General features: G+C 45.1%; 2 protein-coding genes across 3 annotated transcripts; one reads left to right on the top strand and one right to left on the bottom strand.

Moving 5' to 3' along the window:
- Positions 1-7,120: 7,120 nt before the first annotated feature.
- clcn6 (chloride channel 6) lies at positions 7,121-77,564 on the bottom strand. The gene is made up of 23 exons (XM_048561743.2): positions 77,335-77,564; positions 75,383-75,442; positions 73,047-73,112; positions 59,518-59,583; positions 54,377-54,443; positions 53,593-53,699; positions 53,168-53,294; positions 51,403-51,470; positions 49,742-49,800; positions 48,147-48,279; positions 47,719-47,832; positions 46,444-46,610; positions 45,781-45,901; positions 45,189-45,315; positions 38,194-38,347; positions 36,619-36,778; positions 36,152-36,258; positions 35,492-35,678; positions 24,874-25,031; positions 23,375-23,531; positions 21,080-21,187; positions 14,717-14,842; positions 7,121-8,362 (listed from the first exon to the last, which is right to left on the bottom strand). The coding sequence occupies exons 1-23, from the start codon at positions 77,401-77,403 to the stop codon at positions 8,282-8,284; spliced, it is 2,589 nt and encodes an 862-aa protein (XP_048417700.2). The 5' UTR covers positions 77,404-77,564; the 3' UTR covers positions 7,121-8,281.
- A 1,897-nt stretch (positions 77,565-79,461) lies between these two features.
- Positions 79,462-100,199, top strand: mthfr (methylenetetrahydrofolate reductase (NAD(P)H)). Of its 2 annotated transcripts, none has more exons than XM_048561763.2 (13): positions 79,462-79,553; positions 80,505-80,584; positions 88,970-89,197; positions 90,745-90,983; positions 91,972-92,082; positions 92,169-92,362; positions 92,554-92,804; positions 93,115-93,249; positions 93,766-93,946; positions 95,043-95,225; positions 95,687-95,788; positions 96,808-96,927; positions 97,369-100,199. In XM_048561763.2, the coding sequence occupies exons 3-13, from the start codon at positions 88,980-88,982 to the stop codon at positions 97,597-97,599; spliced, it is 1,965 nt and encodes a 654-aa protein (XP_048417720.2). In that variant the 5' UTR covers positions 79,462-79,553; positions 80,505-80,584; positions 88,970-88,979; the 3' UTR covers positions 97,600-100,199. The 2 variants fall into 2 exon arrangements, with proteins under 2 accessions (XP_048417720.2, XP_048417719.2); XM_048561762.2 differs by lacking the exon at positions 79,462-79,553 and adding an exon at positions 79,568-80,101.
- Positions 100,200-105,865: the final 5,666 nt, after the last annotated feature.

Raw genomic sequence — 105,865 nt, forward strand, 5'->3', positions numbered from 1 at the left:
AGCATTCAAAGAAGCTTGACACATTCCAGGGCAAAGCAGCCTGTTTGACAGGCACCACATCCACTCATTCCACCACAGTACACACTGCTCCTAGAGTATCAATCTTCAAGATGCACTGCAGAAATTCAAAAATCTTTAGACAGCACTATCCAGAGGCACAACCACTTACAACAGCAAGGAATGCAGACACACCATCACCTATAGTTCCCCCTCACCATCCTGATTTGGAAACATTTTGCCGTTTCCTCAGTATCACTGGGTCAAAATTCTAGAATTCCCTCCCTCAGGGCATTGTAAGTCAATGTTCAGAATGTGTACTGAGTAGTTGCCTGAGAAGGCAATTCACTAACTTCTCAAGGGCATCTAGAGAGTAGGAATAAATGGCAAGTCAGTAAAACTCATGTCCCACATTCCATGATTGAATAAAAAAAAAATTCAGCACCCAAATTGGCATTAGGAACATGAGACAACCATTCCGCTCCGTCATATCTGCTTAACCATCTGACTGATCTTTGTCTTAACTCCATATTCTTATTTGATATAAATATCAGCCTCAATTTTGAAACCTCCAGTTGAGATTACAAAGAGATCTTGATCAATTAGGTCAATGGGCTGAAGAACAGCAGTTGGAGTTTAATTTGAACAAATGTGGGGCTTTGCACTTTTGTAAAATAAAAGGGGCAGAACTTATATAATTAGAAGTAGGGCCTTGGGTAGTGTAGAACAGAAAGACCTAGGGGTTCAGGTACATAATTCTTTGAAGTTTGCATCAGAATTGATCGGTTGCTTAAGAAAGCATTTAGCACGCTTAGCTTCATTGCTCACACCTTTGAGTTTAGGAGTTGGACCTTATCTTGAGGTTGTACAGGATGTTGGTGAGATCTCTTTTAGTGCAGTGTGTCCAGTCCTGGTCACCCTGTTATTAGGAGGGATATTATTAAGCTGGAGAGGGTTCACAAGAAGTTTACTCGGATGTTACCAGGAATGGAAGGTTTGAGTTGTAGGGAGAGGTTGGATAGGCTGGGACTTTTTTCACTGAAGCATCGGAGGTTGAGGTGTGACCTTTTAGAGGTTTACAAAATCGTGAGGCGTATAGATAAGATGAATGGTAGATTTCTTTTCCTTAGGGGGAGAGATTGCGAGACTAAATATTTTTAGGATAAGAGGAGAAAGATTAAAAATAAAGTTGAGGGACAATTTTGTTTTTTTTTTAAACAGAGTGGTTCATATGTGGAATGAATGTCCAGAGAAAGTGGGGTACAAGAGTACAGTTACAACTATTAAACGACATTTAGATAAGCACATGAATAAGAAATGCTTGGAGGGATATGGGCCTAGTGCAGACAGGGGAGACTAGTTTGGGATTATGGTCAGCATGGACTGTTTGACCAAAGGGTCTGTTTCCAGGCTATTTAACTCCATGTCCCTGAGAATCTAGCATCTAAGGAGAATTATTTGGGAGGAGCAGACGAGGTGAGGTGAGGACCCTGTGACACACAGTCAGCTTCAGCAAGAAGAGTAAAATGAGGACACTTACAGACATCAACATCACTGAGAGCAGTGCGTGAGTTGAGGACCCTGTGACAGGCAGTCAGCATAATTGAAATAAGTGGGCAAGGTGAGAACCTGACAGGGCAGTGGTAGACCTGAGTTGTCCATAAAACATGAACATAGACCTTTCTAGTCCATAATGGAGTGGGAATAAGGGTCAAAAGCAAGGGGCCATATTCCATTGAGTTAAGCTATGTCTGGGAAGTTCAGACCTGCGATTTACACATCCTGCACTATGTGCGAAATGATAGATGCTTCTGGCAGTCTGATGACAAGAAGTGCAGGATGTGCCTCTGGCCAGAACAAATCAAGCTCTGGAATTTGGAGTTTGAATTGCAGCTGGGGGAGAATGAGCACATTTGAGGACATGATCTGAATAGATTTAAGGTAAGAGATGGAAAGCTAAGATGAGAGTTGAAGACAATTATTTTCATTAAGAGGGTGTGTGAGTCTGAAACTCACTGCCTGAAAGGATGGTCAAGTTAGAGAAACTCTCATAACACTTATGGACTATTAAGATATTTAAATCGTGTCTTCTGAAATTCCAGGGTTGTGGGCAAAAACTGTAAAATGAAATTAGTATAATCAGATCTTTATTGCCTGGCATGCATGGGGCAATTGACATCCTTCTGTACTATAAATGTGTGTTTGTGTGGGAAAAGTGCTTTTGATTATGCTGCAAAATGGTCTCACTGTAATTCCAATTTTGTGCCCTCTTATCTGAATTCAAGAGAATGATATGGCTTGTTTCTCCATTTCTTCAAACTATTTTATCATTTCAGACATTTTGATTAGATCACCCCTCAACCTTCTGAAATGACAGAATACAAACCTAGTTTATGCAATCTGCCATCAGAATTTGACCTTTTTAACCCACACATATTAATCAAGACACGTTAGAAGTTGGAGATGTTGCAAGCCTAGAGAAAAAAACCTAACTTGAAAATCATTCATTTGACAATGGTACAGAATTCCCAAAATAATGCTTAGGAAATACGTTTGGGTGACAAGAATAAAAAGTTGAATCAATATTTGCAGGATCACAAATGGGAATGTTTATTACAACTTAATCTAAGTTTTGAAATAAAGATCGTTACAGAAACAGAAATTTTAAAAACCTGGGAATAAAAAAATAAAATGAGAATTATATTTGGCTTCAGAACCTTTCCCATGTGAAATAATTAGCTCATATCAAATAGTAAGTGCAAATACAACAATGTGATAATACTCCAATCACAGCAATAATGGTATCACCCACTACACTGAATATTTCAACTTTCAGACAATTTTAACACAGGCCAGAAACTACAGCCCAAGTCAGGTTTGTGCACCTGAAAACTTCATGCTTTCCTCTCCTTGAATGTTATGGGCTTGAAGATTTGGAAAGAACTGTGTTTAGTACTTTAGCCTGTGATGAATAAATACTAATTGAAGTGGTGATATGGATCAGTAGCTCCAAATAAATGACAATGTGGAATCCAAATGCTCCGTGGTGCACGGTTTCTGAGCACTATGGTACACAGTTCCAATCCAATTATGCATGAAATATGTCAAATCCAAATTAAAACTAAACTTGGCCCCATCTCAGAAATTGTATAGACATTAACACACAGACTAAGTCCTAATCAGAACACTGCTGATCTGCAATGTCCCAGAAGTAAAAACAAGACTGAAGAGAGCACTTTGCGTTAAATAGCTCCAAGATCATTTACAGTTAGTGTGCCAAAACTAAGGAACATCTTACTTTTATCTCTTACAGAAGATGGAGTTCTAAGCTCATCATAACCAGGAGCATTTCTGAAACGCAAGTGAACAAATACTACTGACTCATACAGTATTTTAAATTGCCAAGTGTTACTCAGTTATTTCATATAATATTGTCAAAATGATCAATGACTATACATTGATCTCAGCAAACAGCAATGGGCAATTAGGTGTAGGAAATAGCACGAAAGGTAAAAATAACATTTTTAAAAACCATTCTGCTTTGGAATGTGACTTAAGTCAAATCAAACTTTTCCCCTAGGTTCCAAGCATGTTGAGACTCTCAAAGACAAACATTCAACCACATCAAATAAGGATTTTTTTCAAAATTCACATGACAATCCTGAGTGAAGTTTCAAATAGCCTTTCCCTTATGAGCTGCTAATCTGGAATCCCTTTGTGTACTTTAATCCTCCACATATGTAGTTTGCTTCTCTAAAACTAAGTGTAAAACATAGAATTCTTTTCCTTTAAGTATCTGAACTTATAAAAAGGTGGATAACAGATTCACTCTGCCCTCACTGGATGCATAAATTTAATGGCTTAATTCATTTTTCAAGAATCCCAGGTGAAAGGGCGAGTTCCACAATACTAACGCCGGGTAAAATACCGAGAAAAGGCAACTTGCTGGGTTCCAAATGACTTCATAAGAATCCATAACGAGAGTTTCATTTTCTCGATGGTTCTATCAGCTTTTGTCACATTCTTAAGTGCATTAGCAAATATCAGTTTTCAATTGCTTCACTCCTTAGCCCTTCACCCTGGGCTGTTGTATCGAGAACTCTGCTAAAATACAATTTCCGGGAAATCAAAGAATTCATTTGGGTGCATCATTACATTCATCCCTATACTAATTTCATATCTGCCAATTATTTTCCCTTGAATTTGATCAAAGATCAATAATATTTTTTACTGTAATAGTGTCATCTGCACATTATTTGCACCAATTGGGGAAAGCTGTGGACACCAAGTTAGAAACAAATCATGTTGCCATGGAGATCACAGCAAGAGTATTATGACAAAGCTTGACTGAACTGTAGCGGTTACTAATGGCAACAAACTTCTCCAATCGTGAGTCTGTTCCATTCCAAAATTCCAGGAATTTTGTTAATGCTGGAAATTTGCAGTAGGTCCTTCAGCAGTTAGAATTTCAGCTCAAATAGCCTCAAAAGTATCATCAGCATTTTCTGACTGCACTGTTTAAACTAAACCCCAGGTTTGTGCACATAAACAAATTTCCCTGCAGAATTACTACATCAATGAATCTGTTTGCAGTTTTAGTGTTTGAACAAAATGCAAAAGAATTGGGAGAATAGTTGGTGTCAAGTCAGAGTTACGACAGAGTAACAGACTATTTGGTCCAATTCAGCCAGCCAGACATCCCATCCTGACATGGTCCCATTTGCCAGGATTTGACCAAAATCCCTCCAAACCCTCCTTATTCGTATTCTCATCCAGATGCCTTTTAAATGATGTAATGGTATCCGCCTCCACCACTTCCACTGGCAGCCTGTACGTACACGCACCATCGTCTATGTGAAAAGGTTACCCCTCAACATGATGTCCCAACTCCTACATAACATCAGACCAATGAAGGCAAGCCAAGCATGCCAAACACCTTCATCACCAGCCTCTCTACCTGCTTGGAAGAGTTAAAATTACAGGAGAGGTAAGGTGCTGGAGATCTTCAAATGCATAAAGATAGATAAATTCCTGGCACCTAATCAGGTGTTTCCCAGAACTTTGAGAAGTTCAGGAACAGATTGCTGGTGCCCTTGCTGAGGTACCTGCATCATCGACAGCTACGGGTGAGTGCCTGAAGACTGAAGGTTAGCTTATGTGGTTCCATTGCTTATAAAAGACTATAAGGAAAAGCAAGGGAACTATAGAATGGTGAGCCTTATCTCAATGGTGGCTGAGTTATTAGAGGGGATTTTGAGGGACAAGATTTACATGCTTTGAAAGGCAAGGGCTGATTATGGATAGTCAACATGGCTTTGTGCACAAGAAATTGTGTCTTGATGACTTGAGTTTTCTTAAATAGGTGAAAAAGACTGGATGTGAGTTTGCTCACTGAGCTGAAAGGTTAGTTTTCAGACGTTTCGTCACCATTCTAGGTAACATCATCAGTGAGCCTCCGATAAAGCGCTGGTGTTATGTCCCGCTTTCTATTTATCTGGTTAGGTTTCCTTGGGTTGGTGATGTCATTTCCTGTTCTTTTTCTCAGGGGATGGTAGATTTGCTCCAAATCAATGTGTTTGTTGATGGAATTCCAGTTGGAATACCATGCTTCTAGGAATTCTCGTGCATGTCTCTGTTTGGCTTGTCCTAATCAAAGTGGTGTCCTTCCTCATCTGTATGTAAGGATATGCGTGATAGTGGGTCATGTCGTTTTGTGGCTAGTTGATGTTCATGTATCCTGGTGGCTAGCTTTCTGCCAGTTTGTCCAATATAGTGTTTGTCACAGTTCTTGCAAGGTATTTTGTAAATGACGTTCATTTTATTTGTTGTCTGTATAGGGTCTTTTAAGTTCATTAGCTGCTGTTTTAGTGTGTTGGTGGGTTTGTGGGCTACCCTGATGCCAAGAGGTCCGAGTAGTCTGGCAGTCATTTCGGAAATGTCTTTGATGTAGGGGAGAGTGATTACGGTTTCTGAGCCCATTTTGTCTGTTTGTTTGGGTTTATTGCTGAGGAATCGGCAGACTGTGTTCATAGGGTACTCATTCAGCGTATTCAAAAAGAATGGGTACCCTATGAACACAGTCCGCTGATTCCTCAGCAATAAACCCAAACAGACAAAACAGGCTCAGAAACCATAACCACTCTCCCCCTACATCAAAGACATTTCCGAAATGACTGTCAGACTACTCGGACCTCTTGGCATCAGGGTAGCCCACAAACCCACCACACTAAAACAGCAGCTAATGAACTTAAGACCCTATACAGACAACAAATAAAACGAACGCCATCTACAAAATACCTTGCAAGAACTGTAGAACTGTCGTGTGATGATTCCAACAATCTAAAACAAAGGAAAAATGAAATGTCATTGAATTATGATTAAATTCTTCTTCCCCTTGTGTCCTTTTTCTCCCCAAATTTGTCACCGAATCACATCAACAATGCCGAATTAACTTGAATTTGGTATGATTATGCCATGCCAATTGACATATTTACTGACATGGATCATTAATCAGCACCACAAACTCCCAAGAAGAGAATCTGATGAAATTCTACCTCAATCCCTGAAGTAAACATGTACAACCCACAGGAAAACAATATTTCCTGGATGCAGTTTCAACACCTTCAGTTGTAATCCACACACATATTGAATATCTGGCTCTAGACATGAGAGGACAAAGAAAGGTCCCAGAATCTTACTGCAAATTCAGGTTGAACCAGGAATTGAGATGAACTGGTCAAAAAAAATAAAAGCAAGCTTGCATTTCCTTACTTCTAATTTTCCCCTGTCACACCGAGGAAACTCACCAATGTTAGTACTACAAAACGACATGACCCACTATCACGCGTATCCTTACATACAGATGAGGAAGGACACCACTTTGATTGGGACAACACATCCATCCTAGGACAAGCCAAACAGAGACATGCACGAGAATTCCTAGAAGCATGGCATTCCAACCGGAACTCCATCAACAAACACACAGATTTGGAGCCAATCTACCATCCCCTGAGAAAAAGAACAGGAAATGACATCACCAACCCAAGGAAACCTAACCAGATAAATAGAAAGCGGGACATAACACCAGCGCTTTATCAGAGGCTCACTGATGATGTTACCTAGAATGGTGACGAAACGTCTGAAAACTAACCTTCCAGCTCAGCGAGCAAACTCACATCCAGAACCTCAACCTGAGCTACAAATCTTCTCAAAACTCGACAGGTGAAAAAGACGACTGATGAAGGCAGAACAGTAGACTTTTTCGATATGAACTTCAGCAAAGCATTTGACAAGGTTATACATGGTAGACGTGTTAAAAAGCTAGATCACATGGTATCCAGGGCGAGCTAGCCAATTGGCTTTGAAGGTAAGAGACAGAGGGTGGTGTTAGAGGTTTGCTTTTTGGACTGGAGGCCTGTGACCAGCAGTGTGCTACAAGGATCTGTGCTGGATCTACTGCTTTTCTTCATTTATATAAATGATCTGGATGTGATTATAGAAGCATGTTAGCAAATTTGAAAATGAGACCAAAATAGGTGGTGTAGTGGAGTGAAGAAGGCTCAAAGTACAATAGGACCTTGACCAGCTGGGACAATGGACTGAGGAGTGGCAGGTGGAATTTAATTTAGATAAATGAGAGGTGTTGCATTTTGGTAAGTCAATCGAGGGCAGGACTTATACAGTTAATGGTAACGCCCTATAGTGTGTTGTCAAACAAAGAAACCTGGGGTGCAGGTGCATAGTTCCATAAAAGTGAAGTTGAAGTCAATTAATTATTTCTCAACTACCTGGTTAGTAAGTACCTCTGAATTTTGTTTTGTTAGTGCTTTTATGTTTGTCTTTTCCAGACCAGTCCTTTTGATACTGACCTAACTGACAAAGTATTGTGCAAAGTCAACGAACTGCAAAACAAATTATTCACTTAACATTGTGTGCTGCAAAATCCTTGAACTACTGCAGGTCCAACTGTAGAAACTAAGCTAATATAAAAGCACATCATTCCTTTTCACTGCTTCCAAGTTCACATGAATAGACAGACAAACACTGCAGTTAAATCCACAATTAACAAAATCAGTATCATCTATTTTAAATAGGTGCAAGTAGTGCTGCAAATTATAGGTTAATGTCAGAGCCAAGATCTTTCAGTGGCTGTCGCTTGTTGGCAGGTGAATGAGCAGGATATAGGCACCGATGAATGTCCTGTCTCATTAAATGGCCCTGAAGATCAAAGTCATTTGCAGTGCAGGGATGATGATTCTGGAATGTTGCACAGTGAGGACGAAAGTCACATTGTCATATTGTGCTGCCGCAGTTTCATCGATAGAAAATCGTGGCTTAAATTATGTCGTGTGATGATTCCAACAATCTAAAACAAAGGAAAAATGAAATGTCATTGAATTATGATTAAATTCTTCCTCCCCTTGTGTCCTTTTTCTCCCCAAATTTGTCACCGAATCACATCAACAATGCCGAATTAACTTGAATTTGGTATGATTATGCCATGCCAATTGACATATTTACTGACATGGATCATTAATCAGCACCACAAACTCCCAAGAGAATCTGATGAAATTCTACCTCAATCCCTGAAGTAAACATGTGCAACCCACAGGAAAACAATATTTCCTGGATGCAGTTTCAACACCTTCAGTTGTAATCCACACACATATTGAATATCTGGCTCTAGACATGAGAGGACAAAGAAAGGTCCCAGAACCTTACTGCAAATTCAGGTTGAACCAGGAATTGAGATGAACTGGTCAAAAAAATAAAAGCAAGCTTGCATTTCCTTACTTCTAATTTTCCCCTGTCACACCGAGGAAACTCACCAATGTTAGTACTAACAGATGCACATTAAAAATTGACAGTCCACTAGTTAACCATTTAGCATGTGTCTGACCAATTGCAATTATTATTCCTTTCAAACATAGCAACATACTCACCTCTAAGTAAGGATCCAACTGTCAGCTGGAACTCAAACATATTTGTTAACAAATATTAGAGTAGACAGATCAGAAGTACAAGTTACCTTGTGATCTTTGGGATCCCATATGTTATTATTTAATTCTCTTAACATTCATATTTCAGAGAGTGCAGAACAGGAGGCACTTGAGCCTGGGATGTTAGAAATTGTGGAAAACATTTTCAGGATAACACTGATTTGAGAAATGAGCACCTCAAAATCAAAAGTAGAAGACTGTGCTGTTGACACTTACATCACCACCCTGTCCCAAACAAACTACTAGTGACCACTACCACCCAGTAGTGAGCCTGTTTCCCCCGATCCTGGGTAAAATTCCTGAGAATGTCCTGTCCTACCAGCAGGACAGACTCACTAGAGGTGGTAATAGAGTGGTGTACATTCAGAATGATTTGCCTTCAGAATCTTCAACATTGACTGTGGGTCCCAAGAAATATCAAAAATATGGGCAAGGAATCTTCCTGCTGGTTAGCACCTGCACTATGTCAGTTAATGAACTCGTACCCTGACATGTTAAACACAACTTGGAGAAGCACCCAGCTTAGCAATGGCTCAGAAAGTACTTTCTGTAAAAGTCCACCACTAAGAATGGCTCAAACACCTCTACTGACCAAACAGGCTGGGGCATAAAAGACACCACAGCAAGGAATGAGTGAATCAACAAGGAGAAAACATTTTCCTGACCTCATTCTCACCAATCTACCCATCACAGATGAGTCCATTCATATCAGTGTCATAGGGATGACCACTGTACAATCCATGTGGAAAAAAAGTCCAGACTTCACAATGATGTATACTAGCACATTGTGTGGCATTACCAGAGAGTCAAACAGATCAAGCAACTTAAGACTGAAAATCCATGAGGCGTTGTAGGTCAAAAGCAGCAGAATTGTATTCAACCACAATCTGTAACCTCGTGGTCCGGCTTATTTCACAATCTACCATTGAAGAGTGCAGGAAGGGATGCTAGCAGTAGCATCAGTAAAACCTGGTGAATGAGATGTCAATCAAGTGAAGCTAATGTACGAGTGACTACGTGCTGCTTCCACTGTTCAAGTAATCAGAGCCAAATGATCCTTCAACCAACAGATCAGATAAGCCCTGCAGTCCTGCCATATTCAATCATGAATGCCACTGGATAATTAAATAATACATTGGAAATGGAAGTTCCACAAATGTTCCCACCCTCAATCTTGGGCAAGCCCAGTACATCAGTACAAAAGACAAAGCTGAAGTATGTGCATTAATTTTCAGCTAGAACTGCTAACTGGATGTTAGACCATAAGACATAGGAGTGGAAGTAAGGCCATTCGGCCCATCAAGTCCACTCTGCCATTTAAATCATGGCTGATGGGCATTTCAACTCCACTTCCCTGCACTCTCCCCATAGTCCTTGATTCCTTTTGGAGATCAAGAATTTGTCGATCTCTGCCTTGAAGGCATCCAACATCCCGGCCTCCACTGCACTCTGCGGCAATGAACTCCACAAGCCCACCACTCTCTGGCTGAAGAAATGTCATCTCATTTCAGTTTTAAATTTACCCCCTCTAATTTTAAGGCTGTGCCCATGGGTCCTAGTCTCCCCGCCTCACGGAAACAACTTCCTAGTATCCACCCCTTCTAAACCATACATTATCTTGTAAGTTTCTATTAGATCTCCCCTCAACCTTCTAAACTCTAATGAGTACAATCCCAGGATCCTTAGCTGTTCATCATACGTTAAACCTACCATTCCGTGTGAATTTCCGCTGGACACGCTCCTTCCTGAGGTGTGGGGCCCAAAATTGGACACAGTATTCTAAATGGGGCCTAACGAAAGCCTTATAAAGCCTCAGAAGCACATCGCTGCTTTTATATTCCAACCCTCTTGAGATAAACGACAACATTACATTCGCTTTCTTAATTACGGACTCTACCTGCAAGTTAACCTTTAGAGAATCCTGGACCAACACTCCCAGATCCTTTGGAACTTCTGATTTGCAAATTTTCTCACTGTTTAGAAAATAGTCCATGCCTGTATTCTTTTTTCCAAAGTGCAAAACCTCACATTTACTCACATTGAATTTCATCAGCCATTTCCTGGACCCCTCTCCTAAACTGTCTAAATCTTTCTGCAGCTTCCCCACCTCCTCAGTACTAACTGCCTGTCCACCTATCTTCGTATCATCGGCAAACTTCACTAGAATGCCCCCAGTCCCTTCATCCAGATCATTAATATATAAGATGAACAGCTGTGGCCCCAACACTGAATCCTGCGGGACACCACTCGTCACCGGTTGCCATTCCGAGAAAGAGCCTTATATCCCAAGTCTCTGCCTTCTGTCAGACAGCCAATCCTCAATCCAAGCCAGTAGCTCACCTCGAACACCATGGGCCCTCACCTTGTTCAGCAGCCTCCTGTGAGGCACTTTATCAAAGGCTTTTTGGAAGTCTCAGGCTCTTACTGAGGACTCCAGCATCATAGATGCCAATATTCGAGTTAATTTACTCACATATTAAAACCCGCAAAAAGCACTGAATACTGCAAAAGCTATGGGGCTGACAACATTCAATAATATTGAAGACTTTTGCTGAGACATGCTACACCCTTAGCCAAGTTGTTCCAGTAGTTACAATATCATAATCTTGCCAGCAATGTGAAAAATGGCCGGGATAGGTTTTGTATATTTTGAGAAAGAGACAGATCCAAAGCAGCCAATTATCACCCTATCAGAAAAAACAAAAGCAAAATAAAACAATAAAAGTAGTGCGCATGCTGGGAAAACTCAGGTGGTCAGGTGCATTTGTGGAGAGCAAGTAGTGTTCAGTGACCCTTCTTCACAACAGAAGCCTGTAGTGTTCTGAAACTGTTGGAGAGAAAATAGTATCAATGTTTCGAGTCCAGTAACCCATCTTCAAAAACAGTTCTGCATTATTGCCTCGTTGGTCTACTTTCTATCATCAGTAAAGTGAAAGAAAGGGTCAGCAAATGTTATTGCGTGGCATTGGAAATAACCAGCTAATTGACGATGAGTTTGTATTCTGCCTGAGTCATTCAGTTCCTGACCCCAATACAGCTTTCGTCCAATGTGGACAAAGATCTTACTCCAGAAGTGAGGTGAGAGTGAACGGCCTCAATAGCAAGGCAACATTTAAAAAAGTGTTAGGGGGCAATTTGGGTATGACAAGTTAGCCTGTAAGTCTACACAAATTTCCAGCCGGGATTAGAATAAGATAGTGTGTTTTGGTTAACTTCATAAGAAATAATAATTAAAGATTCATTTTGCATTTATTTTATTCAAAGTACTCAGGTTAAGAAATTTAAATTGCATAAACAAGCTCAGATGTTGCTGCAGCAGACAGACAGGTTTCTGAGAAAGTACAAGATGGCTGATCCAGAACGTATCCCGAGGTTTTATTTGGAACTCGAATGTCATGATGATCTAATACCACACCAAGACAAACAAAGCAACAGGATTTAGTCAAGGATTAGAATGAAGCACAGACTTTGGAGCAGAGGTAGGATGGCACCTGGGAAGATGAGAGTGGTGAAACCAGGGGTAATTCGCTCCTTGCCACTTTTGGAATATGTGAAAAAACAAGATCTTTGTCTAAAACAGACCATTTGGGAATTCAAGTAATTCAATTAATATACTGTCTGCTTGAATTACAATGTAGAAATATCTAATGATTTCTTATCAAGTTAGATTGCTACCTCAGAACCTTTCCTAGAGTGCACTCTCCCAATATTCATTCAATAAAAGATCATTGACCTATTACAAGGTTCCTGAGATAGTTTATTTTAGGAAATAATCGCAACACAATTATGGCATCAAGGAGCCCTGGCAAAACCTGGGAATCGGGGGAAAATTCACTGCTAGTTGAACTCATACGAAGCAAAACGGCAGATGGTTCTAGTTGTTAGAGATCGATAACCTCAGCACCAGGATATCACAAGCTCCTATGGATAGCAGCCTAGGACCAACAGTCTTCAGCTGCTTCACCTTCCCTCCATCAATAAAGTCAGAAGTGAATATGTTTCTACAAGAACAGGTTAGAGGTCAGAATTCAGTGACGAATAACTCACATCCCATCTCCTCAGTGCCTATCCACTATCCAAGACCTACAAGTCAGGAATGAGATGGAATACACTCAACTTGCCTGGCATGTGCAGCTCCAATAATACTCAAGAAGCTTGACAACATCCAGGGCAAATAGCCACTTGATTGGAACTACATCCACCACCTTCAACATTCCTTCCCTTCAAAGTACAGTGACAGGAATGTGTTTATGTCAATGAGAAATGCAGGTAATTTAAAGGATAAACTTCACAGTTGATTGACAGCAGACAATACTTTTGAATATTGTATTTTTTAAAAGCTGGTGTCTAGGGCTGTGGTGGTAGCATGTTCCCTCTGTACCAGGAGGCCTTGGTTCAGTCCCACTTGATCCAGGCAATTGTAATTGTTTCTTTGAACAGGTTATCAGAAAATATACAAATATCTAAAAGCAGAGTGCTTGGGGTCTCTTGTGATACAATGATAACATCCCTATATCTAGACAAGATACACCTTCTCGAGAGGTGCATCCTAATACACGTGAACATTACTTTCTCCTCTGGTAATAATGTGATTTAGTTCCACCTTAGTTTTCCTTAACCTTCCTTCAGTTTTATTAGTGTCACACTGGTTTTGGTGGGCAGTGGTGTGAAATAGGCAAGACTGGGGGGTGGCACGGTGGCTGAATGATTAGCACTGCTGTCTCAGCACCAGGGACTCCAGTTCAATCCACCCTTGGGCGACTGTCTGCACGGAATCTGCACATTCTCCCCGTGTCTGTGTGGATTTCGTCTGGGTGCTCTAGTTTCCACCCACAGTCCAAAGATGGCTAGGTGCAGGCGAGGTGGATTGGCCATGCTAAATTGCCCATAGTGTTCAGGAATGTGATAATGGGAACTGCAGATGCTGGAGAATCCAAGATAATAAAATCTGATAATAAAATGTTCCATTGCCAGGAACGTGTTTAGGTTAGGTGGGTTAGACATGGGAAATGCAAGGTAGGGAATGGGTCTGGATGGGATGCTCTTCCGAGCAGCGGTATGGACTCGTTGGGCCTGTTTCCATGTCGTAGGGATTCTGTTCTTAAAAAAACTGTTTGAACAGGTTGATTAAGAAATAGCTGGGTTCTTCCCAGTGGCAGTGGGCTCCTTGACAGGGAAAGTCTCCAGAAAGGAAAAGTGGAAACTGGTGTTTGTGCTAAACTATGGATTTACCATTAATCCTCATAAGTCTCTGAACATCTTTTACTGCCTAATTCAATATTTAGATATTGGTCAATGAAATGTACCATTTGCAAGACGCAGCCCGGCAACTCAAACAGTTCCAAGAGCACTCTCCATTACTACCATGTAGAAGCACAGGGCAGCAAATGCATCACTATCTGCAAGTTCTCTCCATGCCACACACCCACCTGCAGTGGGACTACATTGCCATGTCTTCATTGTCACTAGGTCAATATCTTGGAACCCTCATCCTATAGCATTGTGAATACCCAAGGTACGCTTCAAAGACTGCAGCAGTTCATGAAGGCAGCTCATCGTCACCTTCTCTAGGACAATTTGGAACAGACAATAAATATTCACTTTACCAGTGATGCTCACATTCCTTAAAGGAATCTTAGCCCCACACACAGACCCCCACCTCTATGATGTCTCTCGTCATGAATCCTGTATCTAATAATAGGACTCTGGCCCTAACTCACCTCTCCCACAGCATTGACCACTGGCAGATGTCTCAATCCCATGGTGCGGAACAGGTTGAAGACCTGAGACACATGTGTGTTTGGCGAGACCGTGTAAGGACAAAGATTCATGTAAGGTGTAATATCCTACAGCAGAGAAAAGAAAACTGTTTCAACACTAGGTTATATAACAAACATTAATCTGGACATTGCAACTTGCGAAGTAAATCATTATCCTCTTTTTCATATTACCACCCAGCCAGAATATCCATCACAACCTTGCCTCCCAGACGCCAAATGTGTATATTAACCTTTTAAATAAACACTCATCTGTAATAATTCAATGATCAATACTCTTGCCTCTGTCAAAAGGAAGTTGAAGTTTCACTCCAAATATTTGAGCACATAACATAGGCACCTCTTCCAATTTAGTTTCAAGGGACTGTTGTGCTGTTGGAGATGTTGGCTTCATATTTCATTCGAACAACAAAGTCCCAATCACTTTCTCTCCTGGATATAAAGATCCCATTGCAGAGATTCAAAGAGAAGGGTGACTTTTCCTCCAATGTTCATTACCCTTTCCATATCATTTAGAACACACTCTGATCATCATCACATTGCTATTTGTTGAATACAAATTGCTACATTAAAACAGTGATGGTGAGAGCCAGCTGGGAATATTCAGCAGCATGTAGAAACTGAATGTATACTTTTAGATGATGTCACTGACAGATAGTATGTAAACGAAAATAGCACGGAGTCAATGATAGATCCTCAGGATTCTAGAAGTACTGGTGCAGCAGCACAAAGAAGACATTCCAGGTATTCTGTGGTCATGAATGGATGAATGGAACCAAATATATGCAGTTCCACTCAACTAAATGACACAGGAGGGGCACTGGCAGGGTGTAGTGTTGTCAATCACACGGAAAGCTACATAAAGGCTGAAAAGAATAAGGGCAGCTAGTTTACTGTATTCATGGTCAGAGAGAATAACTTTGATATGGGTTACAGCAGGGACTGAAACATGATCAGAGAAGGTCAGAAACGAAAGAGTCAAAAATATAGACACAGATTTGGGACACAATAACACATTCAAGAACAAACAAAGCAAAAGAAAACAGTACCCAAAGTTCCATAGGATAGAACAATGAATGGTTAAAACAGTTTTACAGTAGAATCAATCAACAAATAAGGAGCCAAAAAATGTTGCAGTGAGACTGAATTTAGTGAAGTACAAATGCTATAAAGCCAGGTCAATAATTACTATTTGGCACAAGGTACCCACTTTGAATTTAACACTGAGAGGGATGTGAGTGCACTGGAAAAGGTGCATAAGAAATTTACTAGGATGTTGCCAGGACTGAAGAGTTTTAGTTACGAAGAGAGATTGAAAAGAGTGGAATTGTTTTCCTTGATGAAGAGGAGGCTGAGGGACACAGACAAGGTAGACAAAAAGGAATGAGCGCCCTTACTGGAGAGACCTAAAGACAGGCAGATTAGGATAAGGGACAGGAGGTTGACGAGGGATGAGAGGGTAACTTGTTTTACTAACAGGGTGACAGAAATACTCGAAACCATGCTGTCGTGGCCATTACGGAGACTTGGATAACACAGGTAGAAATGGTTGTTGGATGTTCCAGGGTATAGCTGTTTCAGAAGAAACAGGGAAGGAGGTAAAAGAGGTGGGGGAGTGGCATTGCTAATCAGGGATGGCATCACAGCTGCAGAAAGGGAGGTCATGAAGGAGGATTTGTCCACTGAGTCAGAAATGGGTAGAAGTCAGAAACAGGAAAGGAGCAGTCACTTTATTGGGAGTTTTCTATAGACCCACCAAAACAACAGAGACACTGGAGGAGCAGACTGACAGAGATTCTGGACAGGTGCAGAAGTAATAGGGCTGTTGTCACCGATGACTTCAACTTCCCTAATATAAAGTGGAACCTCCTAAGTGCAAATAGTTTGGATGAATTTTGTCAGGTGTGTCCAGGAAGGATTTCTGACTCAATACGTAGACAGACCGACTAGAGGGGAGGCCATATTGGGCTTGGTGCTTGGCAACGAACCAGGCCAAGTGTCAGATCTCTCAGTGGGACAGCATTTCACTGATAGTGACCACAACCCCTTGATCTTTACCATAGTCATGGAGAGGGATAGGAGCAGACGGGGTATGGGAATGTATTTAATTAGGGGAGGGGGAATTACAATGCTATTAGGCAAGAAATACAGTGCACCAATTGGGATCAGATGTTCTCACGGAAATGCACAACAGAAATGTGGAGGTTATTTAGGGAGGCAGTTGCTACAGTTACTGGATAGATTCGTCCCACTGAGGCAAGGAAAGGATGGTAAGGTGAAAGAATCTTGCATGACAAGACATGTAGAACACCTCGTCAAGAGGAAGAAGGAAGCTTACTAAGGTTGAGGAAGCAAGGATTGGACAGGGGTCTAGAGGTTGACAAGTTAGTCAGGAAGGAACTGAAGAATGGACTGAGGAGAGCTAGAAAGGGGTATGAGAAAACCTTGGCAGGTACGATCAAGGAAAACCCCAAGGCGTTCTATGCTTATGAGGAATGAGACGGGGGCCAGCGTGAGGGCAGGGCCAATCAAGGATAGTGGAGGGAACTTGTGCGCGGAGTCAGAGGAGGTAGGGGAGGTCCTTAATGAATACTTTGCTTCAATGTTCACCAGTGAGAGGAACCTTGACGTTTGTGAGCGCAGCATGAAACAGGCAGATATGCTCAAACAGGTTGATACTAGGAAGGAGGATGTGCTAGAAATTTTGAAAAACATGAGGATAGATAAGTCACCTGGGCCACATGGGTCATACCCAAGGTTACTACAGGAAGCGAGGGAAGAGATTGTTGCCCCTTTGGCCACTGTACACTGGAGCAGTACCAGATGACTGGAGGGTGGCAAATGTCATTCCCTTGTTCAAGCAAGGGAATAGGTATAATCCTGGAAATTACGGACCAGTCAGTCTTACTTCTGTGGTGGGCAAATTATTGTAAAGGATTCTGAGAGATTCTGGAAACCATTATTTGGAAGAGCACAGTGTGATTAGAAATAGTCAGCATGGCTTTGAGAGGGGCAGGTTATGCCTCGCAAGCCTTACTGAATTCTTTGAGGATATGTCAAAACATGTTGATGAAGGTACAGCAGTGGATTTTAGCAAGGCATTTGATAAGACGCCCCATGGTAGGTACATTCAGAAAGTAAGGAGGCATGGGATTCGGGGAAATTTGGCTGTCCAACAGAAGACAGAGGGTGGTAATAGATGGAAAGTTTTCAGCCTGGAGCTTGGTGACAAGTGGTGTTCCACAGGGATCTGATCTGGGACCTCTGCTCTTTATAAATGACTTGGATGAGGAAGCGGAAGGGTGGGTTAGTAAGACTGCCAATGACATGAAGGTTAATGGAATGGTGGACAGTGTGGAGAGCTGTTCTAAGTTGCAATGGGACATTGACAGGATGCAGAGCTGGGCAAAGATGGAATTCAACCCAGAAAAGTGTAAATTGATTCATTTTTGAAGGTCAAATTTGAATGCAGAATACAGGTTAATATCAAGATTCTTGGCAGTGTGGAGGAACAGAGGGATCTTGGGGTCCATGTCCGTAGACCCCTTGAAGTTGCGACCCAAGTTGATAGGGTTGTAAAGAAGGCATATGGTGTGTTGGCTTTCACTGGCAGGGGAACGGAATTTAAGAGCTGTGAGGTTTTGCTGAAGCTCTATAAAACTCTGGTTCAACCACACTTAGAATACTGTTACAGAGATAGTAGGAACTGCCGATGCTGGAGAATCTGAGATAATACGGTGTGAAGCTCCCACTTCCTACAGACAAAGGGGGGTAGCTGTGGGTGCCCGCATGGGCCCAAGCTATGCCTGTCTCTTTGTAGGGTATGCAGAACAATCCCTCTTCCAAAGCTACACTGGCCCTATCCCCCATCTCTTCCTTTGTTACATTGATGTTTTGGCGCCACCTCGTGTTTCCACGAGGAGCTTGAACAGTTCATCCACTTCACTAACACCTTTCACCCCCACCTTAAATTTACCTGGACCAACTCTGACACCTTTGTCCTTCCTGGATCCCTCTGTCTCCATCTCTGGCATCCACCTGGAAACCGATATCCATCTTAACCCTATCAACTCCCACAACCACCTAGAATATTCCTCCTCTCACCCACCTTCCTGTGAAAAGGCCATCCCCTATTCCCAATTCCTTCACTGCACCTGCTCCCGAGATGAGACGTTCCACTCCCAAACATCCCCAATGTCCTCTTTCCTCAAGAGCCACAACTTTCCCTCTACAGTGATCGAAAATGCCCTAGACAGTGTCTCTCGCAATTCCTGTAACTCATCCCTCACACCCACTACCCACAATAATAACCAAAACATAATCCCCCTCGTCCTCACTTATCACCCCATCAACCTCCAAATCCAACACATCATCCTCCAACATTTCCGGCAAATCTGCAATCTGACCACACTACCAAAGACATTTTTTCCTCTGCACCCTTGTGCTTTCCGGCGGGACTGCTCTCTCTGTGACTCCCTTGTCCGCTCCACACTCCCCTCCAGCCCCACCACCCCCGGCACTTTTTCCTGCAATCAAAGCAAGTGCTACACCTGCCCCTATACCTCCCGCTTCACCCCCATCCCAGGCTCTAAGATGACTTTTCACACCAAGCAGAGGTTCACCTGCACATCTGTTAACATGATATACTATATCCGCTGTTCCCATTGTGGCCCCCTCTACATTGGGGAAACCAAACGGAGGCTTGGGGACCACTTTGCGGAACACCCAAGCTCAGTTCGCAACAAACAACTACACCTCCCAGTCGTGAACCATGTCAACTCCTCTTCCACACACCGCCACGCCCCCACCCCCGGCCACACCGACAACATGCCCATCCTCGACCTCCTGCATTGCCACAATGACGCTACCCAAAAGATGCAGGAACAGCATCTCATATTTCGCTTGGGAACCCGGCAGCCCAAGGGTATCAATGTGGACTTAAAACACTTCAAAATCTCCCCTCCCCCGACCACATCCCAAAACCAGCCCAGCTAGTCCCCACCTCAAGCCCCAACCCCAACTACTACCCACTAACTTCAACCCGCCCCCTTGACCTGTCCGTCCTCCCTGGATGACCTATCCCCTCCCTAACTCCCCACCTACATTCACCTTCACTGGCTCAAACCCCACCTCTTTGACCTGTCTGTCTCCTCTCACCCCATCTTCTCCTTTATTCATCTTCTATCCGCCTCCCAGTCTCCCTATTTCAGAATCCCCTTCCCCCCCCCCCCCTTTCTGAAGAAGGGTCTCAACCCAAAACATCAAACTTTCCTGCTCGGCCTGCTGTGTTCATCCAGCTTCACACCGTATTATCTTGGAATAGTGTGTTCAGTTCTGGGCGCCTCATAATAGGAAGGACATGGAAGCTTTAGAGAGGGTGCAGAGGAGATTTACCAGGATGCTGCCTGGACTGGACGGCAGGTCTTATGGAGGAAAGGCTGAAGCAGCTAGGGCTGTTTTCATTGGAGCAAAAAAGGATGAGAGGTGACTTGATAGAGGTGTACAAGACGATGAGAGGCATAGATAGAATGCCTAGTCAGAGACACTTTCCCAGGGCAGAAATTACCATTACGAGGGGCATAATTTTAAGGTGATTTGAGAAAGGTATAGAGGAGATGTCAGGAGGTACATTCTTCACACAGAGAGTAATGGACATGTGGAATGCACTGCCAACAGTGGTGGTGGAATCAGATACTTGACAGACTTTTAACCGAGTCTTAGGCACATGGGAGATATAAAATGTAGGGTAGCAGAATAGATTGATCTTAGTAGGATAATAGGTCGGCACAACATCATGGGCCAAAGGGCCTGTACTGTGCTGTACTGTTTTATGTTCTATGTATCTGCAACACACTGCTTGTAAGGGTGACGGAGGCAAAAACCCTCATAACATGTACATAGCATTTAGGTGTACACTTGCGATGCCAAGGCATTCAAGGCTATTGATCAAGTGCTGGAAACTGGGATTAGAGTACTTAATTGGTTGTTTTTGACTGATACAGATTTGATGGGCCAAAGGGCTATTTTCTATGCTGTAGACTTAATGACTCTATTTAAATGAAAATGACTATTGTTGAGAATCTAGGGCCCCTCAGATTACAGATTGTCATGAAGAACAACAGCAACAAACGTAGAAACGGGAAGGGTGCATGTGCCTGCAGTTGCACACAAATCTATCCCTCTTCCCCAATATTACATAAATGATGCAAACTCAGACCTAGCTCTTTGTGCACTGTTGACGAATCAATTAGATCACAAACAGCTGCTGGCCCCTAATCCACTTGTACTACAGCTCCAATGACTTACCACAATCATGCGTGGGTTGAGGAGGGTCAGGTCAAGGTCATGAACATCAGGATATCGTGGATAATCTTCAGTCATCTCCAAATAGGATAGTCGTGGTTGGGTGGAACTCTAGAATGTAGCAAGAGCATGACTTAAACAACAATTGATTTAAAAAAAAAAACCAGCACATGATCATTGTTGATTAGTGGAGATATAAGGAACTTCTTAGATTATCCACTCAAAACAATTCAATTTCTGCCCCATTGCTACAGCCGATTATTTCTCTGAGGAATCTAAAGTTTTCCAATCCCTGTCACCACCTTGGAGTCCTTTCTGTATGACAAAACTTCCAATAGTTCCAAAACTTGCCTGTTACTAGTTTGAGGCCATGTTTCTTTGTCTTAGTGGCTGGTTAGTTTAAGGTATAATTCCATATTAATCTTTCAAGGCTCAGAATACAATTTTATGCTCAATTCAGAGCTTGGACTACCCTGATCAGCTCGTTTGCATTTTCCCAGTTCTTCAATGTTTGTCTTGTACCTCAGCATTCAGATTTAGACACTGGTGCAGTCTGGCCAGAATCTTGTATTGTTTGATCAGGGCTTCCTCTGACATACTCAATACTGGCTATGTAGTTTAACATTCGATTTTCCTACTGGGTGAACACATTGATTCACATTAGACTTCAAGTCTTCTATCTTATTTTTTTTTACTATTTCAGCACCATTCATGGAGTCTACCTATTAAATATATTATCCTGCTGCATGCTCAACATAATTGCTTTAAAAAGATATCCCACTTGGCCTTCACTGATATGCTGCTGGACCAACTTCCCTTTCTTTGGGAACCTTGGATACTTTGCTTTTGGAATTAGCCCCTTTAAAGTTATATACCTGGCTTCTGGTCCTTGTTTCTGATCCTTGTTTCTGAATCACAGATAATGATGAATTTGACTATCCTGTGGTCATTGTTTCCCAAAGATGTCACGACCTCCACTTCCTGTCTGTTGTCTGAGTCACTCACGAATACCAAGTCAAGATCAGCTGCTTCTCCTGGCTCTCTGACAAAATGGTTCATGAAGCAGTCAATCATTTACCACCTGTCAGCTATTTGGACTTTATAAAAAATGTGCATGATTAACCGAAGTTGTCCAATAAATTAACTCTCTCATTCTCTTAAAAAAGTTCATCTCGAAGGACAAGTCTTCCCCATTTGGTGCTGGTTCCAAAGAGCTACGCTTTGGGTTTCAAGCAGTGGCAACATTAAACCAGAGTAGTTCATAATGTAGATTTTTTTTTAAAACTTTCCACAAGTTCATCTCGACTTCAACTCCCAAGAATTCCTGATATTTCAGGCGATGCCACCTTTTCTGAACACATTCAAACTATTTAAATTCAACAACAGGCTTTAGAATCAGCCACGATACATTACAGCAAAGCTCAACAATTCAATAGCTGTCAGGAGCTACATAATTTTATTTCTAATGTTATTACTGATCAGACAAATACCTTTTTTCATGACCTTGTCTATAACTTGGTCACTAGATTTCTGCATCTGCACGTTCTTGTTGCCAATTTTCCTCCAATGGGCAGTGCCTTGTAGTTCCAATAACCTATCTGCCCATATCCCATCTATTTAATTGCAAAGATTTTGATTGCTACCTCAATGCTCACTACAAGCTCTCTGTCCCCAACTGGTCTATTAGTATATTCCTCAGACAAAAATTCTCAAATGCATTGCCTATTCTTCACTATTATCCCAATTCTTCTGGTCATTTACTGTGCACCCCAAGTAACATAAATGTACCAGAGAAAAGACTTTTCCCTATTTCATCCCTGTGGTTTTCTCTGGATTTGCTGCAGTGATTGATCACAAGAACTAGTGTAGTTTTCTGAAAGCATTATTCAAGTCAGTCTCTAAGATCACTATTTACTCTTTAAATGGGATCCTTAGTGGGAATTCTGCAGATGTTCATAGAGTTAGCCCAGTTATGTTGCCTCAGTTCAATTCCAAATGTTTGACAAAAGCCGGATATTGCAGATGCTAGAAATCAGGAAAAAAAAACTGGAAGTAGTCGGAGCACAGACATGAAACATACTTTTTTCTCTTCTGACTGATGTTGCCAGATCAAATAAATGAGCATTTACATCTTCAAGCCTATACTGTATTGGCCCTGGGTGTGTTATAACAGCTGGCACTGGGAGTAATATTATTACCCATCAAAACATTCACCTCCTTGCTCAGCACAGAAAAAAAACAATAAAATGCTCAATTTTAAGAAAAATAAAAAACATAGGTGCGTTCTAAGGAACTTACTGAGTGTGTCTCTGAATAGCAAACACCACGCACGAGCAGTGTAACCAGCTGAGATCTCAGAATAAGACCATGGAAAGTTAAAGGTCGAAAACGCTCTTCCATTGTCCATTCTTCACTGGGAGACTGGTCTGGATAAAGATTTGGATAAGGGGGATGTCTGTACAGAAGGAAGGCATCAGTAACTGAATTAGCACAGCTGTACAACAGTGAACACGGCAACTGCAATTCACATAATAGTGTTTGTGTCTGAATGTCAATGTGAACGAGAAAGTGGTTAAAATATCTCAATGTGCCCTTAAAAATAACAGGCTTTCAATCAAAATAATGTTCAAAGGCCAATTAGAGCTCCAAAACACTACTTTGTATCTCACACGCATCCTGCATAATTCCCAATAACCCAGAATACGAACATCTGTCAATCCACCACATGATTTCAAAAATTAAATTAACATATTTAAAATGTATTTTATATTTATTTCAGTAATGGTAAAATTGAGGTAGCCCAATGGGTTAAAACTTCATACTATTGTTTTAAAAGGATGCAGGATGAACGGTCATGAGCACCCCTCATTTACATTGAGTGACAATGTTCCAGGAACAGTCATCACCCTATCTGATAGACGCTACTACCCAGCATTACAACAAACACTTCATCAGCTCCAGATCTGCTGCATTTTTTGCACCTTCAAAGATGTCAGCTGAACACTGCAAACTGTTTAAGTTTTGCCGGATACTACAAGCGCAAGTGTCAGACCCCAAACACTATCAATAGTTTGGATTAAGGTTACATTTTTCTCCTCCACAATTCCTTGGAATAATGGGAAGGGATGGAGAGGATCACATCTAATTAAACCCTGCCAAACAACCTCAAGTGACACGAGGACAGAAAAAAAAACAGGGAAGCTCATTTTCCAAACACCACCAGTGTTTCCTATTCATTTACAAGGTGAATGTGTTGCAAGCAAGGTCAACATTTGTCGCTCTTGAATTAAACTAGAATTGCTGGCTTAGACCTTTTCAGAAGGCAGTTGAGTCAACCATTGTTATGGGTCTGAATTTACATATAGCTCATATCAAGTACTATCTGCAGACTTCCTTTTCTAAAAGACATCAATGAACCAGGTGGATTTTAACAAAAAATCCACGGTCACTATTAACTTTAGTCCAGATTTAGTTCATTGTATTTAAAACCCCAAGGTAATGTGACGGCATCCAAATGCATGTCCCTAATCGTCAATCCTGGATTGTGGAAGATCACTTAGTAATAAAACCAGAGCATTACTGAACCCACTGCTTCCTGAGGTATGTTTTCCTCTCACTCCTGAATGAGCAGCTGCCAACTTACCAAAATACAACATATATATCAGCAATGATCAACAGAAGATCAATCACAGGGTATTGGCCTGCATGATAAAATCGCATGGAGCTCAAATAGTTAAAGCGTCCACTAAAGCCATACACTAAGTAAAGCCAAAAGACTGACAAATGCTTGCACCAACCTGCGTTCTAACATCTGCTGCAACATGTCCTCTCCATTTTCAGCAACCTCAGTAGTCACCAGCTCATCACACATGTTCCTCAACTCACTGGAAGGATAGGATTTCATCGATTGGCTCCGCTTACGTTGCTCCCCAGCTCGAGTCAGGATACTTGATTTCTGTAGCAGACAAAGAAACTATGAGCCTCAACACCCAGAGTACCAGCAAGGTAACCAGGAACCTTAAACCAGGATCATGCTGGGAGCCATGAACTTGAAGTTAACTTACATTTCAAAGCGTAGTGTACGTATTTAGGTCAAAGATGTCAGATGTCAAAAAGTGCAGTCAGAGCCAGGTACTAAGAAATTTCTTAAATGGAAAGAGACAGATGTTTATGGAGTGATTTGAAAAGAATAGGGTCACAGAAAGCTGAAAATGTGGCCAACAACTGTGGATGAAGGAAATTGGATCAGCCAGTGCAGAATTGGAGAAACGCAATGATCTCAAGGGGTTGTTGGTGTTTCTTTTTGATTTGCTCATGGGATGTTAACATTATTGGCAAGGTTACTTACTGCCCATCCACAAATGCCCTAAGGCGGAGGTGAGCTGCTTCTTGAAGCACTGTACTCCCTATAGTGTAGATACCCTTACAACAACGTTAGAGCAGAAATTCCAGTGTTTCCAGCCAGCTGCAGTACAGGAATGTTGATATATTTTTAAGCAAGGGTGGCTTAACCAAAAGGGGAACTTGCAGTTGGCTGTCTTGCATTTGCTCCCTTGCTTTTCTTAATGGCACTGGTCACAGGTTTCAAAGGTGTTGTCAAAGGAGGCAAAGCATGCCCGCAACGTAAGAAACAAACATTGTCATTTTGAAATCATCAGGACAATTCACAAGAATAGCAATTCAAGGGGAAAGCCAACATTTATACTACATGAGAAGTGTGTCGAATGGTTGGAAAATGGACTCTGACTGGTACAGGTAGTGCTATACTGAATGCATCAATTAATACTAATTGACTGGTAACTGTCAGGCTCTGCTTAAATCTTAAATCAGGTAGGTTGACCTGATTTAACAGCCCTGAGAAAGCAACCATAGTATGGCTGCCACCTACTTTGTCCAGTTGAAACAAGTGCAGTATGTATACACGTTCTGTCTACAAAAAAAGACAGACCACATATGTAGTTACAATACACTCAAATCTACCACACTGAGCTCAACCGACAACCAAAATTCGTCAGCATGTAGCCTTTTTCCTCTCAAGATTGTCCAGAATATGTAGAATTACATCTACAGACTGAATTGGCAGTTTTGCAAGTGCAGAGCTGTTTGGACACATTATGTACTTTGCTAGTTGCAACTGCAGAGAGATATGCTATTTTATACAATCCAGCAGTCCTTGGGATGTATGGCTTATATACCTGGCATCACAACAACACAAATTCATAAGCCACATTGCTCATTTGCAAGATAGGCAGAACACCTTTTTGACTTGAAGGTAGCATCTTTTTAGTGAGAAGCATCACCGTGCTGCTCCTGCAAAGTAGCAGTATGAAAAGTTAGCTTCACTTGATCAAACTTTCAAGTTACCCTTCAGGGTAAGCTGAGCATTTTTCAGGCTGAAGACTGACTCAAGTTATTCATGAGTTTGTGCAATGATTTAGCAAGAAAAACGAAATCAGATCAGAGTGCCCATTGCCTCACAAGATGGTTTTGATGTGTATTACTTCTGCACCAACAAACTAGGTGACAGACATGTGCTTGGTCATTTCTTAGGACAATACTTGTCCAATCAAAGTCAATTTAAATACAGACAGGCAGTTTGGTATCAATCAGCATTAATGGCTACATTCTGTATTACAACTCATCTACCAGAGCCCACTCACTGACCAGTTGGCACTCTCCTCTCACGTCAGGTGTTCCCCTGAATTGACATTCTTGCAAGTTGTCTGATGAGTGCAAGACAGACAACCTTCAACAAAATGTCTTTTTTCAGCACACAAGTTCTGTATTGTCATGTGACTATTTGCATGATGCTGTAGTGCATCTTGTGAATGGTATACATGTCTGTCACAGTGCCAGTAGTGAGGGTAGTAAATGCTTTAAGGTAATAGATGGATTCATGAAGTGGGCTGCTTCATTTTGGAAGGTAAATTGAGCTTGAGTGCTACCCAAGTTGAACATTTTCAGGTAAGTGTAGTGTCTTGTAGATACGGACAGACTTCAGAACACTCAAGGGGTTATTTAGTCATTGTACAATTCTCAGCTGCTAACCCACTAGTGGCTACAGGATTTAAATGACTGGTTCAGTTAGTTTTAAATTGACAGTAACATATGATATTGATGGTGGCGAAGTTCAATTGTGTCAATGCCAATAAACTAGAATACAGAATCTGAAAAGGGTAGCTCCATGGACAGATTTAGATGCAAGGGTGAAAATGTGTGTGTGAAATTCTGTTGACTCATTTAAGTCAGCCAGCATAGAATTTAAAATATCTAACTAGTATCAGATGGTTTTTTAAAAATTTTCCTGTTAGCCCTCTTTGCCTGGTTAGCAAAGCAAATCCTAGTCCTCAAAAATCCTATTCGTACCCAAGACATATTTTTAAATTACCGTGCTTTTTACAAACTTCCTTTCCTTTAGCCTTCTTGAATGTACCCCAGTGTTACTAGAGTCCATGTTCATCTCTCCCAAAAGTTTCTAAATGTTAAAACCTTCCTCTAAACTTAGGTTTTAAAGCTTGTTTTTAATTAACTTTCTCTCCACAGCTGAAATGCTTTTATGATATTGTATTACATAAAAAGTACCAGGATAAAAAGAAAATATTTTGGTCCAGAGCCTGTACCACTAAATCCATTGTAAGTATACAAGCTGTCCAAAAACTATGCCACCACAGTTCAGTGGGTCACATGCTGTCCAAATAAGGCAGCCAGGGGTCAAGTTTATTCCACAGACTCAAGCACATAACCCAGGCTGACCCCCTCAGTGCAGAACCAAGGGAAGGCTATACTTTTGATGGGAGTCTTTTAGATGAAATACGAAACCGGGGCCTAGCCTGCCTGGCTGCCATTCGAAGTAGAACATGGGAGTTCTGCATAGCACACTAACCAATATTTTTCCCCTCAACCAAATCACAAAAAAAAGTCTGATCATTATCACTTTGCTGTTTGTGAGTTCTTGCCACACAGAGGTTTACTATTACATTATCTCCATTACAACAGCAACTGTACTTGGAAAATAGTCAACTGGCTGTTAAGTGCTTTCAGACACCTGAAGGCTGTGGAAGCTTTTCCTGCATTGATCTTTACTTCAAGTTAAGTTGCAAATTTCATAAAAATTTCATCTGGATTAGATTATAGAGTGACTAACAAACTGCCTTGTGATTAGCTCAGCACAGATCTGAAGACATTTAAATTTTGAGACCTGGGATATTTAAAACTCAGGTAGGCCCAATGAACCGAAGAATGTTCAAAGCAAGTGGTTTGTGTCAAAGTCTCAAAAATAATTAGCTACCATCAATTCTGAAGGAGGGTTACTGGACCTTGCTGTTAGCTGATTTCTCTTCACAGATGCTGCCAAGATTTTCCAGCAATTTCTGTTTTTGTTTCAGATTTCCAGTATCCTCAGTTCTTTTGCATTTTTTCTCAAAAATTATTTATTTTAAACTGACAAGTTATTTTTAATATTTATATTTCAATTTAACCACGTCTCTAATTGGGAACAAATTTTATTGAAAATGAAATAATTATTTGTAAAATTTATCTTCATTTGTGGAGCTGCAATCTTTTCATATGTCCACTAGTTTGAATACATTATGCAGATATTAATAGCTAAATAGAAATGCACAAACACTCAGCCATAATTTATATTGTGCTCTGCGTTCATTGATCTTGTAATACGAAAGTGAAAGCTTATTGATGAGACAATTCTATCTACAACACAATTGCATGGAATTCAGTGCCCATTTCCTGGGCACATCACTGAAGTTTCAATTATATTCCAAGCATGAAGAGGCATTTTTTGAAGGGAGGGGGATATCAGTATTCACTGCAGAGGGATGCAAGATACAAAACCTGCTAGAGTCAGTGATAAAGGGATTAGAAAACTGAGCAACATGTTAGCTATCATAAAACTCCAAAGTTGAAGATTTCAAATTGTTACCATTTAATTAAAATACCAGAGAAAGCAAAATAATAAATAATTATTTTAAAAAAACCACAATGAGAGGCTCATAAGTGTAAGGTTTTGCCTGTGTGCACCATAATACTTAAATAGGAATTTTATTACTGGGAAAGTTAGATCAGATTGGATCACAGATGCACTCTGGTGGCTGTTGCCACCACTGCACAGAAGACCACTGATATCACTTTTATCCTGGCAGGGCATTAATTTAGTATCAGAGATAATGGGAACTGCAGATGCTGGAGATTCCAAGATAATAAAATGTGAGGCTGGATGAACACAGCAGGCCTGCTGTGTTCATCCAGCCTCACATTTTATTATCAGGGCATTAATTTAGCATGTGTGGTCAATATTTGACTATAACCCAGTAACTGATCCCTTCTGGATCAATGCAGTCCAGCACAGTTACTCTGTACCTTCTGACTAACAAGTAGTTTTTTGGAATAAATATTTATACCAAACCAACAATGCTAAAAGAGATAATTTGGTAACTGACTGACTGTGGACATTTGCTGTATTTAAAATGACAAGAGTGAGTACAAAGTATTTTAATGTTCGTAGTGTGCTCTAAAAATGCCTGAGGCTGCTGTGAAAACCATATATTGTTATTTTTCTGTATTTTTGATTGTGGACTGAAATGGGAAAAGGGCCATTTTTAAAATGAACGGTTGAAGGATTAGTGCACTTTTTAAAAGCATTGTAAGTCTTGTTTAGAACATAGATCATAGAACATAGAACAATACAGCGCAGAACAGGACCTTCGGCCTTCGATGTTGCGCTGACCTGTGAATTAATCTAAGCCCCTCCCCCTACACTATCCCATCATTATCCATATGCTTATCCAAGGACTGTTTAAATGCCCCTAATGTGGCTGAGTTAACTACATTGGCAGGCAGGGTGTTCAACGCCCTTACCACTCTGAGTAAAGAACCTGCCTCTCACATCTGTCTTAAATCTATCACCCCTCAATTTGTAGCTACGCCCCCTCATACAAACTGACTTGATCATCCTCGGAAAAAGACTCCCACTGTCCACCCTATCTAACCCTCTGATCATCTTGCATGTCTCTATTAAATCCCCTCTTAACCTCCTTCTCTCCAATGAGGACAGACCCAAGTCCCTCAGCCTTTCTTCAGAGTGTCTGCACTCCAGACCAGGCAACATCCTGGTAAATCTCCTCTGCACCTTCTCCAATGCTTCCACATCCTTGCTGTAGTGGGGCGACCAGAACTGCACGCAATATTCCAAATGAGGCCGTACTAGCGTTTTCTCCAGTTGCAGCATGACATCACGGCTCCAGAACTCAATCCTCTACCAATAAAACCTAACACACCATAAGCCTTCTTAACAGCACTATCAACCTGGGTGGCAACTTTCAGGGATCTATGTACATGGACCCAAGATCCCTCTGCACATTCACACTACCAAGAATCTTTCCATTGACCTGGTATTCTGCCTTCCTATTATTCCTCCCAAAGTGAATCACCTCACATTTATTCATATTAAACGCCATTTGCCATCTTTCAGCCCAATTCTGCAGTTTATCCAAGTCTCCCTGCAACCTGCAGCATTCTTCCACACTGTCTACCACTCCACCGACTTTAGTGTCATCTGCAAACTTACCAACCCATCCACCTATGCCCACATTCAAGTCATTTATAAAAATGACAAACTGCAATGGTCCCAAAACAGATCCTTGAGGCACACCACTACTGACCTGACTCCAGGCTGAATATTTTCCATCAACCACCACTCATTGGCTTCTTACAGAAAGCCAGTTTCTAATCCAAACTGCTAAATATCTCCCTCAATCCTGTGCCTCAGGATTTTGGAGAAAATACAATCAGGTGAAATCTTATCAAAGGCTTTACTGAAGTCCAGGTACACCACGTCAACTGCCCTTCCCTCATCCACATTGCTCGGTCACCTTCTCAAAAACTTCAACACGACCTGCCCTTGACGAATCCATGCTGACTTATCTCCAATCAAATTGTTGTTTGCTAGATGATTATAAATCCTGTCTCTTCTAATCCTTTCCAAAACTTTCCCTACAACAGACGTAAGGCTCGCAGGTCTATAATTACCTGGGTCATCCCTACTGCCCTTCTTGAACAAGGGCACAACATTTTCAATCCTCCACTCCTCTGGTACTAAACAATGAGGACTCAAAGATCAAGGCCAAAGGCTCCACCACCTCCTCCCTAGCTTCCCAGACAATCCTCAGAAAAATCCCATCGGGCCCAGGGGATTTATCTACCTTCACACCTTCTAGAATTGATAACACCTCCTCCTTACTAACCTTAATTCTTTCAATTCTAGTAGTCTGTAACTCAGTCATCTCCTCTACAATATTCTCCTGTTCCTCAGTGAAAACAGATGAGAAATAATCATTTAGCACCTCTCCGATCTCCATAGGGTCCACACACAATTTCCCACTTCTGTCTTTGACTGGGCCTATTCCTACCCTAGTCATCCTCTTATTCCTCACATACTTATAGAAAGCTTTGGGTTCACCTTTATTCTACCTGCCAAAGTCTGCTCATGTCCCCTCCTTGCTCTTCTTAGCTCTCTTTAAATCCTTCCTAGCTAATCTGTAACTCTCCATCGCCTCATCTGAACCATCTCATCTCATCGTCACATAAGCCTCCCTCTTCCGCTTAACAAGAGATACAATTTATTTAGTAAACCACGGTTCCCTGACCTTATCACTTCCTCCCTGCCTGACAGAGACATACCTATCAAGGACACGCAACATCTGTTCCTTAAACCAGCTCCACATTTCGATTGTCCCCATCCCCTGCATTTTGCTAACCCATTCTATGCATCCTAACTCTTGCCTAATCGCATTATAACTGCCCTTCCACCATCTTGCTCCGTGGCATGTTCCTATCCCTTCCATTGCTAAAGTAAACATAACCAAATTATGGTCACTCTCTCCAAAGAGCTCACCTACCACTAAATCAAACACCTGGCCTGGTTCATTACCAAGTACCAGATCCAGTGTGGCTTCCCCTCTTGTCGGCCCTTCGACATACTGAGTCAGGAAACCCTCCTGCATACATTGGACAAAAACTGATCCATCCGACGTACTAGAGTTATAGCATTTCCAGTCATTGTTAGGGAAGTTAAAGTGTCCCATAATGACCACTCTGTTCCTTTCACTCCTGCCCAGAATAGTTTTGCCAATCCTCTCGTCCACATCCCTGGAACTTTGTAGAGGCCTATAAAAAACTCCCAGCAGTGTTACCTCTCCTCTCCTGTTTCTGACCTCAGCCCATACCACCTCAGTAGACGAGTCCTCCTCAAAAGTTCTTTCAGCCACCATTATACTGTCCTTGACTAACAAAGCCACACCTCCCCCTCTTTTACCACCTTCCCTGACCTTAATGAAAGATCTAAACCCTGGAACCTACAACATCCATTCCTGACCCTGCTCTATCCGTGTCTCAAATGGCCACAACATCGAAGTCCCAGGTACCTATCCATGCTGCAAGCTCACCTACCTTATTCCAGATACTCCTGGCGTTAAAGTAGACACACTTCAATCCAGCTTGCTGTCTGCCAGCACACTCCTGTGACAGTGAGGTCCTGTCCATGTCCTCCCTACACTCATCCTCCTGTGTACTAGAAGTAGATCTCAGTTTCCCATCCCGAGCTAGTTTAAATTCACCTGAATAGCACTAGCAAATTTCCCACCCAGGATATTGGTGCCCCTCTGGTTCAAGTGGAGACTGTACTGTTTGTAGAGGTCCCACCTTCCCCCAGAATGAGCCCCAATTGTCTATGTACCTGAAGCTCTCCCCCTCCTGCACCATCCCTGCAGCCACATGTTCAGCTGAAATCTCTCCCTGTTCTTTGCCTCGCTGTCATGTGGCTCGAGTAACAAACCAGAGATAACCACTCTGTTCTAGCTCTCAGCTTCCATCCTAGATCCCTAAGATCCTGCCTGACATCCCTATCCCTCTTTCTACCTATGTCGTTGGTGCCTATGTGGACCACGACTTTGGGCTGGTCACCCTCTCCCTTCAGGACCCCAAAGACACGATCCGAGACATCACGGACCCTGACATCTGGGAGGCAACACACCAACCGTGAGTCTCTTTCGTTCCCGGCAAACCTTCTATCAGTCCCTCTAACTAAGTCCCCAGTGACTAACATTCTCTTCCTATCCACCCCCCCCTTCCCTTCTGTGCTCAAGGGACAGTCTGTCTGCCAGAGACCTGCACCCCAGTGCATGCTCCTGATAAGTCAACCCCCCCAACAGTATCCAAAACAGTACACTTGTTTTTCAGGGGAACGACCACAGGGGATCCCTGCACTGACTGCTTTTGCCCCCTTCTAACAGTTACCCAGCTTTCTTCAGGCTTAGGAGTAACTACTTACCTGTAACTCGTCTATCACTGACTCTGCCTCCCGAATGATCCGAAGTTCATCCAGCTCCCGGTCCAGTTCCCTAACGCGGTCTTGGAGGAGCAAGAGTTGGGTGCACTTCCTGCAGATGTACTTGGATGGGACACTAATGGCGTCCCTCACCTCATACGTTTAAGCTGCTATTTGTTCAAGCCATGAGGAAGTTTACTGCTGTTGAGCTTCACCCAAAGGGTATGTACAAGGAGAGATTTGGTTAGCAACTTGTTAATGACTTGTCTGTGGAATTGACCAGTTTTTGTTGACAACAACTATATGGCTGACTCCCAGATAGCTTGCGAACATAAAATGTTCAGTCAGTAACTAGATCTTCAGAAAGGAAGGTGCTGTTCTTTCCTCAGGCCTGAAAAAAAGCCTGTTTATTTCTCCTCAGCGGTAAGTACTGGCTTTTAACCAATAAGGCAAAAGCTTCCTATGACTTTACAGATTCAAAGATCCTTAGACAGCACCTTCCAAACCCATGAACACTTTCATTTAGAAAGACAAAGGCAGCAGACGCATAGGAACACCACCACCTGCAAACTACCCTCTAAGCCACTCACCATCCCAACTTGAAAATATAATCATCATTCCTTTACTGTCACTTGATCAAAATCCTGGAATTCCCGACCTGATTGTGGGTCTATCTACAGTACATGCACTGCAGTAGGTCAGCACCTTAAGAGCAACCAGGGATAGACAATAATCCCTCCAGTGATTAAAAAGAAGTGTGAACCAGTTGCTTTCTGCCTCCTGCAATCAAGTGAAAATACCTGGAGAAGGAATATCTAAGAGCAGTAAGCCCTGACAAGTGAAAGGATCTCAGCAAACCCTGTAGTCAGGGACAATTGACCTGCCTTTGCAGTTTTTCCCTTCGTCCATAACACCAAGCTTTGTGTCTTTATATGTGTGTAATGGAAAGTTTCATAAGGAGTTATAGTTTCAACTAGTGTAGTCATATACCATGTGAACATATCTTTATGGCTCATAATTGTATACCTGAAGCTAGAATCTATTTATTTGTAATAAATTTTATAATTTGCATTTAGCATATAAACCTCATCTGTGCTTTCTCTCTACCTGGGTCTAAAACAGTCAATTAGGGAATTTTGGAAATGTTCTTAAATTCTTGAACTTCTGTGACAACTCCAAGAACAGCAGAGCTTGAATTCTAATGCAGTACCCCCGTGAGGCATAACATTGTGAGACAGTGTAAAAGTATGGAAGTGATGCTACACCCTCGACAAATTATGTTCGATTCTGGGCACCTTATTACAGAAAGCATGTTAAAGCCCTGGAGAGGCCGTGAAAGAGATTTACTAGAACGATACCAGGAATGAGAGACTTTAGTTACAAGGAAAGGTTAGAGAAATTGGGCTGTTTTTCCTTGGAGAGATGAAGAATTGACCTTCTTGAGGTGTTAAAATTACCAACAATTTTGATAGGCTAAAGTAAGATATTCTATTTCCACCATTTGGTATGTCAGTAACTAGGGGTCACAATTTTAAGATTGCCAGCAAGACAGCTAGGAACGAGATGAGGAGAAACGTCTTTACTCAGATGTTAGGACTGGAAACGTGCTGCCTGGGAGAGTGACACAGGCAAATTTCATGGTAAACAAATGAAAAAGATTAATTTAGAAGGCTAGACAGATACAGCTGGAGAATGAGACTAGCGAGGTAGCTCTTTCAGGGGCCAGTACAAACATGATGAGTCTAATGCCTCCTTCTGTATTGTAAAATCCGATGATTCTCTGCTGTGTAAATGCAAGTTAATTCTTCATTTTAATTGCTTCACAACACAAAGTGGCGGGTTGACCAAAATTTGTCTGGAAGTTTTTCACAAGAACAAATCTAAACAGCCAACACATTTCTCTCTCCATATCAGCATCATCTTCATCTCCCAACTGCCACCACACAAGTCCAGAGGCACCCTTGTCATTGCCTCAAATTTACTCTCAAATCTAATTAACTGACAGAACTGTGTTTCCAATGATATCATTCATACTTGTCTGGCTCTCCAGCATTGATTACACACTGTCATAGATTTACCTTAAACTTAATGTTGTTGCTGATGAGGATATTTCCCTTCATGAATTCCTTCTCATTCCCTCTGTTCTCCGTGACCACAGGGTATGCATGATGTGCTGTGGTGCGCAGAATACAGACCAGTGACTGAATCCGGGTGTGAGGATAGACGTAGGTTAAATTTGGCTCCATGATATCACTTGCTGTCAGTCTAAGATTGATCATAAAGTGAATCAAACTCCAGTTTGTGTTATGCTTTATAAGTTGTCTTACAATACTTCCCCTTCGGCCTCATCAACTGCCCAGCTTGGAGCTGATGCAAAGTCTCAACAGTAACTCTTTGCCCAGAGTGGAATTGTGGAACATTGGAGAAAAGTCTTAATAACTGTTGTGAGGTCTACGTTTCTGCATTTCTTAATGTTCCAACATTCAATTCATCAAGCCATTTAAATGCAGAAGTAATTAACTCTAATAAAGGACAGATTGGAGACATTCAGTGATGATGAAGGATTGTGTCAGAAAGGAGCAAGGTCTGGGCATTGCCAGACATTGCCGTATCTCTCAAACGTACATCATAAAACAGGAATTTCAATTTAAACCTAATTAAATGATTCACTGGCAATACTCAACAATTATCAGAGAAATAGTCAACAACTGCATAATTCAGTAATAATAAACACCTACTTATCCATTTCAGCCTCAGTCTCCCACTCAAGTAAAGGTACACCACGGAGATCCACATGCAAATCATAGATCCCTTTATTGAAGAAATCACCTGTCCATTTTGCAACCTGGCGAGACAGAGAGGGGAGAAAGGGGGCATGATAAAATACATCCAAGGCAACAATCTGAGGCACTTAGTACCACACATATATTTAGTGATTTTATCATGCTTGCCATGGAGCCATGAATTACTTCCCTGAACATTGAAACATCAGCTCTAGGTACTCTACTCACTTGCAAATCACAGAAACGGAACTTCAAACAGGAGGGCGCAAACTTACATATAACTCTAACCAAATCCTGGGTTAGTACATTTGCACCTCATCCTACACTGTTTATTCTCAGCATTTATGTGAGGACTGCATACTTACGATTACCATGTGACCATATGTGCACACCCAAACACTCGTAGGCAGGAAACGACATACCATCAGTGTGACCATGATTGGCAATCCATATGTGATTTCGTTAGTTGATTCAATGAGAATGACCGTGAGACTGATGGTCATTCGGACCACCCCACCAAGGAATGCAGCCGCCCCAACCAAAGCAAAGGTCCCGGAATAAATGTGCGTCATTCCAATAAACCTGAGAAAAATAAAATGTTTACTATCCTCAGTGCCCTTGCATTCCTACTTCACTATTTCAACAGCCTCCATTCTCTACACACCCTCACTCCCCCCAATGAAACACAGAACATCACACTTTGTTGTCAACAGATGTTTACCAGTTTTCACACATAGCATGTCAACATTTTAATAATTTTATGAATGTGGTTTCATAATTCATGCATTTCAGGGATTTAGTTTTTGATTTATAAGAGGGCTATGGTTTGGAATGGATTGTCTTTAAATTTAGGGTAAGTTAGATGGATTGATCCAAACTGAAGTTTATAAGGGAGGGGATGATAATTATTAAGGATCAAACAGAAGACTCAACTTGATCGATATTTATATTTGAGGCCAGTCACCGCTGTTGCCATATCTGCGATAAGACTTCTAAGCCTCTTGAAGTCCATAAAGATGTTCCAGTATTAAAATTTGTAAATTGCTACATTTAAAGTGCCTCAGTGTTCCTAATGAAAAGGTCATTGTGGTCAGAGACAGCTAATTAAAATTCCTAACTGAAAACAGGGCTTATCTGTTCTCCATTGCAATGAAGAAGGGGATACAGGAAACCATTTTAGGGTCAAGTTACAAGCTTACTTTAACTCAAGGTTATCACAAACAGATGGCCTTATCCTAGTGTCATTTGCAGCTCACTGAGTCAAAGATGCAAAAGAGATTAAGACAAACCACGCCTGCACCATAAGCAGAGAGAACGCTGGTTTTATCATTCACTGCACGGAATGTAGCTGAGGGCTTGCATTCAATTTAGACGTAGAATTCAAGGAGGGTGTCCAGCAGATCTGCCGAGTTGAAGGAACTCTCACTCTAACTCTACACTCTAACTTTCATGTTGTAGGCAATGAGGCACCTTGGAGAAGGCAGAAAGAAATTGTGCCAGGAGCTGTAAAGCAACTCTGAGCTAGGAGAAAAGAGTTTTAGAAATCAGGCTCAAGTTCAGACCTTACAAGAAGCTGATAAAAAGTTTGGAGTTAGTCCCAAAAAAGTGGATAACCATCAAGAATCTGACAAATTGTCAAAGACTTCTTGGAGAAGGTATGAATCATAGTGGAAAAGGTATGCAATTTTGATTGGGAAATTTAGTCTAAAATACCTGTTGGTTGAGTTTTTTGATCTAAAGTAGAAGCAATTATCTATGATCCTGCTTAATAATAGGGTTTGTTTTACTTGGTCCTTGTATAGTAAAATCCAATTGTTCGGAAATAGTTGCTTTTTGCAAATAAATACATTTTGTTAAATTATCTCATGTTTGATAATCTCCAAATGTTAATGGACTCTAGGGTGATTGTAACGATTTCATAAAACAGCAGCTATCACTTGTGGTCAGGAGAGTAGCTTGGAAGCCCATTGTACAAAATTCATTCTTGAATCACTCACGTTTTTAGAACATTCGCTACAAGTCGACCATAGGCAGCTCCACAAAGAAGCGAGGGCACAAAAAGCCCACTGGGGACTGACACACCATATGTCCAGCAGGCCAGAAGAAAATACAGAACAAAGAAAATGCTCAGAGTGACTGGACTGAAGGTTCCTGGAGAGACAAGAACAGTAAAACAGCTCGAACAATAAAATCCTTCAGCAGATGCAATCGTTTTGCCAAAATCATCGGCATAGTATGCTTTGAGAAAAGCAGAATGAAAAACATGTTGTACATTTCTACACTGCACGTAACTAGATCATAGAAACATAGAAAACAGAAGTAGTAGTAGGCTATTCTGCCTTTCAGGTCTGTTCTGCCATTCAATATGATCAGTGCTGATCATGCAACTCAATACCCTGATACTACTTTCTCCTCATAACCTTTGATCCCTTTCACCCTCAAGAACAATATCTAACTCCTTCTTGAAAACATTCAATGTTTTGGTTCATAGGCTCTGGGTGAAGGAATTTCTCCTCATCTCAATATGAAAGAACCACCCATATCCTTTAAATCATGGGCCCTGGGTCTAGACTCTCCACTAGGCAAGAACATCCTTCGTGAATTTATCCTGTCTCGTCCTGCTAGAATTATATAAGTTTGCATGAGATTCCGCACCCCCCCCCCCGCCACCTTCCTCACTTCTTCCAAGCCCCACTATGTACAGTCATAACCAATCTCTCTTCATACATCAGTCTAATAAACCTCTGTTACATTCCCTCCATAGCCAGAACATGTATCCTCAGATAAGGAGATCACAACTGCACACAATATTCCACTTGTGGTCTCACCAAGGCTCTTGCAATGACATCCCTGCTTCTGTACTTCAATCATTTCACTATGAAGACCAATACAAACATCTGCCTTCTTCAGCACCTGTTGCAACCCATATTTACTTTCAGAGAGCAGTGCACAAGGACACCCAGGTCTTACTGCATCTCCCCCTTTCCCAATCTATCGTATTCAGATAATAATCCGCTTTAATGACTTACTATCAAACTGGATAATCTCACATTCATAGACTTCACGCATATGCCCACTTTCAACTTTTCAAAATTACATCAAACCATCTCTGCATCATCCTCACAGTTCACCCTTCCACCCAGCTGCATCATCTGTAATCTTGGGAGACATTGGATTTAGCTCCCTCATCCAAATCATTAATATTGATTGTGAATTACTGGCATCCAAGCACTGATCACTGGGATACGTGACTAGTCATTGCTCTCCATTCGGAAAAAAGGCCTGTTTATTCATACTGTGTCTCTCATCTGCCAACCGCACACTATCCACATCAGTATGCTAACCCAATCCCATGTGCCTTAGTTTTAATATGCTAATCTCATTTTTGGAACCCTGTCAAAAGCCTTCTAAGAAATCTAAGAAAATCATATCCAATGATTCACCTATCAACGCTACCAGTTACATCCTCAAAAAATTCCACTAGATTTGTCAAGTATGATTTCCCATTCATAAATCCATGCTGTACCTGACCAATCCATCACTGATTTGATATCTTTTATAAGAGACTCTAGCATTTTCCCCATTGCTGATGTCAGGCTAACCAGTCTATAATTCTGTTTCCTCTCTACCTCCCTTTTTAAATAGTGGGGTTATATTAGCTAGCCCCCATAGGAACTATATGAGAATCTTGAAGGATGACCAATGCAGTCACTATTTCTAGAGCCACTTTCTTAAATAGATTTTCACAGAATAAGACCTTAAGACAAAAGGAACAGAATGAGGCCATTTGGCCCATTGAGTCAGGTCCGCCATTCAATCATGACTGATATGTTTTCTCAATTCCATGCTCCTGTCTTCTACCCATTACCCTTTTTCCCTTTACTAATCAAGAATCTATCTATCTCGGTTTTAAATACATGCAACGACTCGGCCTCCACAATTCTCTGCAGCCATGAGTTAATCGGCCTCTGGCTAAAGATATTCCTCCTTTACTCAGATCTAAAGGGCCATCCCTTCACTCTGAGGCCCTCAGGTCCTGGTCTCTCCTACTAATGGAAATACCTTCTCCACATCCAGTTCTCTCAACATTCTGAGAGTTTCAATCAGATTCCCCACTCATCTTTCTAAAATCCATTGAGTACAGACCCAGAGTCCTCAATTGCTTCTCATATGATAAACCGATAATCACTAGGTTCATTCTTGTAAACCTCTTCTGGACCCCGTCCAATGCCTTAGATACATAAGCCAACTGCTCACGGTGGCAAATGGAGTTTAATGCAGACAAGTGTGAGGTGATGCACTTTGGTAGGAGTAACCAGAAGGCAAAGTACAGGGCTAATGGTAAGATTCTTAGTAGTGTACATGAGCAGAGAGATCTCTGTGTCCATGTACACAGATCCTTGAAAGTTGCCACCCAGGTTGACAGGGCTGTTAAGAAGGCATACAGTGTTTTCGCTTTTATTAAAGGAGGGAACAAGTTCCGGAACCAAGAGGTTATGGTGAAGCTGTACAAAACTCTGGTGCGGCCGCACTTGGAGTATTGTGTACAGTTCTGGTCATCGCATTTACTAGGATGTTGCCTGGTATGGAGGGAAGGTCTTATGAGGAAAGGCTGAGGGACTTGAGGCTGTTTTCATTACAGAGAAGAAGGTTGAGAGGTGACTTAATTGAAACATATAAAATAATCAGAGGGTTAGATAGGGTGGATTGGGAGAGCCTTTTTCCTAGGATGGTGACGGCGAGCACGAGGGGGCATTGCTTTAAATTGAGGGGTGAAAGATATAGGACAGATGTCAGAGGTAGTTTCTTTACTCAGAGTAGTAAGGGAATGGAATGCTTTGCCTGTGACGGTAGTAGATTTGCCAACTTTAGGTACATTTAAGTCGTCATTGGACAAGCATATGGACGTACATTGAATAGTGTAGGTTAGATGGGCTTGAGATCGGTATGACAGGTCGGCACAACATCGAGGGCCGAAGGGCCTGTACTGTGCTGTAATGTTCTATGTTCTATATTCCAAATGCAGACTGACCACAGCCTATACAACGTCAGCGGTATATTACTGCTCTTGTATTCTAGCCCTCTTGAAATGAATGCTAACATTGCATTTGCCCTTATATCTGACAACTGAGCCCACGTTAATTAAACTTAAGTCCCTTTGTGCTTCAAGTTTCCTCAATCCTACCCTATTCAGGAAACGGTCTACACCTCTTTCTTCCTACCAAAGTGCATAACTTCATACTTCCTCACATTTTCTTCCATCTGCCACCGCTTTGCCCATTCTCCAGCTTGTCCAAGTCTTTCTGCAGCTTCCCAGCTTCAACACTACCTGTCCCATCACCTATATTTGTGTCATCGCAAACTTAGCAGCAACACTGTCAGTTTCTTTGTCCAGATCAGTAACGTATATGAACAATTGTGGTCCCAATACTGACCCCCTGTTGAACTCCACTAGTCACCATCTGCCATCCCCACTCTCTGCCTTCAACCGGTCAGCTCCCTATCCATACCAGTATCCTTTCTCTGACACCACGGGCTGTTATCTTGTTTAGCAGCCTATGTGGCACCTTGCCAAAGGCCTTCCAGAAATCCAAATAGATCATGTCCACTGACTTTGTTCAACTTGCTCATTACTTCCTCAAAGAATTCTAACAGATTTGTCAGGCACGACCTCTCCTTGACAAAGCTGTGCTGACTCAGCCTTTTTTGGCTACGCACCTCCGAGTACTCCACAGTTTCATCCTTAATAATGGACTCTGAAATCTTAACAACCGAGATCAGTTATAACTGAGAGCTTCTTGTCTTCTGCTTCTCTCCCTTCTTAAACAGCAGTGTTATACTGGCCATTTTCCATAACTCTAGGACACTTCCGGACGCCAGTGATTCCAGAAAGATCACCACCAATGCCTCTACAATTTCCTCACTTATGTCCTTCAGAACTCTGGGATGTAATCTATCTGGTTTGGGTGATTTAATCACCTCAGACCTTTCAGCTTCCCTAGAATCTTCTTATGTGATGGCCACTACACTCATCTCTGCCCCATGACTCTTGAAGTTCTCATATGTTACTGGTATCTGCCACTGTGAAAACTGATGCAAAGTACCTATTCAGTTCCTCCACGATTTGTTTGTTACCCCTTACTACTTCTCCAGCCTCATTTTAGGGGGGGGGGGGGGGGGGGGTTCAACTTCCCCACCTCTTACCTTTGAGATATCTAAAAACAAAAATTCATGCAATCTTCTTTTATATTTTCATTTTTCATCTTCTCCCCTTTTTTTGCCCTCTGGTTTTTAAAGGCTTCCTACTAATCTTCACTATATTGTATAGCTTTTATTTCACTTTTATGCTGTCCCTGACTTCCCTATTCATATATGGTTGCCTCATCCTTCCCTTAGTATACTTTTGCCTTAGGATGAATTTCTGCTGTGCCTCCCGAATTACCCCCTTGAAGTCCTATTGTTGTTGCTCTACCATCTTCCCTGCTAAGCTCCCCTTCCAATCAGGTCGGCACAACATTGTGGGCTGAAGGGCCTGTTCTGTGCTGTACTGTTCTATGTTCTATGTTCTAACTCTGGGCAGTTCCTTCCTCATGTCTTTGCAGTCACCTTCACTCAACTGTAATACTGCTATATCAGATTCAATTTTCTCCCTCTCAAACTGCAGGGTGAATTCCATCATATGATCACTGCCCTTAAGATCCCTAATCAAGTCTGCCTCATTACACATCAAATCCAGAACTGCCTGTTCCCTCGTGGGCTCTAACACTAAATACTCAAAAAAATCTTGCAGACATTCCACAAATTCCTTTTCTTGAGATCTGCTACATGATTTTCCCAGGGCACCTGCATATTGAATGCCCTCATGATTATTGTAATTGTGCGCTTCTTACATGCCATTTCTATCTCCTGAATTACATTCTTCCCCACAAACTGGTATTTTTTTCCCCATTGCAATTCCTCAACTTACCCACACAGACTCTATGCCTTCTATGCCTAGCATTTCTTGCTATCAATTTAATTTCATTTCTTACTAACAAAGCAACCCCACCCGTTCTGCCCATTTGTCTGTCTTTTCATACAGCATATATCCTTGGATATTTAGTTCCTAGCCTGGAGCCCTTTACAGTCCTGTGATATCCACACCATCATACCTGCCAATTTCAATCTGCGCTACAATCTCATTTACCTTGTTTCATATACTGCATGCATTTAAGTCCAACACTCTCAGACCTAGGCCCTAAAGGTTACCAGTCTTTAATCCCTTCAATTACCATTTCCAAATTAGTAATGATCTCCTGTAGTTCCTCACTCTCACCAGATCCTGTGTGCCCCCACATTTATAGGACACTTTTTGTGTCCTCCTTTGTGAAAATACAGCCAAATTTAATTAGTCTTTAATTGTATTGTCTCTTTGTATGGGGCCAACATTTAATTTAGCTAATCTTTTTCTCTTCACGTTTCTATAGAAGGTATTACAGTCAATTTGTACGTTCCCCACAAGCTTACTCTCATCCTCTATTTTCTCCCTTTTACTCAACTCCGTTGTCTTCCTTTGCTGAAGTGTGCTGCATTTTTAAGCCAAATGGGATGTCCCTCGTCATCTAGTACTCTAATTTCCCTTGTTAACCACAATCCAGTCACCTTTTCAGTTATATTTTTGCGTCAGATGAGAATAAGCAATTGCTGCAGTTCCTCCATGCAGACTCTAAATATTTATCATTGCCTAGCCACCATCATCACTATGTAACACACCCCAATTTGGCCTAGCCAGCTCGCCCCTCATATCAGTATTCAGGTCCCTAGTTTCAGAATGAACATCACTTTTCATTTTAATGCAGAATTCTACCATAGTACAGTCTTTCTTCCACAGCTAGAATTCCAATTATTCCTTTCTGATTACACAATACGCAGTCTAGAATGGCCTGTTCTCTGATCAGTTCCTCAACGTATTGACCCAGAAATCTATCCATGTATGCTCCAGAAACTCCTGTTCTACGGTATTGTTACTGATTTGATTTGACCAATCTATATGCAGATTAAAGTTGCCTATTTTCACAAGTGCATCTTTATGATTTGGACCTCTAGTTTCCTATTTAAATGTTTTCCCACCACCATTACAGTTGACAGGTGTACATACATCTTCCATTATTGTCTTCTTCCCATCTGTGTTGGAGTCCAGTGAATGGTGATTATCTGCAGCACCTGGTACCTGGATACACTCTAACATGGGATCGTGGGGAGGGGAACAGAGATTTATCGTATGCAAAGGGAATGAATGCAATAGGAACTGAGGAAGGAGAATGAACAGTAAACAACTGTGGTCCATACCAGTACTGATGATCTATGTGGAAAGGAGGTGATCCCGCAGTCAGAATTTAGGGAGCAAGGCAGGATTAGAAAAGCAGCAAGCTCCAGATTATGGAAGTAATGTTAAATTTATGTAAAACGCTGGTTCAGCCTCAAGGGGAACTACAGGAAAAATATTTTACGAAGAATATTAATGCATTAGAGAGTATACAGAAAAAGTTCATGAAAATGGTCCCAAGAATGAGGAATTTCAGTTACAGAGACAGATTGGAGAAGTTGTGATTACATTACATGAAGACAAGGTTGAAAGAAGCTTCAATGCAGGTATTCAAAATCATGTGGGGTCTGGTCAGAGTAGATAAGAAACTGCATTAACGGAAGAATCCAATCCCAAATTGAAGGTAATTGCCAAAAGAAAGGCAAGATGGCATGAGAAAAAGCTTTATCATGCAGCAAGTTTTTGAGATCTGGAATACACTGTCTGAAAGTATGGTGGGGGCAAGTAAAATGAAGACATTCAAGGAGGAATTGGATTACTATCCGAAAAAGGGAATGTGCAGGGCTACTTGGGGAAAGCAGGGCAATGGGACCATATGAAACTGTTCAACAGCCAGTGCAGGCGGTCACCTTCTGTGCTGTAACCAATCTACGATTCTATCCTATGGCCCAACCTACTGTGACTCACCATCTTGGTGGAAGAGTTGAAGAATGGCAGTCTCTTGGGGGTTGAAGAAAAGCGTGGCCATGTCATTGTAGGTTTGGTTAGGACAGAAGAAGGTCTTGATGCTGGAATTTACAGTCCGCTCAGAAAGCTGAGGGGACAAAAGCAAAATATAATAAAACACACTGCTGTGAAAAGATTAAAGCTGTAAATTAGAGAACAGCAGCTCTTGAATTTGAACCAACAGCCCAACCCTGTCAGATGTCCGTTTACAACAATATTTCACTCAAGAGTGAAATGAGACAAAGTCTCTGACTACCAAGGATGCTGGAATAAGCAGATCTCATACCTCCACAATGACACACATTAAAGCATTTAAAGGGCAAGCACATGCAAAGCTTACTGCACTTAGACCACTTAGGACATATTTGCAAGTCTCAATTTCGTGCAAAGGAATTTAATTGTTAACAGGATTTATTTTGACAAAGCTCAAAAGATGCTACATTTTGGAAATTTACAAATGGACCAAGTTAATTTTTAAAATTGAACAAAATAATCAACACTCAAAGTTTCAAAGCCTTTATGGAGATTATGAAAGCCTGAGTGGCACACTCACTTGTAGTGCTGTGTTGTTGCTATGCTGTTGCGAAGGGATGTCACGACATTCTCCTAAAGTCATGGAGGCTATAAATACGACCATTGTTGTCACCATAGCAACCAGTAGACTCTCCAGAATCCTGAGGTCAGGGAGATAGACAGAAGTAAACCCTTATGACATTTCAATTAAAATGTAAGTTGAACGGACACAATGAGTCACACTGTTGCCTGCAGTTTCACCCAAAAATTGAGGCATACGCATCACTGAACTGAATGTGAGGCGATATCCAGGAAATAACAGCTACACCCAACTCCTAGTGAAGGAGGCACAACTGTCAACCTTAGGAGTAGTTTGAGGACTGCTATTGCAATCTTGAGGCAAGGGTGGGATGGGGCTGAAGAAAATTAGTCAGAGCTTCCAGCGATGCAAGCTGGAGGAGACAATTCAAACATTTGTTGAGGCCAGGATTGAAATCAACTGTAATGATTCATCTTGGGTAGTCTGCTGACTGTCACTGAAGCAGAAGCAAAGGTAGTTAAAATGTTTTATGAAACAGTACCTCCACAAGTACAGAAAGGAGGGCAAGAAATATAGGGTAGCAAGCTTAGAAAAATTGGGATGATGTTTAAAGTTTAAGATGTGAATGTGGTGAGTTCACGATGCTCTATCTTCATTACTTACCGGACAAACTTGGCCTTGGGATGCACGTTGCGCATGCGGTACTTCGCAAGCCTCCTATTCAGGCAATTAAACATTGCTCCCAAGAGTCCACCAATCACACCCATTATGATGAAGAAGGCCAGGTCCACTGCTGTCCACAAATGACACTTCTTGTCTCCATCTGCACACTAATACAAAATGCCATCAGCAACCACGTGAGCACAAACTGGAACCAATGGAATGAAACACACAGATCCCACCTGACAGTTCAGGAGGCACTAAACAGCTGGCCTACTCTAAGGGGCTTATCAAGTGGCCAAGTGTCAGTGCAGGACATATTCGTCAGAAGTATGCATGGGGCAACAGAGAACAAACATACATTCTGGTCACAGGTCAGAGGGTACAGGGCACCCTTTTGACAGATATCCCAACAAAGAGAATTTCCATCTATTCAAAGGGTACTCGAACATCCAACTGGAAAACCAGAGGGTTGGTTAATTTAGTGACTTGGCACCCTGATGGCGCAGCTCTCCCTCAGGACCAGGACTTGAACCCACAACTTTGACTCAGATGCAGAACGCCATCCATAAGCTTTATCAGCTTTAACATGTATATTTTCAAACAATAAGAAAGATTATTTATAATTTTAGTGAACTGAACTGTAATTAATGAATCAGTGAAAATTCAGAACAAAAAAAACCTAACTTGTTTTGAGAGTCTGGGGAACAGATATCAGGTGTGGCTCAGTTGGTCGCACTCTTGCCCAATTGAGGTGGCTATGGATTCAATTCCTACATTAGAGACTTGAGCACAAATATCTCAGCTGGCCACTCCAGTTCACTCCAAAGGAGGGAATGTTCTTGGAATTAAATATTTACTGACAACCCACAGAACCTCTCAGGTGAATATAAAAGATCCCAATGCACTATTTTGGAGAAGGGAAGATATCTTGCATGCCTTGGCCAAGACTTATCCCTTAAGTGACATCACTAAAATAAAATTATCTGGTCATAATTCCATTGCAATTTTCAGGATCTAGTTCTGTGCAAACTGACTGCTAACTTCCTTCATTACAACAATTAAGTACTTACTTGGTTTAAAAAACACACTTTGGGACACTCCAAAGATGAAAGTACAGATAAATGCAAATATTTGTCAACAACTTTTATCTCTGTCTATGAACATTAAATTTGTGACATTTCTCCTGGACTACATACATCCAAAACTATTTGCATTCAGGGCTCTCAGATGAGTGTTAAGGACATTGCAGAAAGCATCACCAGCTCCACAGCATACCTTGAACTCGCCAAAGTTGAGCAATCCCGGTAGCTGGAAGGAACCCCAGCTCCCATAACGGATACCCGAGCGGAAGAGATTCAACGTGAATGCTGCAGACATTGAGCAGAAGAGCTGAAAAAAAAAAAGAGTAGAGCAGAAAACAAAGGACAGAATTGCACACCAACAGCCAACCACCCCAAGCCGATACAATACTGCCAACGCAGTAACATTGGCCAAAGCCAATTGCCACATCAATTCCACCAGAGCTTCTCAAACAACTATATTGCGCCAAACCCAATTCGAAACCAAATTACTGCATTGTCCATACATAACCCCAACCCAGCCAAAGACCACTGCACTAAAACAAACCTCAGTCAGACAAAATACTGCACCAGCCCAAAACACAGATTGTTTCCCCCCGATACTTGTAGTTCATGCACACTCACCACTTTCCATGTTAGCGCTTGGTTCCAGAATGAGGATCCTTCCTCCAAACTAAATAATGTCCCTCCGATTGGAGCCCCGAATGCTGCTGCAACACCCGCCGCTGCGCCTGCTGACACAAAATCGCGTTTGTCCCTGTGAACACCAACAGAGCCTTTCAATCACAGTATCATAACATTCCTCTGTTAAAACTAAAACACGAAGACTCAACAGCTAAAGTAAAATAAACTGACTTCATCTCCAAGAATTTCCAAAAATAAGCACCCAGCAACACGTGAAAATCCGAATGTAAACTGAACTTTCACATACAAAGGGGGGATTTGAGCATCTGCATTATCGGATAGAAATTTGTCACCAATCTACAATTTAGATGTTTCCAGTTTTAATCAAGGACAAGTTGGTAAGACTACTCCTGTGATGGAGTCAACATTTGATGCCTTCATAAGCTTACGTGTATCAAATTTTACAGCAGCTTTCAATTTAACAGCTGCAAGCTATTTCCCAGGGGTCAGGAATCCCAATAGCGAAAGGGAGGGAACAGCAGCTGGATCCAACAGGCAAGTACTTTCCTAGTACCAGTGGGCCAGCAGAAGCTCATTCCACCCACCCACTCCCTCACCAGTGATGTCCCATGGTAACATACTAATGTCACAATGCAAAATCAAACCTTTACCCCACCAGCTTTGTGGCTACAACTTTCCATTGACGCACATGCTCTGTCTGTTCATCTACCTCCTACCCCCTCCCTCATTTCCCCTAAGATTCCCAGAGTGCCATCTTGTTCCCACCCAATAAACAGTCTCTCTCAATATTGGCTGATGACTGAAAAAGAGTGAAAAATTTAAACGAGATACTGCCATTTTCAGAACGTCTAAAGAATCATTTTTCCACATTTTGACCATTTCACTTTGCTGCAGACTTTCTGTCAAAAGGTATTTCCCCCTTTCCCAATAAACAGAACTGATCATTTTCATCAAGGTACAAGGTAAAAACAAGTGCAGAATGTGGTATTGCACACTTGTCTTGGGTTAGTGGTGGCGGTGTGGGTGGGGTTCATACCAATGTCTCAATGCTTCACATCAAACCTGGAATCAGAAAATGGCAGCATGGTTAAGGCTCTGCTGAGCAACTGATTCTTTTGGTCTCCAGCTGGAAAAAAAGGTGTGTAATCTGCTCTCAAGCTCCTGCCATTGAGATGCCACAGACTAAGCTCTTCCCTTTTACCTAACTGAGGCCCTGGCCACATCCATACCTTCAAAAAGGAGTTCACTGCAGTGATGTGATTGTGATTTGTTAAGAAAACGAAACTACCTCCACAAACACCATTTTCAGTTTGATTTTTAAAGACGGTGTCAACTCTTCTGTGCTGACCACAGTGGCATTCTGCACTCTGCACAGCAGAATTAACCACATTTCACAGAACATTGCTAAAATTCTCCCCAGACATGAAATCATGCTGTAAAGAGCTCTTTTAAATGATTGCAACCCCAATGTGGATGACAACATGCATCAAATGGTTTTGCAACTCTGCCAGTTTGAAGTGACAGGAAAAATGTTAGTTGTATTTCAGGATGTACAGTTCACAAATGATTCCTACCTGTCACTGCGGAAATATGGGAAGTTGAACTGGATCTTGTGGAAAGTGATGCTTTGGAACTATTCCATAGAAGGCAAGAAAGCAAAGCAAGCATCAGACAAAAACTAAAACACTGCAAAATGTAAAAAAAATCATTCCACCCCATACTCAACCACCACCCCTACTCCACTCTGCCTTGCCCACATCACGAGAGTCATCAAGTCATACAGCACATAAACAGGCCCTTCAGCCCAACTCATCCATGCTGATCAGGTTTCCTCAACTGAATAGTCCCATTTGCCTGTGTTTGGCCATATCCCTCTAAAACCTGGAGTTTGTTTTATGTGCTAACCTTCCTATCCATGTACCTGTCCAAATGTCTTTTAAAATGTTGTAATTGTACCTGCCTCTACCACTTCCTCTAGCAGCTCATTCCATATATGCACTATCCTGTGTGTAAAAACATTGCCTCTCAGGTCGCTTTTAAATCTTTCACCTCTCACTTTAAACATATGCTATCCAGTTTTGGACTTCCCTAACTTAGGTGAATAGCCAAGGTCTTTTCCCTTACCCATGCCCCTCATAATTTTATAAACATCTGGAAGATCAGCCCCCAAGTCTCCTACGCTTTGTTGGGGGGGGTGGGGGGGTTGGGGTTTTGGAAAGCGTCCCAGCCTTTCCTTATAAGCCAAGCCTTTCAATTTTGGTAACATCCTTGAAATCTTTTTGCAGCCTTTCCAGTTTAATAACATCCTTCCAAAAGCACGGCAACTAGCATTCTCAAACCCCATTTTTATTCTATGACCTACTTTACACACCTTGGTCCTCCAGCCCACACACCATCCTACCGGGTTTCAAACACACCCAGAAATCAGCCCTGCTGTGCATACACTACTCTGCCCCACAGTCCACCCCAACCAACAAATCCTGTTGTGTGACAAATCAAAAACCTGAAAGACTTTACCTTTTTGTTTAAACAATGTCACAAATTAAGCACAACTATAAACAGTAGAGTTTTTCAGAAGTCCACAACAGTAAGATTCACAACTGGCCAGAAAAATGAACGTAACGTTGTGAACTGTTTGAACCACATGGCTGCTGGCATTCTGAAGAGAGGCTGGACTAACAGCATACTTAAAAGTATTAACTTATTTAAAGGCAAAAATAATGAAGACACTGATCTCATTTACTGACCCATCCTCCTGTTATATGTTATTTGGTGATGTGTTGCTGAGAACAACTGGATATAAGGGCAGCTTAGCCAAGACCAGTTAGCCAAACACAGCTGGCAACCAGTTACCCAAGCAAACCAGAACCATGGTAATTTCCAACTAAAATAGAGTAATTTCAGGATAATATCTGGGATTATCTCCAAAGTGAGAAACTGGAACAGTGGTAGGACTTTGACTTGGGACAGGTGAGGCGAGAAAGGTGAAAAAGAATGATTTGGGTTTTTAATCTTGTTTGATCACAGAATCTCAATTGGAGGGTGATGGACAACATCAGGTAATTTAATTTCATGCGACTGTTTCCAACTCTCCATTAATCAATTTCCCACTTTATTTTTGACTTCTGGTTCACTTGCTAATTAATTTGGAGGCACATGTGATAAAGTGATACATCCAAAACACATTATAAATAGGTGCTGGTGCATGCCATTACACCTGACTCCAATTACTCACCTGAGGCAGACCTGCTCCCACCACTGCTCCACTGTGAATCATTGGACCTTCCTTACCTACAAATAATCCTAGGAAACAAAATGTGCATCAGACATCGCTTGGAACAGCCAAACAGCAGTGCACAGCACTCAACGAATAAATTTTTGCCCAATGGTAAGGAAAAGGTCTTACACCAATAAAGTGAATCAGCTGATACTACAAAGAGGAGGCCCACTCAGAGTCAGAAAATCTAAGAAATATTGCTTCAGCTACACTCTAGGATCTTTCAGCAATTTAGAACTCTGCATTTGCACACAATTTCCAGGAATGCCATTCTATTTAATCATATGTCAGTGCTGCCTACCAGCAAGACATTAAGCAGTCAACTGGCATAGTATCTTCTGAACATCAAAACATATCTCAGGTTGAAAACAGTTCCCAATTCATTTTATAGACAGAACACAAAATGCACACAGTTCAGGGAATTATTACAGGACTGTAATTAAGTCGTGCAGTATTTAAGGCAGTAGTTCACCACTAGCTTCTCAAGGCATTTAAGGACAGGTATTAAAGGCTGGCCTTGCCAGAGATGCACTCATTTCAAGAATTAATATATAAAGCAAAGAAACTAAAACTCTATTAGAACTTGTTAACTCACTATGTGATCGTCCCAACATGCGTATATGCTTGTCACTAAAATGAAGCCAGTAGCTTCACTGGCACAACAATAAATAAACTACAGAAAACAGTGGGCAAAAAAAAGATGGGCCAACAGTGGGACAAGGTACAACCGAACAGGGCAAGACAGCACCAACAGCCTCATAGGATAACTGAGCACAGCAGAGAAACCAGAAGTATATTTATCATACTTTACTGATACTCGTAGCATCCTTTGTTAGAAGTCTGAGTTCCATTAGTGTCAATTTAAGTAAGAGGAGGAAAAACTTATAGACATTAGCACAGCAGTCTGCACATTATAAAGGTTGTGGATGTCAGTCAGGCAAAACAAAAGCATGTCAGATCCACAATAACACAATGGAAATAAAAGGTCAGAGATAATGGGAACTGCAGATGCTGGAGAATTCCAAGATAATAAAATGTGAGGCTGGATGAACACAGCAGGCCAAGCAGCATCTCAGGAGCACAAAAGCTGACGTTTCGGGCCTAGACCCTTCATCAGAGAGGGGGATGGGGAGAGGGAACTGGAATAAATAGGGAGAGAGGGGGAGGCGGACCGAAGATGGAGAGTAAAGAGGATAGGTGGAGAGAGTATAGGTGGGGAGGTAGGGAGGGGATAGGTCAGTCCAGGGAAGACGGACAGGTCAAGGAGGTGGGATGAGGTTAGTAGGTAGCTGGGGGTGCGGCTTGGGGTGGGAGGAAGGGATGGGTGAGAGGAAGAACCGGTTAGGGAGGCAGAGACAGGTTGGACTGGTTTTGGGATGCAGTGGGTGGGGGGGGGAAGAGCTGGGCTGGTTGTGTGGTGCAGTGGGGGGAGGGGACAAACTGGGCTGGTTTAGGGATGCAGTAGGGGAAGGGGAGATTTTGAAACTGGTGAAGTCCACATTGATACCATATGGCTCCAGCCTCACATTTTATTATCTTGGAAATAAAAAGTCTTTTGGTTCTGTTAAAGGCTTCCACTCAAAACGTCAAGCTGTCCTTATCTCAGATTCTGATCCATTGATACATATTTTCTGTATTGTTAAAGGTTACGGGTGGCTTCCGATTAATCATATTTTCCTGAACATGCAACAAACATAGGAAAAAACCTCAAGTCGCCCCTTACCTCCAGCCACACAGAACAACACACCCACTGCTTTACAGACCAGGGTCCGCAGCCTCACGATTCCAGGGATCTTTACCCCATTTAGATAACATTTGATCTCAGGAATTCCTGATCCAGCTGCAACTGGCTGAAACAATAAGATATTTTTTTAAAACATGATACTGTCCCCAACCCTGGCAGAACATAGATACACGCAGCTTAATCCCTGTCACAGAAAACATTTTTTGTTTCTAGCAGGGAGACAGGCAATACGCAATTGACATCAGCTGTGCATGAGCTGAACAGCAGATACTGAACGCACTGCTCCATTGTCCAGAGACTCAACAGTGGGCTCAAGGCATTGTACACCCATTGCTGCCTTAATAGTTGCGATATTTTTTATTTAAAACCCAAGTCAAATGTGATGCAACATATTGCACTCGTACCTCAATCAAGACAAACAGACTAGCCAGGAAAACGAAACCCATGTTGAATGCAAGGAGCTCAAGGAGGGAGAGTGCGAGACATCCCCTCTCACTGCAATCCTCCACCGCTTCAAGGGGTAAAATTAGGGAAAATACATACAAAAGATAATAATCAAAAAAATCTTCAGGGTCACAGATGCCATCATGCTCCTGACTTGTAGCTTGAGGTTTTGGGCAGTCAGAAAATAAGCAAATTTTGTGCATGCATGTTTAGACTTATGTCACTTTGGAGCACTGTGAGGAATTTTATTATGTCTCAGGTGCTATGCAAATATAAATTGAGATTACGTATCTTCTAGTAAAAATCCAAATCAGTTTTACAAGAGCTCTCTGATGTCACACTTGGACAAACACAACCTGCTATCAAACCCATCTCAACTTCCACTTTTTTGTCCACATTTGGAATGAGGTCGAGAACAGGTGTCATGATAGAGTACAAACTGGGCATCAACATGAATACTACTCATAACTAACTGGCATTTGATAACACTCTTTCACTTTGCTGCTTGGTAATTGAGAATAGGATGGTGGGGCAGTAAGTGGATACAACAGATTCGTCCTTCGTTTTGTGAGGACGACATATTAGGGTGATTTTCTACATTCTACTGGCATTTGTGTGACAAGGATCAGAGCTCATTCAGATTAGATTCCAGCCCGTAACTTCTGTTTGCCTGTCAATCTACATTCACATACATGGACAGTTAGCACCTGTCACTTTCTGACATTACGAGATTTTAAAGGATACATTTTCCAATGATTTGGTATTTGAGGTCTGAGAAGAGATGAACAAAGTAATCGATGAACAGTCCAACCTGAAAAAAACAAAGTCAAACAATTATTAATTAACATTTAGTGTAATCGAATCATAAAAGTGGATTCTGATTGATTATTAGCTACATCTAAACACCCTTAAGTTTTTGACCCTCTGAAAGCTGTGTTTATTTCCCACTCAATTTGTAGCATTCCTACAGGAATCAGAAGACCATGCTTTCAAGTCTTGCCACAATACATTAACACAAAATCTATGCTAACAATTGCAGTTCCAAGGAAATACAGCATGTTTGGAGGTGCTGTCTTTCAAATGAGGTAAATTATAAGAAAATACTGAAAATTTCAGTTAGTTCTCCAGATTCCTCCCTCAACCAACATCAGAGCACAGATTATTTGGTTATTCATCTCCACTGTTTGTGGTAACTTGCTGGGATTTATCACATTCATACCTTACCCAAAGTATTCCTCAAAAAAGCCAGGTTCAACATGGAGGTCACGTTATCTTTCAGTCACACTGCATGGGGGCTTCAAATATATCCAATTCAGTTTAAATCAACATGTAAAAACAAAGCACTTCAATGGGAATACATTTATTCAGTAGAATTCAGATCATGTGCAAATCTCTATCTTAATTAATCAAGAAAAACAAATTCAAAGCAAGACCAATTTTTATTTTATTCACTTGTGGGACACAGGTGTGGCTAGTTTGCCAGCATTTATTGCCCAACTCTACTTATCCTTCAGAAAGTGGTGGTGAGCTATCTTCTTGAACTCCTGTAGTTCACGTGCTGTAGGGTGGCGCTCAATGCCCTTAGGGCTTAGGGCGTGAATTCCCAGATTTTGATCCAGCAATAGTGAAGGAACAGCAATATATTTCCAGGTCAGAAAGGTGAGGTACTTGGAGGGGAACATGCTGTTGGTGGTTTTCCCATGTATTGCCTGCCCTTGTCCTTCTAGTTGGGAGTGGTCAAGGGTTTGGAAGGCATTGCCAAAGGCAAGAGTGGAGTATTCCATCACATCCAACTTGTGCCTTGTAGATGGTGGACAGGCAATGCGGAGTCAGCAAGTGAGTTACTCACTGCAGTATTGCTAGCCTCTGAACTGCTTCTCTTGCCAGTGTTTATAAAGCGAGTCCAGTTGAGTCTCCGGTCCATGGTAACCCCAAGAGTGTTGATAACGGGGTATACCTTAAATGGTAACACTACTGAATGTCAAGGGTGATGGTTACATAGTCTGATTGGTGGTGATCATTGCCTGGCATTTATGTGGCACAAATGTCACTTGCCACTCGTCAGCCCAAGCCTGGATACTGTCCAGATCTTCTTGTATTTGAACACCGACAGCCTCAGTATCTCTGGAGTCATTAATGTGCAAATTTTCAGCACCAGTGGCAAACATTCCCACTTCTGATGTTATGATGGAGGGAAAGTCATTGATAAGCAGCTGAAGACGGTTGGGCCAAAGACACTACCCTGGCATTTGAATCAAAGCTATAAATAAGGTCAAGAACAGGTGGAACCCAAACTGGGCACCACTAATGAGGTAATTGCTGAGCAGGTGCTGCATGATACCACTGTATGACGTCTTCCACCACTTTATTAATAATCAAGAGCAGACTGTTGCGCTGGTGACTGGCTGACTTGGATTTGCTCTGCTGTGTAAACGACATACCTGGGCAATTTTCCACATTGTTGTGTCGATGCTAGTGTTCTAACTGTACTGGAATAGCTTGACTTGGGGAGTAGCAAGTTCTGGAGCTTCATGTACTGTTGCCAGAACATTGTCAGGGAGCATAGCCTTTGCAGTATCCAGAGGCTCTAGCCGTTCCTTCATATCACATGGAGTGAATCAAACTCGCTGAAGACTGGTATGTGAGATGCTGGGCACCACTAGAGAGGGCTGAGATGGATCATCCACTCAGTATTTCTGGCTGAAGATTGCTGCGAATGCTTCAGCCTTATCTTTTGCACTGACGTGTTTGGCTCTTGGTCATTGTTTGAATGGGGTATATGCCAGGCCATGCAGTTGCAGATTGTGGAATACAATTCTGCTGCTGTTGATGGCCCACAGCGCCTCAAGTCTTGAGCTGCTAAATCTGTTTGAAGATGGTCCCATTTAGTACAGCAGTAATGCCACACAACACAACAGAGGATTTTCACAATGTGAAGGCAGAATTTCATCCACAACAAGGACTACACAGTGCTTACTCTGACCAACACTTCAAATCAGAATCCCTACAGTGTGGAAGCAGGATATTTGGCCCATGGAGTCCACACCAACCCATCCCCCCCCTACCTACTCCTGCATTTCCCATGGCTAATTCACCTAGTCTGCACATCCCTAGACAGTATGAGCAATTTCACACAGTCATGACAAGATGCATCTGCAGCCAGCAGATTGGTATGGATGAGGACAAATTTGTTTTCCCCATTTGTTGGTTCCCTCACCAACTGTTAAACTGGGTATGTGCCAGTTATGTCCTTTAGAACCTCACCAGATCTATCAGTAGTGTTGCTGCCAAGCCACTCTTGGCAGTAAACATTAAAATCCCTCACTCCTGAATGTATTTTGCATCCTTGCCACCCTCAGCACTCCCTCCAAATGTTGTTCAACATGGAGTATGGATTCATCAGTCAACACAGGAGGTACATGGTAATCGTCAGGTTTCCTTACTCATTTTTAACCTGAAGCCGTAAGCCTTCACGAGGTCCAAAGTCAATGTTTAGAACTCCCAGGACAACTCACTGCTGACTGTATACCGTTTTTCCTGAATCTGTCCAGCCAGTGAGACAGGACATATCCAAGGATGGTGAGTTTATGACTGTCAGGCTGCTGCTTGACTAATCTGAAACAGGTCTCCCAATTTTGACACTAGCCTCCAGATGCTCTGAGGGAGGACTTTGCAGGTCAACGGGGTTTCTTCTGCTATTGAATTCTCCAAAGCCTGGGCTGATGCCAGGTGATCCAAGCAATGTCATTTCTTTGTGGAGACATTCTAGTATTGAAACAACTGAGAGGGTTGCAAGGCCATTTCAGACAGTTTTTGAGAGACAATCACATTGCTGTGGGTCTGGAGTCACATGTAGGCCAGGCCAGGTGAAGATGGCAGACTTCCTTCCCTGAAGGACATCAGTGAGACAGATGGACATTTCTAACAATCAACAAGGGCTTCATGGTCATCAGAAGATTCCTAATTCCAGATTTTTTATTGAATTCAAACCCCACCATCTGCCATGATGGGTTTTGAACCTGGGTCCCCAGATTACTGGTTTAGTTTTCATATTAATAGTTTAGCAATAATACCATTGCCTCCATGTTCTACATATATAATATCCGTTTCCAGTTGATAACGCTTGCCAGGTTATGGGAAAACCCTAAATGGCAACCCCACTATGATTCCCATGCCTGTTTCTGGGAAACCATTCAGCAAAGTGTTAGCAGACTTGAAGGCCCACTGCCCAAAACAAAAAGGAGGCTACCAGTATATCCTTACTATCCATTTTGCAGAAGCTGTTCCCCTCAGAACCATGTCTACCCTAACAATGGTGAGGGAATTTACCTAATTTTTCACCCAGTATGGGTTGCATACCAAGATCCAGTCAGATCAGAGCTCAAATTTCAAGTTCATGAAGGGGAGCTCTTTAGAATGGAAGATCATTCATACAGGAGGTCAGAGTTCAAGTCTAACCTGTTCAAAGGGTGTGTAATAATATCTCTGAACAGGTCGTGTAGAAAACATGCAGAATATAAGGATGAAGTCTCCATGTTAGAGGTCTGCTGAGTTGTCTACAAGCAACTTGTGAGCCTGTTAAGTTTTTTTTATTATTCATTAATGGGATGAGGGTGTCGCTGACCAGGCAACATTTATTTGCCCATCCCTACTCGCCCAGAGGGCAGTTGAGAGGCAATCACATTGCTGTGGGTCTGGAGTCACATGTAGACTAGGTAAGGATGGCAGTTTCCTGATGAATCAGGATGGTGAACCGGATGGGTTTTTCTGACAGTTGACAATGGATTCACGATCATTAAGTTCTTAATTCCAGATATTTTACTGAATTCAGATTCCGCCATCATTTGAATGGCAATAATGCCACACAACACAATGGAGGGCATTCACAATGTGAAGGTGGAATTTCATTTGTAACAAGGACCGTCCAGTAGTTACTCTTACCAACACTTTAAATCACAGAACCCCTACAGTGTGGAAAGCAGGCCATTCAGCCCATTGAGTCCACAGCAACCCACTCCCTACTCTAACCTCAAAATCCTGCATTTCCCATGGCTAATTCACCTAGCCTGCATATCCCTGGACACTATGGGCAATTTAGCACAGTGACGACCAAATGCATCTGTGTGGGATTCGAACCTGGGTTTCTGGATTAACAGTCCAGCGATAATACCACGAGGGCATTGCTTCCCCTAATGTGGCCCAGGAACATTTGAAAATCTAATGAAATGCAGCAAAACATGCCATGGAGCAAACACTTTAGCCAGGAGATTGTGTGTTGGTGCTCCTGCCAATATCAAATAAACACAATGTCTGTTTGGTAGCGCAAACAGAGAATCAAAGAAGCTCAGGGAATGAATTGTCTGATCACTTCCCCCCCAACCCCTGATTTGGGGTCTCAAAGACTGCGTCATGTCTACGTGATAAAAGCAATACCACTGCCAAGAAGGGGACAAATAGGTAACAATCTGCCTCTCTGTTACCAACCAGGTTTGCTGAAGAAGGATCTAGACCCAAAACGTCAGCTTTGCTGCTTGGCCTGCTGTGTTCATCCAGCTCTACACCTCTACGTTTTAGATTATTTCTTTTTACATATAGTAAACATTAAACTCATTTTTTTTTGTTAACTTGAGAAAGCTAGTTAAATTGACTCCTTTTTAAAACAAAAGTTCATTGGTCAGGGTGAAACGTATCCACATTGAAGGAATCCTTTTCAAATAGTTGTGACTAACCAAGGCAGCAGGTGAATAATGAAGGGGAGCTAGTTATTTGCTCCATACCTAGGTGGTTAACAGTCTGGGGTGAGTAACTTGGGGGATTTTGTCTGGGGTCTAGACATAACGTGTACATTAAATAGGTTTTCATACCATAACCAAGATCTCACTCACCAAACCAGTGCAGGCACCAATACAAAATACCAGGATCCATTTAACCACCTCACATCTTCTGACTTTCTGTCAAAATTAAAGAAAAATCAATCACAGCAGTCAAAGCAAATTGAGCAGGGTTATCAGAAGAGGGGTTGGGTACAGCATATTATGATAAAAGGTGGTCTTTTGGTTTAATTTTAGTTCAAAAGTAAGAACAAAAAACCCACAAACTACTCAGCAAAATCAGTGAACCTCTGTGGGTGGAGAAATGGTTAATGATTTAGGTGCACATTGAAGGCATAATCTGTAACTGAGAATTTAAATGTCTATTCTCTCCATGGATGCTGCTTAGCCTGTTTACAACATTGTCTGTTTTTCCGCTTTGGTTAATTTAGCTTGGTAATACTTGTTTCAAAACACATTACGAAAAGAGATAATCTCAAGAAGTGCAAGGTATTGTAAAGTGTGGCGGAAACCTCAAACCCTTTTCCCCTAAGACTTAAGTGTGCGTATGGGGGGGGAATAGGGTATGGATTTCAATTTGAAAACAGATCAATAGACTTTTGTAAGGCAAATGCATTAAGGGTTAAAGGGCATTAAATGAAGTCAAGCTACAGAGCAGCAATAATTGAAGTAAATGGCAGAACAGACATGTGTGGCAGATGGCAGAATATCTGCAAATATTCCTTCAGTAGAGTCAACCGCACACTCAGATTCCAAATCCAGACCCCAAAACTTTTCAAAATTAGTGAGTTTTGAGAAAATTAGTAGCTCAGGTTGAGGTTCTGGATGTGAGTTTGCTCGCTTGGAAGGTTAGTTTTCAGACGATTCGTCACCATGCTAGGTAACATCATCAGTGAGCCTCCGACAAAGTGCTGGTGTTATGTCCCGCTTTCTATTTATATGTTTAGATTTCCTTGGGTTGGTGATGTCATTTCCTGTTCTTTTTCTTCAACACTGATTTGGAGCCCATCTACCATCCGCTGACAGAAAGAACAGGAAATGACATCACCACCCCAAGGAAACCTAAACATATAAATAGAAAGCGGGCCATAACACCAGTGCTTCGTCGGAGGCTCACTGATGATGTTACCTAGAATGGTGACGAAACATCTGGGAACAAACCTTCAAGCTCAGTGAACCAGCTTACATCTGGAACAAAATAAAGACCCACTCTCATGTGGACCAAGAGGAGGAGAATGCTGTCTTGGAGGTGAAAGGAGGACATCGGGTTGGCTGTGCACCCTTGAGACGAGTGGATCTTAATGCTGGCCTCAGCCTAATGCTGGTTCAGGGGAGCAGCCAACCTGCAACGATGGCTGCAGCAAGTGCTCGTGCCCCAGGTCAGGGGGTCCGGAACACCATCCGTGTTTCCGTAAAGAAGGTGGATGAAGGTGCACCTGTGGACCGCACCTTCTTCGTGAAGAGGGTCCTGTTGGACTGTTGGGGGTCCACTGCTGCGGGTATTTGCTGCCTGCAGGATTTCCCCGGAGGGGGTTTTTACGATGTGACCTTCAGGAGTGCCAAGCTTTGCGAGTGATTCCTGGAGGTTTTCAAGGAGAAAGGAGGTGAGGGCCCCCTCTCTGTATTGACCGCTGTCCCGCTGTTTGTGATGCCAGCGCAGAGGAGCCGTATGGTGACTGTACACATGTACAACCCGCATGTGCCAGCAGTTGATGTCCTGACCTTCCTTGGAAGGTATGTGAAAGTGGAAGGCGACCTAACTGACATCATGGACCCCTTTGGCATTTGGACCAGTAAGAGGCAGGTCAAGGTGATGCTGAGGATGGGCTCGGACAGGAACGTCGTACACCCACCGTCCAGCTTTGCGAACGGCGGGAGCAAGGGCTACCTGACCTATGCAGGGCAACCTAAAGTCTGCCATGCCTGTGGTAGGTCAGGTCACGTGGTGGCCGACTGCAAAGCCACCATCTGCAGGGAGGAGGGACACCTTGCAAAGGATTGCCCACAAGAGAAACGCTGCAACCTTTGCGGGGAAGCGGGCCACTGCTATAGGGCATACCCGCAGCGGGGGACCACCTACGCCCAGGTCGCCGGCAGGGGCAATGCGGGGACAGCGCCCCCCCGGAGGAGAGGAAGGCACCAGGACCCAGCAAGGGCCCCACTAATGTTCAGGAGGGCCAGGTCATGCAGGAGGGCCTAGCCCCGCAGGATGGGCCCCGAGGCCAGCAAAGCGCCCCTGCAGGCTCCGCTCCCCCCCGCAACAACCCGGAGTCGACGAAGGCAGCGACAGGCGACCCAGGACAGTGGACGACGGTCCGGAAAGCGAGGAGGAAGGTGCGTCGACGGGCCCAGGAACCGCAACCATCAGGCGGGAAGAGGCAGCTACAGGGGGGCTATAAGAGCTCCTCTGACGAGGGGGATTCGGAGAGGGCCTGCCCGAAGCAGAAGTTAAAGATAGAGGGAAAAGGAAAGCAGCATCCGGCTTCCAGGTGACGGGCGGCATCCTGAGGCTCCCTCCGACACCCAGTCAAGTGCCGTTGGGGCACCGGAGAGGCCCCTGGAACTTCCAGGCGGGAAGGAGGAAACAACGCGCCCCCAGCTTGACCCAGAGCCGGACCCTCCTGCCTCCGCACCCCTGACGGGGGGAATGCCACCCGGAAGGCAGCACGGATGGTTTCCTCAGCCCGGAGAGCGTCCAGCAGTTAGCCCGGGCAATGGACATGAAGGGACAGATGGAGGGGCTGGACCTTGGACTTGGGGAGGGTACTGCGGTTACTGCCCACAATGGGGGTACAAGTTGCGAGCTTTAATGTGCGCAGTGTCAAGTCCACCACAAGATGTGTATCCACGTTGGCCTACCTGACCACCATGTTTCCGCAGGAGTGCGGGATACCGCACCTCGGCAGGTGCGGGAAATGGTCCGGCGCCTGGACCTGTGGGCCTTCGATCTGGTCAGGGGTAACGACTGTCGCTCCTTGGGCCTGGCTATTCTGCTGTGGGGGCGCGACTTCATCTCTCAAGTTTAGGTGGTGGTGGTGGCCTCCTGATGGCTGACGTCACCTACAGGAACCTCCCGAGGCTGATCAACGTGTACGCCCCAGCGGTACGGAATGAGCGGTTGGCCGTCCTGCAGCGGCTTCCACCCCTGCTGGCTACATCCAGGCCGGTCATCCTAGGCGGAGACTTCAACTGCATCATCGATGCAGATGGACGATCTGGCGTGGGGACAGCGGGTGGGGGGGGGGGGGGGGGAGTCAACTGGACGTCACGTCCAGATTCCTGATGGGCACGGTGACGGACGCCAAGCTGCACAACGTCTTCAGCATCCCTGCAGACGGAGCGCAGCGGAGGCACATCTGGTCGTGGCCAGACGAGTCTATTCGCTCAAGGATAGACTTCCTGTTTGTGTCACGGGCGTTCTCGGTCAGGTCCATCGGCGTCGAGCCGGTGTTCTTCTCTGACCACTGCCTCCTGCTGGCTGACTGTCACTTACAGGATGACCAGCCAGCTGGCAAGGGGACGTGGAAGCTCAACACGACTCTGTTGACCCCAGAGAACGTCAAGGAGCTTAAGAGGGAGTACGCCGGTTGGAGAACCATGAAACCCCTCTGAGTCTCCGGGCGACTGGTGGGAGACGGTGAAGGAGAACAGAGGTTCTTTGTCCTCAAAAGGTGTTCGGAAGGCGAGAAAAGCTGTCGCGACTCCAGAAAAGGGTGCAGAACCTGCTCCTTCTGGAGTTGATGGGGGGTCAATGTCACGGATGACCTCCGCGAGGTGAGGGGCCAGCAGGCCTCGCTCTTCGCCGCCGAGGCCTCCAGGATAATCTTCCGGTCCAGGGTCCGCTCCGTGTGCAGGACGAGACGTGCTCGCGTTTATTCTTTCAGAAGGTGCACAAAGAGAGCTCTGTGCTTAGCCAGCTGAAGGAGGACAACGGCTCGGTGACGTCGTCTCGGCCTGACATTGAGGATCAGCAGATCCTCTATGCCAGACTGTACGACACGAAGCCCACGGACAGCACGGCCTCCGAGTCGTTCCTGTCATCTATCACGGACGTCTTAGACGACGGCACAAGGGAGTGGCTGGACCAGCCGACCAGAGCCCTCAAGTCCTTGGAGAGGAATAGGACTCCCGGAAGTGACGGCTTACCGGTTGAGCTCTATTCCACGCTGTGGGACCTGGTCAGCCAGGACCTGCTGGAGGTGTACGATAGTGCGCTTCGGGCAGGGGAAATGTGCAAGTCCATGAGGAAGGGCATCATCACCCTCATTTATAAGAGCAAGGGGGAGAGGGAAGAAATTAAGAATTGGCGTCCCATTTCACTATTGAACGTGGACTACAAAATCCCGGCCAAGGTCATAGTCAACCAGGTCAGGTCTGTCCTGGAGTCGGTGATTCACCCTGACCAAACCTGTGCTGTGCTGGGCAGTAAGATCGCTGAGAGCCTCGTGCTCATCAGGAATACGATCGCCTACATACAGGACAGGCGGGTGGACACCTGCCTCGTCAGCCTGGACCAGGAGAAGGCCTTCGACAGGATCTCTCAATGCTTACATGAGGGACATCATCTCCAAATTGGGGTTCGGGGAGGGCATCCGCAATTGGATCTGGCTGCTCTACGCCAACATCGTTAGCGCAGTCTCGATCAACGGGTGGGAATCAAACAGTTTTCCTGTTCGATCTGGAGTCAGGCAGGGCTGCCCGCTCTCTCCTGCCTTGTTCGTGCGCTGTGTGGAGCCCTTCGCCGCATCCATCAGGAAGGACGTGAGCCTGAAGGGCGTGACTATCCCAGGCAGCAGAGGACTTCAGGTCAAGACCTCCCTGTACATGGACGATGTCGCCGTCTTCTGCACCAATCGTCGGTTGATGAGTAGACTACTGGACATCTGCGGCCAGTTTGAACTGGCCTCGGGTGCCAAAGTCAATAGGGGTAAGAGCAAGGTCACGTTCTTCGGGAACTGGGACGACCACTCCTTCATCCCCTTCACCGTCAGGACAGACTACCTGAAGGTGCTGGGTGTTTGGTTTGGTGGAGCTGGGGCGTGCACTAAGACTTGGGAGGAGCGTATCACCAAATTTAAGCAGAAGCTGGGCAGGTGGACACTCCGGTCCCTCTCCATCGCGGGTAAGAACCTGGTTGTCAGGTGCAAGGGGCTTTCGGTACTGTTGTATGTGGCGCAGGCCTGGCCTATTCCCTGGACCTGCACCACTGCGGTCACCCGGGCCATCTTCCACTTCATTTGGGGGTTGAGGATGGACCGGGTCCGCAGGGACACCATGTACAAAGACCTGGAAAATGGGGGGGGAAGGGCGTACCGAACGCCACCCTCGCCCTGACGGCTACCTTTGTGTACGGCTGCATCAAGCTGTGCGTAGATCCTCAGTACGCAAACACCAAGTGTCACTATTTACTGAGGTTCTACCTGTCCCCAGTGTTGCGAAGGATGGGCCCGGCCTCGTTGCCACGGAACGCTCCGAGTAGTTGGACCGTTCTGTACCACCTGTCCTTCGTGGAGGAATTTTTGAAAGGAAACACCTTTGACCACAAGGCCGTCAGGCAGTGGTCAGCACGTAGTATCCTCGGGACCCTTCGGGAAAAGGAGGGGGTGGATCCCGTTGTGTGGTTCCCCACGCAGACTGCCAAAGTCGTTTGGCAGAATGCCTCATCGCCAGAACATTCAAACAAGCACAAGGACATTGCTTGGCTGGCGGTGAGGGGGGCTCTGCCAGTGAGATCCTTTATGCATGCCCGGAATCTCTGCACCACCGCACGCTGCCCTCGAGGTGGCTGCGGGGGGGGAGGGGGGGGGAACGAGACTGTCGATCACCTCCTTCTGGAGTGTGCCTATGCGCAGGAGGTCTGGAGGGGGATGCAGTGGTATTTGTCGAGGTTTGTCCCGAGCAGCTCCGTGACGCGGGACTCCGTGCTCTACGCTGTTTCCCGGGGCGCACACTGAGACCAACATCAACTGCGCCTGGAGGACCATCAAAGCGGTGAAAGACGCTCTTTGGTCTGCCCCGCAACTTGCTGGTCTGCCAGCTGAAAGAACTGACTCCGACCGAGTGTTGCAGACTGGCGCACTCCAAGGTCCAGGACTACGTGCTGAGGGACGCGCTAAAGCTTGGGGCAGCCGCCGCCAAGGCGCGGTGGGGAAAGACCACCATATGAAACCCCTCATCCAGAATAGAAAAAAGGGCCCTATCTGGTAACTGGGCCCAGCTGGTGCCTTCCCCAACTGGTCAGGGGGCCAACGGGGACTGTGCGGGGTGGCGACTGCCGGGGTGTTTTCTTCGCTTTTTTTTATTTTCCTTCTTTGTTTTTTTCCTTTAGTTGGTGTATGTACCCCCTGGGTAACCCGGAGTGGCTTGCATGACTGGGTAGGTGTGAAAATATGTTTTATTTTTTGTACATCTTACGAATAAAGTATCTTTTTTCAAATAACAAAAAAGGTGACAAAACATCTGAAAACTAACCTTCCAGCTCAGCAAGCTAACTCACATCCAGAACTTTGCAAAATTATCAGTCTAATATCAAACTTTTTGAAAGGATGAGGCTACCAAATGAAATGCTTCAATATATCATTATCTAAGTTAATAATACTATTGTGAAACATACAACAAAAATAAAGTTGCTGGAAAAGCTCAGCAGGTCCGGCAGCATCTGTGGAGAAGAAAACAGGTCGGGTCCCGTGACCCTTCCTCAGAAACTGTGAAACATAATTTTGATTTGTTTTTAAAGTTTATTTATTTTTAAACTGTAGAATTTTCAATTACTCAGAGACAATGGTGCATCATCGTTTCAATGATTTGAAGAGAAAAAGGTACACTGTCACCTAGATATCTGTTCATAAAATTACATGATACAGAAAAAGCAGACATCATATTAATCAGAACTTTGACCAAAAGCATTTCTTAGCCAATGAAGAATTTTTGCAGTTCAATTCTGTATTGCACAGAAAAGCAGTGTCAATTTTCATATTACAAGACCCCAAGCAGCAATGAGGTAAGTGACCAAATAATTGTTGTTGAGTGGAACTGTTTTAGAGGTAAAGATTCTCAGATAAAGGAGAGCTCCCTTGCACTTCTATCAATAGTAAGATGAGATCATCTGTTCACCTCAAATGCCAGAAAGGTCTTCGGTTAAAAACTCTACTAAATAAAACCACTTGCTAGATTCTTTGCTTATGTTTCCTTGAAGTGTCAGGAACAGAATGCATTTGATCAAAGTTGAAAACCAATAATTGGGAGAAGGGGACAGGGATCCAAATCTGCAGTGAAATAGCAACCATGAGAAACAACTATAGAATGACAATTGTGGAGAATACTAATCACACAAGGAAAGATCAGAATATATTATGATTTCTTAAGTGTGTTCAGAACTTCCTGTTTGACCAGTATGTTAGCTATCCAACTGGGTAGGAGGCACTGCCTGGATCTGGTGATAGGGAATGGGGTGGACCAACTGTCTGTGTGGGAACATTTAGTAAGAATGATAATTGTATGTTCAGATCACTAATGGAAAAGAATAATAGAATAACTTTAAACTCGCGGCAGACACAAAGGAATTCAACAGGTGAATAAGGCTATGGGAATTCTTCCACAAACCCCAAGGTGTCTGCAATGAGGCCAGTGAGGCAACCAACCAGAACAGTTGACAGATCCGTGTTGCAGTGACCAAAGAAAAAGTCAAATTGGAGCCCTGCAGAAGGCCACTGCCCTAGGCTCAACATGTATGCTGAAGACAGGAGATGCATTAATGCCAGATGCATCAGCCGCACTCAAGGTAGTGCAGGACGTCACCCAAGCACAAAGCAATGCCATCCATACTTTCAAGACCATTCACAACATTGTCATCAAGTCAACAGACAAAAGGAGGAGCTATCAAACAGAGTAGAATGGTAGCGAGTTTTGAGAAAATTTGTAGCTCAGGTTGAGGTTCTGGATGTGAGTTTGCTCGCTGAGCTAAATAGAAAGCAGGACATAACACCAGTGCTTCGTCGGAGGCTCACTGATGATGTTACCTAGAATGGTGACGAAACGTCTGAAAACTAACCTTCCAGCTCAGCGAGCAAACTCACATCCAGAGTAGAATGGACTACTGCAAAGGACACTGAACAACCAGGAACACTAAAGACAACTACCTGCCAGTCCCACCAAATAGTACATCGTTCAACTCAACAGACTGATCAAAACTTTTGATATTCACCCAGAGAGTTGAGAGCGCATGGAATAGTTTGCCAGTGGTAGTTGTGAAAGCAGAGTCATTAGTGACATTAAAGCAACTGCTGGGCATGCACGTGGACAGCAGTGAATTGAGGGGAATGTAGGCTAGGTTATTTTATTTTTGGATTAGGGTTATTCCACAGCACAACATCATGGGCCAAAGGGTACGTTCTATGTTCAGGCCTCCAGAATATTCTATGCACTCTCATCCCACGTACTTCTTGCATAGGAGACTTCTACTGCTTTCTGAAAATACAAAGTCAACACCTGGACGCCTCACTGTGTCAGACAATGGGACCCTGTGAGAGAACATCTCTGGCTATGTCATTGTGAAACCCACTGTACAAGAAGACCCCAGATTCTGTCACGACACACTACAGATTTCTTTTTGAAACTCAGCAGGCACGGAACAGTTGAATCCCCACGATGACAGCATTGCTGCAACTGCCTCAGTACTCAACCCCAACAACTGAATACCAACTGCTAATTTCCATCCTACAACTCATCTGCTTCATCCTCAACCACGTTTTCACCTTCAACAACCAGTTCTTCATCCAGACAGAGGAAATAGCCATGGGGACCAAATTTGCACCCCAGTATGCCAACATTTTCATGGACAAGTTCGAGTGAGACATCTTTGCTGCACAGGACCTCCGACAACATTATACATTGACGATATTTTCTTCCTTTGGACTCGTGGTGAAAAATCACAAACTACTACTTAATGATATCAACCAGTTTCATTCCACCAGACTTATCATGCACAACTCTTCAGAATCAGTCTCGTTCTTGCACACATGCATCTCCATCAAGGACAGACACCTCAGCACCTCACTACCACAACCTCACGTTGTTGTACTTCTCCAGCTTTCATTCCATAGGGTCAAGCCCTGCACATACACAGGATCTGCTCAGGGGAGGAGGAATACAAGAGACACCTAAAGATTTTGAAGGACACCCTAAGAACGGGATACGGTGCTCAACTCATCGGTCACCAGTTCTGAAGCGTCAGTGAAAAACTGCAACGATTTCCTCAGAAGGCAGACGCAAGATACAACCGATAGAGTACCCTTCGTTGTCCAATACTCCCCAGAGTGGACAGACTAGGCCATATTCTCCGCAGCCTTCAAAATGTCATTGATGACAATGAGCATCTCGCCAAGATCATCCCTATGCCTCCATTTCTCACCTTCAAACAACTGTCAAACCTTAAACAGACCATCATTCACAGCACACTACCCAGCCTTCAGGGCAACATCGAACACGACACCACACAATCCTGCCATGGCAATCTCCGCAAGACATGTCAGATCATTGACAAGGATACTACCATCACACTTGGGAACTCCATCCACCACGTACACAGATGTGACTTGGCCAATGTTGTCTATCTCACATGCTGCAGGCAAGGAAGCCCCGAAGCATGGTTATTATTGGCAAGACCATACAGATGCTACAACAGATGAACAGACACCGCGGAACGACCGCCAGAGAGGAATGTTCCCTCCCAGTCGGGGAACATTCAGTGGTCAAGGACATTCAGCGGTCAAGGACATTCAGCCTCCAATCTTCAGCTAAGCATCCAAGCAGCCTTTGAGATACACAACAATGCAGAATCGCCAAGCAGAAACTGATACCCAAGTTTCGTACCCAGGAAGACAGCCTTAACTGTGATCTTGGGTTCATGTCGTGCTGTATGTGACCCCACCACACTGTTCTATACCTGTAAAACCTTCCTTACTGTCCTGTTTTGACACCACCACCTTGATAAATTGTTATGATCTCAGTACCTTAATTAGTTTTGCACAGTTTTGTACTATTTATTACTTCGGTTAGACACTCAGCATGCAAGTCTTATACCTGCCATGTTATTCCAGTCATTTAGTTTGTCTCTAGCAACACCTGATTTTGAAATTTGTTGCCATCATCTCTCTGCCTCATTTATTCAGGTTATAGGTCTTCCCTTCGCTTGTTATTCAGCTGCTGACACTTCACTCACACCATCTAACACTCTTGGTCAGCTGCAGAGACTTATTATTAAACACTCCACTCACACCATTTTATGATCTTTTGATCTCTCTGCCTACAAATTCTGTGTCTGTGTGCTCTTGTCACACTTTATCTGATGAAGGAGCTGTGGTGTGAAAGCTTGTGATTTCAAATAAAGCTATTGGACTATAACCTGGTGTCGTGTGACTTCCAACTTTAACTTTAAACTGGAAGAGGGTTAACTGCAATGAATTGCGAAAGGGTTTTAGCCAGATAAAATAGAACCAAAGTTGAGACAGGAAAACAATTAAACATCAGCTAATTTTTAAGAAAGTGATATTTCAGGCACAGGTACATTTCAATAAGCAAGAAAACGAAACTGCACTCCTTGAATAACAAGGTCGGTAAAGAAAATGATGAAACAATGAAAGGGCTTATGGTGCACATCTGATGAATTTTTCAACTGAGAGTGAGCTAAAGGCAGAAAATTGAGAGAAAGTGAAAAGTAGGCTAAAAGAAAAAATGAGAATTGAATGGCATTTGACTTAAGAGTCCAAAAATCTTCTACCAACAACTAAATAGAAAGTAGGCAGTAAGTAGCAGGTTGATACCCATTAAAATCAAAAGATATGTTTAGAGGCGGAGGGCAAGGCTAGAATTATTACCGAGTGCAGTAAAGTCCCGCTGTTCAGGGTGCACACATTGTCAGAATGTTGCCATCGGTGATTTTTGCAAATGACAGACTATGCATACATAGGGCAACCTTTTTTTCGTGTTTTTCTTTTCAAAATTGTGGTCAGCCAAACACTAGATTCAAAGTCAGTGAAAGGCAACTGAAGTATTGTGCTAGAACATAGAACAGTACAGCACAGAACAGGCCCTTCAGCCCACAATGTTGTGCCGACCATTGATCCTCATGTATGCACCCTCAAATTTCTGTGACCATATACATGTCCAGCAGTCTCTTAAATGACCCCAATGACCTTGCTTCCACAACTGCTGCTGGCAACGCATTCCATGCTCTCACAACTCTCTGCGTAAAGAACCTGCCTCTGACATCCCCTCTATACTTTCCACCAACCAGCTTAAAACTATGACCCCTCGTGCTAGCCATTTCTGCCCTGGGAAATAGTCTCTGGCTATCAACTCTATCTATGCCTCTCATTATCTTGTATGCCTCAATTAGGTCCCCTCTCCTCCTCCTTTTCTCCAATGAAAAGAGACCGAGCTCAGTCAACCTCTCTTCATAAGATAAGCCCTCCAGTCCAGGCAGCATCCTGGTAAACCTCCTCTGAACCCTCTCCAAAGCATCCACATCTTTCCTATAATAGGGCGCCCAGAACTGGACACAGTATTCCAAGTGCGGTCTAACCAAAGTTTTATAGAGCTGCAACAAGATCTCACGACTCTTAAACTCAATCCCCCTGTTAATGAAAGCCAAAACACCATATGCTTTCTTAACAACCCTGTCCACTTGGGTGGCCATTTTAAGGGATCTATGTATCTGCACACCAAGATCCCTCTGTTCCTCCACGCTGCCAAGAATCCTATCCTTAATCCTGTACTCAGCTTTCAAATTCGACCTTCCAAAATGCATCACCTCGCATTTATCCAGGTTGAACTCCATCTGCCACCTCTCAGCCCATCTCTGCATCCTGTCAATGTCCCGCTGCAGCCTACAACAGCCCTCTACACTGTCAACGACACCTCCGACCTTTGTGTCGTCTGCAAACTTGCTGACCCATCCTTCAATCCCCTCGTCCAAGTCATTAATAAAAATTACAAACAGTAGAGGCCCAAGGACAAAGCCCTGTGGAACCCCACTCACCACTGACTTCCAGGCAGAATATTTTCCTTCTACTACCACTCGCTGTCTTCTGTTGGCCAGCCAATTCTGTATCCAAGCAGCTAAGTTCCCCTGTATCCCATTCCTCCTGACCTTCTGAATGAGCTTACCATGGGGAACCTTATCAAATGCCTTACTGAAGTCCATATACACCACATCCACAGCTCGACCCTCATCAACTTTTCTAGTCACATCCTCAAAAAACTCGATAAGGTTTGTGATGCATGACCTACCCCTCACAAAGCCGTGTTGACTGTGCTGATTGCTGAATTCATCAACGGTGGACATGCAAACATATTTACTGGACTTTATATAGGTGTTTACTAAGGAAAAGGATGCTGGACATACATCAGTGGAAGCAGAAATATAAATGATTGATGGAGTAAAAATTGATTGGCAGAATGCACAAAGGCTGGTTGTGCTCAAGACTGGATGAGCTGTCTGGTCCATTCTGCAGTATCTAGGTTGCGAAGGGAAGTGGGCGTTGCAAAAAAGCTTGCCATAATTTTCCTCTGATATGGGAAAGGTAGAGTCTTGCAAAGTGACAAACTTGTCACTCAGTTTCAAAAAAGAATGCAAAGACATCCCTAATAATTACAAGCCAGTCAGCTTAACTGTCTGTGGTAGGTTGGGTTTCAGAAACAATAATCAGAAAAAGAAAAAAATCAACAGGCACTTAGATAGCTGAGCTAATTAAAGAAAACCAACATGATTTGAAGAAGGCAGATAATGATTCACTGAATGATCTTTTCCATGCAGTAGCAGGGACGTTGATGGGAATGCGCTGATATTGTCTATATTGAATTTGACAAGAAAGAATTTGACAAAGGATCACGAAAAATTACCTATCAAAATAGACCCTCCCATTTCTCAGCACAGGTGTCAAATTGTACAAAAACTGACAAAAGGACAGTTAGGTAAGCAGTGATAAAAACTCACCTTTAAGGCTGGAAGATCGCAGATAATGGTATACTACACACTAAGGCCTCTGCATTTCAATATAGATAAATTTCTGCACATTGAATTTGCCAATATTTGCCAAATGATACTAATACATAGATTGGCCTGCAGAACAGGTAGATATCAGATGGAATTTAATACAGGTAGATGCATGAAGTATTTTAGCAGAACAATCACTGAAGGCTATATGATACAGTTCTAAAACTTGGTTGGGTAAGGATACCCAAGGGTTCACGTGCAAACATTTTTGAAGGTGTCAAGACAGATTGAGAAATTAATCAGCAAAGCATATAGCAGCTAGGGCTTCATGAATAGAGGTAATGAATACAAAAGCAGAGAAACTGTACTGAACCTAGGTCTCAACTGGAGTACTGCTTTCAGCTCCGATCACCGCATTTTGAGAACATGAAAGCTCCAGAGAGGTGCAGGGGAGATTTAGCAGAATGGCTTCAGAGACAAGGAAATCTATCTACAAGATTTGATTGGAGCAGCTGAGGTAATTCTCCTTGGAGCAAAGCAAGTTGACAGAAGAAAACAGGAAAAATTAAACAGCAATTTCTCAACATACCTTGTTATCCAGTGTTTCGAGCACCTCCAGATATGGCTCATTGATGCATTTATCATAATCCAAACTCTGCGAAGAGGAAACAAACCATCCGGCACACAAGTAAAAGAAAAATACACATTTGCTGATGCAGAATAAAATGTGAATCCACTATGACTTTGTTGTAATTTAACTTCAATCATGAAATTTGCAGGATTCCATCTAGAGTACAGTTAACGAAGAGTGCCAGGTTCAATACCAATTAAAGTCAAAGTCAGAGTCAAAACACTGGCATGCAACATAATGATCAACATTTTACACAAAATAAAAACAGCAACTTACTCAGTCATGGATTAATTTTGGGATTCAGGGCATTTATAAATCTTCAACTGAACTGTGAAACTGCTAAATGTGCTCATTCCCAGGGTGTGTGTTTTTCTGGATGCATATAACCTACTTGAATTTCTCAACTCTGCCTTAAGAACACTCCTAAAAGCAGTAAGATTAAACTTTGCAGTTGATCTGGAGTCACATCAGGAGTGGACAGTAAAGGTAGTTTCTCTCCCTTAAAGTAGTTAGTCAACCTGCTGGATTTTTGACAGTTGGTAATTTCATAATCACGGTTATTGATACTCAAATTCTACTCCAAATTAATTTCACCGAATTTATCTTCTCCAGGTAACATGTCACAACTATTTATAATCTATATTACTGATCTGGATGAAGGGTCCAAATTTCTGGTAGCAAAATTTACAGATGACAAGAAAGGAAAGTGGTGAAGAGAAGATACAGAGTCTGAGGGATATGTATAGGTTATGGAGGTGGGAACAAACTGTGGTGGATGGAGTATAAAGTAGGAAAAATGCAAACTTGTCAATTTCGGTATTGAACAGAAAAACTTAAAACTGTACAAGTGGAGACTGATTATACAATTAGGTGGCACAGAGAGATCTGGGTTCACAATAAGTGAGGTCTACAGATACAGCAAGCAATTAGGAAGACAAACGAATGCTGATGTTTACTACAACACCAGTATGTTTTACTGCAGTTGTAAAGTGCCTTCATGAGACCACATCTTGAGTATCATATATAGCTTCAGTCTCTTCATTTGAAAAAGGCTAAAACTGCATGAGAAATAGTAAGAACTGCCGATGCTGGATTAAGAGATAACACAGTGTGGAGCTGGAGGAACACAGCAGGCCAGGCAGCATCAGAGAAGCAGGAAAGCAGACGTTTCGGATCGGGATCCTTCTTCAGAAATAAGGGACCCCAATCGAAATGTCGGCTTTTCTGCTCCTCTGACATTAGCTGGCCTGCTGTGTTCCTCCAGCGCCATACTATGTTATATTTAAAATGCATGAGAAGCAGTTTAAAGCAGGTTCACAACTCCTTCCTGGGAAAAGAGGCTTATCCGATGAGGAAAGGTTGAACAGGTTGCGCATATACACATTGGAGTTTAGAAGAATGAGAGGTAATCCTGCTAAAACTTTGGATCCTGCAGGAATTATACGGTGGCTTCTAGAAGGTTATTTCCTCTTCCTAGATGAGAACAAGGGGACACAATTTAAGAAAAAGAGGTCTCCTTTTAAAGCAGAAATGGGGAGAATTTCTCTCTCAAAAGGGTCATTCGTCTTTGGAATACTCTACTTCCAGGTTACATTGTTGAATGTTATAAAAGCATAAAACTTACTATGATGCACTACTGCTGCTCCTCTGAAATCATGTTGTAATCTGATGCCTCTATGGGCGTTAGACAACTTACAGCTACGAGAAAGCCTGCCTTCAACATCTACTGCAATACTAATCTCATACAACATATTTTTCAATATCAGGGCAATTAGGGATTTGCAACCAATGTCCATTTCAGAGATATTCATATCCTGCAATCAAAAGAAATGGAATGCATAAACTTAAGGAGGTGTTCCTCCACATTCAGTGTGATATAATGTACACCAGCAGATTTAAGAAAGACAACTAATCTGTTTGAGGTAACACGTCCAAGAAAATATCCCCGGGTCCAACAGAGGACCAGTGAACACTGGGAAGAACTGCTGTTGAACAAAGAGGGAACTGCCGATAACTTATCAAACAATGAAATCACGTGTGGTCTAAGAATTTCTCAAAACCTTGAATAGAGTTGCATTACAAACCAGAAAAGAAGAAGCCAACAGTCTGCGTGAGCTTCCAACTGGTAATGGTGTCTGCTGGGAAACTCAAAAATAAGAAAATGAAATGAATGACAATAAAGGGCATCTCACCAGTCCAGTTTCCTCTCTACTAACGTATTCAATGTTCAGGTGCAACATATAGGAATGAATGATGGCTTATTGTAAACAAACCTGCCTTGCTCATTTACATACCTCATAATCTTTCCTTGGCAGAATTTCATCCTCTTCCTCATGTGTCTCTCCCAGAATAGTCTGTTATGAATAAAAAATAGTGCATTAATTCAGCTCAGTTTGACAATCAAGAACCACTTTGTTATGCCTTTTCCAAGAGCCTAACATAAAACAAGAACTTTGGTAATAAGAGTGAGAGAAAAAAAGTGCTTTTAGAGAAGTTGAGCATCTAACGTAATAGACTGCATTTCCCCTTCCCACCATTGCTTTAATCCCTTATGACCCAACTTTTATATGACACGGAGGCAAGGGTGCATCAACTGAAATTCTCCTAACACTGACAAATTTTTGTTCACTAAGTTGAATAAGGGTTTCAAAGGACGTTGGGATAAATTGAGTTAAAGCACAGATCAACCATGATCCAACTGAACAAACTCAGGTAACTGAATTTATCACACCGCCTCATTTAAAAGTGACATTAATATCAACAGGGATTTATCTTATCCTTTCTATCAGAATTAATCTTCATCAATCTGGGCACTAACTGAAAAACTCCAATGTCATGATCAGTCAGCTGCCTAACCATACACTGGAACCTTCAAAACCCTCTCCTCCTACCCTAACATTTAGAAATATGACAATACTGATGTGTTACCCTTCTGCAACAATCCATTCCATCTCCAAGCCAAGAATTTTCCATGACTGAACTCAGGACAATTCCCCATTAGCCCCTTCACGCAGGACCATGAAGAGTTATTAAACTTTACAACATCGCCTTTCGTACCCAATTCCTTTAGGTGTCCAAAATTCATGAATTTCAGTCTTCAAAATAATCATTGACTGAGCAAACAGTTTTCAGTTGAAGATTCCAAAATGCAGAACCCTGAGTGAAGAATTACTCCTCACCTCAGTTCAAAACGGTTACTTCCTTGCCCAGAGATGACTTATCAGTTCTAGACTCACCAAAGGAAACATCTTCCCAGTTCAAGCATAATTCCAGAGAGTTTTCCTTACAATTCTCCATCCATCTTTTGAAAAATATTTGCTTCCTTGTGTTAATTAATTTCAAGATTCCTGAAATATCACTGAATATCAACGCTGAATAGTCTTTGACTTTTAAAAAAATTCACATCATACCCCATCTTCCTCCATGATCACGAAACCGTCTCTATTCCATTACAGTACTCCTTTCAGCTTCCAAAGATAGGCAGGAACGTATCAGTCACAAGATTGGGAGCATTATAATTGGTCCCCTCGCTCATGTTATTGGATCTAGGCTGTAAACAGTTGAGGCCCAAAGATTGATTCTTATAACAGTTCATTTGTTACACCCTGTTGATCTGAAGATGACCCATTTCTTATTTTTCCTATCTGCAAACCCATCCTCAATATCCAATGAACTCTATCTTTATGTGGTACCTTCTGGACTAGTAGTTTCATGCACATAAATAAAGAGGGGTGAAAGTATAGTTGGTGACAACTTCAGAGGAAGAAACCAGCCAAGGGTCTGTCTTCAGTTCTGAGAAAGTGACACAAGACCCAAAACGTTAACTTCGATTTTTTTCTTCACAGATGCTGCCAGACCTGCTGAGGTCTTCCAGTAACTTCTGTTTTTGTTTCTGTCTTCAGTTAACCCAAATGAAAAATGCATGCGTCGGGATACGGAAAACTGAAGACAATACCAGTGATTCACCCCTCGAGGAGAATTTTTTAAAAAATCAATATCGATGTTGGGTAAAGAAGAAACAGGTGCTATGGAAATGAACATGGTATATAAGGAATGGGGAAAGCAGAGGGCCAGGATTAGGAGGAAGTGGAGGTAGTTGTGAGAGACCGGGCAGTATCGGAGTGATGCAACCAGGTGATGATCCGAGAGCAGGGAACAGCAGCGGAGCCAAGCCCACAAAGACCCTGCAGTGAACTCAGGAAAGCTCGCAGTGAAATAACACAGCCAGCACCCTTTCCCCACTCACTAGCTCCTCCGGGCTCCGGCCCTCTCTTTCCGTGCAACAGCAACACCGAAAACATCGGCGGCTCGCCATCACCACTCCACGTGACCTGCGACCACCACCCCCCCAACCGTCACGTGCTCCAGGCCTGCCAGTCACGGAGGTTGGTGGGGGCGGGGAGGTCCTAACGACACAGACAGGGTCCCGAATCTCGCGCGTCCACAAATAACAGGGAGTCACGGCTTGGCGACACCCGTAACTGCGAACAACTACGCATGTACGCTGATTCGACGCTCGCGTACCATTCCAGACACTACATCATAATGTAGTCCACGAGGGACGTCACCCATAAATGTCGCACTGCGCGTGCGTGTTGAAGCGTGCCCACTTTTGAAAGAGAGTTCAGTGGCGGTTCCTTAGACTTGATGGTCTTACTCTTCACATTTCTTCAGACTGATCGTAAGGCTCAATTATTACATACACTGCAGAACAAGTCCATGCTATATTGCATGTCCAACTGGGAACTGACAGCTAGTGAAGACATCGCAAACAGTAAATCATGAAGTTTGTAAAGAAGATAGTAACAGACTTCAGGAGGATAGACTGGTGAAATGGGCAGACGTGTGAAAGATGGAATTTAATCGAAACAAATGTATGGTATTATATTCTGCGTGAAAGAATGAAGAAGGGCCGTACAAATTTAAATTGTACAATTTTAAAGAGAATAAGAAGTAGTGAAAACTCGAGATGGATGTTCACAAGTCTCTGAAAGTGGAAGGACAAATATATAAAGTTATTTAAAATGTACGCGGCTGAGTAAATAAAAAACATTCCATTCAAAAAAGATATTTTGCTCAAACTTTGTAAATTAATGTTTAGGCCTCACCTGGAGCATTTGTGACAATTTGCTAGGAGATAACCACAAATTGTAGGAGGACGTCAGCTGGGCACGGCAATAACGGGTAGAATTCAACCTTGAAAAGCGAGGAATTGTACTTGGGGAGGGACATCAAGGGAAGGTATTACACCTTGAATGGCAGGATCCTGTAGTCAGAGAAATATTGGTGTGTGTGTGTATCCACTGATCCCTGAAAGTAGTGGAGAAGATAGACAACATAGGTAAAAAGGTATGTGTAATTCTTCCCTTCTTCTTGAGGGATAGAATCATGTACAACGTGCAGTTCTGATCACCACATTATAGGGAGGTCATAGTTACACGAGAGAAGGTGTAGAGAAGCTTTGCCAGGATGCTGTCTGAAGTAGAGGATTTGAGCTGTGAGGAAAGATTGGATAAGCTGAAGTATTCCATGGGACACCAAAGATTGATAGGATAGTTGATGGAAGTGTATGAGCTTTAGGGCTTAGAACGGATAGAAAGGCACATTTTCCATTAGTAGATGGTTCGGTAAGGTAAGATTTAAGGTAAAAGAGGAGAGTTGAGGAGAATTTAAGGAGAATTTTCGCCCCTATCAGCCTGAAAGTGTGGTTAAGTAAAAAATTCTCAGAACATTTAAGCTGTTTTTAAGCATTCACCCTCATTACCTCTAATGCAATAGGGCCAAAAGCTGGAAAATTGGATTACTTTTGTCAGATCTTTGTTGACCAGCAATAGACATGTTGGGCCGAATAGCTTCCTTCCGTGCTGTCAATGTCTAAATCTGAGAATTGTAGGCACTATACCTCAAAGGCCTTGCTGAGGGAGCAAAGGAAACATCATTATAACGGTACCAGGGATAAAACTTTAGTACCGCAGAAAAGACGAGAGATATGAAGAAGAACATTCAAATTCGTGAACGGTTTTAATGAAATAAATAAATAGAAACTATTTCGCGCACTAAAGAATACAGATTTCAAGTCATTCACAAGTCCACGCGGAAAGATCTACTGCTTGAGAAAGTAGCAGAAGATGATTCGATAAGAACTTGACGGGGGAAATATTCTGAGCTGAGAAGAACAAGGGGCTGATTCACCGGCTAACTCTTTCAAAGCCGACACAGAAAAAGGATAGGCCGTCTGTCTCACTGAACACTTTTTAGTTCACTTTTCAGACGATTTGTATTGGTGGGTCTGATTGTGATTGTACTGAGGGTTGCTTTCCTTGTAAGAGTGTTTCTGTTTCATTCCGGTATAGAATTGACACTCATTCTTCTTTTGGTGCTGTACCCCCCGACAGGCGGATCAAGGTCTCGACCATCTGTTCCTTAGGTTGGCACCTTTAAATCGGCTTCTCCTTATTCTACAATGTGAGTCTGCCTCGGAGTCGGGTATATTAGCCAGAAAACGTTTCAGATGAAGTCACTTTCAAACTGCTTTTGGGCGTTGTTGACTTGGGGAAGAACAATTCAGTGGTGTCGCTGAATTTGTCTACATTATTCGGAGGTTTAAATGCGTCTTTTTACATTAACCATGCGATCCAGGCACCTTCTCAGATCGAGTGTTAAAAGTTACATTAATGATTTTGTCTGAACGCTGCAACGAAGAACAGGACCCGAAACTAAAACAGCTGCAAACCCTAACTTCACAAATTTGCTTTCTACAAACCACGCCCATTTCTCAAAACACTTGGAGAAGGACGCAGTTGAATTTGAACTCCCATGATGATGTGGTCCGTTAAGTAAATATTTACTTTACAATTTCACGGCTGGCAGAAATGTCAGTTTATCTTCGCTAGCACGTTCAGCCCCGTTATTCACTGATTCACCCAGGATTTTCGCTTCTCTGGTAACATTTCTCAGTTACTTTCGCCATTTTTTGGAGACTGACGCTGTTATTTTGCGATAAGCTACTTTGTGTGAGTATCGTTGTTTATTGGACTGTGCCAGTCATTTTCAAATAACGTTTTGAATTGTAAATTTCTGTTTTTCCCAGCAGTGTTTCTGGAATGAGGAACTCGTTTGGAAAGGAACGTTCACTCTAGTCTGCTATTTCCTGTCCCGATGTATGCTTTGAATGTTTGTCTGATTGTTTCTGTCTCAGCATTTGGTACATTGTAATAAAACTGACATTCACATCCTCTTTTAATCAAAACTGCAGCCTTTCTGACTGTTAAACTCAGTTTGTAACGTTGGCATGAATGAAGCCTTAAACCAAAATCACTTCCAGTGGTTCAAAAGGACTTTAAAGATCTGAAGCAGAAGGCTCCAGTTTGCTCGACGATCTTTTTTTTAAACTGTGCTGTTTGATCTTTCCGGTAGATGCTGCTTCGCACCACTTGTCACAGTTTCAATACCCCGGCTTGTAGTGTGCAGAAGAAGCCACAAGTAGGCCAGTCCAGGTGAGTTGACAGGTCATGTTCCTTCAGCACATTATTATCACAATTTCTGTAGTACCTAAAACAAGGTCATTAAAATAACAAAACAAGTTTTAAAAAAAGGACACGAAACAGAAATTGCTGAACAACTCAGCGGCTCTGGAACGAAAGTAGAGTTAAAGTTTCGGGGCCAAGGACCCTTTTTGACTTCTGGTCTGGTCAGAAGTGAAGAAGGGTGGTGCGATGGGACAAAGAGTACACAAGAGGCCAATTTTAGGGAGACAAGAGTTTGTTTAGCTTGGAGAGCAACGAGAACATATAAAGCACAGAAGATGAGGAAGTCTGAAGTGGCAGATTATTTATATTGAGGAAGAGATTTACCAACTGCGCTAAATCCAGTAGGAAAAAATGAGGAGATTTTGATGGAGAGCTAGGTATTTGTAACATTATTAAATCAAATCAAATCAAACACTGAAGCATCCTGAACATGCAAACCAGATATTGCAAGATTGCTATGAGGACAAGCTGAAAAAACTGCATTCGATAAATTTGGCAATTTGTAATGTGAAATGATTAGGGTGGTGGTGGTGGGAGTGGGGGGGATGGGTGGAAGGGGTGGGGGTGGTGGGGGTAGTCGTGGCGGGGGGAGGGGTGGGGGTAGTCGTGGCGGGGGGAGGGGTGGGGGGTGGTCGTGGCGGGGGGAGGGGTGGGGGTGGTCGTGGTGGGGATGGGTGCGGGTGGGGGTGGTGGGGATGGGTGCGGGTGGGGATGGGTGCGGGTGGGAGTGGTGGGGGGTGCTGGTGGGGGGGATGGGTGGGAGTGGTGGGGGGGGAGTGGGGGGGGGGATGGGTGGGAGTGGTGGGGGGGGGAGTGGGGGGGGGGATGGGTGGGAGTGGTGGGGGGGAGTGGGGGGGGGGGATGGGTGGGAGTGGTGGGGGGGAGTGTGGGGGGGGGGGGATGGGTGGGAGTGGTGGGGGGGAGTGGGGGGGGGGGATGGGTGGGATGGGTGGGAGGGGTGGGGGGGGATGGGCGGGAGGGGTGGGGGGGGATGGGCGGGAGTGGGGTGGTGGGGGGGGGTGGGCGGGAGTGGGGTGGTGGGGGGGGATGGGCGGGAGTGGGGTGGTGGGGGGGGATGGGCGGGAGTGGGGTGGTGGGGGGGGATGGGCGGGAGTGGGGGGGGGTGGTGGGGGGGTGGTGGGGGGGGGATGGGCGGGGGGGGGGGATGGGCGGGGGGGGTGGTGGGGGGGGGGGAGGATGGGCGGGGGGGGTGGTGGGGGGGGGAGGATGGGCGGGGGGGGTGGTGGGGGGGGGGAGGATGGGCGGGGGGGGGCGGGGGGGGTGGTGGGGGGGGGGGAGGATGGGCGGGGGGGGTGGTGGGGGGGGGGAGGATGGGCGGGGGGGGCGGGGGGGGGTGGTGGGGGGGGGGGAGGATGGGCGGGGGGGGGAGGATGGGCGGGGGGGGGGAGGATGGGCGGGGGGGGGAGGATGGGCGGGGGGGGGGAGGATGGGCGGGGGGGGGGAGGATGGGCGGGGGGAGGATGGGCGGGGGGGAGGATTGGCGGGGGGGAGGATGGGCGGGGGGGGTGGTGGGGGGGGAGGATGGGCGGGGGGGGTGGTGGGGGGGGGGAGGATGGGCGGGGGGGGTGGTGGGGGGGGGAGGATGGGCGGGGGGGGTGGTGGGGGGGGGGAGGATGGGCGGGGGGGTGGTGGGGGGGGAGGATGGGGGGGTGGGGTGGTGGGGGGGGAGGATGGGCGGGGGGGGTGGTGGGGGGGGGGAGGATGGGCGGGGGGGGTGGTGGGGGGGGGGAGGATGGGCGGGGGGGGTGGTGGGGGGGGGAGGATGGGCGGGGGGGTGGTGGGGGGGGGGGAGGATGGGGGGGTGGGGGGGGATGGGGTGGGGGGGGATGGGCGGGGGGGTGGTGGTGGGGGGAATGGGCGGGGGGGTGGAATGGGTGGGGGGGTGGTGGGGGGGGGGGAATGGGTGGGGGGGGTGGTGGGGGGGGGGAATGGGTGGGGGGGTGGTGGGGGGGTGGTGGGGGAATTGGTGGGGGGGTGGTGGGGGGGGAATGGGGGGGGTGGTGGGGAATTGGTGGGGGGGGAATGGGGGGGAATGGGTGGGGGGGGAATGGGTGGGGGGGGAATGGGTGGGGGGGGTGGTGGGGGAATTGGTGGGGGGGGAATGGGTGGGGGGGGAGGATGGGCGGGGGGGTGGTGGGGGGGGAGGATGGGGGGGTGGGGGGGGATGGGCGGGGGGGGTGGTGGGGGGGGGAATGGGCGGGGGGGGTGGAATGGGTGGGGGGGTGGTGGCGGGGGGGTGGTGGGGGGGGAATGGGTGGGGGGGTGGTGGGGGGGGGGAATGGGTGGGGGGGTGGTGGGGGGGGAATGGGTGGGGGGGGTGGGGGGGGTGGTGGGGGGGGGAATTGGTGGGGGGGGTGGTGGGGGGGGGTGGTGGGGGGGGAATTGGTGGGGGGGGAATGGGTGGGGGAATTGGTGGGGGGGAATGGGGGGGGGGGAATTGGGTGGGGGAATTGGTGGGGGGAATGGGGGGGGGGGGGAATGGGTGGGGGAATTGGTGGGGGGGGAATGGGGGGGGGAATGGGTGGGGGGGGAATGGGGGGGGGAATGGGTGGGGGGGGAATGGGTGGGGGGGTGGTGGGGGAATTGGTGGGGGGGTGGTGGGGGGGAATGGGTGGGGGGGTGGTGGGGGGGGGTGGTGGGGGGGGAATGGGTGGGGGGTGGTGGGGGGGTGGTGGGGGGGAATGGGTGGGGGGGTGGTGGGGGGGGTGGTGGGGGGGAATGGGTGGGGGGGTGGTGGGGGGGGTGGGGGGTGGTGGGGTGGTGGGGGGGGGGGAATGGGTGGGGGGGTGGTGGGGGGGGTGGGGGGTGGTGGGGGGGGGGGGGAATGGGTGGGGGGTGGTGGGGGGGGGTGGGGGGTGGTGGGGGGGGGGGAATGGGTGGGGGGGTGGTGGGGGGGGGTGGGGGGTGGTGGGGTGGTGGGGGGGGAATGGGTGGGGGGGTGGTGGGGGGGGATGGGTGGGGGGGATGGGTGGGGATGGGTGGGGGGGGATGGGTGGGGGGGGATGGGTGGGGGTGGTGGGGTGGTGGGGGATGGGTGGGGGGGGTGGTGGGGTGGTGGGGGATGGGTGGGGGGGGATGGGTGGGGGTGGTGGGGTGGTGGGGGATGGGTGGGGGGGATGGGTGGGGGTGGTGGGGTGGTGGGGGATGGGTGGGGGGGGTGGGGGGGGGATGGGTGGGGGGGGTGGGGGGGGGGATGGGTGGTGGGGTGGTGGGGGGGGGGGGAATGGGTGGGGGGTGGTGGGGGGGGGTGGGGGGTGGTGGGGGGGGGGGGGAATGGGTGGGGGGGTGGTGGGGGGGGTGGGGGGTGGTGGGGTGGTGGGGGGGGAATGGGTGGGGGGGTGGTGGGGGGGGGATGGGTGGGGGGGATGGGTGGGGATGGGTGGGGGGGGATGGGTGGGGGGGATGGGTGGGGGGGGATGGGTGGGGGTGGTGGGGTGGTGGGGGATGGGTGGGGGGGGTGGTGGGGTGGTGGGGGATGGGTGGGGGGGGATGGGTGGGGGTGGTGGGGTGGTGGGGGATGGGTGGGGGGGATGGGTGGGGGTGGTGGGGTGGTGGGGGATGGGTGGGGGGGGTGGGGGGGGGATGGGTGGGGGGGGTGGGGGGGGGGATGGGTGGGGGGGGTGGTGGGGGGGGAATGGGTGGGGGGGTGGGGGGGTGGTGGGGGGGGGGGGAGGAATGGGTGGGGGGGTGGTGGGGGGGAATGGGTGGGGGGGGTGGGGGGGTGGTGGGGGGGGGGGAATGGGTGGGGGGGTGGTGGGGGGGAATGGGTGGGGGGGGTGGGGGGGTGGTGGGGGGGGGGGAATGGGTGGGGGGGTGGTGGGGGGGAATGGGTGGGGGGGGTGGGGGGGTGGTGGGGGGGGGGGATGGGTGGGGGGGTGGTGGGGGGGGTGGTGGGGGGGAATGGGTGGGGGGGTGGTGGGGGGGGAATGGGTGGGGGGGTGGTGGGGGGGGAATGGGTGGGGGGGGTGGTGGGGGGGAATGGGTGGGGGGGAATGGGTGGGGGGGGTGGGGGGGTGGTGGGGGGGAATGGGTGGGGGGGGTGGTGGGGGGGAATGGGTGGGGGGGGTGGGGGGGTGGTGGGGGGGAATGGGTGGGGGGGGTGGGGGGGTGGTGGGGGGGAATGGGTGGGGGGGGTGGGGGGGTGGTGGGGGGGAATGGGTGGGGGGGTGGTGGGGGGGGAATGGGTGGGGGGGAATGGGTGGGGGGGGTGGGGGGGTGGTGGGGGGGGAATGGGTGGGGGGGGGTGGGGGGGGGTGGGGGGGAAGGGGTGGGGGGGAATGGGTGGGCGGGGGGGAGGATGGGCGGGGGGGAGGATGGGCGGGGGGGAGGGTGGGGGGGGGGGAGGATGGGCGGGGGGGAGGATGGGTTGGGGGGGGGGTGGGGGGGGGGAGGATGGGCGGGGGGGAGGATGGGCGGGGGGGGGGGAGGAGAGGATGGGCGGGGGGGGTGGTGGGGGGGGGGGAGGATGGGCGGGGGGGTGGTGGGGGGGGGAGGATGGGCGGGGGGGGTGGTGGGGGGGGGGGAGGATGGGGGGGTGGGGGGGGGGGGATGGGGCGGGGGGGTGGTGGTGGGGGGAATGGGCGGGGGGGTGGAATGGGTGGGGGGGTGGTGGCGGGGGGAATGGGTGGGGGGGTGGTGGCGGGGGGAATGGGTGGGGGGGTGGTGGGGGTGGGGGGAATGGGTGGGGGGGTGGTGGGGGGGGGGAATGGGTGGGGGGGTGGTGGGGGGGGGGAATGGGTGGGGGGGTGGTGGGGGGGGGAATGGGTGGGGGGGGAATGGGGGGGGGGGAATGGGTGGGGGGGGGAATGGGTGGGGGGGTGGTGGGGGGGGAATTGGTGGGGGGGTGGTGGGGGGGGAATGGGGGGGGGTGGTGGGGGAATTGGTGGGGGGGTGTGGGGGGGGAATGGGGGGGGGAATTGGTGGGGGGGGAATGGGTGGGGGGGTGGTGGGGGGGGGTGGTGGGGGAATTGGTGGGGGGGAATGGGTGGGGGGGGAGGATGGGCGGGGGGGTGGTGGGGGGGGGAGGATGGGGGGGTGGGGGGGGATGGGCGGGGGGGTGGTGGGGGGGGGAATGGGCGGGGGGGTGGAATGGGTGGGGGGGTGGTGGCGGGGGGGTGGTGGGGGGGGAATGGGTGGTGGCGGGGGGGGTGGTGGGGGGGGAATGGGTGGGGGGGTGGTGGGGGGGGGAATGGGTGGGGGGGGGGTGGGGGGGGGAATGGGTGGGGGGGGGAATGGGTGGGGGGGTGGTGGGGGGGGAATGGGTGGGGGGTGGTGGGGGGGGGGGGAATGGGGGGGGGAATTGGTGGGGGGGGAATGGGTGGGGGAATGGTGGGGGGGGAATGGGTGGGGGAATTGGTGGGGGGGTGGTGGGGGGGAATGGGGGGAATGGGGGGGGAATGGGGGGGAATGGGGGGGGGAATTGGTGGGGGGGGAATGGGTGGGGGAATTGGTGGGGGGGGGTGGTGGGGGGGGAATGGGGGGAATGGGGGGGGGGAATGGGTGGGGGGGGGGGTGGGGGGGGGGAGGATGGGCGGGGGGGAGGATGGGCGGGGGGGGGGGGGATGGGCGGGGGGGGGAATGGGTGGGGGGGGGGGTGGGGGGGGGGGAGGATGGGCGGGGGGGGTGGTGGGGGGGGAGGATGGGCGGGGGGGGTGGTGGGGGGGGGAGGATGGCGGGGGGGGTGGTGGGGGGGGGGAGGATGGGCGGGGGGGTGGTGGGGGGGGAGGATGGGCGGGGGGGTGGTGGGGGGGGGAGGATGGGGGGGGTGGGGGGAGGATGGGGGGGTGGGGGGGGGGATGGGCGGGGGGGTGGTGGTGGGGGGAATGGGCGGGGGGTGGAATGGGTGGGGGAGTGGGGGCGGGGGGTGGAATGGGTGGGGGGGTGGTGGCGGGGGGGGTGGTGGGGGGGGAATGGGTGGGGGGGTGGTGGGGGGGGGAAATGGGTGGGGGGTGTGGGGGGGGGGAATGGGTGGGGGGGAATGGGTGGGGGGGAATGGGTGGGGGGGGAATGGGTGGGGGGTGGTGGGGGGGGTGGTGGGGGAATTGGTGGGGGGTGGTGGGGGGGAATGGGGGGGGGTGGTGGGGGGGGAATGGGGGGGGGAATGGGTGGGGGGGGAATGGGTGGGGGGGTGGTGGGGGGGGGTGGTGGGGAATTGGTGGGGGGGGAATGGGTGGGGGGGGAGGATGGGCGGGGGGGTGGTGGGGGGGGGAGGATGGGGGGGTGGGGGGGGATGGGCGGGGGGGTGGTGGGGGGGGGAATGGGCGGGGGGTGGAATGGGTGGGGGGGGGTGGTGGCGGGGGGTGGTGGGGGGGGAATGGGTGGGGGGGTGGTGGGGGGGGGAATGGGTGGGGGGGGGTGGGGGGGGGAATGGGTGGGGGGGTGGTGGGGGGGGGGTGGTGGGGGAATTGGTGGGGGGGGGTGGTGGGGGGGTGGTGTGGGGGGAATGGGGGGGGAATGGGTGGGGGGGAATGGGTGGGGGGGTGGTGGGGGGGGAATGGGTGGGGGGGGTGGTGGGGGGGGGTGGGGATGGGTGGGGGTGGTGGGGGGAATGGGTGGGGGGGTGGTGGGGGGGTGGTGGGGGGGAATGGGTGGGGGGTGGTGGGGGGAATGGGTGGGGGGGTGGTGGGGGGGGTGGGGGGTGGTGGGGTGGTGGGGGGGGGGAATGGGTGGGGGGGTGGTGGGGGGGGTGGGGGGTGGTGGGGGTGGTGGGGGGGGGAATGGGTGGGGGGGATGGGGGGGGATGGGTGGGGGGGATGGGTGGGGATGGGTGGGGGGGGATGGGTGGGGGGGGATGGGTGGGGGGATGGGTGGGGGTGGTGGGGTGGTGGGGGATGGGTGGGGGGGGATGGGTTGGGGTGGTGGGGGATGGGTGGGGGGGGATGGGTGGGGGTGGTGGGGTGGTGGGGGATGGGTGGGTGGGGGGGATGGGTGGGGGTGGTGGGGTGGTGGGGATGGGTGGGGGGATGGGTGGGGGTGGTGGGGGTGGTGGGGGATGGGTGGGGGGGGTGGGGGGGGGATGGGTGGGGGGGGGTGATGGGTGGGGGGGGTGGGGGGGATGGGTGGGGGGGGTGGGGGGGGATGGGTGGGGGGGGGTGGGGGGGGGGATGGGTGGGGGGGTGGGGGGGGGGGATGGGTGGGGGAATGGGGGGGGGATGGGTGGGGGGGGTGGGGGGGGGGGGATGGGTGGGGGAATGGGTGGGGGGTGGTGGGGGTGAATGGGTGGGGGGGTGGTGGGGGTGAATGGGTGGGGGGGTGGGGGGGTGGTGGGGGGGGGGAATGGGTGGGGGGGTGGTGGGGGGGAATGGGTGGGGGGGTGGGGGGGTGGTGGGGGGGGGGAATGGGTGGGGGGGTGGTGGGGGGGAATGGGTGGGGGGGTGGGGGGGTGGTGGGGGGGGGATGGGTGGGGGGTGGGGGGGGGGATGGGTGGGGGGGTGGTGGGGGGGAATGGGTGGGGGGGGTGGTGGGGGGGTGGTGGGGGGGTGGTGGGGGGGAATGGGTGGGGGGGTGGTGGGGGGTGGGTGGGGGGGTGGGGGGGTGGTGGGGGGGTGGTGGGGGGGTGGTGGGGGGGGTGGGGGGGGTGGGTGGGGGGGGGTGTGGGGGGTGGGGGGGGGGGTGGGGGGGGTGGTGGGGGGGGTGGGGGGGGTGGGGGGGGTGGGGGAGGGGGTGGGGGGTGGTGGGGGGGGGTGGGGCAGGGGGGTGGAGGGGGGGTGGGGGAGGGGGGTGGAGGGGGGTGGGGGTGGGGGGTTGGGGGGGTGGGGGAGGGGGGTTGGGGTGGGGTGGGGGGTAGTGGGTAGTGGGTGGGTGGGTTGGGGGGTGGGGGGCTGGTGGTGGGTTGGGGGTGATGGGTCGTGGTGCATGTAGACATTCTAAGTTTAAAGAGAACTGAAAGTTCAGTTGTGGTACAAGAGCAACTCTCAACTGGAAAAGAATTTAATGAGCATCTACTAGGAAGGTGGCCTCAACTACATTTCTTGAAACCAACTGTTGAAAATAATTTGTCTTCTCAACTAGTCAGCAATAACCTAAACTATTTCCTATACACATTGGGAGCTTCTCCTGTTAAATTTTGTCTCAGTAAATCTGAGTTTGTGTCCAATGTGAATGTTACGCTGATAATAGATCTGGTTTACCCATCTCCCGAATAAATTCATTCCCGACACACGTCCAAACAAAGATTGTGGAGAGAAAGGAAGAGAATCTTGGTCATTTGCAAATACAGTGGTCACAATCATAGAACTTGCTCTGGGCTTGGGGTGCTAGTTCCTAATATGGTGTTTTGGGTGTGGAATCTGTCGCTCCAATTTATTTAAAGGCTGGAACTTTTTCCTGCAGATAACTAGTAATGGTGAATAAAGAGCAAAGTGACAAACAGCAAGTGGTCAAATCAGACTATAATCCTAGCGATGGCTCCCAAGGAAGTTCACGCAGTTCAACTCCTGGCCCTGACTCTGACCGACTCCACGAAAAGATGCTTCGACGTATTGAATCAGGAGACAAATGGTTCTCCTTGGAGTTCTTCCCTCCTCGAACTTCAAGTGGTGCTGTTAATCTGATCTCCAGGTGAGCCTTCTGGCACAGAGCAGCAATCAATGACTGGGTGTACAGAAGCCATGTGCAATGGTGGAGTTGTTGGGTTCTGTGACTGGATAAATTGGATTGCATGAGGAATTAACCAGCGTCTTAAAGTGGAGGGGCGGAAGTGAGAAAATAATTTACAAAGTAGATATTCTCCCAAACTGGATCTTGCATTGTTCTGTTGTTTGGTCTTGGCTAATCTCTGTAAACCTAGCCTTCACATTGGTGGTAAATGGAATCCTCCCCTGTTATTTCTATATGCCCGTTTTTGTTTGCTGGGAACAGCAGTATTTTTTTAAAATCATTCACAGGATGTGGGCTTCACTGGCTGGTCCAGCATTTATCACCCATCTCAAGTTGCCTTTGAGAAGGTGGAAGTGAGATGCCTTAAAGTTGCTGCAATTCATATTGGTAGACACACAATGCCGTTAGGGAGAGAATCCCACGGTTTTCCACTGATTCAGTAACCCAGCAACACTGAAGGAATGGTGATATGGTATGAATGCTGAGTGGCTTGGAGGGGAACGGTGCAGGTGGTGGTGTTCCCATTTATCCGTTCTAGATGGAAGTGTTCATGGATTTGAATTTGCCTATCTAACTGGATTATTATGTAGACACACTATCAAAGGCATCACTCATAAATTAAGAACTGTTAAATCTGGAGCAGGTTTACTTTGGTGCAGCCTGTGGTGGTGCTGGAGTGGCTGCCTCATTGGAGCAGCCAGAACTGGCCAACTGTATCACTAGTTGGTGACCAATACTCCTCCCAATGCAAATATCCAGACAGACAATCAGTCTATATACTAGGTTAAATGCAACAACCAAAGCTGAAACATAAGTTCATCAGCCATAGAGATATGCAACACAAAGGAAAAGCTCTAAGGTTGGAGATATACAGTGGAATGTTTCAGAAAGAACACTGATGTCCTCAAATAAGTGTGGACAGAATCAACTTAAATGTCAGAACGAGACTCATTTGGTTTCAACTTCTGTTTCTTTCCAAAATGCACCAAACACAAATGGCTACCTGGTTTAATCAGAATGTTCAAACCTGTCATGTGCTGTGATTGTGGCTAGTTTAACATCTTGAAGACATGTTTTGGGTTTTCTTTTATCTCCAATCAAAAGTCTCTCTGCTGAAAGTCACGCCCCAGCCTAGACCCAGTACCACTGTGGCTTTTCTTGAGTGATGGCTCTTGCTTCATTATATGTTGTTCTCTCTTTTATCAAATTACAAACTTCACACATGTATTGGTGGGCATGTCACTGATAAAACTGGAGCTCACCTTTAGTTGCTGGAGTAGAGTTGGGAGTGTTTTCTCTTGATTCCTCTCTAACCCGGATACTGAAGCCAGCTGCGGTATTCTGCACTAAAACTCAGATACAAATTGGTTACAGCAATGATGCATCATTTGTATGACTCCCTGTTTTAAACTTAATGGATCACTGGAGAATCCAAACTTGGAACTTGATCATTTGTACTTTGAGATGTCTTGTTACAATCTGCTGACCATGGCCTTTGTTTGGATTAGGTTTGATCATATGGCTGTTGGTGGACCACTCTTCATTGATGTAACCTGGCATCCTGCTGGGGACCCTGGCTCTGACAAAGAGACTTCCTCTATGATGATAGCTAGTACAGCGGCAAATTACTGTGGTCTGGAGACTTTGCTGCACATAACCTGTTGTAACCAAACCGAGGATCAGCTCTCACAGCACCTACACAAGGCTCGGAATCTTGGTCTGAAGAATATACTTGCGCTCCGTGGTGGTGAGATATTGATCAGTGTTCTGTTTATGCTTTTCTCTTCCAAGATTAGGGATGTTTTTGGTTGATTTCCTGAATTCATGTGAGTGAATTCACACCACCCTATCGCTGACCTTAGTTCTAACATTTATAGTGTATACACACAGAAGAGAAAGCCATCCAGCAAGTTCTGTTTGACATATTGCAAGATCACCCAAATTTTTTTTTATTAGCAACATGCCTGGAGCTATGAAGAGCTCAAAATTTAAACCTGAAGTTGTATTCCTACTGAGCTGCCTTGGGTTCAATAGTTACATGCTCCCAACAGGTACTGTGTTAGCAGTTGTCCCAGATTTCCTCAACAGCTTCGTGAATATGGAAAATTTATTTTGTTTCACACCGAGCTCAAAGATTTCCCATCAAAACCAGCAAGCAACTCTGGCCAGCTATAAAATCATTCAACTAATTTCTGTATCTTGGATTGCTCATAGTGTTTTAGCACAAAGTGTTCTGATTCAGGTTATATTCACCAATGGGACAATACCAAGATGGATCTTTGAAAAATATCAATAACTTTTCAAATAAGGCAAAGCAAAGATTAAGGAACAGTAACATTTATGAGGGCTTGGGTAGTCCATGCCACTGCTCTGTCAGATTTTCAACAGGATGTCCTGCTATGACTAAATGGATGTCTAAAATAACATGGGAGAGAGGGGGCAAAGATACATAGTTTGCCTCTACCCCATCAACAACCTTAGGTACTCTCACCTTGCTGTTTATAATATTATAGTAAAAGACAGTTGGGTACAAGAGTTGAGAAAGAAACAATAAACCTCCCCAATTCTCAACTTGCTGCCCCACAGTATGCAACATTCAAATTATCCAATTTTTTCTACACTTCTCCACTAGTCAAAATAAGGCCAGGGAGACAAGAGTGAGATGATAGAAAGTGGTTGTTGTTCAATGGTTTGATGGAATGTATACGCCTTTACTAGAATTTGTTTGTCTGCAGATCCCATGGGTGATGAGTGGAAGATTGAAGAAAAAGGATTCAATTACGCCAGTGATTTGGTCAAGCATATTCGCTCAGAGTTCCATGATTACTTTGATATCTGTGTTGCTGGTAATTTCAATTTTGCACACCAAGTTTCTTAGTGTTCCATTCTCTTTACTTTAAACCAGGTTGATTTAAATGTTACTTCCTTGCAGGTTACCCAACAGGACACCCAGAATGCAACAGTTATGAGGATGACCTCATACACCTGAAGGCAAAGATAGATGCTGGTGCAGACTTTATTATCACTCAACTCTTCTTCAAACCTGAAACCTTCATTACATTTTTCAAGGACTGTCGTGCAATGGGAATTACTTGTCCTATTCTGCCAGGAATCTTCCCCATTCAGGTATGTACAAACAGAGGCCTGGAGACATCCAGGATTCCAGGTAAGAATTTGACATATCTTCTGGCATAGGCCTTACGTTAAGCAATAATTTAACGTTTCCTGCAGGAGTGCAACTTTTTCTTTCCCACTCCGTAAATTGGTACAATTCAGATTGTTGATCTCATTCTCATCTTCCCTTTATCCTGTGGCAGGGGTATCACTCATTGCGACAGCTGGTCAAGCTTTCCAAACTCCAAGTGCCACAGGAAATCAAAGATGTAATTGAACCAATCAAAGATAATGATGATGCCATTAGGAATTATGGTATTGACTTGGCCACTGACATGTGCAAGGTTCTGTTGGAATCAGGTTTGGTGCCAGGGCTCCATTTCTATACCCTGAATCGAGAGGTGGCAACTGTGGAGATTCTGAAACGACTGCGGCTCTGGAATGAGGACCCTAGGTAGGTTTCACTAGATAAGATAAATAACATTTCAGTTCACTTGACTTGGATTAGAAGAAATGTAATGATACTATCCAAATTCTGGATGTACCTGCCCTTTCCTTTGACTTTTCATTAATTTGTGTTCTGGTACATGACATGACTTCAATTTCAGAAAAGGGAGAGGGGACAGCATAACTAATGTTATTGTGCTCTCAAGTCCAGTATCAGCTGTTTGACCGTATCCTAGCTCTGTCCGTTTTTTTTTCAGTATGTTGTCATGGGAGCAGATGTGTTCAACACCCTAACTTTCTCTTTCCCCACCCTCCAGGCGTGCCTTGCCATGGATTACCAGTGCCAATCCAAAGCGAAAGGTTGAGGATGTTCGTCCAATATTCTGGGCTTCAAGGCAGAAGAGTTACATCTACAGAACTCAGGATTGGGATGAATTTCCCAATGGAAGATGGTAGAATAACTTAAATCATGATTATTTAAGACTGTGAACAATTGTGTTAAGGTGCCATATCTCAACAATTAATCACAAGTAAAATTACTTTTGTAAATATTTGGCCTGACAGTCATGCTGGCAGCTGAGCTTTGTTACTGTATTGTGTGTGTGATATCCATCTCAATTGTGGGAAAACACCCATAAGTATAATTCTTAATTCAGTCCTTCCAAACTCAGTTATGTCTGGAGCGAGAATTTGAGCTACATAACATCAGATTGCAGTGCTGGGATGAATCTGGAATGTTCCAATAGGAAATGAGCTAAACTGTGGTTTATTTTCTCTTGTGCACTGGGTCTATACAGTAAAATATTACCCACCGAAACATGAGAGTTTATTTAATTTTCTGCTTCCCTAAAGAAGGCAAACAATATGTGGTAGGTAACTACATGTAACATTTAAGTTGAACAATTATAGCAAGACCACCGAGGATAAGTTGGTGTCTATATTGTGTGATTTTATATTTGTTGTTTTAGGGGGAACTCATCATCTCCTGCATTTGGTGAGCTGAATGATTATTATCTCTTCTATCTGAAGAATGACTGCCCCAAAGAGGAGCTGCTGAAGATGTGGGGGGAGGAGCTAGTAGATGAGAAAAGTGTCTTTGATGTTTTCACAGCGTATATCACTGGGGAATCCAACAGCCGTGGGGAAAAGGTAATGGACTGCTGTTATCAAATCAAACTATTGTTAAGAAATTGCTCTGTTATTTATTGTAACTAATTCGTAAGAGTTGAGTTTTAAATTCAGTAGTAGTTTATGGAAATTTAACATTAACTTAATGTCATTTCATACTAATTTCTTACTCTCCCAATTGTTTACACAAGCTGCTAGCAGATGAAATTGGAGGATAATGGAGTTTTGAGGCTTCTAATTTTCAACTTTTTAAAAATTGGTGGCTTTGCTGAAAATTGTCAGTTTTCATGCACTCTTGCTGTTTTTATATTATACATATGGAGTTGTCAAAGTCCAAGACTGCAAGCCCTTGGGGTCTATACCCTGTTTTCATATCATTGACCTGGTCAGTATTTCAGACAAATGCACAATTTAATGAACACAATCTGGCGTTAACAGTTGCCCGCCACGTCAACATACCACTGTGTTCCTTGGTCAACCTTTCTGCCTTGTGCTTGCTGCAGTGCTCCGTCAAGGTTCAGTGCAAGCTTGAAGAACAGCATCTCATTTACTGCTAGGGGACCTGGCAACCTTGAGAATTCAATATCGAGCTCAGTAGGTTTAGGGCCTGAACACCACCTTTACCCACCCCCACAGCCTAGGCCTCATGATTACATGAGCTGCTTTTAGCACAGCCAACCCATTTTTATGTATTTATTGTACCCATTTTCACATATTTACGGTACCCATTGGCAGCATTTCTTTCTCCCTGGCATGCCATCTGCCCAACTGACTTTCTTGCCCTCTCACCCATTTACCCCCCCCCCCCCCTGCCTTCAGTACGTATACAACCTATTCTAGTTGTTCTACTGAAGGGTCACTGGACTTGAAATGTTGACTTTGCTTTCTTTCTACAGATGCTGGCAGATCTGCTGAGTTTGTTCAGCAATTTCTGGTTTTGTTTCTGGAGTGATTTTTTTTTTGTTTCCCAAAGCAGAGTGCATCAGTGTACAGCAGTGGTAATATATAGTATATAGCAGGGATGGTCAATTAATGTTGGCCTGCCAGCAGTGCTCACATCCCATGAAAGAATAATAAAAAAGGAACTCTTAGTGACTTCAGGTTTGTGTATTCTCAGGTGACCTGTCTGCCCTGGAATGACGAACCTTTGGCACAAGAAACATCTCTGATGAAAGAAGAACTGGAGAAAGTGAATCGGATGGGAATTCTCACAATAAACTCCCAGCCTAACATCAATGCTCGTCCATCAACTGACCCCATTGTGGGCTGGGGACCAGAGGGAGGCTTTGTTTTTCAGAAGGTATGTGTAAAGAGAATATTAGGAGCGTAAAGGTATGCTACTATTGGTTTAGAAATTGCTGGTTTGGAATCAGGGCAAACATTAGGGCGGCATGGTGGCTCAGTGGTTAGCACTGCAGTCTCAGCACCAGAGACCTGGGTTCAAATCCACCCTTGGGTGACTGCCTGTGTGGAGTTTGCACATTCTCCCCGTGTCTGCGTGGGTTTCCTCCGGGTGCTCTGGTTTCCTCCCACAGTCCAAAAATGTGCAGGCTGGGTTGATTGGTCATGCAAAATTGCCCATAGTATTCAGGGGTATGTGGGTTATAGGGGGATGGGTCTGGGTGGGATATATCAAGGGGTGGTGTAGATTTGTTGGGCCAAAGGTCCTGTTTCCACACTGTAGGGAATCTAATCTAAAAAGAGACTCTGAGTAAGCCTATGTCTTTACTCTGTAGCTCAATCCTACTTTTCATTTTACAGGCTTACCTTGAGTTTTTTACCTCTTCTGAAAATATACCTACTCTACTTAAAGTTCTAAAGAATTACAAAACACGCGTGAACTACCAGATTGTAAATGTGAAGGTAAGGACAAAATAGTCATGGGTAGCACCACAAGTTTTGCAGTAAAGGCTATAACTTAATAATTGTTACTTTAAGAAGAAAACTGAAGAGATCCACCCCCCCCCCCCCACCCCAATCCATCTATCGACTGTTCATTGATTTCTCATTCATTTGCAGGTTATTAAGTCTTTGCTGATACCTTTAATCAGGAAACTAAGCAGGAACTTTCTAGCTCTGGGCCAAGGGAGAGCGTACATATACTCAATATTTGAGCTCATTGGCTACAAGCTGACATAGATCCATCCTATATTGAAAAAGATGTTGCGTTTGTGGCAATACTTCCTATCCTCATTTGACTATGTAGCAACATCACAATCTTTGCTATCTACAGTGGACTAGCACATTTCCTTAGTTACATGTAACTGCTCATTTTGAACTGTGCTCCTCTGCAGTGGAAACCAGAGTGATAGGGTTATCACAAGGTGTGACCAGTGTAGAGCTCTTACTTTTGGGTATATCCCAGGGTGTATCAGCAGTGAAATGCTGTAGCATAGCACAATCTCTCCTCAATGTTCACAATCCTGCAGCTTCAGTAGACATTGGCTCTGATGGAAAAAACCTTTATGTCAGCTTTTGCTGTCTTCTACATTCTCACATGGCAAAATTTCAGGGAGTCCACAATAACTTGAATATGATTGCAGTGCAGAATGACATGATCAACCCTCTCGACTGTCACTTGGGTAATAACCGTAAGTAATCAGTTGTAGAGTCACTCAACCCTGTATTGGAGGCTGACAGCTTCCTCCAACCAGTTTTGCTTGGACATGATACAAGGATTATGGAGAAGAGCTCTTTTGGAGTCTGTAGCATAACATTTACCAAGGACACTAAACTGACCACAACCTACTTTAACTGATACCACATTACAACATCTGAGAAATTGAATTGGCTTTGTATTCAACAGAAATGGGAAATCTGGGACATTTTAGCCATTTTCAGCACTTTCATAAGCTAAAGTTGGAACTTTTCTAATGTTGCAGGGTGAAAACATAAATAATGCCTTTGATCTGCAGCCAATTGCAGTCACATGGGGGATTTTCCCTGGACGTGAGATAATTCAACCAACAGTGGTTGATCCTGTCAGCTTCATGTACTGGAAGGTAATGAATCAAATCTTGTCAGAAATAAAATACTATAATCTGATAGGTTGATTTGTTAAGTGATTGTGGATGTATTTTTAACTATTCCATATCTTTCCTTGGCAATGAATCTGAACACTTATCCTCAGTCTGCCCCCTTGAAAGTGTGCCAACTCTCAAAATATTTCCTGGGATTTCTGCTACTTTGAGTGGATGACTATTCAAAGACATGGTATAGCCCCCTTTTTATTCAAATAATCAACAACAGAATTTCTTTCTTGCATTAATCTCCTAACTTGCATAGGATAAAAGGCACAAGTATACTTTTTCTCTACAATTTGGGGCAGAAGTTTACAAGTAGACTGGAGGGAGATGTCTATGTGGGGAAGAAGGGATGCAGTGCATGTTTGGGTGCAGCGGAAAGTAGTCTGCAGACTTGATAATGCTGTGCTTTGTTCTCAGGATGAAGCCTTTGCCCTGTGGATTGAACGATGGGCCAAATTGTACCCAGCAGGATCTCCCTCTCGACAGATAGTTCAGGACATCCACGACACCTATTATCTGGTCAATCTCGTGGACAATGATTTTCCATTTGAAAATTGTCTCTGGCAGGTTGTTGATGATCTCTTCAAGTTAAAAGCATCTGAAAACACTTGTGGGACAGCGACTTGTGATGTGCCTGTGGAACCGTGAAATGGCATTGTGCAGGATGACTAACTGACAACTAGACTTTGTTCAGGGAGAAAATCTCACCCAATCTCCTATGTACTAGCCAGAATCTTTCTTCTCGTGGCATGGACTTTTACTGTAGTATTTGATTCTGTTTGCTGTGACAACTGCAATATTTTCGCAGCTCTCTGAGTGCAAGCACTGGGATGAGTGAGGTCGTGGTTCAGGTTAATGTGGAGATTCTGTTTACTATTTCTCTGCATTCTTATGGTTTGATGGGGCAGTGTTTGAATCTGAAAATGCATCAAATGACTGTTATTCACATAGAGATGATAATGAATCATAGAACCGGACAGAAAAAGGGGTATCGCTTCTGAAACTCTCTTTCTCTATTCCATATCAGGAAGTGTGCTGTCTAAAATACAGCAGACTAACCAGACCAGAAATAGCATGCCCATGTGTACTCACTAGTCTGTATCTTCCCTGTACTAGGCAGTCACTGACATACTAGGCTTCATGAAGAAATACTGTTCATAAGAAATTATTTCACTCCAAAGGAAAAAGGGATCAGGAATGAGCATTAGAAAAGTGGCTTAAACCTTTATACAGTTTACGATTTGCACAATCTGGAGAACAACTGACTCTAACTGTTATTCACCTTCACAGTTCTGACTCCTGTTTTTAAGCTCTCTGAAATGAAGTAGAACGACAAAATTTTTTTTGCAGCAACAAGCTATTGATTTTGTACACATCCATTTGTTTAAAAAGCACTCCTAATCTTGATTTAAGCTAAGTTTAGGAATCAGTCTTAACAGAGAAGTTAGCACCAAGCTTGAGCTGCGAAATTTAGTGATCAGTATTGTTGCAAATAAATACATTGCTGAAAGCTGAAACTTCATAAAGATCTATTATGACAATCTGCAAAAATATGACCATGAGCTTGTGCTGTGACAATGGCAACTGTGAGCAGCTCTGGGAACTGCAGGGATTCCTGGAGCCCATGCTGTACATCAGAAAAGCGATACTATAAGTGGTTGGACGTGAAAGTAGTCTGCTTTCTTGCTGTGAAATGATCAAATCTTCAAAGCAATTACAAAGTGTCTCCTTGTCTCAGTGATGGCACTCTTCTTTAAAGCATGAACTTGCAGACTTCAGAAACACAAAATTATTGTGGTGCAGCAGGTCATTTCAGACCATGGTATCTGCACCTTCTTCCCACACAAACATTTCAGTTGGTGCCATTCTCTTGTAACCCTACAGACTGTTAATGTTTTGGCAACAGTCTTGTTCCTCTTTGAAGGCTTTGTCCAGACTCATGGTTTTGAATACCTCTACCAGATTTCTTCTTAACCTACTGGAAACATTTCTCCAAAATCTTCTCTGCAATCTCTTCAAATGCCCTTTACATCTGTCTAGTGTGACACTCAGTCCTCCAGTTGAAGTCAAGATGTGTCTAATGCAAGTTTAATGCAACATCCTTTGATGTTTTACTTTAAGCCCCAATTAACAAAGCCTACAGTACTGTAATTAACCAAAAGTACTATTATTGCTGCTGAGTCAAAAAGACCTACCCCCAAACTGGTCTTCTCACTAAACTCTTAACTGCTGACATGGCAAGAAGGAGGTATCTATCCTGGGCCAACTTGCCCACTTATTTGCTTTTCTCATCAGCACCTTTCCTACCACCAGGGAGGGGAAAGTTGTATCCTAGGTCATGAATGGTTGAGGAAATCCATTAGAAACCTTCCTCCAGCCTGAAAACCATCCATTTACCACTTATCTTTGTTACCCCTCACAGCCAATTTTGTTTCCTTGTTGTTACTGTCCCTTTTAATCCACAAATTACAACTGTTCAAGTCTGGTATTTGTCAAGTTTCCTTAAGTTCCAACAGTGAATACATTTTCTGAAGTAAAAGATTGATTGTAAAGTCCTTTGGGAAGTCCTAAAGTTGTTAAAGATGCTATGAACTATACTAAGTTCCTGAGGCTTTAGCGGTAGAAAACCCTAGCACCAGGAATTAGCAGGTTGTTGCTGAATAGATTTCTACTTGTTTAAAGCATGAACTGGGGTTTTATTTTGAGCAGAAATTTGAATATTCTACGTGGGATGAACATATTTTGTGACGTTTGGTGCTTATAGCTTTTTATAGACGGGAAGGAGTTCTGCTACAACATAAATTGTTTTTAGGATCATCAATAAGGTCAAGTTTTAAATATCCATGCCACCATTGAACAGATGTGGGGTGGGGGAGGTGCAGAATGTGGAGAAATAGTGTGTGAAAGTTCAGGCAGCCACAGTATTTTTTCATTTGTATTCTTAAAAACAAAGCACTGAACAGTGTTAGACACATTTTGTACAATATTTAAGCTTTGTAGAAGTACATGTAAAAATAGACAGAAGACAATCTACTAATCTGTTATGTTGCTTCATGCAGATATGGTCTCGTTCTCGACTTTGAGTCAGAAATTCCCAGTTTGAGTTCTAACCCAGGACTTGATAGTCAAACAAGGTGTGTTCACAACCCAGGCAAACAGACTGAGAATTAATTTATAAGTTGTTCCAACACATACAGGGGTTCCTCATGAGCCATGTGATGGAAATAAAGTTACAGCATCCATAATCACTACCTCGAAGTTTCAGATGACGTGTATGTCAAAGTGCATGACACCACAGCACCTTGGCCACAGTTTTCTATAACACACCGTACAGTCATGCAAACACTCCCTCAACCTCTCAGAGCCATAATCTGCAGATTATCTATTATCTGCTGAAATATGGTGCCTGCAACATTATAAGCATCCACTGCTACAGTGCACCGCATTTCAGAATGCCTTGAAGGTATTTCTGTATTGCTGGCTCATAATAACACAACTCCATTAACTTATGAATATGTGATGAAGGACACAAAAATCTGAGCTGATCTACCAAGTCTGTGCTAGATGTTTTCAAATCCACTTTATCAGAGATGCTATTACACATTTATAGAGCAGGTGGGCCTTGAATCTGGCTCTCCTGGCCCAGAGGGAGGGCTCAATGACACTACTGCATGAGAACCCTTCAATTCTGCCCTATTCGTTTTTCCAACACTCCAATAATTCCATGATGACCTAAACCAATACCATTTCAGATTTGCAGATATTTTGCCAAGAGAGGCTTCAAGTATACCCGAGATATTTTTGATCAATCTGGACAGAAGGCGGCACGGTGGCTCAGTGGTTAGCACTGTAGCCTCACAGTGCCAGGAACCCGGGTTCGATTCCAGCCTCGGGCAACTGTCTGTGTGGAGTTTGCACATTCTCCCCATGTCTGCCTGGGTTTCCTCCAGGTGCTCCGGTTTCCTCCCAGAGTCCAAAGATGTGCAGGTTCGGTGGATTGGCCGTGCTAAATTGCCCATAGCATTCAGGGGTGTGTGGGCTATAGGGGAATGGGTCTGGGTGGGATGCTTCAAGGGGCGGTGTGGACTTGTGGGGCCGAAGGGCCTGTTTCAACACTGTAGGGAATCTAATCTAAAAAAAAATGTTGATACACACCTCTGGAACAGGTATGACTTGAACCTGGGCTTTTTGGCTCAGAGTTAGGGATGTTGACACTATGCATTCAAGTCCGCCTTATGCTGGCTAGTTCAATGACCATCAGATGTCACCCATACAGTCTCCTGGGAAAGAGGGGGGAAAAATGTCCTGTAATAAGTTAAGGCCAGTTTTGGTAAAACTCCATTATTCTGACTGAACTCCAATTCCAGTAATTTACCCAAATATAGAAAAATTATTCTTCGCTCATCCATTTCTCCCCTGAATGCATGCAGCAAAAATTTATGTCATACGCAGGTTGACCGTGTCAGACCTGACCTAGCTCTGTGCCTAATTAACTTGTGTATTTGGGCTTTCGGAATCCTTATTGAGCTCTTGAAAGGTCTGAAATCAAAGTTTGTTTAAAATGCCACAGCCGCTGCTGTCAGTTCTATCTTGGTAACTGAGAGCTTTTCAATTTCCACTCTTGGAAGCCTCCATGGTTCTTTTCCAAAGCTTGTATGTTACCATGTGAAGGGACCAAAATTCACAGCATAGTTGTGGTGTAAGAGGTCACCATTTGGACCATCATGTCTGCATTGACTTTCTCAGCAATTTAACTTCGTGCTAATCTCCTACTCATTCCCTATAACCCTGTATGTGGAACACACACTCCTGGATGTGCTCCAACCAAGACAGGAGCCTGTTTCTTGTTTTAATCTTTAATTGTCTTTACAATGTATCCTGATTTTTAGTAACTAATATCGTGCACAGTAAGTACACAACCCGTACAAGAAAACTCTCAGTCCTGAGTAGACATCACCTTTGAATTGAGGGAACAGCTGCAAGATCAGACGATGTACATATGTCAAAACAGCCACAATCCACATGCATCACAGCCACCACTTAGCTAAAAGACATCTTGAAAATACAATTCTATTACCACTGTCTCCCAAACCTTCCCAACCATTCCATCAAGGTCTACCTGCATCCTGTTTATTTCATGGCATCTGTACATTTCAGTCACAGGTTGCTAATAGTTCCTGATGATTTTGTACGAAGGCATTGTTAAAGATGATGAAGATCAACAGATCCAGGATTAATCCCTGGAGGCTTCCACTAGTGATTTGAGCCCACCATGGGCCACTTGCCAATACTCATTTTCTTTTTACAATTTGCCACCAATCCACAAGATTTGTCTTTGGTTGGTAGCCTTTTGTGTGATACCAGAATCTGCTCTGGGAAATCTCTCATTAGCTCTTTATCCTAAAGAGTTATTTTCCTTCAATAGTATGTGGTTAGTCCAGAAAAATGCTGTTGAGGTTGAAGATGAGCCAAGATGTAGTTGAATAACAGAGCATGTACAAGGGCTGAATAGCCACCTCTTATTTGCATTTCATATGTCCCTATATCGTACCTTCTCACAGACATGATTGTTTATTTTAGCCTATAAAATTATTGCTGCTTTAGTCTAAATTTGCTTTCAACAGTATCTGTTGTTGTGGTTTGGTTGATGATGAATTTAACAATATTGCCAGGGCCACTATTAAACTAGGTTCTGTGTAAAATATCACCAGATCAGTTATACAGTATGTAACATTTGCCACGTTCTGGTGTCTCAAATGTAATGCTACTCTTATTATTCTAAGTGCAATAAATTTCACATATAATGAAAGACACACCTGCATTTAAATAAAGCTTTTCAGATCTGGGTGTGTATCAGGTATCAGATCTTGTGGTGGGAGAGCATTTTGGTGATAGTGACCATAACTGCCTCACATTCTACATAGCTATGGAGAAGGAGAGGATTAGGCAAAATGGGAGGATATTTAATTGGGGAAGAGGAAACTATGATGCGATTAGACATGAGTTAGGAAGCATGGACTGGGAGCAATTGTTCCATGGTAAAGACACTATAGACATGTGGAGACTGTTTAAGGAACAGTTGTTGCGAGTGATGAATAAATATGTCCCTCTGAGACAGGCAAGAAGGGGTAAGATAAAGGAATCTTGGATGACGAGAGTGGTGGAGCTTCTCGTCAAAAGGAAGAAGGTAGCTTACATAAGGTGGAGGAAGCTAGGGTCAAGCTCAGCTCTAGAGGATTACAGGCACGCGAGGAAAGAGCTCAAAAATGGTCTGAGGAGAGCCAGGAGGGGGCACGAGAAAGGCTTGGCAGAACGGATTAGGGAGAACACCAAGACATTTTACACTTATGTGAGGAATAAGAGAATGGTCAAAGAAAGAGTAGGGCCAATCAGGGATAGTATAGGGAACTTGTGTGTGGAGTCTGAGGAGGTGGGGAAGCCCTAAATGAGTTTTTTGCTTCTGTCTTTACGAAAGAAACGAATTTTGTAGTGAATGAAACCTTTGAAGAGCAGGTGTGCATGCTGGAATGGATAGAGATAGAGGAAGCTGATGTGCTGAAAATTTTGTCAAACATTAAGATTGACAAGTCGCCAGGCCCGGACCAGATTTGTCCTCGGCTGCTTTGGGAAACGAGAAATGCAATTGCTTCGCCACTTGCGAAGATCTTTGCATCCTCGCTCTCCACTGGAGTCGTACCTGAGGACTGGAGAGAGGCAAATGTAATTCCTCTCTTCAAGAAAGGAAATAGGGAAATCCCCGGCAATTACAGACCAGTAAGTCTCACGTCTGTCATCTGCAAGGTGTTAGAAAGGATTCTGAGGGATAGGATTTATGACCATCTGGAAGAGCATGGCTTGATTAAATGCAGTCAACATGGCTTTGTGAGGGGCAGGTCATGCATCACAAACCTTATCGAATTCTTTGAGGATGTGACTAGAAAAGTTGATGAGGGTCGAGCTGTGGATGTGGTGTATATGGACTTCAGCAGGCATTTGATAAGGTTCCCCATGGTAGGCTCATTCAGAAGGTCAGCCGGAATGGGATACAGGGGAACTTAGCTGTCTGGATACAGAATTGGCTGGCCAACAGAAGACAGCGAGTGGTAGTAGAAGGAAAATATTCTGCCTGGAAGTCAGTGGTGAGTGGTGTTCCACAGGGCTCTGTCCTTGGGCCTCTACTGTTTGTAATTTTTATTAATGACTTGGATGAGGGGATTGAAGGATGGGTCAGCAAGTTTGCAGATGACACGAAAGGTTGGAGGTGTTGTTGACAGTATAGAGGGCTGTTGTAGGCTGCAGCGGGACATTGACAGGATGCAGAGATGGGCTGAGAGGTGGCAGATGGAGTTCAACCTGGATAAATGCGAGGTGATGCATTTTGGAAGGTCCAATTTGAAAGCTGAGTACAGGATTAAGGATAGGATTCTTGGCAGTGTGGAGGAACAGAGGGATCTTGGTGTGCAGATACATAGATCCCTTAAAACGGCCACCCAAGTGGACAGGGTTGTTAAGAAAGCATATGGTGTTTTGGCTTTCATTAACATGGGGATTGAGTTTAAGAGTCGTGAGATCTTGTTGCAGCTCTATAAAGCTTTGGTTAGACCGCACTTGGAATACTGTGTCCAGTTCTGCTTGCCCTATTATAGGAAAGATGTGGTTCTTTGGAGAGGATTCAGAGGAGGTTTACCAGGATGCTGCCTGGACTGGAGGGCTTATCTTATGAAGAGAGGTTGACTGAGCTCGGACTCTTTTCATTGGAGTAAAGGAGGAGGAGAGGGGACCTAGTTGAGGTATACAAGATAATGAGAGGCATAGATAGAGTTGATAGCCAGAGACTATTTCCCAGGGCAGAAAAGGCTAACATGAGGTGTCATAGTTTTAAGCTGGTTGGAGGAAAGTATAGAGGGGATGTCAGGGCGTGTTCTTTACACAGAGAGTTGTGAGAGCACGGAATGCGTTGCCAGCAGCAGTTGTGGAAGCAAGGTCATTGGGGTCATTTAAGAGGCTGCTGGACATGCATATGGTCACAGAAATTTGAGGGTGCATACATGAGGATGAATGGTCGGCACAACATCGTGGGCTGAAGGGCCTGTTCTGTGCTGTACTGTTCTATGTTCTATGTTCTATAACCAAGGGACATCACCAAGTGCTTTAAAACCATTTGAAGTGTTGCCACTGTTGTAACATGACAACCAATATTATTGCAGTTAATGCCCCTGCTTTTCTTTGATACAGTGCATAGGGGTCTTTTATGCCACTGACACAGACAGATTAAAACTTGCTTTTTATGTGAAATATTATAAATCTATACCTCCAATAGTACTGCACTCCTAGAGTACTGCAGTGTGGTTCCAGCTTTGATTTTCATGCTCCAGTCCTGAAATAGGACTTGAACTCAGAATCTTATGATATAGAGGTGAAAGAGCCACTCATTAGTGATAATGCGCTGGTTAAATATTGTGCTGTCATGATTGACTGTATTGTGGTAAGACATGGTAGTAGGTTCCATGCATCACTATTCATTAGATTCAGAATGTTGCATAGCTTGGTTAAAAGTGCATTGGCTGCTACCTGAGGTGCCGTTTACACCTAACATTCCTGCCTCTTTCATTTTCCTGCATGTTTTCATCATTCTATTTTGTGTTCATTAGCTCTTTGGGACATCCTGGTATCCATACAGTTTGTTGTTGTAGAAACTCATTGATGTTAAGGGACGTGAATAACACACTGTAGTTCCAGCCAACAAGCAAGTGCGCTGAGTTCATGAAATAAATAGATACTTTGCGCAGCTGTAATGCCAGACTGGTCTCCGGAATGAATTCCAGCAACACCAGCTGTAACCAAATCTGTTCTTTCCCATAACCAGCCTACTCTATATTCAACAGAAAACTCTAATGTCAGCACACAAGTTCTG

This window comes from Stegostoma tigrinum, chromosome 28, assembly GCF_030684315.1.
Source record: "Stegostoma tigrinum isolate sSteTig4 chromosome 28, sSteTig4.hap1, whole genome shotgun sequence".
In the NCBI taxonomy this organism is placed as follows: Eukaryota; Metazoa; Chordata; class Chondrichthyes; order Orectolobiformes; family Stegostomatidae; genus Stegostoma; species Stegostoma tigrinum.

What these genes read in the sequence shown, in the direction of transcription:
- clcn6 (XM_048561743.2), bottom strand. Translation starts at nt 77,403, where the DNA reads ATGGCGAGCCGCCGATGTTTTCGGTGTTGCTGTTGCACGGAAAGAGAG. An exon ending in CAATCATGGTCACACTGATG is followed by an intron (nt 36,259 to 36,618) that starts GTATGTCGTTTC and finishes CTGTCTCGCCAG; the next exon opens with GTTGCAAAATGGACAGGTGA. An exon ending in GCAACAACATTAAGTTTAAG is followed by an intron (nt 25,032 to 35,491) that starts GTAAATCTATGA and finishes TGTCTGCTACAG; the next exon opens with AAATCAAGTATCCTGACTCG.
- mthfr (XM_048561763.2), top strand. Translation starts at nt 88,980, where the DNA reads ATGGTGAATAAAGAGCAAAGTGACAAACAGCAAGTGGTCAAATCAGAC. An exon ending in CAGGAATCTTCCCCATTCAG is followed by an intron (nt 92,363 to 92,553) that starts GTATGTACAAAC and finishes ATCCTGTGGCAG; the next exon opens with GGGTATCACTCATTGCGACA. An exon ending in TCAGCTTCATGTACTGGAAG is followed by an intron (nt 96,928 to 97,368) that starts GTAATGAATCAA and finishes CTTTGTTCTCAG; the next exon opens with GATGAAGCCTTTGCCCTGTG.